The sequence below is a fragment of the Vidua macroura genome, chromosome 6 (genome assembly GCF_024509145.1).
Source record: "Vidua macroura isolate BioBank_ID:100142 chromosome 6, ASM2450914v1, whole genome shotgun sequence".
NCBI classification, from domain to species: Eukaryota; Metazoa; Chordata; class Aves; order Passeriformes; family Viduidae; genus Vidua; species Vidua macroura.
Genome location: NC_071576.1, coordinates 56,823,460 through 56,952,694, shown reverse-complemented (window position 1 = coordinate 56,952,694; position 129,235 = coordinate 56,823,460). Strand labels below are relative to the sequence as shown.

Genomic DNA, 129,235 nt, shown 5'->3' with positions numbered 1-129,235 from the left:
ACCCACTCCGTCCCTCTCCCTGCTATGAAAAGCTGCTGACTTCCGTAAGTAACAAATCTTCATCCCAGAAAAATGGGCAAGCCAAGAGATTTTACCCTCTGATGTGGCATCACTGACTTGCACGACAAAGAAACAGTCTTACACTTTAAACTGGAATGCAGATTTTACATATTTCTCAACTAAACAATGCCACAGGCAGAGCCATTCTGCAGTCCACACGCAATCCCTGCTTGCTCACCACCTTTCAGCATTCCTTGGTTCCATGCAATTCAGACCTCTGGGAACTGTCACCAATACCAGTCTTTTCCACTCCTCTCTCAGAAGGAGCCTGTCTATTCCCTGCCCATCGTTAGCCACAGAAAAAGCAAGCAACCTTGCAAAAGAATGTGTTTTCCTCTGCTCTAACTAAACCACCCCATCTCCTGGGATTTATCAGCATTTCAGGGAGCACTGTACAAGCAGCACACTCACTCCTCCACGACCTAAGCAACACTGTTGCCATGGCAACTCTGATAGCTTAGTTCAGAATAAAACTCCAGATATGCTGAGCACAGAGTTCCCAAGACAGAAAAAAAACCAGCCACATTTGCTGCCTCCATTTGGGGCTCTTTCACAGCAAACAGCACCCTAAGACAGGTACCTTGTGGTTTTGTGTAGACACACTGAGTTAAGCTATTAAAATCATTAGCATATATGAATATGATATAGGCTCCCACACCATGAGCAGCACTGAACACTTCCCATACCCTTTTGTGTTGTAGTAGAGATGGACACAACACTCCAAGGTTCAAGCATCAATAGCAATCTTTATTGTTCACAGCTCATATTTATATGGTTTTGAAAAGCAGTGTGTTGTTCACAATTGGCTGGTGACTTGTTGCCACCCAGTTCAGTGGCCAATAGCTGCCCCCATACGCGCTCCCCAGAGACTGGCCAGCATCGAGTCCTTGCAGTTAAGTCCTTCCACTTTCCAGTGCTTTCTTCCTTAAAGATTTTTACCTCCTTTTTTCACAGGTACAGGCTGATCAAGTCAAGGTCAAGGTTACTTGTGTCTGTGAGGCCTTCAGGCCAGCTGTTAGCCATCATAGTTCCCCCTTTTTGTTTTTCAACTACAAAGACTGTCTTTATCATGCTCTGCAGGGCCTTTTGCAGACACGATAACAAAAATGACACAATGAGCAAAACAATTATGGCAATACAAAAAATTATAAGCCCAGTTGGAATGAGGCTCTTCACCTAGATTGATAAACTTAACCCTTCCAGCCAGTGATCTATCCCAGAAAATCCTCCATATAACACATGCCATCAAACTCTTCACAACTATGTCCATGAGCTAACAAAAGAAAAATCAATAGCATGCTGCATGCTATCTACATCTATAGCCAAAGCACTCAAAATTAAGGAAGTTTCATTTACCCTTTTTGCTACAAAGCAAGCCAATTATTTAATCCAGAAACTATCAGGGGTAACATTTTGCTTTACTGTTCCAATTCTGTCTCACATATCATGTTGCAGTGTGTAATTACACATCCTTCTTCTGATAATGTCCCTAAAATGTCTAACTCTTGGGGTTCAAGTAAAGCAATAGGGAAATTGTCATCCAAAACATCCCATAGTTCCATACAGGGGATTTTAGCATTACAGTTGTTCTGGGAAGAGCATCACATTTTGACAACATTTTGTGTTACTTGTATACTTTGTGTGTGTAGGATGCCCCACTAAGCAGGTGTGAAAAGGTCGTTCTGGTTGTGCCACAGATGCACAAAATCACATCTGATTCAATGCGTGGAGCAACCATACCCAAACATTGTTACTGTTCCACAGCCATCAGCTGAGGGGCCGTCAGAGAGGCATTGCTGGTTGTGATCCAGAGCAGAGGTAGAGCAGGGTGCACACACTGGGCAGGTACCCATCGAATACCGGCATCTGTAGAAACACAAGCATAAACACGCCCCCAGGTGACAAGGTCCCAGGGACCTTCCCACTTGCTGGTAATGAGGTCCCATACCCATACCTTAGGCTTCGGCAACTGGACATCACTAGAGGACTGCAATGACAAAAAATTATTTAAAATAATAGGGTTTTCAGAGTTTGGCAATATCATAAGGTGATTCAGTGTATACAGAGCTTTGGCCACCCTACTTCGAGGGGTTTCACCAGACATTGTCCCTTTTTGTTTTTCAAGAATGCACTTCAGAGGGCTGTGGGCACGCTCAACAATGGCTTGGCCTGTAGGGGAATGAGGAATGCCAGTGAGATGCAACATGCCCCATAATTGCAAGAATTGATGAGTTTTCTGCGAGATATAGGCAGGGCCATTATCAGATTTAACGGTGCGGCCAGCGCTGCAGCAGAGCAGGGCCCAGCCCAGCCCTAGCAGGTCATGTGGGCCATGTGGTGGAACGCAGCCTGGCCTGGCCAGTGTCCAGTTACCTGTTCAAAAGCCAGAAGCAAGAGAGCTTTTATTCATTTTTAAATGTGATTTCACAGAGGTGTGTTCAGCTACCTCAAGTGGTTTAACAAGGTGTCAATATTCAAAACTAGCCAGCTGATTGGTTCTGTTGGGTCCAGAGAAAGCTGTTAGCAGTCCTCACAGAAAATCACTTCCATAACTGATGGATTTTCTCTTTACCTAAAAACCAAGCTATGTTAAACCATGACATTCTTCACCCCTTGTCTCTGTGAATACACTTTAAAAAAGTATCAAAATTACATTCAATATGCAACTTCTACTTATAACAATAAAAACTACTAAATTAAACAGAAGGAAAAAAATTCTTACACTAAATTCTCCACCCCTAGACATTTCACTAAAATTACAATATAAATTTTCCACTATCATTCTATTTAAACTTATGACTTAATACTTGCTTTGCCCTTTATTTCTCCTAATTAATCATTATCTCATAGCTTTCACCAATTGCATGCATTCTCCACCAAAAGATGTAGTGGTTTCGGTAACCGGGCGGAAACACCAATTAAGTGTAATGGTTTTGGTTTGCCAATCCCAGTTTTCCAGCCAACACACCAATTAACGTAGTGGGTCTAGCACTGGCCAAATGCCAGTGCACCCACTAGAATTATTTACTCATTTTCTGTTGCAAGATAAGGATTAGGAGGAGGGCAAAACAGGTTTTAACTAAAAAACAAGCTATGTTAAACCACAACACTTGGGAAAGTTAACTCAGGGTCACCTTTAAGAATATTAAACAAGGATTATAAATGTGGGGTAGTTAACCCTAAATAGGGTCACACCCAGTTGATGATACCTAGAAGTTTTTGTGCATCATTTAATGTTGGGTCTTGGTTGAAAATTGAATTGTTTGTGGCTGTATTGTTTAGTCTAACATTTTAACTCCTAAGTATTTCCATGGGGGGTTGTTGTTGCACCTCTTCAGGTGCAATTTGCAACCCAAACTCTTGCAGTGCTTGCATCAATTTTGGCTGAATCTGTAAAAAGCCTTCTTTGCTGCGTGATTGACAGAGAGCACTGTAAATACAAACTTTGGGATATCATCAGGATGTAAAGGAATGGTAAAGAAACAGTCTTTTAAATTGACAATCAAAATGTACCAACTAGCAGGTATCATAGTAGGAGATGGCATTCCAGGCTGTAAAGCACCCATATTTCCATAACTGTATTATTTTTTCTTAAGTCATGGAGTAACTTCCATTTACCTGATTTCTTTTTAATAACGAACACAGGGGTGTTCCATGGACTTGCTGATGGCTCAATATGTCCTTGATTTAATTGTTTTTTAACCAACAATTAAAGAGAATTCAGTTTTTCTTTTTCAAGGGGCCACTGATCAACCCATACAGGTCATTCAGTGAGTCATTTTAAGGCTAATGTAGGATGCTTTATACCCTTCAGCACAGTGGCCCCTGTTAAAAATCTGTTCCCATCCCCATGCTGACAAGACATCCCTTCCCCATAGGTGAGTGGCACAGCAGTAACATAGGGATGGGTCGTGGATGTCTGTTCTTCTGGATTTTTAACACAGGCTTACTACTCAAGTAACTTTGTGTGGTACCTCCAAGGCCAGCAATAACAGATCCTACAGCTGTGGTGGGCCATGACTGAGGCCATGTGTTAGCAGATATGATAGTAACATCTGCTCCAGTATTTATCATCCCACTAATCTTGATGTGGGATGGATTTGCCTGAGGCATTGTAAGAGTACAAACCACGTTTGGTCTTCGATCAGATACAACCTAAGTCCAGTATACTTTAGGTTCCCCCATCAAGCCAAAGCCTCAGTTTTCTCGCAGCTTTGAGTCTGTTTTGGGAACACAAGACTTGAACAAAGTACAAGTTGAACAATACAACTTTTAGCTGGAATAGGTACAGGAGGAGTAGGTGTTGATACCATAGCACATATTTGTCCAGTATAGTCTGCGTCTCTAACTCCAGGGTGGACAAAAATACCCTTTAACGTTGCACTTGATCATCCTAATAGTAATGTACTTAATCCTTTCCCAGTAGGCCCATGGGCCTCGAGGGGGATTTTATATACCTTTAATGAGTCTCTAAGTTATAATGTCAGTGATAGAAACATCCATGACAGCTGATCCTCTTGTTTTCCCTGTGAGCCGGTCACATAGGCCTGCACTGGAGAACAGGAAGGTGCTTGTGTCTGCAAGCTCTTCCCCTAGGCGCTCTTGTTCCTGTTTCCCTATCCACTAAGAGGTTGTCCATTAGCGTGGAATTTGGACTTGCATTGCTTGGCAAAATGACCGCGTTTTCCACATCGGTAACAGTTTCCCACTACAGGCACAGGTCTCCATTTCTGGCATGTTCCCAATGAGTTGGACCTATGGGGACAATTTGCTTTCCTGTGGCCTAGTTGCCCACATCCATAGCATTGGTATGACCTTAGAGTAGCTGCCAAGGAATCACCTAACAAATCAGCAAACATTTTATAGGATACAGTTCCAACTTCAGCACATGCATCAATCATTTCATCTAAGGATGGATTTTTTCTTCGTAATAGGTCTATAGCTTTCTTGCAGTCTTCATTTGCATTGTCTCGTGCCAATGACAGTATCAACAGATTTTTTGCATCGCTATTTACTATTTGCTTTTCCATTGCATCTTTTAATCGTTCTATAAATTGCATATAAGGCTCTTTGGGGCCCTGCTTAATTTTTGCAAAACTCTGAGTTGGTGTTGCCAATGCCATGTTTCCCACTTCCATCAGGGCCTGCATTCCTAAATCTGTTGCCTGCGCCAATATCAAAGGATTTAGGCGTGCTTGCAACTGTGGGTTATTTACGGGAGGCAATCCCAGAAGTTGAGGGACCCCTGCCCCAAAGCATGGATCTTGCTTCGGCAGCGCTAAATTACGCAGCCCTTGCTTTTCCGCATATTGCTCCCAGGTGGACTCAAACATTAGGTATTGCATCGGGTTACAGAGCAATCTCGCTATTTGCTTGATATCAAAGGGTGTCATTTCACCTTCAGCTAGAAGCCGTAACATCCTTGCTACGACTGGAGAGCCCAGTCCATGTTGGGTGGCTAGTTGGCGTAGCTGGGAGAGAATTTTAAAGGCGACACATATGTAGGGTGCAGTCCCATTGTTTTGCGGCTCTTGGCCACTTGAGAACAGTGGCAATGCAGGTAAAGAAATTAGTTCAGCAACTTCGTAATCTCCATTAGCAACTGCCATTGATTTCATCTGTTGCCAAAAGCTAACTGGATTGTATGCTGAGATAGTAGCCCCAGTCATCCCACACACAGGCTCTTGGCCACCCAAGAACAGACGGGGCATTGGTACAGAAAGTCGTTCAGCGATTTCGAGATCCCCACTAGCAAATGCCTCCAATTTAAAATGCTGCCAAGACCTAACTCGATCATATCCTGAGATAGCAGCTGACACTGGTTGCATGGTAAAAACATCCTCCTGAGGGCCAGCAGGGGGGCGACAACTTGGGCTTCGCCTTTTAGGATCCCGCAAATCTGTTAATGGAAGGGCTTCCTTGGGCTTCTCAGGCTTTGGCTGTGGACACGGTGGGATGCAGTGTCCTGCCACTCCGAGTGCTGGCAGCTCCCTGGTGGAACTCTCAGCACCGAGCGCCGCTTGGCTCCCGGCTCCTGTTTCCATGCTGAGGTTGTGATTGGGCCTATCAAGCACTGGCGGGGCTGTCAGCAGAAGTTTATCATCACTCCAGTCATCCATAGGCAGAGGAGGAGAGACTGGGTTTGTGGTAACCAGGGGTGCAGGACACGGGGGTGTAGGTGTACATGGCGCAGGCGGAGTTGCAGAGATAGGAGGCACGGATGACGGCTGCTTCCCTTCTAGTTTCTCGCCCGTCGTTTCCACCTGCGAACTCAATGTGGCACCTACTCTCCCAACCGCTCCCTTTTGAGCTCCACTATCACCGGGTGTCTTGGCACATGGTGCCGGTGGTGCCTCAGCTGCTGCTTTTGCATTTTGCTCAGGTTTCAGCAGTTTCAAGGTATCCAGCACCAGCCTCCAGGAAGTCATAATATTTTTAGCAGTCTCATCACCACGAGAGGCTGAATCAAAAATCAATTCACCAGCCCGTTCCCAGTTTTTAATAATAAATGCAGCTTCTATGGTGGCATCTACCCCATGGTTCCTACACCACTGCAATAAAGTACGGAGTGCCTTTTTATCACATTTTATCCCTCGTTGGACCAACATAAGGGTCCATACACTCACTATAGCTTTTTCTTCGGTTGACACTTGAGCTTTTTCTTTGGTTGACACTTGAGCTCCCATTGTCCCCAGTGGCCCACCTTCTTAATTGTAATTCCAGACCTTTGCAACTCTCCACGCTTCAGAATATACTCCTTCACACACCGGAGCCTCCTGATTCACAGGTGCACTCTTGGATTCTGGACTATCTTCCTTCAGTTCACTCTGAGAGAAAGCAGGAGCTGGGACTCTCTGAGCTACCACCCCGTGAAAGGGCGTTGAGGCCAGGTGGGCAGCCCTGTTAAAGTCACACGTGTCCTCTGGGTTGGCACAAAGGGTCTTGTTCTTGTAGGAGCCTGTCACAATTGCATCCTCACTCAAACGTTCAATTCCATTCAGCTCATCCTGGAAAAAAACAGAAGAGACAGTGAAAGCCTGCAGATTTTATGACCATTTTTTCTATTTAAAAGCTGCACATTTCCCCTTCTTCCACTCCACCACCTTCCAACATGAAAAGGACATTCAGCCTTCATGAATTCTACTTAGCACACAATCCCAGAATGCTCTGGCTTGAAAGGGATCTTAAAGACCACCGACTTCCACCTCCTTGCCATGGGCAGGGACATCTTCCACTAGACCAGGTTGCTCCAAGCCACATCCAGCCTGGCCTGGAACACTTCCTGGGACAAGGCAGCCACAGCCACAACATGATATTTCCAGTATCATCTCATCATCACCCCCTTCCATTACTGCCATGCCAGCCAGCAGCTTAGACTCCTTGTGTTTCACACGTGCTGCCAGTCCAGCCAAGCTGACTCTGACAGCAGCACAGGCTGCCTTGGTCTCTCCTGGGCAGGAAATCTGCCAGGGGCTGAAGTGTTTCCTTACGCAGGCTGCTGCTGCTGCTGCTGCTGTGCTTTCCTTGGCACTCAGAGAATCCACAGGATTACGAACAGAGAGAGGCTGACGGGCACTTTTCTGACTACGATCTGCTGAGCAACTAAGAAGAAGTTACAGTCAGTTACATATTTATTAGAACAGCTTCCCATCTCCAACAAATTCCTCTCAACAGTTTAAGTCTATTGATCATTTCAATCAACCAATTTCTACTGCAGAACTAGCAGTAAGCAATAAATACAGCTCTCCAGCATGAAGCAAGTTTATAGAGCAGCTTAAACAGTTGCAGGTTGAAGATGAAAAACAGAAGAGTATTTCCTCATCATGGACTCTGAGTCATTAAATAAAATTTACCAATATAAACAAAACAAAACACACACCCCCACACATCCCTGCAGTTATCAGTTATTTCAGCTGCTACAGGAAGGGTTTGATGCTTCCGTTTTCCTTCCTCTTGAAATCCAGGCCTTGAATAATTCTACCTTATATTCTTATTTGTCAAAGTAGAGGATTCATCAAATATAGAGAAAAATGGAACAGCAGCCCATGGGGGAATCAGACCTATATCTGTAAAGAAAAACCAAGAGGCTCTATCGTATCCACAGTTCTTCCAAAATTGCATAACCAACATGACTTCAAATAGTTAATACCCTGTCTTAAAAGTTCTGTTCAAAGCAGGCATCCATGGTACCATGAGGAAATAGATTCAAAGACAGGAAAAAAAAATGAACTTTTAAGATTTCAACTTAAGTACCTAAACCTACATACCAAGTCTCTGCCTAAGTCACTCAGAGCTAACTTAGCCTGGTGCTCAGTTCCACCCACTCCGTCCCTCTCCCTGCTATGAAAAGCTGCTGACTTCCGTAAGTAACAAATCTTCATCCCAGAAAAATGGGCAGGCCAAGAGATTTTACCCTCTGATGTGGCATCACCGACTTGCACGACAAAGAAACAGTCTTACACTTTAAACTGGAATGCAGATTTTACATATTTCTCAACTAAACAATGCCACAGGCAGAGCCATTCTGCAGTCCACACACAATCCTTGCTTGCTCACCACCTCTCAGCATTCCTTGGTTCCATGCAATTCAGACCTCTGGGAACTGTCACCAATACCAAACAGTCTTTTCCACTCCTCTCTCAGAAGGAGCCTGTCTATTCCCTGCCCATCGTTAGCCACAGAAAAATAGAGCAACCTTGCAAAAGAATGTGTTTTCCTCTGCTCTAACTAAACCACCCCATCTCCTGGGATTTATCAGCATTTCAGGGAGCACTGTACAAGCAGCACACTCACTCCTCCACGACCTAAGCAACACTGTTGCCATGGCAACTCTGATAGCTTAGTTCAGAATAAAACTCCAGATATGCTGAGCACAGAGTTCCCAAGACAGAAAAAAAACCAGCCACATTTGCTGCCTCCATTTGGGCCTCTTTCACAGCAAACAGCACCCTAAGACAGGTACCTTGTGGTTTTGTGTAGACACACTGAGTTAAGCTATTAAAATCATTAGCATATATGAATATGATATAGGCTCCCACACCATGAGCAGCACTGAACACTTCCCATGGCCTTATGCAACCTCTGCTGAAGCCTCTGTCTTCAAGCTGCAGCACTAATTGCTTCCAGGCTGACAGATTTTTCAATTCTTCTAGCTCGACAGGCTTACGTACTCAGCAAAACAAGTCCCAGTTTTAGGAAGCAGCTTTGAGAATTCCAAATGCAATCCCCCCAGCTCCAACTCAAGACTCACATCATTTGTGGCTGAGCTGACTCGTCCACATAGGGGGTGAAACTGGGCAGTGGGTGGGGCACTTCCGAACCAGAGCTCACAGTGCTGCGAGGACGCTGCGGAAGGAAACACAACATTAACAACACAGCGATTCTTTTCACTCTCCACATCCCTCTGCATTCTGCATCTCCCTTTTCCTCATCTTCTGCTCATTTGGAGGTTTTCTTTTAGACAAAACTAAACTTGATGGAGACTTTTCCAAGATGAATTCCCTAATGACACAGTCACAGCCCACCAGCTGAACACTGGCATCTAAAAGGCGAGGCACACTCCTCCTGCACGTCCTCACCAGCCCCAGTTCCTCTTATTCTGAGGGAATGTTTTGTACATATTGAGGGAGATATATACACATTATCCTGGCCAGGCTGGGTATTCCTCATTTTCCACAGATGCCACAGTTCTCATTTGACAGCCAAAATTGTCCCAATTCTATGATTATAGTCATTCCCTGTCCACCAACAGCCTCCAGAATTGTAGTTTGTTTTTTTTTTCAATTTTCCCATCAGAGACCACTGCAGCACCACAAAAATCCCTTAACAGTGTTAAGAATGAAGTTCTGTATGTCTAATTAATAAACAACAATATTTAATTTAGCAGCAATTTTAATTGAACAGCAATTTTATATAAATGAATACAATCAAGTATATTAAATATAATGACGCATATAAAAAAAATTGGCAGTGATTAATTAAGTATGATTACAGTTTGTATAAAGCATAAGCAAAACTGACCAGGGTACAGGGAGGGCTTCTCACCATGCCTCACATATGAAACAAAGTAATCCAAACACAACTTATATACTGTTTGCTAACACAGATTCATCAACATTTTTCTGTAAATCTCCTTCTATTTTCGATTCTTGGAGTCTATGTCACTATTTTGCATAGTGCATGCTCCACTGGTTGCTAAGGAGTCTCCTGGCTTTTCGGTGGTCTTTTCAGAGGAAGACTCGCAGTCTTCCTCGCTGCCCTCTGAATAACCTTTACAGGTTGTACGTGCACTAAGCTTTGTGTTATGTAAGTAAGCATTATGTTCCAAATTTCATAGATAAAACCACAACTTGGATTCCATACCTGGAATCGTCCCAGCTTTGCTCATTCCAAGGCCGATTCTGTTTTCTGGAATCGTCCCAACTTGGATTGTGTCAAGGCCGATTCTGTTTTGGGATCTTGCTTATCTCAGTACTACATCCTGTATCCTGTTTTTCACATGTAACATCTACAAAGGGACCCATCTGCTTTGTAACACTAATCACATATACTTTTCTTTTTTATTTCATAACAATTATTTTCTAAAATATTGATATAGTAACAATTCAGCATGAACCATATCCATTTATCACAACAGCTTCCAAGGTCTGAGGGCGATTGAGAGATGGGACTTTGCTTGGTGCAAGCAAGAAGCCAATTTATTGTTTCTACAGCTCAGTTTATAAGCTCTTACAGCTTCCGGTAGAATTTTCCACTGCCAAAGCAATAACCACAATATTTATGTTTCCTGGTAACACTGCTCAACCAGACTTGCATGATTTGCTTTAGACAAAGCACAACATTCTTTCTGGTTTCTCCTTTACATTCTGTTTGCTGTTCCCAGGGCTTCAGGCCCACCAGGTGCAAGACGTCCACACCATTCATTGACTGTGCAGTACTTTTTGCTCTACTGCTCAGCTGTCCCCCCACAGAAGTCCAGTAGTAAAGAGAAGAGGTAGAATTTAGTCTGACAACACACTATTCTCATCTGCCTATTTCAATTCCCTGAGACTCTTCAGCACAAAAAAAGTTACTTGCTGGGAATACTTCACCAACTCACTCCTCTTTTCCATCATTTCCCAAACTGCTTCCTGAGGCATCTTGAAACCAGCAGAAAGGGAAACCCCTTCTTCCCTGTGCAGGTTTTAATATGTCAGAGCATTCACCAAAGGTTATTCTTGAACTGCCCTTCAGTGGGGCAGAATTAAACATCCTTCTCTCTTCTGCCAGAAACAGGATATTTTATTCCAGTAAATCTAAGAAATTTCATTAAGAGGGGAGCACAGACTACTCTAAGGGCAGACATTAAAAGAAATATGGAAGCATCCAGAGACCAGAATGAATGTTTTAAGCAGCATAAAGAGATGGGCAAAAGAAATTTTATATTAATACTTCTTCCTCACTCTTCTCAGCTATATTAAATCTATCATTTAGTTAACTTTTCCATTCATTTAACCAAACTGCTTTCTATCTGAAAACAATGTTCCTGGAGTTTCCCTAAATTTTAGCCTGGTTGCATCCCTCCCTCATTCAAGATTTTATTACCAAGCTTCACTTATAACAATGTCCATATTGAGAAGACAAAAATACTTTCGTCATCTCAAAGCCTGAAGTTTTTAGCTTTTATGTATTCTTCATGTATTTGTGATTCTGTAGACTGTTAAATGCCTCAGTGTAACTTCCAGCACTTTCCCACAGTGAACAGGCGCTTATTGGCACATTCCTAAACTTTTGTTAACTCTTGCCTGTTACTTCTCCAAGGACATTTTATTTTACACCACGTAATCACTGGCATAATAAAGGTAGGGAAGGAAGGCAGAAGACAGGAGGGGAGATTACCTAACCAACTGCTCCTCTCTTTGGACAATAATGGCCAGATATTCCAATTGCCCAATCCTATCAAATGGAAGGACTGAATTGTGAGCACTGGTTTTTGCCATATTGTGTACCTGAAGGCTTTCAAGGAAAGCTTTGCTTTTACATTGTCATTCTAACATGGTCTGGAAAAGCTTCTGTTCCACACCACGTGACCAACAGAACAGACCACTGGGGACACAAGCACCATAAAGTCACCCTAGGACATCCAGGCATCAATCTCGTGACTTGCTATTCTTCCTTTCTCAGCTACAAAGAACGTGGCAACACTGGGGCTTATCTGAGCACCTGTGAATCAATCCTGATCTCACAGGATTGATTCCCTTCACACAAGACCTTCCATCACTTCTCTAGAACAGCCTAAACACCTGTAGCACAGCTGTTCCTTTTGATGTTTACTTTAAGCCATTGGAAGCTACTCTCTGTCATCCTATTGCCAGGATAAATATTCCATTGATACAGCACTTGAATTCTTTTGATCTGCGCTCTTCTGTTTTCCTCACAAGCACTTCAAAACAAGATGTGCAGAATGCTGTATATGCCTTCTTTGCACAAGACAGCCAGCAAGCTCTTCCTTCACTTTGTATTTTCCAAAATAATTCAACTCTTACGCTTCTACCTTATGGATTTAATTAATTCCTGGCTTCTCTCCCCTTCCAGGGCTCATGTTTTGCCTCTTACATTCCTTTTCCACCCTCCAAACATTTCTGCCAATTCTTCTGCTTAGCAAGAATTTCCTTTTCTTGATTTTAAAACTCCACAGAGTTTTTTGAACCTTATTTGAGCAATACCAGCCTGCTAAACTTGAACTGAGTACACATGGCCAGGGACTCTTTAGAAGGACAGCAACCATTCACAAGGGCATGCAGAGACAGGACAAGGGGGAATGGCCTTAAGCCAAAGGAGGGTGGCTTTGGATGAGATATTGGGAAGAAAATCTTCCCTGGGAGGGTGCTGAGGCCCTGGCACAGGTTGCCCACATAAACCTTGGCTGATCCATCCTTGGGAGTGCCCAAAGCCAGGCTGCATGGGGCTTGGAGCAACCTGGGCTAGTGGAAGGTGAAACCAGATGATCTGTAAAGTCCCCTCCAGCCCAAACAATTTCATAATTCTATATCTTAATCTGCAATAGACACAAACCACAGGCAAAGGAGAAAGACACCACCTCTGTTTTGGGGTTTAGAAGTCATGAGCTTACACACACCTTCCTCTTTTTTCCTCATCCATTTACAGCCACCTTACCCTGCTAGATTTCTGAGGTCCTGCACTGAGTTCTTTCTGCAGGCTGGACATCACCTGTCCCTGCCTGAGGGGCTGCACATTCTCCCTGGTCAGGAGGGGGTGGCTGTCTCCTGGGACATGACCACCTCTCCTTTAATCCTGTCTTTAAAAAGAAATGGATACCTCTAAGGTGAGGTAGTGACCTGAAACCTGACAGAGAAAGCTTTCCTAAGCCCATTCACCCCGAATTTCTGTGCAGCCAAAACACACTGCTTAAATACCCAATTATTAGAGGGACTTGGGGGCTTAATTCCCCACTACTGGAAATATACGGGAAAAAAAGCCCATCGTGACAGTGAAGAACGGCAAGCAGGCCATATGAGCAGCAAAAGCCACTAAGATTAAGCCATCTCCCTCCCCACTGATTCCTCCTTTCCTTGCCCCGAGACCCCCCTCACCCTCCTCACAGGGGCTGCCGACGGCTGTGCTCCGCCCAGGGGGAGCCTCAGCCAGCCTTAGTCGGGATCCTCTGGTCCTTCACCGCTTAGACGAGCGGGTTGCAGCAGGCGGGAGGCACAGCCCAGCCTCGAGCCCTGCCGGGGGGCGGCGGGGCACAGCGGCGGGGACTCCCGGGCACCGAAGGGAGGCGAGGCTGTTGGTTCCCCGGGACGCACCGCCCCACGCCGGGACCGGGCACCCCGCGCTGTCCGGGCACAAAAACACGTCTCAGAGCGCCAGAGCCGCCAGCGCCAAGTACCTCATACCCTAAAGCCCCTCACGGATCCCACACAGACACAGCCCCTCACGGACCCCCACAGCCCCTCACGGACCCCACACAGCACCTCGCAGACCCCCAGAGACACCCACAGCCCCACACACCTCACAAACTACAGCCCCTCACGGATCTCCGGGTACCCCTCAGCCCCGCGCGCCTCACGAATCCCGCAGCTGTCAGTCCCGCACACCGCACAACTTAGAGCCCCTCAGCCCCACAGGAATGCCACAGACAACCCACAGCTCCTCACGGGCTACACACCTCACGGCTTCCCGAGCGCTCCTCACGGGCACGGCAGCCATCAGTTCTGCGAACTTCACAGCCCCCCACACACTCCACTGATCCCCGAGGGTCCCTCACGGCCCACCGCTCTTCAGCCCCCACCCCGACCCCACAGGCGCGCAACCCTCACGGATCCCACAAACCTCAGCCCCGCGCATCTCACAGCCCCTGAGACCGCCGCAGTTCTCCACGGACCCCACGGACCTCGGCCACGCACACCTCTAACCCCACAGCACCTCAACCCTCACCTCCTTACAGACACCACCGCTCCTCATGCCGCCTTAGCCCAGAGCTCCGCAGGCTCCGCGAACCCTTCCCGGACCCGCCCCCACCCGGCCGGACGTACCGCACACAGCTCACGGCCGTGCGAGTCCCCGCCAGCAAAATGGCCAAGTACAACCGCCGCCTTAATATTCAAGCCTCTTCCACCTCCCCATTGGCCATGCCCCGCCCCCCCGCCGATTGGCGCTGTCCTGCGTCGCTCCAAGGCATCACGGGAAATGTAGTTTCCGCCTATCCAGCGCCAGCCGACGGGAAAAAATAAATAATTTCAAAATTCATGCGCTCGCAGTTTATCTCATCTGAAAGGCATACTCCTGTTCCTGCTCGCGTGTTTTCTCGCCCCTTCCCTCTACTAACCGCTGGCACTCACTGATTCTCCACGTTATATCTCTGTCTTAAATTCATCCGGTCTTTTTTCCTGAGGCGCTCACTTCATGCAACTGGCGAGGAGTTCTGCTTTGGAGTCACAAAAACACCTCACTTTTTGGATGAAAAATATATATGTAATATATGTTATAGAATAATTCGTGCTTATGTAAAATATATGTATGTAATAAATGATGCCTGTACGAAAAGTCCTTAAAAGTTTTAAACCACAAGCCGCAGCCAAGGAAGGGTTGCGAAACCACAGCTGGCAGCAAGGAGAAAGACCACATTTACAAAAGAAAAAGCGTGACTCTGTGCGAAATGGGCCCTTTCTTCATCGCTTCCTAGAAGTGGCGTTTGTACAGCCCAGCACAGAAAAAAAAAAAAGAGACCCCATGAATACCCCATGAAGCAAGAAGAAGAATAGGAGAACCTCTGCCCCAGGAGGAAAAAACTGTATGAAAACTGACTGGACTGAGACAGCATCCGTGAACAGAATAGATCCGATGCTGTAGAGGGCGGACCTGTGTTCACCCAGCGCCGATCCCCGGGCTCGGCACTGGTTGTTTTTTTGTTTTGTTTTAGGGGTTTTTGTTTTTGGTGTTTTGGGTTTTTTTTGTGGTTTTTTTTTTTTTTGGTTGTTGTTTGGTTTTTGTTTTGGGTTTTTTTTTTTATTGTGGCTGTGATAAACTGTGGTAACTTGTTTGTTCATCAAAAGAATTGGAATATTAAAGGAGGAAATATAAAATTAAAGTATAAGGGACTAGCTTGCTTGTTAGGAGATAGGGGAAGCATCTGTGAAGTTGGGAAACAGCAACTTGTGGGTTTTACTAAAAAAAAAAAACAATAAAGAAGCAACTGCTACAAACCGCAAGGCTACAGGCATATTGCAAGGCTATAGACATATTGCAAAACCGCAAGATCACAAGTATGATTAATCACCATATAGGGAGCTTTTTGTAGCTTTTTTGCAGACACAGGCTAAGGATGTCGGGGGCGGGCCGGAGCTGATTATGAAATCAGCGACCACCAGGCAACGGCCACCGGACTAGACAACGCAGGAGTGCTCCGGGTACGCCCATCACTGTCCAGAGCCGATTGTGAAATCAGCGATCACCTGCCTCGACACAACGCAGACACGATGCAGAGGGATGCTCAAGCTACGCCCACCGCTATCGCAAGAGACGCGAATGAAGAAACCTCCAAGAAACTATAAAAGAGACTGAATAAGGGAGTGGGGTGTGGGGCACTGCAGTGTGGGACACTGCAGGAGGGGCGGCTTGGAGACCCCTACCCACCCAGCGCTGTTTTGCTTGCTACTGCTTGCTGTAATTAATAAAATTCTAATTGACCTTAAAAAGGCTGAATCAAATTATTCGCCTCAATTTATCACATGGCTATCTATGACCGAATTTCCGTCGCAAAATAAAAATCTATTTTATTAATTGTTAATTCGGCTTGATCATTTTACCTATAACACATACCTAGCCTCTCCCAAAGTGGCTCCCAGAAGTGTATGGCTGTGCTAATGTGATACTTGTGATAAGTTGGAAAGGACTCTTTGTTCATCATTAAGGAAACTCAAATAAAGGAGAAGACTTGTGTAGATAACAGGAAGACAGAAACAGCAAGACAGAAACTAGCTAGTGTGTTGATTACTTAAGCTGATTGTGGAACTAGAACTTAGGTGCATATAACATATAACCTTATGTAGAAAAGATCATTACAGGGCTGTGAACTTTCACCGAGGAGGAAGAGAGGAGCTTTCCTCAAACGACCAGCAGAGAGTAAAGACCCCCTAGCAACAGAGGGCGCAAGCGCAGAGTACACCCAGCGATACCGCGGACACGGAAGAAAAAGAGCATAAAAGACTGTGGGAAAGGGGAAACGGTGTGAGCCGTAGGCGGAGCGCTGACTCCCCGGCTGCACCTAGCGCTGTTTGCTTGCTGTAACCGATAAACTCCTGATTGACTCTCGAAAGGCTGAACAAATTATTCGCCTCAGTTTATAGCAGTCTGGTGCCGTGACTCGGATAAGGGCTATCCGTTGGAAGCTCCTCACGGGGAGCCGCCCTCGCTGCCTTGGCAGCGAGCCCCGCTGAGGAGTCTCCCCTCTGAGACCCTTACCGACGAACCCAAATCCGGTCGCAAGCAAAGAATAGCCGGCAACCCCTTAATCTTTGTGCACGAAGTCCCGGGCGAAGACACAGGATTATGTAAGTACCTTTCAGTGGTCCTTCGGGGCTACTGAGGTTGCTCCGTTTAAAGGGAACGGGGTCTGCTCGGTTGGGGTTGGGATCCCGGAGTGTGATGAGTGAGACGTCTCTGTGAGACGACGTGGGTGGGGACCCACACCCGGCGACGGGGTGGGCCACGAATTGAGGGAAGCGTGGAGGTGTGTGTAAGAAGGAAGATGGGACAGAGGAAAAGCAAGCCCTCTGGTCCCATGGGTGGGGGAACCCCTGTAAAGCTTCCCCAAATGCCTCCAGATAGCCCATTAGGACTAATGATTAAAAATTGGGATGCCTTCCCCTCCAGGAAAGGAAAGGACAAGGTGAAAATGGTGCACTACTGCATGGAGGTGTGGGGAGGGAAACAGATAAGAGGGGACCATTTGTATTGGCCAGTGTTTGGCTCATTTGAGGATTAGATATGTCAGGCTTTAAATATTTATGTGAATTCTAAAGAGCCCTTTAACTTAGAGGAAAGTGAGTATGCCTCCCTTTAGATAGTGGGGGAAACTTGCACTAAGTTGTTTGCACTTAGTACTAGGGAGAAGAAGAAAAGATCGAAAGAGGATACAGACTTATCCGATTCCACCACTCCACCCTACATACCTCCTCTCCCTCCACCACCTCCTCCACCACCTTCTCCCCCACCCCGTTCTCCTCCCCGGAACCTTTACCCACCCCTACCTCCACATTCACCACAACATCCTGAACCCTCTGCCCCGGTACAAGATGACTCAGAGGGGGATGAGTTGAATGTTGAGCTCCAGGGAAATAACCAGTGGGTAACTAGAAGCCAGACTAGGAAAAGGCGGGAGGAATTGGGATTGTTCCCACTCCGAGAAGCAGGAATGGGTATGGTCCCTAACCCTAATGCAGGACAACTGGGGCAACCGGCCCAAATCTTAGGAGTTGGATATGTGTCTGTACCCTTGAACTTGGGAGATGTGAGGGAGTTCAGAAAGGAAATGGGACACCTCTTAGAGGACCCCCTTGGAGTTGCCGAAAGGTTAGACTAATTTCTGTGTCCAAACATTTATACTTGGGATGAGATGCAATCTATTTTAGGTATATTATTTACCTCAGAGGAAAGGAGGATGATTAGAGATGTAGGGATGAGAATATGAGATGATGAACATCAACAAGGGCCCCTCGCAAACACCAAGTGGCTCATGCAACGCCCTGACTGGAACAACCAGGATCCGCAACACAGAGCCCATACGGCAGATTTGCAGAACATTATAATACAGGGAATAAGAAGAGCTGTCCCTCGAGGACAGAATATTCACAGGGCTTTTCATGAACAGCAGAAAAAAGATGAAGACCCCATAGAATGGTTAGAAAGGTTGAGAAAAACCTTTCAGTTATACTCTGGAGTGGACCCTGATACCCCAGTGGGGGAGGCCCTGCTAAAAACACAGTTTGTAGCAAACTTATGGGTGGACATTCGGAAGAACCTAGAAAAATTGGAGGATTGGATGAATTATTGCAAGAGGCGCAAAAAGTTTATGTAAGGAGGGAGGATGAAACTCATAAAAAGCAAGTTAGGATGTTGGTAGCGGCGGTTCAAGAAGGACAGAAAACTGCCCCCTCCCCTTTACAAAAGGGGATAGCCGTGCGGGGAAATAAGTGAATTCCAAGGCAGACTGATGGGATTGATGGGAGGAAGGAGGAAACAGGAATTACCTGCTTTTACTGTGGGAAGAGGGGTCATATGAAGTGGGAATGTTATCAAAGGATGGCTGACGAAAAACAGTTTCATGAAGACTAGGGGTGTCAGGGGCTTTATTTGCTAGGGACACGGGAGAGAACGGAGCCCCTGGTAAAGGTTAAACTAGGTCCCCAGCAACAAGAGTATGAGTTCCTTGTGGACTCCAGGGCAGAAAGGTCGACTGTCCAAACCCTTCCCCGGGGATGTAAAGTATCATCTGAAACAATACAGGTAGTCGGGGCCAAAGGGGAACCTTTTAGAGTACCTGTAATAAAAGGTGTTTTTCTTGAAACCCATTCTAAAGTAGGGGTGGGCTCATTCCTACTAGTTCCAGAAGCAGACTATAATCTCTTGGGGCAAGATTTAATGGTATAATTAGGAATTGGAGTAGATATAATAGAAAATAGGTTAAGTGTTAAATTGTGCCCCTTATGAGCTGTGGATAAAGCAAAGATAAACCCTGAAGTTTGGTATACCCCTGACACAGTGGGAAGATTGGAAATTGAACCGTTTGAAGTAACCATTAGGAACCCTGAGGTTACCATAAGGGTCAAACAGTATCCTCTATCCAATGAAGGGAGACGAGGATTGAAACCAGAAATAGACAGGCTCTTAAGGCAAGGATTGCTTGAACCATGTGTGTCCCCTTTTAACACCCCCATTTTACCAGTAAAGAAACCGGATGGCAGCTACAGGTTGGTACATGATCTGAGGGAGATAAATAAGAGAACTATTGAGAGATTTCCCATAGTTGCCAACCCCTACACAATTTTAAGTCAGTTGGGACCCAAGAATCAATGGTATAGTGTAATAGATTTGAAAGATGCTTTCTGGGCTTGTCCCCTTAAAGAAAATTGTAGAGATTATTTTGCTTTTGAATGGGAAGACCCGGACATACATAGGAAGCAGCAATTGAGATGGACTGTGCTCCCCCAAGGGTTTACTGAATCCCCTAATTTGTTTGGACAGGCCTTGGAACAGATCCTAAGAGATTATACACTGGGGGAAGAGACAACTCTAATACAATATGTAGATGATTTATTAATTGCAGGAAAGGAAGAAGAAGCAGTAAGGCAAGAAAGTATAAAATTGCTAAATTTCCTTAGCCTAAGAGGACTAAAAGTATCCAAATCTAAATCACAATTTGTAGAAGAGGAGGTGAAATATCTAGGACACAGATTGACTAAGGGAACAAAAAAAATTGGATCCTGAAAGAGTCCAGGGAATACTTTCACTTCAGGCTCCCTGGACAAAAAGACAAGTAAGGCAATTATTGGGACTTTTGGGATACTATAGACAATGGATAGAGAATTTCAGTGGAAAGGTTAAATTTCTTTATGCCAAACTAACCAAAGACAGATTATTAAAGTGGTCCTCAGAAGATGAGGAACGACTGAAGGTCCTTAAGACCGAACTAGTGAACGCTCCTGTCCTCAGTCTTCCAGACCTCAAGAGACCCTTTTATTTATTTGTTGATGTAAGTGAAGGGACAGCACATGGGGTTTTGGCCCAAGACTGGGCTGGAAGTAAGAAACCCGTGGCATATTTATCCAAACTCCTCGATCCCGTTAGCCGGGGTTGGCCTACCTGCCTACAAGTAATAGTAGCAGCAGCTCTTTTGGTGGAAGAAACAGGCAAGATTACCTTTGGGGGAGAACTGCGAGTTATGTCACCCCATAACATAAGAGGAGTATTACAGCAGAAGGCGGAGAAATGGATTACAGATGCTAGACTTTTAAAGTGTGAAGGTCTTTTGATATCCTCTCCTAAATTATCCATAGAAACTGCAAATTTGCAAAACCCTGCCCGATTTTTGTATGGGGAGCCAACCTCCGAGCTTGCCCATGATTGCCTCCAACAAATAGAGGAGCAAACAAAGATCCGACCAGATCTAGAAGAAGAAGAATTGGAGCTCAGAGACCGATTATTTGTAGATGGGTCATCCCAGGTTGTAGAAAGGAAACAAAAGTCTGGGTATGCTATAGTAGATGGAAAAACCTTGAAGGTAGTTGAATCTAGTCCCCTAAGCCCTAGCTGGTCCACTCAGGCATGTGAGTTATATGCAGTACTTAGAGCATTAGAACTATTGAAAGGGAAGGAAGGAATCGTTTATACTGACTCTAAGTATGCTTATGGGATAGTGCACACCTTTGGGAAAATTTGGGAGGAAAGAGGGTTAATAAACTCCCAGGGAAAAGGACTGATTCACGAAGAATTAATAACAGAAATTTTGCGAGCCCTACAATACCCGAAGAAAATAGCAGTGGTACATGTGCAAGGGCATCAGGCAGGGATAGGAACTACAGTAAGAGGAAACAACCTAGCTAATCAAGAGGCGAAAAGAGCAGCATTGCTGATGCTAACATACAAACCAGTGATTATGCGGAGGGAAGACTGTACCACCTGTGGAGAAGATCTAGAGACAACACCTTGCTGGTCATGTTGGAAAACGTATGGAGTAGATTCCATACGATGCGCCTGCGGAAATCCTAAGAAAAAACATTGTTGGTTTCATGGTGTAAAATATATCTTAACATTCACCACACAAGAAAAAGAAAGATTGGATCAAATGGGAGTGCGGGAAAAAGAGGAAGGCAAATGGGTTTTACCCCATGGCCGAGAGATGCTCTCTAAAGCAATGGCCTTAAGGATATTACAAGCAATACATAGTAAAACTCATTGGGGAACTCAGGTGTTAATTGACCAGTTTGCCATTAAATACATGTGTATAGGGATATACAACTTAGCTAAACAGGTAACACAGCAATGTTTAACATGCCAAAGGGTAAACAAACAGCAGCAAAGAGAGAGGGTGATGGGCAGAAGGGAACTAGCTCGAAGACCTTTTTCACACGTACAAGTGGATTTTACAGAGCTACCTAAAGTGGGGAGAGATAAATACCTGCTAGTGATGGTAGATCATTTGACTCATTATGTGGAAGGTTTCCCACAGCAAGGGCCACCACGCAGGCAGTAGTAAGACTACTCTTGGAGGAGATAATCCCCAGGGGTAGACTAATAGAAAAAATAGATTCAGATCGAGGCCCCCATTTTGCATCTAAAGTATCAAGGGAGGTCTTTACAGCCTTAGGCACTCAGTGGAAGTACCACACCCCCTGGCACCCACAAAGTTTGGGAAGAGTAGAAGGAATGAATGGGGAAATTAAGAAGCAATTAACTAAGCTGATGATGGAAACCAAAATGTCTTGGGTAAAATGCTTGCCCCTAGCCTTGATAAATATTCGTACACAACCCTGAACTGATGTAGGAATCTCCCCCTTTAAAATGTTATATGGTATGCCATGTGATTTAGAAGCTCCTGTTGACCATCCTTGTATAGATAACTCACAGATCAACAATTACCTTATACAAATTATGAATAGAATGAAGGAATTGAGGGAAAAAGGACTTCTAGTTCAAAGACCATCCCTGGACTTGGCAATACATAAAATTAAGCCTGGGGATAAAGTACTTATTAAATCATGGAAAGAAAACTCTTTAGCACCTTGTTGGGAAGGCCCTTATGTTGTCTTGCTTACTACAGAAACTGCGATGTGAACTGCTGAAAAAGGGTGGATTCATGCCAGCCGAGTAAAAGGACCAATCACTTTGGATGATCACTGGAAAATCACAAGTCAGCCGGGAGATACAAAGGTCACTCTGAAGAGGAACTAATGGACTCAGTACCAGTAGTACAGACTAACCATATAGGAGACCAAAAAGGATATACCTACCCCCTTGTTAGTGATTATACGGTTGTTTGCGAAAGAACAGACTGTGAATGTTACCCTTTTGTATGCTTTATTTGTAAAATTTGCCAAGAACGGTGGTGAGTCCATTGCCAGAACGGGAGACCACCTACGGGAATCTGTAAAGGGTGTTATCAAACCGAGAGGGAACTAACGGAGGTAGTGCTAAAATTAGGGGAATTGGCAGAGGAGTGGGTACGATTAGAGACTAAGACGTGGTGGGAGGTTTATTCCAGAGGAGTACATCTGGAAAATTTTTGTTTCCACCCTAGCGAGCCCACTCCCTTCGTTGCCCAGATAACAAAGAGGTGCTGCCGGACAGAAATAAAGAGGGTTCCGTGAGACTCAACCCCAGTAAAGGATAAAAACTGGGAGCAGTATAAAGTTAGGCAGGGGCAAGGGGTTGGGTGCACTGGCGAGTACTGCTGCTGCCGAGAAGATGGTCTACCCCGCGGCTCAAAGCACCCGAGTCGGCAGGCGAGGCAGAGGGGAAAGAACCAGGCCCCCCCCGAGTGGAATAATGCTGAAATGCTCCAATTACTGCCAACTGAATACTGATCTCCCTCCGCAGGATGGCTCAGTCGTCCCTAAAGCACCTAGAGGGCAACGAATCCAGAAAAGGGAAATGAGACGTAATAAATTCGGTTTAGTACGGCCGAGACCCCACCCTTGTTGGCAAATTGTGGGAATAATCGTACTCTGTGCCTTGAATCAAGGGAAAGGTTCCCAAATTTCAAATCAACCCTTTAGATGGACACTGACCCGAGTAGATGGTACAGAAATTCAGGAAAAGATAACATCTGGGTCTCCAAGTTTCACCCCTCGATTATGTGAGCTAGCCCCCATAGACCCTTGCTTAGACAAAAAAGGATTCTATATGTGTCCAGCATCAAACCCTGGAAAGGGGTACTGTAATTATCCTGGGGAATTTTTTTGTGGATATTGGGGTTGCGAAACGGTAGCACTGGACTGGGAAGTAAAGAAAGATAAGTTCCTTAAAGTATCCTGGGGGCCCTATGGCTGTGACCCTCCAAAACGGGATTCAAGTGGAGGAGTGACAAACCCGGGAAACTGTGAATTCATATATCTGAATATAACTGAACCAACAGATCCCGGATGGATCGTGGGGCGAACCTGGGGGATTAGATACTGGGAGCCTGGTAGGGACAGAGGTAACATGTTTGCTATAAAGAAAAGGTTCGTGCCCCAAGACCCACAAGCTTTAGGCCCAAATCCTGTGATAGCTGAAGAAAGAAAAGAGATTTACTTTGGGGAAGATGGTAATTCAACCCACTCAGGGGCCGAGGATACTAACCAAACCCTTAGTAATCAAACGAGGATATTACCAACAAGTAATCCTCAACCTGGAAACTGATAGAAGGGGCCTATCAAGTCCTTAATAAGACAAACCCTTTACTCACAGAGCATTGTTAGCTTTGCTTTGATATTCGACCTCCATATTATGAAGCTATAGGGATATCTGAAAGAGCCAGACGACTGAACAGTAGTAATCCCCCACAATGTAATTGGAAGGAAAGCCAGACACAGGGAATAACTCTTGCTTCAGTAACAGAAAGGGGACGATGTATTGGAAGAGTCCCAACGAACATGGAACACCTATGTGAAACAATTACTAAGGCTAAAAGGGAAAATAATCCAGCTAGGTGGTTAATTCCAGATAAAAACACTAAATGGGTATGTTCAAAGGGAGGGTTAACCCCGTGCATCTCTCTGGAAATATTTAATGAAACCTCCAACTACTGTATACAGGTAGCAATAATTCCTAAGATCGTATATCGCTCTAATGCATATGTATACGATGCACAAACTACTCCAACACACCACCTACAGAAATGAGAACCACTAACTGCACTTACAGTAGCTACCCTAATGATTATGGGAAGTGCCGGTGTAGGCACTGGGTAGCCTCTCTAGTGAAACAGACCAAAGAATTTGATAATCTAAGAATTGCCATGGATGAAGATTTGACCCGAATAGAGCAATCCATCTCAGCATTAGAGAAATCCATAAGGTCATTGTCTGAGGTAGTTTTACAAAATAGACGGGGCTTAGACTTACTGTTCTTACAGCTAGGAGGTTTATGCGCTGCCCTCAGAGAAGAATGTTGTATTTATGCTGATCACGCAGGGGTGGTCAGGGATACAATGGCAAAACTGAGAGAAGGATTAGAGAAACGAAAAAGGGAAAGAGAAGCCCAACAAAGTTAGTATGAAACCTGGTTCAGCAGTTCCCCATGGCTGACTACCCTATTGTCCACAATTGCAGGGCCCCTAATTTTGTTGATTTTGGGACTAAACTTTGGCCCGTGTATTTTTAATAAAATCACAGACATAGTAAAGGGGAGATTGGAGGCCGCTCACCTCATGTTGATAAGGGCCAAATATGAACCCATACTGGAGGATCCTGAGACTAATGAAACCTTAGCCCTTAGCTTACAAGAACTAAAAAGGTTTGATTAAAAAAATAAAGAAAAAGAAAAGGGGGGACTGTGATAAGTTGGAAAGGACTCTTTGTTCATCATTAAGGAAACTCATATAAAGGAGAAGACTTGTGTAGATAACAGGAAACCTCAAGACAGAAACTAGCTAGTGTGTTGATTACTTAAGCTGATTGTGGAACTAGAACTTAGGCACATATAACATATAACCTTATGTAGAAAAGATCATTACAGGGCTGTGAACTTTCACCGAGGAGGAAGAGAGGAGCCTTCCTCAAACGACCAGCAGAGAGTAGAAGACCCCCTAGCAACAGAGGGCGCAAGCGCAGAGTACACCCAGCGATACCGCGGACACGGAAGAAAAAGAGCATAAAAGACTGTGGGAAAGGGGAAACGGTGTGAGCCGTAGGCGGAGCGCTGACTCCCCGGCTGCACCCAGCGCTGTTTGCTTGCTGTAACCGATAAACTCCTGATTGACTCTCGAAAGGCTGAACAAATTATTCGCCTCAATTTATAACAATACTCAGCCCCATCAATCACCTTCTCTCCTACAGCATTCCAAGAAACAACTAAGTAGTCTGACAGGCTGCAGTAATATACAGGAGCCTGGAGTGAGTGGAAGAGTCCAAGGACAGGTTGGACGGCACTTGGAGCAACCTGGGATAGTGGAAGGTGTCGCTGTTCATGGCGGGGGGTGGAATGGGCTTGAAGGTGCCTCCCTGCCCGGAACATTCCAGGATTCTATGAATATCCCATCACTGCTTCCGCTCCCGGAGCACGACCGTGCAGCGAGACGCGTTTTTTCCTGCTCTTATTGCCAGGGCAGAGGGAAGAGCTGAGGAGAACAACGCGGGCAGAGGGTGCAGCGCCGGAAGAGCGGCACACGCTGACAGCCTGTCCCGCAGCACCCCCTCGTGCTCCTGCCGGGAACTGCAACGAGCCGCGACTGCACGCTCGCCTCTCTGGAAGTTGAGATCTTCATGAAATCCAACATCCGCGGGGTCTCAGGGGTACGGATGTCCTGTTCCCTCCTGCATTCAGGATCTGCGAACACTGACGTATGAGGCAGCTGCAAAAAGAAATTGCCATGGGCTTGGGCAGGAATATCCTGCCAGGAACATAGATTAGCTGCCTGCTGTTATTGGAAATGTGATCAATAACAGAGATATTTGTCGTAAAGAAAACTGAATGAACAGAAAGCAGGGTGGTTTTTTTTCCACAAATGCCCTTAACTCACAGACTCTGAAAGCCTTTGTTATGCCTGTGACTAACGAAGCTTTTGTATGCACAGAAGAGACGAACTGTGACCATGGTGTTGCTAGGTGGTTGTTTCTGCGTTACATGGGCAAGAAACTCATGAGAGATCGGGGACAGCGGGCGGTGCCGGGCGGGGCTCGGTCCAGCGGTGTGGGGCTGTGATGTGAGCGCATGTGTGTGCGTGAGCGCGTTTCTCTGTGTGAGATGGACAGCGACAAACACCGCTCCCAAGGGGGAGGAGGTGGCCGCAAATCAAAGTCGGCAACGCCCAGGAGGGCGGCCCGGGCCGGAGGTGGCGGAACCGCTCGGACCCGGCTGCTGCCAGCACTCAAGATGGCGGCTATGGGCAGAACTCACGTGATACCACACCTAAGATGGCGGACCTCACAAGAAGTGACTTCTGCCAGAACACAAGATGGCGGGATTTGGGCGGAACTCACCACACCTAATATGGCGGGTTAGGCGTATCGCGCCCTTTCCAACATGGCGACGTTTCGCGCATGCGCTTTGAGTAGTGAGATAATGGCGCCGAGAAAGGACCCCATCCCCAGAAAGACATCCCTGTTAGGAGGGACCTCTGGTAAGACTCACTGCCCACGAGCGTTCAAAATCCTATTCCTCACTTCCCTGGCTAATAAATCTCTTAAAATCCACCCTGGATTGTGCAGAAAAGCTCCTTGGTCCCACTTGGAACTAGACATCTACAGCTGGCTTTATTAGTTACTCCAGCAGAGTAAGATAATTATTAAGAAAAAGAGAAAACAGTTAAACCAAGTAACTTTTACCTGAAGTTTTCCTTAGGAACAAGCTGAGAGCTCACCAGCAAGGCTCCCAGACAGGTAGAGTGTGTGATGTAAAATATATATGTGCACATATAAAAAAAAATTAAATATATATATATTTATACATACCTATTAAAAATATATAATAGGTATTACAGAGTATCTAACTCACAGTTATCTACCCTATATATATAACACCACAGATATTTTTATATCACAAATTTTGCCTATAAATTACCCCATACTTGCCTGTTTTCAGGAATGTAACAGTTTTAGGGATCCTAAAATCAAACACATGCAGTGCTGCACAAAAGAAAATAAACCATGCTTTTAGCCATTAATTCTGATATGTTTTCCTGTAACCTCTTGTGGCTTATCCATGAAGTTTACTCGGAATTGTCAGGATCATACAACCCATTTGGAATTTTACTGTCTCTGCAGTATTGAGCAGGCTGAACTTTTTTCAAAATTATTTCTCTCCCACTGAGCACGTGTCTTCAAGTTGCTGCTCGCTTTCTGCTACCTGGAAATGCAAGAGGGAAATTCATAAATGTACAGTTCCACTGTAACAAATAAAAAACACAATTTCCCTTCTTTTTCTCCAACCCCAAACCAGCTTTTAAGCATATCATAGAATGATGGAATCCTGGAGTAGTTTGGGTTGGAGGGGATATTGAAGCACATCCAGTTCCAGTCCCACTGGACCAGGCTCCTCCAAGCCCCATCCAACCTTGAGTTTGGAAAAACCCCAAACAAGTCCCAGATCTGGACAGGTCACTGGAAGAAAACCCGAATTCAATAGCAGAGCGGAGCCTGCCTTGAGTCCGACAGCACGCAGAGCTGAACGTGGTGGTCAGGGCACACTCGAGGGCGCGCTGGGAGAAGATCCCGGGAGGGTCTGGAGAATGTCCCGCCTGGGCGGGATCTGCGCTGGGACGGGGACCAAGGCGCCGCCACCGAGCGCCTTCCCCCCGCCCCCCTCCGGCCGCAGGGTGGTTCGGTCCCCCCGGCGCGCGCCCCTTCGGCCGGGCGCGCCCACTCTCCGTGATGGGGGGGGGCGGGAGAGGGGCTAAGGAGAAGATGCGGTGACGGGATCCCCTCGCGCCGCCTCTCACCGTTGAAATCCCCGGTGTCGGCCACCACCGTGGTGTGGTGCTTGAGCTGGTCCAGCGCCGACTCCATCTTCTGCCGCTTCACGGGGGACACCGACATGTCCGCGGCTCTGGGGGCTCGCGCGCCTATAAGGGACGGTGCGTGCCCGGAGGGGACCGGCCTGCGCGCGCACCCGCGGCCCGCGCGCTCCCGCGCCAATCCCAGCCCGGCCGGGCGGCAGCGCCAATCGGGAGCGCGGACACGAGACGGACGCGGCCGGGAGGAGCCGGGGCGGGGCAGCGGGAGGGAGAGCGATTCTGATTGGCTGGCTCGTGGTCCTGGGGTCGGGACGGGCGGTCGCCTTGGCGATTCTGACGCCGCCATTGTCCCCAGCAGAGCTTGTCCGGGGCTCTGCCGGCCCCGGGACCTCCCGGCCCCGGGATCTCCGGTCCTCAGAACCACCGGGGGTCTTCCCCACGGCCGGCACGGCGCCCGGCCCGCCCCCAAGCCACCCGTCCCTCATGGCCGCGCGGGGCCCGGGCGCCGCCGGTGCCGCAAGATGGCGGCGGGCAGGCCCTGAGGGGAGGCGGCCGTGAGGGAAGGCTCGGAGCCGCGGCGGCGCTGCCCCGCTGCAGGAGCTCAGCGCTCTGTGCTCCCTCCCCTGCCGTCGTGACAAGGCTCGAAATGGCTTGTCGGGCACAGCTCCAGCCGCTGAGAGAGCCCCCGACCCAGCAGGGCAGCTGTTTTGGGCTCTTGGTTCGCATAAACTCTATTTAGGCTGTAGAGAAGGTGATCTTGTTAGTGTGGTCCTACTTGGAAATTGAACTCCCCAGAACATCTACAAAAGGCATTACCAGTTATTTCAACTGAGTAACTTAATTAGCGGAGAAAAGAGAAAACACACTTGCTTTCTGAAACCAAGGATGGCTCTTGGCTGGAATTGGAGAATCCATGTAACAGGCCCTGAGTCAGGAGTTTATGCTGTTCCCTCTTTTTATATTGTTCCACTTAGGACGGCTGCCACAGTCATTCCCCTTCCAGATAGGCACAAATGTGCTTTTGTACAGCCTTGTGATGCTTAGCCCCTGTTTTAAAAACACATCTATCCAGGCCATAACACCCTTCCTGTTGAATGTCAGTCCCCAAACCCAAAAGGAAATGTGTGGTTTCAGACGTTTTGCTGAGTTTCTGAGACTGTCAGTGACAAACCATTATGAAAACCCAGTGAAAGAGACGGAGATGGATTTATAAGTATAACTTAACTATTTTAATAACTCTTGTACAGTGCATGGTTATATCATTGTCTCCTTCGCTCAGTTACATCAATGTACAGTACTTTATAGCAGTGTCTGCAGGCAGTACAAACAGATCAGGTGCACAGCTCAGTCGCATGGAAATTTGTAAAAGTGACCTCTGCAATAAGGTCTGCTGAGACGTCTGTTTTAGGAAGTGCTCCTGTGGCTCCCAGCTTTACGGAGCTGTCGTGTACACTCCTGTTAAAATCCCAGGTAACTGTAATTCCCTGTGATTTGCTTTCCTCTACACCCCAGGACTAGAAGGTGGGGTGTTTCCTAGCTCAACATTTGTTTTTATTTTCATTTTAGAAACTTTTTCGCCTCCTGTGCTTGCCATCCTGCTTCCCTTCTCCACCCTAATCCAGAGCCAGGGCTTCTCAGGAGGATTGTCCTCTTCATCCTTCCCTGACAAGGTGAGTGCCCTTCTCAGATCCCAGCAGGGCTGTGACTAAACCCAGGATCCCCCTCCTGCCTGCACCCTAATTCTGCTGGTGCCAGCAGTGTCCTCTTCCAAATGAAGAAAACAGATTATCCATCGGAGACACTTAAGAATAAAGCCAAAACTGAGGTGCACTGGTGCTCTCAGATTTAGACACGAGTTCCCCAGACGCTGTGTTAAAGCTTTTTCCATTAAATGTGCAAGGACAGACACAAATTTGGGCAAAGACTCAGCACGTGCTGAGAGAGAAAACCCAACTGTCCCTGGGCTGTGGCAGCTCTGGAGCTGTGTTTGCTTCACTGCTTTGCAATCAGGTTGGTCTGTCAGTTAAATAGAGATAGAAATGCAATGTGCCAAACTTGCTGTGGACAGGAACTACTCTGCTTGCTTGAGTTTTGAAATTGTGAGTAAATTTTGGAAGCATAATCACTAATTCTGCCTCTAGGGAGAGAGATTTTCCTCACCCCCCTATTTACAGATTGTTATATACAAATGCACATAACTTTATGAAGGAAAACAGGAAGTCAAGAGCAACACCCTGTGCTAAATTAGATTTTTTTTTTCTTGTGCCCATTTATTTGGAGTTAAACCTGCCTTTCCCAGTGTGTTTTGGGTTTCAGCTATTTGGGAATCATTTCAGCTGACATTTTACAGTGAAAACCTGAAGGTGGGGACGAGTGACCAACACTCTGGGAAGGGCTGTGGGTGTGCCTGGGATGGGAGCAAATGGTCAGGGTTTATCTTCTCCTGGATTGAGGCCGGCTTTGGCAGCACCACAACATTCCAGTGCAGGATCAGTGGCCCAGGGAAGGGCTGCACAGCTGCCCTGAGCCCAGGCCTGTGCATCAGCAGCAGTGGGCAGGTGGAACTCGCCTGTGTCCACATTCAGATCCCTTTGTTTGTCACTCCTGCTCATTTCTAGGCACTGAGAGCTCATTTCAGCTGTTCAGAGACAGCACTAACTGGTCTGTGGATTTAAGGAAGCAGCCAGACTTTGGGAATGTGTGTTGCCATTCCAGCCTTGTCCAATGAGGGGACACAGGGGGACAGGAGGGGGACAGGGAGTTGTCACCGGGCCTGTGCTCTTGGGCTCAGGGGACACCTGCACTGAGGAGGAAATGGAAATGGGGCTGCCTTAGGTTGCCCAGAGGGGTCGTTACTCCCCATCCCTGGAAGTGTCCAAGGCCAGGCTGGACAGGATTTGAACAGCTTTGCCTTGTGAAAGGCGTCCCTGCCCATGATGGGGGATGGAACAGGATGAGCTTTAATGTCCTTTCCTTACACCCAAACCACTGCAGGGCTCCAAAGCCTTATTGCCGTGGTGCAGGCTCCAGGCCTTGAGGCTGGCCTCTCCTGAGCTGTGTGCCACGCCTGCCCTGCCAGCGAGGGGGTGGGAGCAGGGACAGCCCTCGGAGAAAAGCTTTGGGGGTCTTTGAATGCAGCCCTTGTCGTACATCCAGCCCCGTGTGAATCCTGCTCTGATCGCATGCACGGAAAATTTCAGTATAAAATATATAGTTATAAAAAAAATACTTCATGCAAAATTAAAACACCTTTCCCAGTGGGATATGGTCTTATTGTCAACCCTCCCCAACAGTGTTCGAGGAATTGTCACTCTGATGGCAGCTGGACCCCAAGGGGAGCTCTGCTGCTTCCGGCCTGGGCCGGGAATCATTGCTTTCATTCCCTTTTTTTCTGTACTACTTAGGGCTAAGAGCTGAAATAAAGCAGAGAGACTTTAATTAGCAGAATCAATCCTTTCCTGGCGGCGCTTCATGATTTCTTGGAGCTCTGACTCCCCTCTGCTTTTCTGGAATGGAAACAAAACAGGAAGTTTGGATTTGAATTTCAAGCTGTAGTTAAATGACAGTATTTAATGAATGCTGTAGGAGTAGAGCTAGTTTCAAAGGGATAGGTGATACCAGTTAAAAGCAGATTAATTAGTGGAAACAGGGATCTTATATGGATCTGGGGCCTTTTAGCTTAAAGGACACTTCAGAATTCTTACATGTGTTTTATTGCTGGTGTAGGTTTGGTTGCATTATTTTTTTCCCCATTGTGTTTCTTAAAATGCCTGTTTAATGAGCTATCTGACACTGCTGGTACAGCCCCCCATTCCATCAGGAATTATCCAGAAAAACACTTACCTCCAGCTGGTTTTTCTCCACCGTGATCTTGCTGTACACTCTGTTTCCCTCATCACCACACACCTTCTTTAGCTCCTCTCTATTGAGGGAGAAGAGCTGAGCTCCAGTGAGGATGCCCAGGTGTTCCACGGTCCTGGGGAGACACAAAGTGGGGAGATGATGGTTGTGCTGCACGTGGCCCCATGCCAGAGGTGAGGAGTGGGAGATGGGAGGCTGGGAGCTGCACTGGGATCGTATCACAGGGCCCTGGGGCTGTGCCAGGGTGGCAGCTGTGATTCCAGTGGCATTTCGGGCTGTGGGTTTAGTTCATTGATTATTTTTCTCCAAGAAAATGTTTATAGGAAAAAGTGGGAGTGAGTCTGGGCTCTGAATATCCTGGTTATAGAGCCTGGATTTAACGGGATTGAAATCTAATTTACAACACAGGCTCTGTAAGTAAATCCCAGTGACTTGTCCCAGGTGAGATGGTGCCAGCCTCCTCCCAGCTCCTTCTCCAGGGAAGGACGAGTGTTTCATGTGGCAGTAGAGCAAATCTTACTCTTTGCTGAATGACTTGGCCTCCAGCCAGGCTTTGACTTCTTCAGTGCTGGATTCAAAGGTGAGGGGCACAAAAACTTGCTGAGGCTTTTCCACTTTGAAATTCCTGTGGGGAGGCTGAATTTTATTGTTTGTGATCTTCTTTAGCAGCTCGTCGTTCAGCTCATCCATTTGGTGAATAAGTTCTGTAGAAACAGGTAGGGAATGAAATCAAATCTCATTAATGATTAATGAAATCAAAAATCCCATTAAATGTGTTTGTAGGGAAATTGGATGGAAAATGGGGGTGTGTCTCAGCATTTGTATTTAAATTCAGCCCAGAAAAGTGGTTCCCATTTTTCTGTGCTCCTGTGTTGCCATTTATTTTCCTCCCATCACTATCACCATTGACTGTTGCCTGATGTGGAAGGACAGATCTGTGAGAATCTACAATTGGAGAGTTGAGACCTTTTCAGTCCTCTCTGCTACTTCTAGTCAGTGATTTGCTGATCCCAGAGCTGCAGATTTTGCTCCACAGCGGAAAAGAAGCGGCAGGAATCACAAACTGGGAGTGAGGAACACACTCGTGATGAGATGAGCTTGAAGGTCCCTTCCAGCCCAGGCCATCCTGTGATTCTGGGAAAACTCCAGTGACACTTCATCCAGTGTCACTTTCCCTGTGAAACTCCTGAGGACTGTGGAGAATAACTCGGTGTTAGGAACAGATTCGTGTCCTTGTATTGCAGGGCTTTCCATCGTCCCAAAAGGTCTCCTGCTTCCAAGAGTGGGCAGGGTGTGATAAGGGGTGAGGAGAGCGGGGTCCCTGGTCTCTCTCCTTCTCTGTGACCCCCACAACATGTGCAGGGTGAAGGAGGGATGTGGATCTCCTGTTTGGCTGGGAATTCTGTGGAACTACAGAAAGGAACCAGCCAGGCAGGCACTGAGTGTGTGGTAGGATATGAGCAAAAGGAAAGGAGAGAAAGGGATTGACCTGAGCTCTTCCTGAGACACACTTAAATGTTTTGAAAGAGAAAGGAAACTCTCTCCTTGGGAGGAGGAGGAGGAAGAAGGAAGGAGGAAGAAGGAATGGAGTGATCACTTATTACCCTGCTTGTCCCAGGCTGCCTGAGAGCCTGGGAGGTGTCACAAGCTCCAGGGCTGCTCTCTTGGCTCTAGATGGTACCTGCAATGGCCTCCAGATCTGGTGCTGTTCTATTTCTGATCGCTGAAGGGTGAAGAGGAGCCCCTTGGGTAAGTCTGGTCCCTGGAGCACCCAAACCCAGGGAACCCCAATGTGGGACACAGAGTGGGACACACACGTACGTTCTTTGGCGTCCTGTGCAGAGTTGCGTGATAGCATCTCACTGCCCCACTTATCCCCTGCGTAGCTGGCAGGCAGCTTGTGAGTTGGACTGGATGGGCCATAGCCCCTGGGACTCAGGTCTCCTTTGTACCTCTGGTTAGACTGGTTAGAAAGGGGGGGAGGAAAAAAAAAAAAAGTAAGACATTTTTTTCTGCCATTTTTCATTTTCATTTGAGGGACAAACTGCCATGTTGTCCTTGTGCTGATGTGGGGCTGGTGAGACCTCAGGTGGAACTGCATGGAAGAAGTTAATTTCTGGGAATGAAGAACCCAAAGCAAAGTCTAAAGTTTGTGTGAGGGAATTCCTAGACATGCCAAACATGTTCAATCCCATTGGAAGACTGCTCCATAGGTGGGACGTGAAGCGTGACCACTGCCAAGGGCCTGGAGCAGTCTGGGAAGTTTTTTGACATTTCGATTAAACTAGCAAGGATTTATCCAGAAGCCTGCTGGGCCCCCTTTCGCTCTGCAATATCAAAATAGGGAAGCAATTCCATGCTTCCCTAGGGTGTTTAGAACACTCCAGCTCCACATTTCTGTAGTGCAAGTTGCAGTATTCAACTTAATTCTCACTTAGATGGTGTTTCCATCTGCCTCCGCTCGAGTGATGTGTTCCTGCTGCTGAACTGAACTGGGTTGAGGGAAGTGTCCATCTTTAATTTAATCACCAACAAAAATCTTGACATGGAAAAATTTGGAAAACAAGAGGCTGCTGCACAAATGGGAATGATAGGCCTTATTTGGGAAGGTGATCATGACAAAATGGGAGTTTTATCATAGGAGACTTAGGAATCTCCTGATTTTTTCTACTTCTGAGGGTTCATCCTGACTTGTGCATAGTACCCTAAGAAATCCAGGGAGGTCTAATGACAAGATTATTCCCAGAGGCAGATTATGCCCTGCAGCTGGTACCAGTCAGGTACCACCTGACTACAGACCTGTTCAAGCTCTTCCAGTTTCACCACATCCAGGATATTGTATGGAACGTAACCAGCCTGCCCACTCCGGTTGAGCAACTTCCACCATTGCTTATTATCTTCCAACACCTGAGAGAGGACAAAAATAAATCTGCTAGTGGGAACATGGGATTTCAGGCATACACAACCAGGATATAGTGGGGATAGACCACCCAGAAGGTGAAGGACATCACTGAGGCCAGGAGCTCTGATTACATCTGCTGCTCTCAGATGTAATCCAGGATTTAAACTTTTCCTGGAAGGCATCAGAATTTATCATAAGGATGAAGAGGAGACTGCCTCAGGGTGCTGAAGAACTCATAGTTGCTATGTAATGTCCCTCTTTCTCCAGATCTTTTTTTCCAATGACTGAGTTTCTGTTGTCTTTTTGTGTTAAAATAAATAAATAATTTTTTAAAAAGCTACATTTTGCACAGAAACCTTTTCCCCAGGTCACAGATCAGTGTTAGCCCAAGTCATGTCCCACATTCTCCAGCTGCAGGAACAGAAAGGTAATGAAAAAGGTGTTTTTCAGAGTAAACAATTCCTTGTGGATGGGGAAGTGGTAATAAGGAACACAGACCCAGCAGGGGATGAGCAGGGCACAACAGGGAGTTGCTGTCCTCCCTCCTCACCGTGGTTAAGATGGGACTGATGTGTTTGAGCTGAGGAAGTGACACAGCTCAGCACTGGCAGCCTGTTCCAGCTTTGGATTTGAGCAAAGCTCCATGTCACTGCTGAGACACCACCAGGGAAAATGGAGTTGGTGCTTGCTGGTATCCTGAGCTCTCTCCTGCCCCTGGGAAGGGGAGGGGACACCTTTTCCCAGGAGTGCTCACGTACCTCCAGGATTTCATCCTTCAGCACTGAGAGCTCGTTGGCGTTTCGTGCAGTGAAATCGTAGCGGATTTTGGCAAATCTCCTGGGCACAGCCACTCCCTGGGCCTCAAAATTCCTGCAGGAGAGAAAAACTGGAGTTTTAGCAGAGGCACATCCAATTACAAGGCCAAGAAAATTGAAATTGGAGAAGAGAAATTATCCTCGTCTTTTCCCTGTTCTACACTGCATCTCTACCACTTGATGTTCCTAGCAGGACCAGTGATAGGGTAAATGAGAAAAATAAGTTATTTTGCTGATATAATTGGATTTAGGGTCTTTTGCTGTGGATTTGAATTCTTGTAGTAAAGCTTGTAAATCTTTTATATTAGAGCAGAAAACCATGGAAAAACTCTGGCTTGAGGGTTTTTTCTCCAGACTAGAGCTGGTGACAGAAAAGTGGATGGTCAGCTGAAACCTTGACTCAAATCCCTGCAAAGTGATGTGTCAAGTCACAGCAGAGGATTCATGTGGAAGTCTGGAAGAGTTTGGTGACACTCAGAGATGTGACAATTTTCAAGGTATGAGCTCATGTAAACAAGAAAGCAGATGGAGCCTCTAAACTCCAAACTAAAAGTACTTTGATGAAGGTTTTGTACCAAGGAGTAACAGGTGATGGAAAATGAGCATTGAAGCTGTTGAAAGGTGGAAGAGTCATCTTTCCCTTGGGAAAAAACCTGAGGCAAAAGGGTGGCCTGGTTGGTTCTGGGTTTAGAAGTGAACTTTCTGAGACTTCTGAAGAAAGGGGAGGGGTTTTTCTCCATTTTCTAGAATTCCGTCTCATTAAGAAGAGTTTTCTGAACCTGGCACCCTGTCAGCTCCCTGGGGGAGAGGTGGGCAGGACTGGAATATATTGTTTTATTCAGCCTCTAATCAGTGGGTTTGCCTTTGGTTGTGTCTAAAGCCAAGGGGGAGCTGCTGTCTCCAGTGAAACAAAGCTCCTTCCTCACTGAAATGTTTTCCAGCAGCACTGGGAGCTCGGGCTGCTCTTCTCTGGCCCTGTGTTTCCAGCAGGGCAAAGTTTGTGTGTGCCCTTCCCTTAGGGCAGATTCCCCCTGTAGGCAGCTTCTGTCTGTGCAATCTGTGGGGGCTTTGGGATGAATGGAGAGATCCTCAAGGATGTCCAGAGGAGGCCAGGAAGGGCCAGGAAATGCTCCAAAGGCTGGAGCATTACACAGACAGGCTGGGAGAGCTGGGAATATTCAACCTGGAGAAGAAAAAGTTCCAGGGAGTCCTTAGAGCCCTTCCCAGTGCCTAAAGGGGCTCCAAGAGAGCTGGAGAGGGACTTTGGGGAAGAGGCTGGAGTGACAGGACAAGGGGGAATGGCTTCCCACTGCCAGAGGATGGGTTTAGATGGTATATTGGGAAGAAATCCTTCCCTGTGAGGGTGGGGCGGCCCTGACACAGGTTGCCCGGAAAAGCTGTGGCTGCCCTATCCTAGGAAGTGTTCAAGGCCAGGTTGGACAGAGTCTGGAGCAACCTGAGATAGCGGAAGGTGTCCCTGGCCCTGGCAGGGGGTTGGAACTGAGTAATCGTTAAGGTCGCATCCCACCCAATCCATTCCATAATTCCATTATTCCAACGTCTCCACACATGTGGAGAGCCAAAGCACAGTGCAGCATCTTTGGCACCTGATCCTTAAGGTCAATTTGGTGGGCTGATGTTGGGAAACAAGACCTATGGATGGACTGATGAAGTCAGTCAATATTTTTGTCTCATGTGGTGGAAAACACCTGGGATTCCTTTCCTTGCAGAGCTGCTGGGGGTTAAACAGAAGACAGTGCTCATGGGAATAATCCCTCAGCTGATCTTTATCTTCTCTTGGTGGTTATTAATAGTGGTAGGGAGTTGTCTCCAGGATGCCCAAACTTCCCAGTATCACCATATGTGTCTGTGTGTGTTCATGAGGTTCCAAGGTAGGAGCTGAAGCTCAGAGGGTGCAGATCCATTACCTATTTCCATGTGGAGTGACGTTCTGTTTGAAGGCATCCCCAGGCTGTGTCTGCTCAGCCGTCTGGCCACGCTTGACTGAGGAGTTCCGGTAAGGATATCCATTGGCTGAGGAGAGCTGGAAAGGCAGACACGGAGTCAGTGTTACCAGGAAAGGGGAAAGCTGATCGGAGAAAAGGAGAGGGATAGTGGGAGATGAGTCATGGGCTGGCAGCTTTTGGTCAAGATGTTCTTCAGGGAAGTCTGTGTCCCTGGAGCTCAGTGACACTGTATGGTCCTGTTGCCTTGAATCGGGAGAGGCTGATTATTGCTGCCATTTTCCAGCCTCATTTGCTTTCTGTATTTAACTGGAGTGACCAGATTCAAATCAGTTTTGAGCCAACTACTTGTTTCACACCACCACACCCCCCACAGCTCCATCTCTCTGGAAAAGGGGGAGGGAGAGGGAAGAGAGGATCCCCAGGAACACAGGACTAACCTCCTCTTGCAAGTGTCCGATGTCTATTTCCCAGGGAGCTCCACGGAAGATTTCTGTGGGTGGTTCCCAGCCGTTGCGGAATTTGGGGATGTAGGTGGGGATGTTCGCATCTCGGGGCCACTCAGCTCTAGGACACAAAGTGGGAATATCAGGTGACATTCACAAGGAATATGTCTTTGAGAGCATCCACTCAATGGAGAAGCAGGAGCATCAGGGCATCCAAGCACCCCCTCTGCCTTGGGAGCCTGGGGAAATGGCAGTTCTGTCCTCACCTGGATCTGGTCCATGTTTCCCCCAGGGAATCCCAGAGGTTAATCTCTTTGGGTGTCAGGTGTCCTCTCAGGAAATCAGTGGCATCTTTAGAAAGCAGTGGACTGAGGACAGACCGGGCCAGCTCGGGGCCACCACAGCTATTGATGATCTGGGTCACACACAAACCACACAAAGAGGAGAGAACTTGCAAGAAACAGTCAAAATGTCAAACCAGGGACACACAGAGGAGCAGGAATCAAAGACAAAGCTGATCCTTGGATCAGCTCAGTCACCTCAAGAAACATCAACCTAAGCCTTTGAAGGAGACTGGACAGTTCAGGGTAACATGAATTTTTTTTAGATTGGAGTCAAAGCAAAATCTATCTATAAATGAGCTATTGCTACAGACAAGTGAAGTGTCACAAGCTGACACTTCAAAAAATAGAAAGTATCTTGTTATTCCTGTGTCCTTTCTGGTTCCTTTTCCAAGCTGGGATTTCTGCTTCCAAGTATTTTCAGTGCAAATACTGAGCTGTGTTTGCCTGAAGGTGAGACCAGACAGATTCCCAGTGGGAACACCAGTTCACTGCCCCTTTTGTTCACAGTAATGATTTATTGATTGGATGGAAAGATTCATATTTGCTGGGGTTCTTGTATTTACTTCAAGCTGCAAACTGGATCAGAGGCCAGGAACAACCAGTATCACTTCTGGAAGTTCCTGAGAAAGCTGTGGCCAGGCGTGAGCAGTTTTCTAACCTTTCTGCACAATCTGTCTGCTTGTAAGTCTGAATAGAAATAAAAAGGGACTTCCCAGTGAGACCTGGGAATAAGATTTACCAGTTCCAGTGGCCCAAATAGGAAATGCACCAGCTCCGAAGCACTGGGGTTCTGAATATGCTTCCTCAGTTTGGCCTGGAAAGAGAAACACAGTTTAACCCTAACCTGAGTGTGCGTTCTCTTTTCTGTCATGTGGGGGCAGTGTTGCTGGCTGATAAGAAGAGTAAGGGATGGAGGAGTAGGAATCATTCATTTTAATTTTGTGTCAATTTCTAATTCCTGATGAATTTTTGGATGGGTGGAGTAGCCTCTCTGTTGTTAAATCAGTGCCTTGGAAGGTAATTTGAACAGACACACAAAACCTTGGCTTATTTTCAAAGTCCTAGGGAGGAAAGGCCAGGGTTATGGTTGCTTCTGCCTCTTGCAGGCTTGAGAATCCTCCCAGTTCCATGAGTGAAAACACCAGGATAAGTGTTTTGAGGGTCCCTTTGCAATTGCTGACAAGGGAAGGTCTCCACCAAGGTCTTGCCTGTGGCACCTGGAGCTGCCCTGACCACTGAAAGGCTCCAAATGCACTTTTATTTGAGGTGAACTGTGGCAGAATGGAGGAGCAAATACTTGGGATTAATTTACTGTAAGAATTGGGTTTTGGTAGCAGCAATCAGCAGAGCTGTGGTGAGAAGCCTCCCCAGTTTGTGCTTCCATTCAAGATCCTTCTCCTGTCCTGGGCTCCTGGCACTGCTGCCATGAGAGATAGGCTCCCTGCTCCTACTGAAATGCAAAGCTTTTGAAATGCTGGAGATTAAACATTAATTTGGAATGGGAAGTGAGAAACAACTGCTGGCAGCAGGGTGACCCAGTGAACAGGCACTTCCCAGGAACTTAACAGCTATGTGGTGAGGAATGTGGCATGGATCCACCATGGAGTCCCAGCTCTGCTCCACGCTCAACCCAGCTCTGCTCCACACTCAACTGTGGGCTCTTGCCAGGAGATAAGCTGCTCCTTCTGATCCTGAGCAGGCACATTTGCTTTTCATATAAAAGGCTGGAGCTTGGTGTCCTGCAAACCCTGTCTTTGGGGTTTCCTTATTAATGACTGCCCAGGAAGGAGCTTGGAGGATGTGTTTGCTAGACAAGTTTGGTCACAACTGACAGAATTCCTGCTATCTTGTTAGCCTGCTGGTCTCTTGTGTTTCACTGAGCAGAGCTGGTAGCACTGGGAACGTGTTTATGCTCTTCCTTTTCATCTCCTTCACAATACAGAGAGTCTGGCAGGGAAGAAAGAGAGCGGCCAGGAATACTGGGGCAATGGGGGACTTCAGTTACTGTCGAGCAGAGACTTCCCAGGCCTGGATCTGAAAAGACCTGGGTGCTGCAACCTTTTGGCTGTTCTGTCCCATCCTGGACTTGATGCTTCTAGTTTTGGTTTAACAGCTTGTCCAAGAAAACCTGCACAAGCCTGACACAATGTTTGTCCTGAGTTTTGAAGAACCTGAAATTCACACTGTTGTCCATTGTCAGTGTTTTCCGTTCAAGTTTCACTCTAAACGCTCACTGCTGGGATACACAGGGAAAAGCCCTGTCCTTGCATGGGATGGAAACTCCTCCATGTCTTACCAAGAGGTTAAAAGCCAGTTTGGTTTTCTGGAAGCAGTCAATGAACTCAGCCTCGCTCGGGGGTCTTGCTCGGAGGGTCAGCATTCCCTCTGCCAGGAGAAGGGGCAGAGAAGGACATGTTAGTGAGAGCATCCCCTTTGGGAAGGTTCTATCTGCCTGCCATGCAGAAGGCAAAGCAGAAATGGGTGTTGAGACCAGCACTACTGAAAATCAGGGGTTCAGAGAAAGGCAAACTCCCTCTGTGTGCCAGAAGCTCCGTGTGCTCTGCCAGAGGTGGCCACAGAGAGCAGCACCTCCCAAACTTTTGTGCCTGGATCTGTGGCTGTGCCATGGCATCAATCCGGCCATGCTGGGCCTGGAGCTGAGGTGTCCTCCCCGCCTTCATCCATGACCCCCCTGTGCTCCCCATTTGTTGTGGCTGCTGCACTGCACCTGCTGGCCCTTTCTTCTTGTTCTTCTTCCCTTTCTTCCTTTGGTTGAGCTGTCGGAATGCCTCTGCAGCTTTCTGGAGCCGGGCGACGAACACTTCAATGTCATCCAGGGTGCAGTTCAGGATTTGCTGTGAGGACAGAAACACAAGGGACCAATGTGAAAGTGAGCCTGGGCTGTACACAGCTGGGAGCCTGAATCCCAGGGCCTGCTGCATTTCCCAGGAGAATGCACACGAGTGGGTAATCCAGGCATGAAATGCAGCTCAATGCATCCCTTTGCAAGCACAGAGCTGCTGGGCCTGGCGGTGTGCTCTCCTTGCCAATGTGATACGTGACTCCTGCTAATGGATGGGTGGAAAATAACCCAAGTGGGATGGGGAGGAGCAGAGCTGGAATCAGCAGAGCTGCCTCAGGTCAGAGGACATTGTCAATGACATGGTGATGGAGACTTGCTTTTGGCCACCTTATCTTTATGCACAGCAGGTATCAATTGGGAAAATGCCTAGATGATGCATTAAATGTCTGCTCCCTGCCTCTGCTCCCTCTCCCTTGCTCCCTGCCTCTGCTCCTGACTATGGACTGTGCAGTGTCCCTGTCACCCACCGTTTCCTTTTCAATCTTCTGTGCTAACATGGCACGGGATTCCTCATGGTCATGAGAGCCAGAGCTTCGTCGTTCATAGTCTGCAAAAAAGGGAGAGGAAAAACACATTTACTATCAGAGGTTGGAAATAGACTCCATGAAAGGTAGGGATCCATGGGATGGTAGCTCCCAGCTTGGGTGTGTGTTCTGGGTTGTGAGGGCACCTCAGGAATAATGTTTGTAATAGGTGCTAAATCCCAATCATCCTGCAAAAAACCCAACCCCGAGGCACCTCCCAGCTTCCAGAAGCCACACACCCACTGTGGGGGGGATATTACAGCAGGAACAATCACTGGGGTGGCCCCTTGTGCAAAGCAAAGAGTGTCAGCTCAGGGCAGGGGCTTGGAAAGGGCTGGCACAGCAGGATGTGCCAAGTGGGAGAACTGGAGAGGCAGTTTTGGCAAAGTCCTGTGACAAGTCCAGAGCATCTGTAAATGTGGGGATGAGGTGCCCCACCAGGACAGGTTTTGTAGGAAAAGCAGGAAGGTGTTTCGTGGAGAAGGAATTTCGGCAAACAGGCATTACTCAAGGCTTTCTCCTGTCATCTGCTCTCCTGCCAGGCTCTGTGCACTCAGCCAGAAATCCTGCCTAGAGGAATTCCCAGTTCTGCTGATGTGAGCACCCTTGGAAGGGCAGAGGTAAGAGTGGCTGCTTTTCATCAGAATAGAGATGTTTATTCATGGTCCAGCTCAGAAATAATCTTTTTATGATGCAGAACTGGGCCTGAAATAAGTTCTCCATTCAGCAGCCAGAGCAATTGCTTGGCTTCAGAAGCCATCCCAGCAAATGAGTGTTTTGGATGTGTTATAGTATCCTATTATGTGTTTGCCTTGAAATTAGAAATGAATGCCAAGAGAAGATGGTATGATAGGCAGGAATAAAAAATGCCTAGTTTGTTTGTCACTTTGATCTTTTGTCAGAGAAAGAGCTTGTTTCTGTTCCTAGGAACTTATTTCTGTTACTTCTTTCTCCAAAGGAAAATACCAGGTTTTTTCAAGCCAACTCGAATGGGCTGAAGTCAGGATGGTTTTGGAATCTGACTTTAGCTGAGCACATAAGGCGGGGGAGTTCAGATCTACATTTCCACACTTGACTTTACAAGAATTCATGAAAAACAGTTGATTTTCAAGGGTGAAATCTTGGCTCCTGTAAAGTCAGCAGAGCCAGGAATTTGTCTTTCTGATCAAATGTCTTGTCTGTACATTTTAAGATCACCAACACCTGGTTCAAATTTCATGTGATGGCTTATGAGGGGTTTTTGCTTTTTTGGCATTTATGTATCCCCCAAATAAGGGTGTTGTTACAAGGAGTTTCTGGGAGCTTTTATTTGTTGAGCAGAATTCTCAGTGGGTACAACACTTATTTTCACCACAGAGCGCTTCAGGAAGGTTGGCTGCCTGAGTTAATTAATCTCCCATCCCCAGGACAGACTTCCTGAGTGCTCTCAGTACCTGGATCATGCTGGGAAGGAGGTGCCACCCTGTTCCTGCTCATCGCTGAGCCTCGCATGTCATGCTGGATCGGGATGGGAGCCGGTCCTTGAGGTGGGGGGAGGATGGATTGTCTCTGCTTGATCTTTTCCTGGTTTGCCCTGCAAGGAAAATGACACAGAACAACTCCATGAGTGGTCACAGATCCCATTTCCAAGAGACCTGAGTGTGACTAAACCACTGGAAACATGGATTTATTGTTGTTGCTCCCAGCTGTATCCCGCAGCACTTACTTGAGTGTCTGTGGCCGTATCTTCTTCCCATGCTTGTGGTCTGCCAGAGCACTTTCTATGTCCTCATGAACCATCTCCGCCTTAGGGATAAAATAGGGATGTTTTTAAGGGCTTGGTTTTAGGAAGGATTGGAGGAAGGGGGAAAGGGCAGACAGCAAGAAGTGTGTTTTGTTCTGTTTCACACCAAACAGGAGGGCTCTGCTTACCTCCACCTCATCACAATTGAAGAAGTGGATGTCAGGTTTGTGCTGCTCAGAATCCTGACACACGAGCAGGAGGATGGAGGAATAGCGCATCTGATTGAGCACTGTCTGGCAGTGCTGCACTGTTGGCAGGGGAAAGTCCTCCAGCTCCTCCTGCAAGAGAAGGAAGTCAGGCAATGGGGAACTATTGAACTGAGAGGGAAAGGTCCTGTGCAGGAACTCCTGGGATCCCTGGGCTGATCTTCCTTAGTTTGTCATTGCTAAAACCATCCTGTTCCCATGCTGCAGGGCTGAGTCTAATCCAGGAGAGGATTTTGGTAGTGATTCACCCTGGTTTGTGTTCGTCAGAACTTGCCCTCTCCCAGGCAGAATGGGAAGGGCACTCACTGCACTCCACACTTCAGTCTGGGGTCAGTCCCATAGGGTTCCAGGTACCTGTGTCTCACAGTCCAGCAGCCGGATGGACTTGTCATTCACTTGCAGCAGCATCTCCTGTGTCCAGATCTTCTCTTTGGAGTTGAGCAGAATGAGTTTCCGGATTGCATCATCCACTGTTGTGATGGACTCGCTCTTGTCCATGATGAATGTGGCCAAGTGCTGAAGGTGGGGAGAGAAAGGAGATAAAAACAGGTGGAAAATGTTTGTTGGGGGGTGTAAATTGGAGATGAAAGCATCTCTAAAGGCTTCAGTTACTGTTTATAGTTTCTCAGAGCTCAGGCATGAAGGTGTTGCTGCACAAAGCAGTTTTGGTTGTTGGTACCAGCCTGGTCATGGCAGTGAAAGATTTGGGTTTCACAATGGGTTTTCATAACCAGTTTCACCACTTACATATTACTCTCATCAATCCAGCAGCTCTCATCCCTGTCCAGCAGGGCAAATGCTTGACATACATGAGTTACTCCCCAAGCCACTCTGAACCTGGCTTGGAAGTAGAACTATGGCAGTCGAACTAATGCTTTGCTTGCCAAACTATAAAAGCACTTGTGTTTTGCTTGTCTTGTGTAGCAAACCTGCTTGTGTGGGATTTGTGCTAGGCAAAGAGCTCACACAAGCCATGGGCAAGTGTTGGTCCTCTGTGCCAAGTGGGATCCATGCAATTTGTGGGGTCCCATGCTCTGGGAACAGCTACTCTGAAGAGCTTCTATGCTGCAAACCTGGCAACTCACTCTACACCAGCCCTTTAAGCCCCCCTTAGGGTTGGGGGGGGCTTTTCTCCCCAAAAATACTCAAATCAGGCCTCATAGTAGTAAAAATGGGTGTTGCTGACTGTAGGAAAGGATTTTTTGCTGTTTGTCTCTTTCCTGCCCTGTGGTTTTGCTTGGTTATCCTGGTATTCCTACCTCCCTTCACCTATCCTGTAAACCCAGCCCATGGTCTTCTCCCATCAGCCAGGTTTTCTGCACTGTCCTCCCCTCCTTCACCACCCTGTGTGTGCACTTGGGCCAGAAGCAGCTCAGCTACAGTGCAGCCATCCAAGCTGCTTTCCCATCCCTGCTCCAACTGCACCCTGAAGTGTGTGGTGATCCAAGCCTTGCACTTGGCACCTGTATGTACAGGGTTTGTGTAATGGGGCAGCACTTGCAGCTTTGGTGGGCCCCTGGGAGTCCATGGGAAGGGAATGGTGGGCAGAGAGGCAGCTGTGGAAAGGAGAGGTGTGTCACATACAAATGTGTGCCCACCAGCAGTGGATGAAGGCCACTCCAAAAGCCCAGGTGAGTAAGTGCTCCTCCCTGCGGATGGAAGAACTGGTTGTGTCTGCCGGCAGAGGGGACTGCAAGGCAAGAAAAGCTGGGACTCAGAGCAGCCAAGCTGTTTGCCCAGCTGTTGTCCCTGGGGCAGTGACAACATAGCCCGGCCACATGTTCAGGTGATAGCAGGGAAGGAAAAAAATCTCAGGAAGGAAAAAAAAACTCAGGAAATAACAAGGTTCTGTTTCACCTTGTTCTTTTGTTGCCCAGCTATGTTCTTGGTAAGAAGGGAAGGGGAATGTGCCTGACTGTCAAAAAGCAGCTGAACTTTTCCCTGTCTTTATCAACTTTCTCCAGCAGATAAAAGCAGGTTTTTGCATGGATAAGTTACAGGCCTGACCAAGGTATCTGTGCAGTCCAAGGGCCTGCAACCCTTGGAGGCTTATTGGGCCAGATCCCAGCTTTTTCTCTTGTCCCTGGAATATCAAAGGCCCATCCACCAGCATGACCCTCTCATCCTGGTTTCCTTGCTCAGTAGGGTGCAGAACAGGGAGTTCAGCAGCAGTGGCTAAGCTGGAGAGCAGGAGCAGATTAACCCAAGGAGCAGGGGAATCACCCCAGCAGGTACATCTGCCCTGGGGGGCCAGGAACAACAGTGTGGCCACCCCAAAAATGGTCCTGCTGGGCATTCAGAATTTTGTGGGGAGGGCAGCAGTGAAATGCCTGCTTCTCTTTGATGTACACAACCTGTAGTCTGGTTTCAAAGCAAGAGCTGGAAAAACGGGGGGTGTTTTAAAGCAAGTCCTAAATTGATGGGAAATTTGTAGTAACAGGATGAGTTTTGCCTGGCTTTTCTCCCTTTGATATCTTCCTGCTTTCTCCCAGTGATCAGACATAACCATTTTAGGGATCAAGTAGCTTCTTTCTGGTGCTGATGCACTCATGAGCTGATTCAGTAACCCAGTGGGATGCGTCCACAGTTGACATGTGCATCAGTGGGCCATGGAGAAGGATGACAAAGTTGTTGGGAAAGAATTATGGGAAAGAATGTCTCCTTATAAAAGCCCAGGTAAATGCAAAGTGGGAAGCAAATTAAGAGGCAGCAAAAACTGATGCTGCTCCAGCATGTCCTGCTGTGGGACTTGGAGAAGCTGTGGATGTTGGGGTCTGGCACAGACCAGATGGACCCGAGAGGGATGTGTGCATTCTGAGCACAGAGTCTTGGATGGTTGTGAGGAAGCACAGATAAGAACTGTTGTTGCAATTGGCTCCATACAAGGTGGATGCAGGGAAAGGCTCGGATTTAAAGCACTGGTAGACCTAGCAGAAAATCTTTAAACATGCTCTTAGGCATTAGGGGTGTGTAGGGTTTCTGGTGACCCATTTGCTGTTAGATGATTCCCAAAGCCTGGAGGAAGGAGCAGAGGAGAGGACAATGCAAGGCCCATTCCTGTGTTCATCAAGCAAAGGTATGGGGTGAGGCACTGTCTAAATAGACCTCCCATCAGGTGTGTGAGCTGAAAGCTGAGATTAGCAATGCAATCACAAATGAAAAATATGCTGGGTGTATGTCACTGTAATTGTAAAACAGTGCATGGGAAGGTATTTGCCAAGTCAGTTTTATCAGTGCAGAGGTGACAAGCCCTTTTCTTTCAGAGCAGTGAGGAGAATGGGTTTACTCAAGATGACAGGCATTTTTATCTCTTCTATTATTTTATCCACCACCTTTACAAGCTTCATAAATTCCTTTGCTGTTTAAAGTTCAGTCAGTTTTCATGGAGGGGAAGCTACTTGTCTGATTTAATCATTAGAATATTTTTCTGCTTTCCATTTTCTGTAGATATGGGTGGATTGAGAGGGAGAAGCTTGTTGCTGTCTTTGTTTTATCCCTCAAAACCCCTTTTCATCCAGATAGACATTCAAATACATCAGCTTTTATTAGAATGGGCAATGACTCCACCCACCATTAAACTTTGATCTGATTACTTCAAAAGGTATAAAATGCCTCCCGTAAGGAAACCTAATTCTATCTCACTGCCTGCCACTGCAATCCTGTTTGCCTTGGTCAAAGTTCAGGGGAGAGACTCACAAACGGGTGGCTTATGGCATTATTAATAAAGAATTCATTTACATGTCACCGTTTAAAGTCCCTTCTCTGCATCCATGAGTGACTTCTGAGCCACTGAGTTGGTTTTTCCAATGAAAACCAGTACCTCTTTGCAAAAAGGCACTTTACAAATCTAAATGTAGGCTTTTAAATGGTCCCATTTCCTAAATATGAACCTGAGGAAGTGTTCTCCTGTCTTGCCTTGCCCAGCTTTCAGTGATGAATGGCCCCATCTCCTCCATGGAGTCCTGCACCACCACGTTGCATTACAGGCATCACCAAGCTCAGGATGGCCAGGCTGGCTTCTCTTTTTGGGGTGGGGTCTGTGGCAGTGGAAGACAGATTTGGCTTATTGCCTGTCTTATGTGAAGGGGTTTGTGTTACCTGAGAGGACACAGTAGCTGAGGAGAGCTGAAAGCTGATAGTCCATGTTGTCTCTGTTGTTTGGAAAGCTGAGTTCCAGTAACCACCATGGGAACTCTGCTTTTAACCTGTCTGTGCTGATCAGAAGGGTTTGAAGCACAGGGTGACAGGAGGGACATTTCCTGCTCTCCTTCACACACAGAGGAGAGAGAAGATAACAGCTTCTCTATTTCCTCTTTCCTTGTACGTAATTCCTCTTGTTTATTTAAATCTTTTTTTACCCTCATTTTCCTTTACTCAGTGACTTGAGACTTTAATGGTATGGATGTTCTCAACTCCCCCTTGGCATCCTAAAGGTCCAGAACACAGGGAACACTGCACTATGGACATCTATCACTGACCTTGGCTTCTCAGCCCCTTAGCACTCCATTGCGTGTGTGTGCTCACCTGGACGTGGTACTGGGAAGTCTCGTGCATAATGATGTTGGAGTTAGAGTATTTTTTCCTTTGTTCTGTAAGAAACAAGAAAAGAAGCATTGGTTGTTTTTCTTTGGATCTGAGAATTACAACTCTGAGTCTTTCTCACAGTCCCCAAGTTTCCAGCTCGGCTCTGCGGGCATTGCCAGCAGGTGTCTCTCCAGAACAAGCATTGCCCTTCCTTGAGCTTTGCCTTGGGGATTTCACTTTTCTCCTTGACCAGCCAAGAGATTTTAAATCGAGCTCCTCTTGGTGCACTGGGCTGAGCACAATCCTGCCCACGGCTTGGGGAGTGTACTGAGCACCCGGAGATATCCCAGTGATAAGGATAATGAAAAGATGCTGCTGCTCTTCTTTGGTTCTGGCAAGGGTGGGTAGAAGTTAATTCAAGCCGATTCCTAAAGCTTTTTAACGCTTATCCTAACACTCTTTAGGTTGTGCCATCAGCTTGGCAGGACACACGAGTACTTCACACTTGTAGCTCCGTGCCTGTGGCTGAAAACACAGCAGTGTTTTGCCTCTGTACCTGACTGTTGACAGCCGTGGAGTGGTGGCTGTTCCCCAGTAGATGTGATTTATTGATTCATTGGTGGGAATATTAGCAGAGGCATTAATGGAGACCGCAGGGCTCTGAGCCTGTGTCTCATACACCACCAGCACCAGCTCAGAGGTGGAGTGAGGATGGTTCAGGGGAAAGACCACAGACACCCAGCCCAACTCCCTGCTCAGCCATTCCAGAGTGACCTTGAATACACGAATTAATATTGCAGCACAGCCCCTTCCCACCTCAGGCTGGCGGGAAAGGCTCAGTGGCACTTTCTGGTTGCTGGGGGCTTTAATTGCAGTCTGTCCTACTTGAAATGTGGGGCAAGGTCTGGGGGAGGGCACAGGCAGCACATCCCACAGGGATTTGGGGCTGATGTGAGGCACTTTTTTCCTCTCAGTAACCTCAATTTCCTCCCTGAGCATTTCTCATGTAAATAGATGACACTGGTGGAAATGAGAACACCGCATTCATGTGGGATGGAGACAGATTTGGGTTTTAAGACATCCCATCCCCTCCTTTTCCAAAGGGAGTGGAAAAGGCTGAAGTGGGTGGTCTGGAAACAAAGGGAGTTTACATTCAGACAGGCAAATATCTCCAGCCCTGAGAGGAAGGGTGCGGAGCTGTGTTGAGAACTGGTAGTCCCTGAGGGAGGGAAGGAATACCAGGGGGATGAGGTTTCCAGTGGGAGGTTAGCACAGGTCTGTGTTCCTGGTAGGAAAACCGCCCATGGAGCTGTAGCAGTGGTCAGGGCAGCAGCTGGTTGCCCTCAGACTCCCTGGGATCCCTTCCAATGCCTTTTCCCCTTCCACCAAGCGCAAAGAAGCTGCACGTATCACAGTCAGGGGAAATCTCAGTATGCACTACTGAGAAAATGTTCAGAGAAGCCCTTGGAAGTTTTGGGGGCTGGCCAAAACCTCAGAACTCTACATAGCCCAGCTTCCCATCACCTGCACTTAGTGAGTTCAAGAGAGCAAAGGCCCCTTTAGCCCTTTGCAGCCTTATTCAGACAGCAGCAAGTCCTGGGACAGGGAGAAATGCAGATGTTTCCCTTCCCTCTGCTGATTTTTCCCTGGGGAATTTCTGCATTACCTCCACGAGTCACAGAACTAGAACAAAGTGCCTCTGTTTTGTCTCCCAATGTCATTCAAGTGATGTCCCAGAAGCTGCCCAGGGCAAGAAATGGGGTGTTTCTACATGTTTTCCTGAAATCCCTTCTGTCTCTTTGGCTTCTACCTGGCCTCCACACCCATGGAAACTTTTATTTTTGTGTTTCCTGCTGGCATCCCCAAATAAGATCACGAGGTCTGGAACCAGCCAGACTTTCCGGGGACAGCTGGGTGCCAAAATACTGAGATCTCCTTCTTTTCTAGCACTTAGTTTTGATTTAAACACAGGAAGAATTAAAGAACCAGGTTGCAGATCATGGAAGAGTCAAGTTTGGGCCACATCTATCCAAGGAGTGTGGGTGCTTTGAAGAAAACGAGTGTTTTTTGGTTTATTTACTCAAAACAATGTGGTGAAACACTGCAGGGATTTCCAAGATGCATCATTATTTGTCTTTGATTAAATTTGGCTCTGGTTGGGCTGGGCTGACCCCAAAATGCTTTTAGGAAGAAGTTCTTCCCTGTGAGGGAGCTGAAGCCCTGGCACAAGCTGCCTAGAGAAGCTGTGGCTGCCCAATCCCTAGAAGTGTCCAAGGCCAGATTGGATCAGACTTGGAGCAACCTGGGACAGTGGAAAGTGTCCCTGTCCATGGCAGGGGATGGAATGAGATGGGCTTTAAGGTCCCTTCCAACCCAAACCATTCTAGCATTCTGTGAATGATGCCTATAGCAAAATCTGTTTGACTCCTTGATCAAGGGGTATCCTTTCCCTTGCCCAGGTGAACTCCCTTGCCAGCCATACCTCAGAAGGCAGGTCAGCTGTCCTCTGTGGCTCCACCCTGCCCTTCTGCACAGCTTTGTCCCTGTCCTGCTGAATTTTGTATGACTGCATGCTGGCCTGTTAGCAGCAGCAGCAGGAGGAGCTGGTTTCCTCCTGCTTCATCTGACACCTTACACCAGGACACTTGGCATTTCTACAGTGTTCTGCAACAGGACCTGGGCACCTTCAGGTGTTATCCGACCCCTAACCTGGCCCCAGGATGTGGAGAATTTGCATAATCCCTATGTGATAGATGAGCATTGCAGAAATATAGTGATGACTCCCCCAAATTAGCTCAAACACTCATCTGCACCTCTGTATATCTCCTGCTATGGCCTTCAGATCTGTGGCAGTGAAAGAATCTGGATATAACACAGGAAAGGGCAGGGAGAGCTCCAGGGCTGTGGCACCAGTACAGCAAACATCCAGAAGTGATAAAGTTGGCATGAGCCCACAGTGACCACTGTCCTTTTTCCCTTTGTCTGCCAAGAGAGCCAAAGAGATGGAAAACAATAGAGCTTTGTTCTGTCCTTTTCGTGTCTAGCAAGGAAAAAACCCAACTCATAGCATGAGTATCCTGGCAGGTGCTGGTGGGATCCCCGGTGGCCTGAGGAGCAGTTGTGCTGATCCCAGTCACTTGCTGTATGTATGGGATTGGGGATCCAGAAAGCTTTGAATGCCTTGAGCATGGATAACACATGGGACATGCACAACCTCTGGTAAATTGTCTCATCTCTTGCTCTCAGGGTCTGGCCCAGTGATACCTAAGACAATCCTTTGAGGGGAAAAAACACTATAAGTGGTTCTTTAACAGAATTCACTTCAGTTCTCTACTAACCAGGTGGCTTTAATCTTGCCTCACACCCAGAGGAGTAGGCAAAATGGCAACGAATGTTATCTATGACTGATATCTTACAGATAAATAGTGCTGTGGGAATGGCATTTCCCACTGGCACCAGTGAAGAAATGGGAAGAGCTGAGACCACTGCAGAGGTACAAGGTGGTACCTGAGGACTCAAAACAGTGCTGGGCTGAAATCCCACTAAATGATACTAAAATCTTGGCTGGCAGGGAAAGAGTCCTGTTTGGCTTTATGTTAAGGAGTGGAAAGGATTAAAGAGAATAATAAATCAGACAAAAAAGCAGGATCGATACACATCCTGGAGGGCTGGGGTTATCAGCTTGGTCCAGGAAGCCAAGGCACATCTTTAGTGCCAAGTTCCCTCCCCATTTCCATGCAAAACCTTATTTAGCAGGGAGCTGGGATGTGGCTGTGAACGCTCCGTTCAGTAAGCACAGGAGATCAACTAGAGGGATAAACTGCCCATGGGACGAGCTTACAGCCGGGATAATTGGTTAAGGTCTCTGGGAATGCTGAGCAGTGCCAAGGAGGGCAGGAGCAGGCTTGTCTTTCTCCATGCACAGCCTCTGTCAAGCCAGAGGGGCACAGCACCCCCAGTACAACCTGCCAGTGGCCCCTGCCTCCCCTCCAGGCACATCCTTCTCTGATTAATTAGTTTTACCACACAGGATCCTACCTGATCCTCCCCACATTTGTTTACAGCTGCTGCTGGGCAGAAGGCACAGCAGAAGACAGGGAGATGTATGGACAAGTACAGAGCAGTCTGAGGAATGAGAGGCATTGAATTTGTTTTCCTTGACAGTGCCATACCAAGGATCTCTCCTCCATTCCCTGAATCACACTGCCGACCTCCCCGGCCTCTACATTCATTACAGCAGCCTAAGGGAAGTCCTGGCAGTTACTTCTGGAGCTTGCCAGTTCCTTATATAATCTTTACATTATCTATACATTATCTAGCAGTGCACGCACTATTTATAGGAACCTGCCAGCGTAGCGTGAGCTGCTTTGTGCCAAATGGCAGGTCAGGACCAGTCTGCTGAGGAGAAATGGGGCAGCAAATGCTCTGTGTGCTCATGGCATCCACAGAAACCTGCCAGGCTGGCTTATAGAGCAGCAGTATGGAATAACCTCCATTCCAGGATCCCAGCATGGAGCCAGATGTGGCAGTTGAACACAGCATGTGCCAGGTTCCTGCTTCCTGCTCCAGGTTACCCAGCGTTAGTCAAGGATCTGGTTTTTGGCCTTGCACTGACCTGCTGTGCCTGAGCTCCTGACGAGGAAGAATGTGCAGGTCCTGCCTTGCTCCTTCCCTGTTCTTTATGGCCAGCACAGAGAGTTCTGTTTTGGGATATCTTTGCAGTTTAGGGAGCATTGAGCTCCCTGGGTTTGCTGTTAGATCTGTGGTACTTGCTGAACTGCTGGAGCTGGTCTGTACTGGCGCCTGTGGCACTGGGAATGTCTGCCTGGTCAGTTCTCACTCATGGCTGGTGTGTGCAGATGGATCTGGAAGCTCTTAGAGTGAATGAACAGCTCTCATTGAGGTGTGAATGGGCTGTGGCAGCAGGGAGCAGCGCTGAATTCCTGCTCAGCACGCTTCATATTTGCCACAGCTCAGCCCCAAGTGCTCACATTCCTGCTTTATTAGCTGAAGACACAACCCACTCTAGGAAAGCAAATAAAAACCTGGCACAGTTCCTGGGTTGTGCAAGGACTGAGTACATGGAGTAACAGTGTGTGTTTGTGTTCAGTGTGTCTGGTGGCACGGTGTCCATCGGGCTGCTTGGAGCAGGATAATCAGGGCATTGAGGAGCTATAGCCTAGACCGGTAGAGATATTCCCTTTTGCCTTTTACAACCAGACCTGGAAGAAACCTGCCCAATTATTTTTGACCAAAAAACCCAAAGTGGTGGTTTCTCAGCTTTCTGTAGCTGGTAATGACATTTTTTTAATGTCAGAACATAATAAGATTGGGGAATCGTGATTTATATAATTCACTTTATTTGAATATTGAAAAAAAATCATAATGAAAAGTTCCTCCTTTTTTTTTTTTTTGTTTTTTTTTTGGTTTTTTTTTGGTTTTTTTTTTTGTTGTTGTTGTTGTTGTTGTTGTTATTTTTTTTTTGTGAACTAGCACAACTTTAGTTCCCAAGCTACTCAGGCATATCCAAAACCCCATTTCCTTTTAGGAAAAGGTTCCTCTGTGTAACCTCTAAGCAGTTACTCCATGCAAGGAGAGAACTTGTGCTCAGCAGATTCAAGGTGACAAAGAAAAAGTGTCACTGAAGATGCTGAACAGCACCACAGGTGGGAGATCCCTCTCCACAGCACCCCTGTCACTAACTTCCATCCCAAACTTCTGGCCAGCAGCACCTGGAGCAGTGTCTGCTCTTCCCAGTAGCTCCCTGTCCAATGTGTTCCCTGTCTCACCCACCACTGGGGCTTGATCTGAAGGAACCAACAGGATTGTTGGCTTCCAGTTTTTTTACAGCCTTGTTTCCAGTTGGTGTATTAAGTGTCCAAGGCATTGAATAAAAGGGTCACCCACCCACACACACAGTATCAAAGGGGAGCAGGGTAATCTGAAGCTGGAATCTCAGGTGGGAAAGGGGATGTGAAGAAGGGAGCTGGAATGGGACCAAGGGGGTAGGGGGTAGGACAAGGCAGTTATTCAGGGCTGGCAGTAGGGGACAGGAGGAATTAATGACTTGGGCAAGAAGGCTGGATCTCTGCTGAACCTCAGGCTTTTTCTCCAGTATGATGAAATCTTTAAAGACATGACAGTGAATGGCACTGTTCTGATGTTGCCTGAATCCCTGTGGATTTAGGTATGGACGTGGTCCTCTTGACTCAGCAGTGTGGCTGAGCAGGCTTGGCAGGCCACTACTCCTGCCAGAGTTGTCTCTTGCAGACAATACCAGTGTGTGTTAAATCCTGCAAAAATCCTCTCCTAAAGGTTGTGGGGAAGGAATGATCCCTCCGTGCTCCTGTCAATAACGATGTGACAGCCATGTGGCTTCCAGCTGGAACTGTGAACAAGCTCATGGTTTGGGCAGGGTGTGGGAGAGCCAGCAGCAGGGAATTATGGTCTGGGCACTGTACTCAGGGCTGCAGGGTCTCATCTCAGAGACCTCTCCATGTGGCTGGGGCTGGAGGCACCATTAGGATACAAGGAGGTCTGTGGAGACCCCCAGGAGTTGGTTCATGACCATTAAAGGTTAGTTACTTCTCCATTGGTGTGTTCTGCCTGGCTAGCACCAAGCAGCTGTCTGTGGCTCTGGGGTGGTGCTGGCACCAGTGGAACCTCTCTGCCCGTGGCTCCCCAGGAGGATGATCCCTGTGCAGGGCCACACTGGGCAGGAAGTGCCTCTTCTCTTTGTGATAGTGCCTCGTATCCTGTTACAGCGCCGCAGCCTGGCTTGGGTTACGGGTGTGCAGTGTCAAGTGATCGGCGTCAGCACTGCGCTTCTCCAGCCTAACTCATTGCTCCGAAAGCCCTTTTCCAGCCCTGTGCCCTATCAAGTCTGGTTCTTTCCCAGAAATGAGTGCATCGAGGATGGGTGGGCAGGCTGGAACCAGCTGGCTGGGTCTCACAGGCTTGGCGTGGGGGGCTGGAAGGAGGCTGAGCACCGCAGGGTCAGACAGTGACCAAACAGAAATGAGCTGCTCCTCCCCACAGCCGTATGAGAAATCACTGCAATCATCAAACTGCCCCGAACTTCTCCTGCTACGCTGCCTAATCCATCAGGAGAGCCAGCCAGCACTGTTTGACACCTCTGGAAGCAGCTGAGAGGAACACCTGCAGAAGCCCACTGGGAGTCACCTCAGAAAGGAGTGGCAGCAGCTTTCCTGCTGTGGGAAGTGCTGTGCAGAAATATTTCCTGCCAGTCCTTCCCATGGGTTCTGCTGGAGCCTGGTTTCCCCCCCACAGGCTTTCATCTGGGCTCAGAACAGACGCCCGTAAGCAGAGAAGCAGCCTAATTTATTTATGGTGTGCATTAACATTTATTCAGCTGGTGGCTGTGTGGGGAGAGAGGTGGCAACCTGAGAGGGGCCAGCCATTCCCTGCTGCCAGCTGAGGTGGGACTGCTCCCTGCAGCCACAGACTCCTCCAGAATGTGGGGCTGAACAAATGTGGTGCTGTTTTACCAAAGGGGGAGGAAAGGATGAGTGTCCTGCTCCCACAAGAGCCAGGAAACTCTACTGAGTTTGGCAGAGCAGCTGGAAAGCATATCAAACTCTGGCAGGAACAAAGCCAGGGGAGGGTATCTTGGGGCTTTAAGCCAGTTTCATTGTAGAATTCCCCTTTGGTCATCTCTCCACATCCCTCTGTACTCACCCCAGTGAAGAATACATGGTGGTAGACAACATACTTGGTCATCAAAGCAATTTCAGCAGGCCAAGTGTGACACCAGAGATTTCCCCATCCATCAACAGCCATGTGATGAGGCTGTGTCCTATGATGGCCTTCTCACTATGCCCTGGAGCCCCCCCAGAGTGAACCTCTGCCTTCACCATCAGGGTGCCTTCCTGTGCACAGCCTGAAGCTGCTGCTGTGTTCCAGTCTCACCACAACAATTTTAAATATCCCTCTTCAGGGTCTCCCCTGAGTGGGTTTAATATTCCCACTAAGTCCCTGTTGATACTGAGGACACTTTGGCCCTCAGGTAGCAGTTTTGTACCCACAGTTGGCATCCCTGTCATGTTAGGCCAGTATTACTGTAGAAAAAGCATCTTTAGAAAGCTAAACCCAAGGCCTTGTTCACTTAGAAATAATATTTAGACACCTCTGTGCATTGGAGCTGTCATAACCCAGCGAGCTTTAAATGCGTGGATGCCTGTCTGTGCTGGGAATTTGGGAGTCACTGCACTTCTTGGAAGTCTGTCAGTGTACACAGGCTGAGGGTCCAGCCTGATTGCACGGGAGGAAAATGGAAATATGAAAAGTCTTGTCAGCTCCAAATGTCCCTCAGCAGAGTTGTAATCACATAGTCAAGGCCAGCTCGGCTTGGTGTGATTTGTTTCATTATGAAACATAATTCTCCCTGGAATTTTAGTTCTTGCTTGCCCTCTACCCCCAAATGTGCCAGCTCACAGCAGGAATTAATGCTGGGGGAGGGAGGATCTGAGTGGGAAAGGGACCAAGACATTTAAATATTGATTTACACGTGCTGAGTGTCTTTTGCTGAATTAGTGGGTGGGTTTCAAGTGCTGCCAAGCAAAATCCCTCTGGATGTGCTTATGCCAGGGGCTGGGCTGGCCAAGAGGCACTGATTTGTGCAGGCAATGCCTGCAGAGCTCATTCTACATTTCAATAGTGGCAGGGAAATAGCAGGCAGCTGCTTTACACCTCCTGAGGATTTGGCCTAGGGACATACAGTCCTCATTTCAGGTTTGCTGGAATTTGCTCAGAGAGGTCCCTACCCTGGTGAATTTGTTTTTGAGGTGTGTTCATACAAAAAAATGTGGAAGATGAAATTCTGTGTTGAAAAGTGCTTATTTGAGAGCTGTGTTTGTTTCCAAGGCAGTCTGTCAGCCTTTCCCTGCACTGGCTTTTGTGGCACAGGATTGAGGGGTGTTCCCTGTGCCATGGCACCATTAGATCCCCCTCTGTAACTCTGATGGCTGGAGTCCTGGGTTGCCTGCACCCATGGGTGCTAGCCTGCAAATCTGCTTGGCTTTAATACTGTTGTGAGCTCCCAGGTTCATTTTTACACTTCTCTGTAGGGCTGTTTACCTGAAAACTGCAGCCCTCCTGCCCCTGCCAGGATGTGCCACAGTGTCAGTGCACAGCCAAAGGAATGTGCACTGCCTTGGAGGCAGGAAGAGTTTGGCTGCACAGCAGCCCTGTGTGCACCCAAAACTTCCATACCTCATCCTCTTGCTTCTTTATCACGTGTCCTTCTGTCTCCAGAAGTGACTGACACAGTTCAAACCTCTGCTTGACACCTGCCCATCCTGCAGCATCCAGGCCACAAACAGCCCAAATTTCTGCTCTGCCATTATCCTCATGTTTAATTTCTTGGGAGCTAATTAAAGTTAACAATGGCTTTGTTTAGCACTAAATACAGTCCCTGCCATCCCACTTCTCCCCAGATGAGGTTGGTCTTTCTGGACACTGCTCCAGGCTACTCCACATGGATAAACCTCCAGCCTTGGGCAAACGGAGTCACTTCCCAGGGACAAATAAACCATGCTGGCAGTTCATAGCTGCCAAGGACAATCTCTGATCAAATAGAAGATCTCCAAGGAAAAGCACACACAGCCTGTTCCTTCCTAATTAAACATCAACCAGCTCTCAGGTAGGAGAGCTGGCAGGCTCGGACACCCCAAAAACTGCTTGTGTTACCCCAGACAACCCCCAGCTTCTTACCCTGGAAATAACTGAGTGAGGTGATTTCTCCCATGATTTATGCTTGCTCTGCCCACCCCAGAGGCCACATTTTCACTTGGGGTACTTGGACATGCTGAGATCAGGAATAACTGTTATTGATACCTAAATGTGCTCAACCCAAACAAGCTGCCTCTTGGACTGTGCACAAAAACCCATCCTGCCCATTCCCTGCACTTCCAAAGAGCCAAAGGGCACGGAATTTTCATGGTTCATTGAGTAGTTAGAAGAGGATAATCATTAACCTGCTGAGGACAGTCTTTCTTTTGTGAGGCCCTTTATCAGGTGATCTTGCTAACAGACCTGAGGAGGATCTGGGTAAGGGAAGCAACGTTCTGTTCCCACAAAATCCCAACTGTCCCCAGCGTGGGAGGTATCAGCACAGATGTGCGGTGTGTTTTTGCTGCCAGGTCAGGCCAGCCTGTTGTGTATGGAACTCTGGATTCATGTGGCTTTGATTGAGTTCCAGCCTAAAGCTCCCCAACATCCACATCCAGCTCTCCAGGGGTGCCTTTGCCATGGGAAACTTTGGATATGTTTGCAGGCATGACTCACCATACAGGTCCTTTGCACTCAGCTTGGAGGCTCCCTCAGCTTTGCCCATGCTGCCACTGAAAAAGGAAGAAGGTACAAATCAACCATCGGCTCCCAAATATTTTTAATATCAGTTTTCACACAGCAGCTCTGCAGTTTCCCAGAGGGACCAGCCCTTCCCTTCCTTGCAAATCATTTCCTTGTGGGCCGTGCCAGCAGCTCCCTGTGCAACCCTACCCGTTATCCACACCACAGGCACATGTCACTGTACCCAGCTGTGGAAACAGGACACGGAGCAGCCCAGCCAGGCCTGTCCCCACTAGAGTTACCTTCACAATGTCCCCTGGAAGGACAGCACTCTGGAGCAACTGGGATAAAGACAGTGGCTCCCAGTGCGCCATAAGTGGGGTTGTTACAGGGAGACCCCTTCCATGTTATCTCTGAGTCCACCTGAACCTGAGGCAGTGCAAGAGCCAAGGTGATGATCCCTTCTCAATGGACATGTTGGAGATGTACCCCTTGAAGGCAGGTGCTCGGCTATAGAACATATCCCATGTAAGGGAGGGTGGAATTGTGTGTAAACAGTTGAGTTTTGGGGCATCAAGTCTCTAAGCACCACATGTAGGGCCACCCCCCGTGCCTGGGTTGTGGGTAGGAATGAGCACCCAGGAGATAATAAATAGTTTGCTCTGGCAGAGGAGGATCCAATGGGATCTGAGGTGCTGTGGTCGGGCTGTCCTGCATGGAGCAATGAGCCCATGGGTGCCCAAGGGCTGCTTTGTGCTCTGTCACCGTGTCCCCCTGAGGGCAGGCCGTGGTTCAGGTGCTCATACCCAGTGCAGGAAGGAGGGAGAGAGCTGGTGGCTCTGGCTCCACTGAGACGTTGCCATGGGCTGCTGTAGCCTGAAGCTGCAGGTGGAGAAGCTCCTGGTGTCCCTCTGCTCTCTCTATCTAATGTGCCATTATCAAACACCAGTGCACAAGACAGGTGATGTGTGAGGCAGTGCCAGCTTGTGAGGTGTCCAGGAGGGGTGAAACAAACACCAGGGACTTTGAGGATGAGTGGGACTGCTTGGAGTATCCCCTGAACAGTAGGAAGGAGTGGTGTGGGAAGATCCTTACTTTGATGAGCCGGGATTGTTGTTGAGGGATCCCTTGTGACTCATGTTGCTTTCACAGGCCAGGCAACTGCAGCAGAAGCACAAGAGACAGGGTCAGTGGTTATAGAACAGGCTCTCAGGTGATTTATCCATGTGCATCCTGCCCTCCCCACCTCCAAGCTGGGGTCTCCAAGCAGATGAAGCAGTCAGGTAAGTACAAGAGTGTTTCCTTCCTGTTCTCAGTCACCTCTCACTACTCTGACCTAGGCTGAAGGTGACACATCCCAGCATGTTTTTTCAAAACTATTTCCACCTCTCCCTCTTGCCCTTCCATTCCAGGCACACCCCAACTTTGTGGCATTCCAGCACATCTTTTTCCAGCAGCACTGTCCTGCCTAAGGTTAAACAGGTTCTGAGGTGGCCTTTGTCTCCATGGTCTGTCCCAGGTCCCTGTGCCCATGTGCTCATGGCTGTGTGTCCCAAGTAATTTTTCAAGCCTAGAGTGCCATTAGCTTTTGTTATGTGGTAATTTTAAGCTCTACACCAGCTGTTAAAGTATCTTTACAAGGGGATTGTCCACATAAAGTAAAAAAGGATAACTGACTGCTGCTCCACTGGCAGCTCAGGGATGAAGGAAAATGTACTGCAGTGAGTGGTTAGTGACAGGCAGACAGGATCAGCACAGATCATTTGCCTCTTCTTTCCAGTGAGAATTAGAATGTGGGAGAAGATGTGAGAGAGATCCAGGCACTGTTCTGACAGCAGAACTGCAAGGGAAGAGAAACAAATCCTGTAAACAAGATATAATAAGATCTCGGGGAATGATTTGTTTTGGTATCCAAGCTCTTCACCTCTGCTCCGTGTGTGAGCTGAAGGGAAGCCAAGGCAAAGTCCTAAAATTTTTTTAAGTCTCTTTTGGAAAGTTCAGGGGCACTTCTGTGCCTGGGTCAGACCTCGCTTACCTTATGATAAGGTTGTCAGAATTCAAAGGTTTGGTTTTGAAATACTTGTTTCTTGCCTAAAGGAAAAAATTCCTCAGTGGGACTTCCTGCAAGGGAAGTGCTGAGTGTGCTTGGCATGTGCCAAGGGCTGCCATGACAGCCATGGGCAGGCAATGGAGCTACCTCCAAGGGTTTGTCTTCACTGAATCTAGGCTAAAGTGTGTGTAATCCCCAGGGAATACTTGGGAGTCATCCCTGACACCTGGGATTTCCCCTCTGGAGCTGACTATCTGCTGCAGGGCTTGTTGTATCATCAGCAGATACATGCCCTAGATTCCTTACGTATCCGTATTTATTCCTCATGTTGGAAGACTTGTGGTATTTTGCTCTGTGTGTTTCACCCTGAGGTGAGGGCAGAGAGAGCTTTCTTACTGATCTTATCAGAACTGTCAGTGGGATGTCAGAGGGATGCATTTATGAGGATGCTGGTAAAGTACTTGTCTGTAAACAGACTGCATGGAGAACCCCAGCATGTTTTGGGCTCAGCCTTACAACTTTCAGCCTGTTTTCTGTCACAGTAACACGCTCAGCATGGAGACACTGCTAGAAAGGACTCTCAAGTGTATTTTAGTAGCTGGTATGTTAAATTCCCTCTTTTTTGTCTCTCTTGTGGTTGATACTGAAATCTCTATGCACACCTATAAGAGGTATAAATTCATAACCACATTAGAATAGAAACCTGGTGGTCTGCCAGCTCCTCTGAGTGTAATAAAACCCATCCCTGTACCCAAGCTTGGATACCTGTGAATTTTTCCTCTGTTAATAGCTGTCTGCTGGTTTCCTTTTACATTCCTCAAACTGTTCCTATCTCCTGGATCTCTTTGTGCATTAGCATAAGATACCTGGAAAAGAGAACTTGGGCTCTTAAAAACCCCGCTCTGTTCTGTTTACTCTGCACCACCCAATCACTTGAGTCCCACAGCTGATGATAGCTGGGAGTGTTTCTGCATATTAGTGTCATATTTCTGGCTCCCTTTCTCTTACTACCCCAGGGCCATGTCCTAATGTACTGAAATCCAGGTTACTCCAGCAGGAATGTGTCATCAAGTTTGGCCCATGGAGCTCTGACCTGTCCTAGCCTCAGCTGTGAAGCACCAGGAGGAACCAGGGATCCAGCAAAGGTCACCCTGGTTTTTATTCCTCCTTCCTATGCTGTGTCCAAAAAAACCCCTCTGGGATCTGCTCTTTGAGGAGCCCATCTGGGGCAACCCAGGGTGGCTGCCAGAGGTGCAGACTCCATGGCAGTGGCAGAGGAGTCTGGCTTCATGAGTGAAGCAGGACCAGCCCTGAATTCTTCATCTCATGGTGGTTAATAAAGTACTGATGGGATCAGCTGGTCTCCCCAAATGATAAGCTAACCTGGAAGGCTGTCCTCTCTGCCAGGGTGCCTGTGTCCCAAAGAGGCCATAAAAGTGGAAGTAGTGCATACACCTGCCAAGTCAGCAGGTCCTTATCATGCTGGGCTCCCTTTTCTTTGTTTATTCCTGCTATTTTCCTATTTGCCCTTTGCTCAGCTCTCCCCACTGCGTTCAGGCCACGGCCGTGCTCAGCCTTGTGTTGGTCACAGCGAAGGCGTGGTGTGGTGCTGGCCAAGTGAAACCAGGATGGAGCTTCATGCCAAAGCTTTTAATTCAGCGTTAATTGCCAGATATTAATTGAATCCGAACTGGAAGGCTGCAAGGGGGAAGGGCACATTCCTAAGGGGTTGAAGACTTTCTAATAAATCTGCTAAATCAAGAGGCAACTGGGCTTGTGAAAGGTGAAGGAGGGCTAAGAGCACTTCACCTGAAATGTAGACAGAACAAAGACATGAGAGATGAAGCTGTGGGCTGGCCTTCTCTAGGTTCTCTCTCCCCTTGAGAGCATCCTTAAGAGCTCTACTCCCACAGTTTGCAGCCTCAGCCAGATTTTGTCTTTTCCCTGCCCTGATTAGAGGGTTCTGATCTCCCCCTTATCTCCCAGCAGGTGTGGCTGCTGCCTCCTCCTTCCCCAGCAGGAGGAGCATAAGAAGGGAGGTGAGATGCAAGTGTCACCATGCACTGTGTGGCTAATCAGAGCCAATTCCAAGACCATCACCCACCCTTTTGCTGGTGCAGGGCAGTCTCTCTGCTTGGGTCACCAAGCAAGGGAGCTGAGCCTTGCACATGAGCATGGTATGGAATGAGGTTTGGACTCCAGGAGCTAAGCCAGGCTCAAATAAAGTCTGCTGCCGCTGAAGCAACTACAGGAAAGCTAAACTGCATGGCTAAAGCCTAGCACCTTGATCTGGCCCAGGCCAGGAGGTCCCAGAGGGACTTAGGGAGGTCAGCACAAATCTGTGCTGAAGGCCATCAAGGTGGGTGAAGACATGTTGTACTTTAAAGCACAGGAAATCCCACTCCCTGACTTTCCGGCCAGTCTTATCCTTGGAGGTCAAATATCCTCCCAAAGACACACAGAGCCGTGACAGGAGCCTGGCATTGTCTGCGTCACATTTCTGTACTTTTATAACAAATGGAAGCTGGCCATGCATTGTTTTGGCTTTCTCTGAGTCTCTTTGAAGAGGGAGCTGTGACATTGATCCCTCTTCTCCAAGGGTGGAGAAGCACTTTGTGAAGGGAAGGAGTAATATCTCTTTCTCCTCTCTGGACTGATCTCTGCTATTGTTTTACTTTATTTTTATTAGGTATAGTTCTCCCTTATCTGCTGTGGTCAGACTTCTTATAGGGCATGGAAAGGACATGAAAAATTCTGGATTCTGGGTAAAGATTGGACAATGTGTAAATGTGAAATACAAGTGGGGTTTTTAGGGCTATTATTAATATTATCATCATTGTTAATAACAGCAGCATCTGGTGTTTGTGGGTTTGTTGGTATCAGAGAATATTAGGATGTGATTGTAGCAGCAAGGATTTATGCTGGTCAAAACAGAACTGTTTTTGCTGGAACAGTAGAAGAACATGGCAAAACCCCCAAAAACCTTAAGCTAAGTGACCTAGGAGTAATAGCAAGTTTTTCCAAGCATGTTCTAACGCAGTTCTAACAAACCTTGTCTGTGTTTCCGTCAGTCATCCCACCAAAATCTGCCTGGGGCAACAGGACTTCCAAATTCCCCATCAGCCATGCTGAAGTGAGTCTCTGCACCAAGAGGTGATGTGGCTTGGGCACTGGTGAGTTCCCTGGGATGGAAATGCTCCCTGGGATTCTGCCTGGGGTGAAGGGTCCAATGTAACCCTGCTGTCTGTGTGTGTATCCCGTGCCAGGGGGATGGGCCAGGCAGAAATGCTGGATTGGAAGCAGCCTTGGGAGTAACATAAAGCGTCAGGAAGAAACATGAGCTGGCCATCACACGATATTATCTCTTAGACTTCCCAGGCCCACAAAAGCTGTCTGTTAGGGCTGCTGGGTTCCAGGAATGTCATCCTGGAGAAAGCTGTTTGATGGGCTGTGCTGTAAAGCTTGGGCTGCTTGGACTCACAGGAGAGCAAAGGGAGCGCAGGCACCGTGGTGTGTGCATCCTGCACTGCTCCTGCTCCAGACAGTTCCCTCAGCCCCTGGGAGTATCCCACCAGCTCCCACAATCCATCCTACCCTCTCTGATGGTATGGAAGGAGCTGGCAGGTAGGGAAGACCACAATCCCACATCAATCCACTAACTAAACAGCTTTTGGGCATTAGTGAGGCGCTGGCATATGTTTGCTCAGGGCTCCTCATGAGACACCAAGAGTCCTAAATTCACACAAACTGGCTTAGATCTCGCAAGGTGGTTGTGAGAGGGACCCCAGGAGCCTGTAGTTGACTTGAGAACTTTACATGGGGCTTTGGTTTGCTGGTCCAGCCTCCTGGAACGACCCTTCTCCTGCTTTTAGTTGCTTTTCTGAACCTGCCTGTAAGGATGGCTTTAGGGTTCACCAGGAGAAACTCAGGGTCTCTGCCAGGAACATGCACTCATTAAAAAAATAATCTTTGGGTTAGTCAGAAAGGATCAGGAAATGCAAATCCAGAGCAGAGAGGCTGACAGCCAAAGAGAGGAACAGGTTATTGTTTCTCCTTGGAGAAGCAAGTCAGGATCTTGTCCCATCCAAAATTTCCGAACCCTGTTTTTGCAAAATCTTGGTTGTTCAGCAGGACCAAGTCAGAACATCACCACTCTGTTTCAGTGGTGGTGATTCCTGCTTTGGAAAGGGGAACACATCCAGATGACACCACCTGGAGACCCTGGTGGCTGCAGGACTCCCCACTGCTATCTGTGTTGTTTGAGATGCCTTTACAGCACCCCAAGTTTGGAAAAGTGGCAAGTCCTCTGGTTTTTTCTTTCTTCCACCCTTTCAAGTTACCTTTACAGTGACAGAGCCACTCAGGATCATGGATCCCTTTGGAAAGATATAGGCCTATGGAAGAGGGAGGCGTGTGTGGAGCTCCAGGGTGTGTGTGGCATGTGCCACATTCCAGCAGAGGCAGTCCCCAGGTACAACCTGCCAGGTGTCTGAAGGATACACTCCCTGCTCTGCACATCAAATTGTTCACATTGTGGAGATTCTCTAGAAGACAAGAACCTGGATAAATATAACCCAGCCCAACAGGTCTGGGCAGAGAGGAACCAAGTGTTCTTCAGCCTCCATGGCAGACGTGGCAGCTGCTCATTTGGACTGAGGCATCTCAGACCTACAGCCACCCCCATACCAGCTTTGGTGGACACTGACCCCCTTTTAAATCCCATCTGGATTTCCTGTTGGTCTCCAAGGGGCTGAAATAGAGCTTTGGGAGCTCAGAAACACAAACTGGCACTACAGAGCAAAAGTGCCAATATTTACATATTCCTGATGGGAGATGAATGAACTACCTACAGAAAGAATGTGTCCATGGTGATCTGCAAACATTAATTTAGGTCCCAGACTGGAGTCCAGTGGCACTGGAGGCCCTTGGTGCCCACAGGCTGGAGTGGGAAAGGAAAGACCTGAACCAAAAATGAGGAGCTTTTATATTCCTGCCAGAAAATAAAACCTTCCTCCCAGAACTTCAACCAAAAGCAAGTCTGGACAGCACCCTGCTCTATAAATACCCAGGGAAAATGCACAAATAGCCACATTTTTCAAGATCTTGGGAAAAAACTGGAAGCTGACTCCACTATCCCTCAGAAAGACTTGTTTGCAGAGTCCCGGTGCTGAGTCACAGCTCCTGGATTTATACCTTTCCTCTCTATTCCTGAATTCTGCAGGAGCTGGGTGGAAGGAAAACAGGGAGCAGGTTTGGGCTTGCTGTGTGTCTTGCCAGGGGTTCCAAGGTGAGCATTAGCCATGCTTGGGCTGCCCAGAAACAGTGCATTAAATATTAAAGGATGCTTTTGGAAAGATGGAGGGACATGAATGAGCATTCCTTACATAAAACCTCATTAAATAGTTTAAATTAAAAGATCCCAGTTCAAAACTACCTGACTGGGAGAAAGTGTCATGTGAGTCACTTGTACTGGCCAGGAAGAAAAACCAGCATGACGTGTTCCCTCGGCTTCCTGGGAAGAGAGGAGTTTTGTGTGGAATTTTGTAGCTTTTTCCCCTCAGTCCTGTTTTTGTTTTGTGCCCACACCTTCTGTGAGCTAATCCTGTCCCTAGCACCACCCAACTCCTGGGAGGTGGGAGCCAAGGAGCTGTGGGAGGTTGGAGCTGGCCGTGGGACTGTCTAGGCAGGATGCAAGTTAAAGGCTGGATGGCTCCAGTGCTGCCAGGACCTGTGGGTGTAGCATGCCTGGTATCCAAAAAGTTTGCTGAAGGTTTCTCTGCTCTGCATCCTTATTATCGCATAACCCTCAAAAATTATCTCCTTTTCCCAGACTGGTGCTTTACTCTGGGCACTGGTTCACCAGCAGCAAGGGGTTTAAAGCTGTGATTTTTAGACATCACAGCTAGTGGGAAGGATTTCACACTTTTGATGAAAGGGAAGGTTTTTCTTTGCTCTGTCTAAAAATCAGGACTCAGAGATCAGGCCAGTAAAAATAGGGAGGGACTCTGCCTGTGCGTGTCATATTCCAGAACAGGACAGATAACGGCCGAGCCCAGCCTGGAGGAGGGCATTCATCGCCTCTGTGTTCAGGCAAAACACCAAAATCCTGAAGCTGGCTGTGTGCTCATGTTCCTGGCTGCAGGCACCAGCTCTCAGAGCTGTTTCTCATGTGCATCTCCTGCAGAGCTGGAATATTTCTCTGATGGCTTTTCCAAGCTCGAAGGCATCTGTGGAACAGCTGGGAGACTCATTGAAAGGCTGGCACTGCTGGGGGTTGCAGATTGCCCATCCCTGGAAGTGTCCAAGGCCGGGTTGGACAGGGCTTGGAGCAACCTGGTCTAAGGGAAGGTGTCCCTGCCTGTGGCAGGGGCTGGATGGGCTTTAAGGTCCCTTCCAACCCAAACCATCCCAGACTCTGTGAGGACAGGCTAAAGCTGGGATGAGGGTTCCTGTTGTGTCCCTACTGCTTCCTGCAGTAATGCCACAGCTGTGATGGAGAGAAACACAGCCAGGGTAGTGTTTGTCATGGTGGGATTTCCAGGAACAAAGCTCAGGACTGTCACATCCATGCACTGTCACATCCGTGCTGGAAGATGGTGCTCTGTTTATGCAAGGCACCCACAAGAAGACTGTTCCTTCCAGAAGCTTCAAATGTGCCTGATCCAACAGGGACCATGCTGATATCCCCTGGATGGTCCTGGTTTGTCTGGTGGGGATCAATCATTTATCACTAGGTGTGGGTGTACAAGTATGGGACAGGTTGGCCTTGCTGTTTGAGCTAATCTTTGTCTTAATTTTCCATTAGATGGTTGCTGTAATGTGTAAGTACACAGTGCCCTACTCACATCAATCCTGTGCAATCCCTAGAGCCAGCCTCAGCATTCCTGCCTCTTTACAGGACAGCTGTAAAGCCTAATAGAAGCACTTGGCAAGCAGATTCATTTTCCACAGTAATTCCCAACCTTTAGCCCCAGGCAGAGCATGCTACACCTGACAATCTTTACCTAGCTACTGCCAGCCCAAACTGGGCTGAAAAGCACCAAGCAAAGCTGGGGTGTGTGGCTGGTTCCTCATCCCCTCAGGAGGCGCAAGAGGGAGTCTTGTTTGTCAGTGCACTCCTCCTTGCTGACTGGTTCATGAGCAAGACAGAGCTGCTGAGATCCAAGGGACCTTTCCACCACCTCCCCCTAAAGGAAGGGCATTTTTCATCACTCCCTGAAATGCTGATTCACTTCCCTGGCAGAAATTCAGGCATGTAGCAGGGCAGTTGGTGTGCCAAGAGCTTTTTCTCTATCAGAGAAAAGCTGTTATTAGGCTGAGAGCCACTTTGGGGCCACATTTAGCTTCAGTTTTTCTCCAGTACTGCCAGCACAAAGTCTCTGGGATTAGATGAGGATTGGTAAATCTGCACAAAGTAATTGGTCAATCTGAACTAAAAGTCCTTTTCTGCCTGTATAGGAAAGTCACAGTATCCCATGTTTCCCCAAAGAAAGGGAGAGGGCTGCAGCCCATCTTCCTCTGCTTATACCAGGGAGGAGCTATTCCACTCTGCTCCTGTTCCAAATCTTTCCCCATAGCAATAGGGGCTTGGGGCTTGGGAAGCATCAGTAATTTTAATTTCCTGCTGTAAAACTCATCCTGGGCTTTTTGCTGGGAGGGTGAGGCAGAAGAATTAAGAGAGGAGAGTCATCTCTTAAAAATCCAATTTGATATTTAAGGCTTTTCCAGCCTTTTTAAGCTAATGATGACAACATTCATTGCTATCTCTTCCCATCCTATTTTGTGCTTCCTACTCATATCCTGTCCGGGTATTTTTGGCTATTTGTAACAATTCATTTGAGCTAAAACTTGGCACATGGAAAATCGTCTCTGAGTGTCACTGCAGGAAAACAGCCAGTTTAACCAGCTCAGTGGTGGCTCCTGGAGATGTGGTGGGGCTCAGGTCACCTTTTGATCTGAAAACATCGCTCAAGCTTTTTTAGTAGTAGTCTAATGTAGCTTTTTTTTCTTCTGTAGCTGGTATTTTCATATATATTATCATGGTAGATAAAATTTTAAATGGAAAAATGGTGATTTATCCCTTTCCATTCACTTGCAAAAGGCAGAAATGGGAGTTCATGCAAAGGGACTTTTCCTGTCCATCATTGATTTATGCTGAGATTTTTGGATTTTCACAGAGTCCCTATAGGAACCATAATATTCATGTATGGTACAAAACATGTTCTGCTTCAAAAAACTCACAACCAGCTGAAGGATGCCCTGCTTTGTTTCTGGGGTCAGAAGACAAAGTGTACAGTCACAGGAAATCACTGGGTTAATTTCCAATGTTTGGGCTTTCAGTGAAGCTGTGGATGAGACCACAGAAGGGTTTTTCAGCCTGAACATCCAGTTACCCAGTAACCAAACAGTCCCAGGAGAGATCATTCCAAAACCAAAATAAACCCCATTCCCTTTGCCCTTTGTTTTGTATAGAATAGAAGGATGTATGAGGCTGGGTTTATCAAAATAATTCAAATGGCAGTTTCTAATCTTGCGGTGCAGAAATGTTTTAACAATCTTGCCACAAAAAAAAAAAAAAATTAATCTCTTGCAAGGGCGAGGAGGAAAAAGCACAATTGGTCCATGCAGAGGCTGGGATGGGAGTCTGAGCTGGGCTAGGGGGAACCAGACTGATTCCAGGGCTGGGAAGGGGAGAGAAGAGTTTCCTGCAGCACCTTAAAGAAGAAAGGCTTCCCTGGCCACTCCTGTGTGCCCACAGGGTCTTTGGCATGGACATTTCCAGTTCCAAAGGCTAAAGTTGTGTGGGGCACATGAAAGACAAGGTTTCTGCTCTGGGAACCGCAACACTGTGGAGCAGGTTTGCCCACGGAGGTTGTGCCATCTCCTTCTCGGAGATTTTCCAGAACAGCAGGAGTGAATTGTGCAGCCTGTTCTGATTTCAGAACTTGAGGTTGGACTGGAGATCTCCTGAGGTGCCTTCTGGCCTGGATAACCCTGTAATCCTCAGAGGAGAGGGTGAAAGGAGCAAGAAATCCCTTTTATGCCAGGTGGACAAGGCGTGTGTGGAAGGATCAGGGCAGTTGGCACACAGTGGGACCAACACAGGCCATGTGGATGCTCCTGCAGCCAAAGAGGAGCCAGGTGGTGCTTACCATGTCCTGGGTTTAAAACCACTGAACTCTCCTTGATGGTCTGACTGTCACTGGGGTCTGATCCTTAAATGAGCCACAGGTTTATGCATCCCCTCTGGAGCAGAGAAAGATTGGCAGAAGCAGAGTTGTGCCTAAACATGCACACTGGACAACCTGGTATATTCTGGGAATGTTGTTCTGAAGGGAGGGGCAGGCGGCCATGAGAGCACAGGAATACCTGTGGTTTGAGAAGGACAAAGGGCTGTTCCTGGTGCTCTCCAGCCAGGTCTTCCTGAATCCTGCCCTGGGGACCTACAGCTGAGCTCATGGATGCTCAGGGATGCCATGAGCTATCCAAGTGCTCCTTTAGCTTGAGTGTTGGGACAGGATTCCAAGAGAAGAACCTGTGTGTCCATCACCCACATGGCACTGGAGCAGAGCACGGCCTCTGTGAGCAGCATCCTGCCAGCCACAGGCACCTGGCAAGGGCAAATCAGAAACAGCTCTGGGAAAATACCAGGAACTGCTGAGGATGGTGGCAGCCCAGATCTCCCCCATAACCTTCTCCTGCTTCACATGATCCTTCTCACCTCTGACTGTTTGCTCACCAGCTGTTGGCAGGCAGGGAAAAGGGATCAGGGAGCAGGAGTGTCTCCAGGCTCGTGCCAGGTGTGGAGCAGATGTTCTGGGACCTGTCTGGTCTAGTTTGCACGTGGCTGTGGCAGGGCTTTGGCTGCTTGGCTGGTTTCAGGCCTCCCTCCCTGGGCTGTGACTAAACCTGTACAATGTTTCCTTCCACTGAACAGTCAGTGAGGCCAGAGCTCCTCTCCTCTCTTCCATCCTCCTCTTGGCCCAGAGGAGCCAGGAACAGCTGCCTGAATGTAGGGTGGTCCATCACCTGTCCCATCACCTGCCCTCAGTTCTGCTTGGTGGCAGGTTGGGGGGGACACACATGGCTACAGCACTCATGGATACTTGGAGGAAAAGCCAGGAACAGGACGGGAGGACAGGAAGCCTCTCTGCATTTCCCAGCTTCCAGCAATGGGAGTGAAGAGCTCCTGGTACCCTTTTCCATGCCTGAATTTCTCCAACTGCGTTTGGCCAAGCTGTGTAAACTTTGGACACCCTGAATGGCCTGTGGCAGGATGCTCCGTGCTTGGCTCTGCACAGTGTTCTCAGCCACCTCCTTTTGTTCCTGCTGCACTCACCAGCTGCTGGTTTCATGGGATGCCCCCCAGCTCTGTCAGCAGGAAGCAGCTGGTCCCTCATTGCCTGTCTCCATGCCACAGGCTGTATCACAGATCTCAAGGAGAGCAGCATCTCAGTGTCCCTCTCCCAAGCTGAAGAGCACTGGAAGTTTCAGGGCTGAAGTCACAGATACAGGGGCTGTTCCTGATTTGTTTTTAAGCTCAGAACAGATGCAGCAGCAGCAAAAGGTGCTTCCTTGTCAAGAGATTGCTCGGGCAGCCGATGGCCCAACCACACCTTGGGTGTTACCTGCTCATTTTGGCAGAGACCAGCAATGAGCACAGGTCCTGGTACATTTGCTCTCAGTTTATCCTGTTGAACCTGCTGCTGCCTCGCTCTGTGCAGCAGCTTCTCTGACAGAGGCACAGCTTTTCTGGCTTTTTTTAAGCTACTGAAACTTTATCAACTTATTTTCCAAGCAGTAGCAACTCACAGCAAACCTGACAGTCTTGAAGTTATCCCTGAGAGCCTTTCATGCTACTTTTACACTCCTGCCCTGCACTTTCTGCTGAAAAAAAAAAAAAAAAAAAAAACAAAAAAAACAAGAAGGGGGGGAAAACCCAACCCAATATTTTCCTTGTGTTTTGACTCTGGCTTGAATGCCAGGTTGCAGTGAGCATGTACCTGGATGCTGAACTAGAGCCTTCCTTCACCAGTTGGATTCCCTGCTATGGAAACTCTGCAGGGGCAGCTGGAGATTCCTAAGTTACTCTCTTTGGGAATCATGGAAACATAGAATAAATAGATAGAATCACAGAATCAGCCCTTTGACTTCAGTGGGTCAAAGTGTCATTTCCATGGCTCAGATGTGCCACTCCCCTCCTACAGTTTGGCAGGGTTTCTTTTCTCTTGAGCTGGAAAAATAAATGAATCAGGAATGTGCCTGCCTGAGTGACCAGGTCTCAAACACATCAGGAGATCAGGCAGAGATGCTGGTGTGCAGGTACCTGGTGGTCCAAGACTCCTTCCCCCACCAGCCTTGAGGGCATGGACTTTCCTCTCATGGGGAAGTGGATCACACCTGTTAAAGTCCACATGACTCCAATCAGAGGATTTGTTTTGTTTTGGGGTATCCTCTCCTTCTCAGAAATCCTGCCTGTGTCATGTATCAGGGGATAGTGTGCAAAACCCCTTTATAGTCTGCACCTGGACTGAGGAGCCACCCCTACTACCTAACCTTACCTCCACACCTGCACAGGCTGCCTGGGTACATGTTATTCCTTTTTCTTTTTCAAGAACATTTGACAGTCCCATACTCAGCCCAGAAGCCATGCTGAGAGCACCAGATACCAAAAACAGGACAAACTGCCTGGCTGTGTGAAAGTCAGAGTTACAGGTTAACCCGCGGGAACGGCCACAGACAAGGCCATTTGCTTCTGCCCCAGAGGAACACATTAATATCGTCCCAGAGAAAAGAGGTTTTAATTAGTGCTCCCTTCTGCAAAGAGCCCAGCTCTCCTCCTCTGTCTCCTCAGCTGAACACAGCTATAATTAAGAGCCAGCAGTGTCAGGAATGAGAGTAGGCTCCAGCCTATGATTTATTAAGGGATATCGTGGGTGCAATTACCTTTCTCTCTTCTCCTCTCCTGGTGTTTTTATGAAGTGAATTAACTGATAAAAGGATTGTCTCAGGCTCAGGCAAATGGACACCTCTGTGTTTATCTCAGCACCAACAGTGAAGTCACTGCTTTGTCTCTATAGAGTCACCACTGAAAGCCTCAAACCTGACTTATCATAATGTCATAAATTGAATGGTTTGGGTTGGAAAAAAGTTCCCTTTATGGGAAGTGGACCATGCCCTGTCCCTCCCTTCCACTACGCCAGGTTGCTCCAAGCCCTGTCCAGCCTAGCCTTGAGCACTTCTAAGGATGGGGCAGCCACAGCTTCTCTGGGCAACCTGTGCCAGGGCCTCAGCACCTTCACCTTTTTTCCCTCAGGGAAAAAATTCTCCCCGGAATTTAATGTAAAGCCACCCTTCTTCAGCTTAAGGCCATTCCACCTTGTCCTGTCACTCCATGCCCTTGTGAAAAGGGCACAGAGGAGTTCGGAGGACTTGGAAGAGTTTGTGTCCACAAGTCACAATTCTGACTGGCAGCAGTGGTGGGACAAGGATTGACCCAAGAGAGTCCTGATGGTGGCAATGAGGAATGAGTGACAGACTAGGACAAGCTGCTGGCGTGTCCACAGCAGTGAGGTGGGTCAGGTTTGGGATTCACCTTGTATATGCTGGTGAGGGAATCTGGAGCCACCCTCAGCTCTTGTTCCAGCAGCCAACACTTGTAAGCCATAAAGAGATTCTCAGCTCCCAGATGGTTTCCACTTCTGTCCATCTCGAGTGACAGGGAAGTTGGTGTAAACAGTCTGGGGGAGGGTGGTGTTGACTCAGCCTGATCCCAGTCGCCATCCCACCAGCAGCACTACTTCACTTTCTGAATCAGCTGTGGTGCCTGAACTTTGGTTTATTGCCATTTGGATGGGCTGCACTTTACCTTTGTAGGATATAGATCTAGGCAAGTTGAGACTGATAAGACAGAGGAAGGGAAAAAAGAAAAAAGGAAGCAGGAAGGACTAAACTTAAATTCAAATTATGAAAGCTTTTGGAAGTCAGTGCCCCAACCAGAAACCAAAAATAGAAAATAATTTTCTGTCCCATTCCAAGGCAGTGCTGAAAGACCTCAGCCCACAAATGTGGAGTGTTCCTGTTCCACCAGCCATGGAAAGTTCTGCCTTCACCTGGGGCAAGGCTAGGTTGGAGGCCCATGAGCCGTGAGGGCTCATTTGTGCCACACCTGCCCATCACGACAGCCAAGGCTGTTGCAAAATCTTATCCTGTCGCCCCGAGGGTGCTCAGCTCCTCCATTACAGCTGAAATTGCTGCTAGAAGCTGTGGCTCTGTCCAGGGAGTGGGAAAGGAAAGGTGAACAGGTGGGCTAATGCCTTGACAGGTGAAACCCCAAGTGTGGCCTAGATGGGGGAATGTGCCCCTGGCACTGGAGATAACGATTTCTCACATGTGAGATGTGTTTGCCCATCTCAGCAGGACAAGGAGAACCTTTGTGGGAGATGCTGATGAGAAGGGTTGATTTGGACCCTCCTCTGAAGGCAGGGATGGATGTTAGGGCACAGAGCATCCCAGGCAGGGTCTAGCTCTGTGCCAGACAGGCTGGAGCAGCCCAGCCTCTGCCACCAGCCTCTTGCCTTGTGAGGGTCCCCGGATCCCACTGTGCCTGCAGGATCAGGCACCTCCAGGCCTCACTTAGTGCTTCCAACCAAATCAGGGCCCCAGAAGCTTGTCTGGGCACTTCAGTCCCTGTCCCAAGGCAGCTGAGCAGGCAGAGCCTGTGACTCCCTACTTCTTCAAGGGGGTTGGAAGCTTTTGTTCTGTTCCTTGGCAGATCCTCAGTGGCAGTGAGCACGTTGCAGTAACGCCCTTGGGAGCACTTGGGGAATGGGAATAAGGGCTGGGCTCTCCTGGGGAATTGCAGTTCAGGTGAATGGGAAATATCTCCAAACCAGTCCAGCTCAGCTACACACCCTTCCCTCCCTTCTTAATTGCAATTCTTCCTAATTTATCTGGATTACCAGGAAGTAAAATGCCAGGACTTTTTTGGTTACCCCCCTGGCATAGTACATTTCAATTTTGGAGACGGTACTGTCGGCAGCCCAGGAGAAAGGAAAACTCTCGCTGCCTTGGGAAAAGACAAACCCTCACCTATGTGCAGAGGTGGCCATGTCCATGTGGGAGCAGCTCTCCCTGGATCCTCTTCCTTTCTCTCTTAACACCTAAATATTTTAGGGATGGGTAACAGCATATTTTTCCCTGAGCCTGACATTTCAAACCAACTGCAAGCAGAGATGCTGCTCACAGCCTCTGCACTCCATGAAGATCTTTCTGCTGTGCTGCATTCCTAACTATGGTCTTGTGGGCAGGTGGAGATCCAGAGCCAGACTGTGCTCTCAGGCCTCCTGGGCCTCCTTGGATCTCATTTCCTGCATCTCTCAGGTGTTGTACAGTGCCTGGCACCATTTCTGACAGTGCAAGGACTCTCCTACAGTGCAGTCAGATGACCAGGGAGGGTTTCTGGAGGTACCACTCTTCCCCTCCCTTGGAGTGGGAAACATGAATACCTCCTGAGCAGGCAGATGGGATATTTTTCTGGGCAACTGCTGTGCCTTGGCCAAACAGGTGGTTCAGGAGGCCGTGCTGGCAAAGCCAAGTGCTGTTGGCACTCCATGGGAGCTGCCATTCTAGGCAGACACTGAGCTGCTGGTAAAGCTCTAGCAGAGTGCAGGAGGCTATCCCTGTTGCTCCAGCAAGTCTGTGGACTGTACTTGGCACTTCTGCTTGGGGGTCACTAGGCTAGGCTTGAGTATTTTCCAAAGGTGATTGTTTTATTGCCAATGACACCAAACTCGCAGGCTAAAGGCCGTGCATTCCTGTCCACCCTGGAGGGAAGGGCAGTGCTGCTGACTGCATTTGTGGAAAGGACTCATGAGCCCTGATCAGCCCCGTTCAAGGACTAAAACACTGAGTCTTCTTCAAAACCACAAACCTGCCCTGGCCCAGCACTTCAGAGAGACCACGGCATGGAAGAGAGAAAGCCAAGAGTATGACAGAAAGTGCTCCAAAGCAGCACTCCCAGATCCAGCCCTCTGGGAATAATACTCCAAGAGTCCCCCACGCACTCAGGACTTATTTCATATGGATGTTTCTCAAGCCCACACAAGCCAACGCATTTGTTCTCCCTGTTTCACTCCTTTCTTTTTGTCACAAGGACTGAAACCTCACGAGTCCTACAGTGCATTAATGTCTCTTCTGAATCTTTCTTTTCCAGAATGATCCCGTGACCCTATGAAAAGCATTTTGTTTTCTAGCACATTCCAAGCCATCTCATCCAGGGGCAGATGCCAACAAATCTCTGGCAGGTTTGGCCCTGCAACCATGCCCCAGCAGGGTCTCCTCTCAGGACTTAGAGCCTGGTTGAGTGACCAGAGCCGGGCAAGCAGTCCAGAGCTCCTCCTGAGCAACCCTTCCCTGTCTCTTCATGCCCTTGGATGAATCCAGGCAGGCAGCCATGACAATTTGTCACAGCCTGACAAAATGGTGGCTGTTGTGACATCACCACAGACAGCATCTGCTCTGCAGTGTCCTTCAGAGAATCATCATGGTTGGAAGAGACCTTTGAGATCATCTAGTCCTGCCCTTGACCCAACACACCATCCATGGGAGTTGGGCAGATGGAGACCCAGGAGCAATGATCTGCAGGGTTATTTCAGGCTCAAGGATAGGTTTTGTCACTCTGACTGATGGTGAGTGGTTTGCAGTCAGCAGAGGGGGGCATTGGAGGCACATTCTGTCTGCCCGTGTGATACCTATCCTGTGGTTCAGAAGACATTTCCTTCTGGTGCTGAGCAGGATCCCGGCTGCCCTCCTCTCTCATGGTGCCTGTGCTCACCCTGACATCGGGGGTGATGGCAGAGGGGCAGAAAGCCAAGGACTCAAAGCTTGTCTTGGCAAACTGCTCCATGGCCCCACGCGAGCAGTGTGCGCACGTCACAGCCATTCTCCAGCGTCACTCGCAGCTGCTCCCTTCCCGGGACTTCACCAACAGCCAGTTCAACAATGCTGGTGCCAGACTTTTCCTCGGGTGCCCAAAAGCATGCCCTGTTCCTCTAAGCTCTATGATTATATGATAAATTCACCCTGCCCTGCTGAGTACAGCAGAGTAGATCCTGCTCTAGACCACCTAGAGAGATATAGTTGGAAGAACACGAGCTCCTTCCCAAGGCTTCAGCTGCAGAAAACAGCAGCAGGAACAATGCAGACCTGACCACAGTGGATCTGAACTGTCATGTTGTCCCAAACACCAGTTCAAGCCTTGGTTTTAAACATGGCCAGCCAACAACCTTTGCCTCTCACAGACACCTTCCCACAGTTGATCTCAAGTCCCTCTTCCCAGTCCTGTTTTAAAGGGCTCCTTGGTTCAGCACTGCTGCCTGCCCTAATTTTCCTTCTTAATCAACTGAAAACTCACAGAGCAAAATGGAGCCAGGAATGCACTGTTGCCTGTGGCATCCGTGAGCAAAACTGTGCGTGGGTCCCTGCTGTATCAGATGGGGGCTGAGCCTCTGTCTATCACTTCTTTACTCAGAAGAAGTCCTTTTTTGGGGCACATGCCAGCCAAGTTCTGGCACTTCTGGATGAGCAACTACTGATGGATCTGATCCCTGCTTTTGGAGCAGCCCAGCAACAAAAGCGTTAACTCCCCGTTGCCCTAATTATAGAAGGGCAATCACCGGATTTTACTACTGTGCTGTGTCACAGTTATTTCCAGTATTTGAAAATAATGTCAGTCACATAATTTGTCCCTGAGCCTTGTCCTCAGTGGAGTTTGCACCGGCATTTTCCAGGAAAATAAGAGAAAGGGGACGGGAATGCTGTGACTCGTTAACGTAGAGGAAATCTCATCAGGAGGCAGAGCTGTCACGAAAGGGAACAGGGCAGCTCCGAGCTTCCCTCCGTGCTGAAATCGGGTGGCGAATGAGGGGTAGGGAGAGCTTGCCCACCAAGACCAGCAACTCTTTGAGGGGCCCGGCAGAGAACGGCCTGAAATTCAATGCATTTCCCCATAAGAGGAAACCCCGAGGTTTGCAAACAAACAGCTGCTCAAAACTACGTCTCCAGACTTCATTAGGAACAGAAAAAATGCCTCGTTCTGTGCCAGAGAGACATTTTGCTGCCAAGAAAGTGCCACCTACTGGATCTCACCCGGTGGGGAATCACCAGGACGGGAAAAAACTCAGAAAACACAATGCTGGGAAAAGTACGTTTTTTCATATTTCTTAACTAAAACAACAGAAAACTACACTGATAGTTCTCACAGCCACAACCCCTCTCCAGCCATTCTCCCTCCACAGCAGAATCAGAGAGACTTTTGAAGTGGGAGCTGGGGAGAGGGATGAAGTTTTAGGATTTGCAAAGAGAGACTCACCGGTGCTGAGAAGCCGCTCTCGTCTCCCGCAGTTCGCTCAGCTCCCGTGAGTTCTTTCCCAGTTTTCCGTGCCTTCCTAGCTAAATCCTGCTGCCATTCTCCAGCAGTCAAGCTGCGTGTCCTCCCTGCACAGGCTGTGAGCCCGATGCCCCGAACGCCGAAGGAGGGTGGGAGGCAGAGCCCACCCGGCACCCCGGCCTGGGAGTCCCTGTGCTGTGGCTCCCTGCTGCCCTTTCCTCCCGGTGCTCGCCCCGGGTGTCTGAGAGCAGGTGACAGAGGTTCCTTGGCAGAGGAGAGAGGAGGGGAGGGATGTGGAGGCAGCGAGAGGTGGAGCTGGGACCCGGAGCAACAGGTTACTGTATAACCAGGAGCCGGTGGCCCCGGGAGCGCCGGGGGCTGCTGCAGCCTTCGCCCACTCCCCAGGCAAGGCGACCAAGAGCCCAGGAGGGACGTGTTAAACTTCGGGTTTCTTGCTCCCGAGAACATCTTGTACCCAATGGGAAGGTTGAAGGTGGCGAGGGGAGGTGAAGGAGTGCTTGGAGCTCAGTTTTCCATCGCCGGTGAGGGAGGGGACGTGCTGCCCGACTGCTTCATGGGGGGAACAAGGCACCTTTTGTGCAGCCCAGGGCTCTCCTCAGCGCTGGCTCGCGGCTTGTTTTCTTCCAGCATCGCCTCTGCCTGCTGTCTGTCCCGACGTCTGCGGCAAGGAAAGGCGTTGGGAGATGGAGGGAAAAGGCAAAGCCTCCTTTCTCTCACATTCCCCAAAGCAACCAGGGGTGCAGAGCAGAGTCCCCTTTGGGGTACCCCCTCTGTGGCACTGTGCTCCTTGGGGTTATGTGGCCATAAAGCCCCTCGTTTTGCCCCAGCTCTTCCATGAAAAAGCTCTTCCCCAGCTCTTCCATGAAAGACAGTAGGATCAGATGGGATATTGGGAACAAATTCTTCCCTGTGGGGATGCTGAGGCTCTGGCACAGAGAAGCTGTGGCTGCCCCATCGCTGGAATTGTTCAAAGCCAGGTTAGACAGGGCTTGGAACAACCTGGGATAGTAGAAGGTGTGCTTGGTAGGGAAGATATTAGCTGGGTCATACTGATGGGTCCATGGCAGGGTGGGATCATTCTGGTTAGCCATTCTTCTCCTAAAACTGAGGCTTTTGAGAGTGCTTTTATGGAAGTGCACGTGTCTGCAGGCTTCCCCACCATGCCCACGCTGTGTGTTGAACCCCTGCCATGTACATGTGAAGTGAGACCCCGTGTCGCTGGCCCTGGGAGGAAACAGCTGTAACTGTGACACTAGGGAAAGAAACAAGGAAAAACTTCCCCCTCAGGACAGCGGCCTGGGAGAAAGCCCAAACTCCTTAGCTTGACATTTGCTGAGTTCCCCACTGCTGTGGGTTTCTTTGAGGGGCTTATGACCAGCGCAGGGCCTGGCCCGGCTCCAGGCACCACACAGAGGAGCCGCCCCGGTGAGTTCCTGTGGGAGGAATGCGGCTGGGTGAGCCGGGCGGGCAGGGGGAGAGCAGCTCCCTGCCTGACAGTCGGGATTTCGGCATCTCGGGTTTGACAGAACCACGACCTCTCCTGCTGCGGGAGAACACGAACCGATACTCGGTGTGACACTCCCACCCAGTGCCGTTCGTCGTTATCCTCCTTGCCAGGAGCCCAGGGAATATTTTGTGAAAACACGGCCAGCCCTAGGGAAAGCAGCATTTAGAGAATGCCTGCTGTACCAGGCAGGAGAAGGGATATCAGTCCAACACAAGAGAAATGCAGTGGGAATGTCAGCTGTGCTGAAGCCTTGTGAGCCTCAGCAGCCAGAAGGTTTTGTGCTGATGCCTTGTGAGCCTCAGCAGCCAGAAGGTTTTGTGCAGGAGATCCCTACTCCCTGAAACACTGGGGTGTTTCAGGAGGACTGCTAGGCTGGGCTGACTTTCCTAGGATGCAAACAGGGAGTTGACAGGATAGTGTTTTAAGGCACTGCTTCCTATCCAGCTCCACATTCACAATGAAGACCTGGCTACTGTGAGCTGCTGTGCCCCACAGCAAATCTCTTAACTGCTCTGCAGAGGCAGCAACTTTTCCTCTGGGCAGGGAAGAAAACCACAGCAGAGCTTATTACACCTTCCCAGCTGTCCCACCTCACAGCTGGTGCCGGTGGGGGTGGGCGAGCAGCAACTGGAGAATCATGGAATGGTTTGGCAGGAGGGAATCACCCTGTGGTATGGTGGTGGTTCCTGGCATGGTTCCCAGGTGTGGAATCAACTGAGTGCATGTCCTCGGCCTCCCTCCTTCACTGGAGCGCCAGGCCACTCCAGAGGGACATCATAAAGTCATGGACCCATAACACCCTATCTCCCAGTATCTGCAATTTGGAAATCCCAGGAGGCTGACTTGCCTCTTGGGATCAACCTTTTAAATCAGGTTGGCGGCAGACACCCTTATGATGGCACGAGAACAAAGACTTGTCGAGTAAACACCACCCAAACCCAGCTCCTCAAAATATGTGTTCCTCTAAATTTTTAATGCTGTTTGCATCCAACTTGCTTGTCCTGTTTCAGAAGGGCTGGGCCTCGTAATTAAAAGCTCCAGCGATTGTATGTCTGGCAAATGTCATCAATGGCTTCACTATATGTGCCCTGCTTCTCCAAGCAGTGGGAACGGTTTGGAAAGGAGCTCCTGGTTAGGGAAACTCTCTGAAGCTGACTCTCTTTGGGTCTTTGTACCAGCTCAGCATCAAGAGATGCTACCATGGAATCAGGGATACCAACACAATAATTCCTATTGAAAGCCTGGAAATACTTGGGATGGAGTTGTCTGAAGCTTCCAGGCTTCATCCTTCATCATGGAGCAGAGGGCTGTCAGCAGCAGCAGTACCCCATGAAAGAGTCCATGGACAATTTTATGTGGAATTGGAAAACTGAAACCAGAGCTGTCCTGCCCTTGTGAGAATGCAAGTCCAGGATCGTGCCAGCTGACCCCAGCAGGCACTGACAGCCAGCCAGGGCTCTGAGCAGTTGCAGCCATCAGGCCCTGCCCTAAAATGAGACAAAAACTTCGTGTTTGTTATCCTATGTGCGTATTTACCCCATGCCTCACTATCACCAAGTACTGGCACTCTCTGCTAATCCTTGTTCTTCACCTGGGTGATGGGGAGGGAACAAAGCATTCACCATGTTTTATAATTTATATTTTGTGTTTATTTTGTTTGTGGTGATCACCCAAGAAGGTGAAGCACAGGGGCTGTGACTCAACATTAACCTGTGTGACCCTGTGTGCTGTATCACCTGCATTCAGGTAAAAATTCCACTTTGCAATATTCCTTTTAGAACCTGTCAGTTGTTCTGTGGGCAGACCTTTGTGTAAGGCAGGTGCAAACACCAGGAAAAGTTTGTGCTTTTTTTTGTGCACATCCAGGAAGAGTTTTGCTTGTGTGCTTTGATCGTTAATGGGGCAGGGACAGCTCGGTATGTTGGTCACTCCTTGGAACAAGCATGTGATGGCACATTCCATCATGCCAAGCAATGCTGAGAGGACAAATAGGTGGGGGCTCCATTCAGGCAGATTAAGCACAGAAAAATTTGGTCATTCCATTTCCTGGGTGCTCCTTAGCCCCAGTTCTGCTGCTGTGATGTTTCTGTGGGAGCAGCAAGGACGAACCTATAGCTGTGCCCTGGCTTAGCAGGATCCAAGGGGATTTGTGCCAGTGAGGACTCTGGCTGTCAGGTGGTGTAATGCAGACAGAACTTGCTGTTACTTGGCCTGGGAGTAGAAAGGTTGGGGTTGGACAGGACTTAAAAGCTCATCTCCTTCCATCCCCCTGCCAAGGGCAGGGACACCTTCCACTAGACCACGTTGCTGCAAGTCCCATTCAACCTGGCCTTGGACACTGCCAGGGATCCCAGGAGCAGCCACAGCTTCTCTGGGCAACCTGTGCCAGGGCCTCAGCACCCTCTGAGTCACAAATTTCTTGCTAATATCTCATCCAAACCAATCCTCTTTTGTCTTGACACCAATGCCCCTCGTCCTGTCCCTACATGCCCTTGTGAAAGATCCCTCTCCTTCTTGTAAGCCCCCTTTAGGTACTGCAATCCTTAAGGTTGGAAAATCCCTCTGTGATGATCAAGTCCAACCACTGAATGACTGAGGGATGAAACTGGGCCCTTCCACAGAACTTCTGTGCATTTTGTCCCTTTCTACCCTCACCAGAAAGCAAAGAACAGTGTGGCTGAGGTGCCACAGGCCTGCACCCCACAGTTTTCAGCCCCTGGTGATTGCAAATTAGCTCAGACTTTCCCAGGGCAGGAGAAGGGGCTATACACAGCATCAGGATCAGGATCAGAGGATGCTTCCACACACATCCAGGCTTGTCCAAGTCTTCCTTTGGATGACTTAGTTGGAGCCTAAGATCTGAACAAGATGCTCTGCATTTCAAACACTCCTTAGATCTAAACCATGATTTATTTAAATGAATAAATAAATACAGAAATAGGAAATTCTGAATAGAAAATTGGGTTCTTCAAAAACCCAGGAACTCCCAAAGCTTTCCATTAACACATATTTTTGAGACAGTAAAAAACTCTGCACTTGCACCAGTTAGAAGTTAAGATAGACTTGAATATAGTAATTTTTACAAAATAGTAGAAATAAGCACATTTAACACCGAATAGAAATAAAACTACCAACATTCTGTTGGACTTTTAAACAGGACAGAAGGGAGAATGAATGGTGAATGGTTTTGTTCATTTTAAAACCATCCTGTCTAACCAAACATCCCCTCACGTAGTAAGAAAGGCTGCCAAACCTTGTGGCTTGGCTCTCCAGGTATGCACAAAACCCAGTTCCACTCTCCCCCGCTGGGATACATCAGGTTCTGCCCTACTAAAGTCAGGGAAATTACCACTGAGGTCTGGAAACACAAATGAGAGCAGCAGAGCAGCTGTGCCCTCAAACACGGACGTGTGCGTGGCAAGGCACAAGTGAGCCCTGGCCTGATTCATTTCTGTGTCACTTGGGCTGCATGTTGCTCCTGTGCCATGAAAACTCCCACCATGCCAGCAGCACTGGCTCCTATGCTGTGCTGGGAATGGATATTTAGTACTGACCCCAGGTGAATGCCAGAGGGTTAAGTGTTTTGCGATTCATCCCTTGCCTTTGCCCATAAATAAGCCAATGGTGGACAGCATCACACAGCTTCTAGGCGGGACATCTATGTCCCCAAAACTTCCCATTTAAACAGAGAGAAGCTTTACAGGGTTTTTATATACAAAGGAATTCAGCAGTGGAAATGAAGCCCCACTCTTTCAGAGAAGGAATGTGTGGCAGGCGTGTGGGAAGGGCCCGGGCTCAGCTGACAAAGGCAGCGATGGCCGTGACCTTGAGCCCTGACTCGAGCCCGTAGGCCGAGAGCAGCACGGCGTTGAGGAGCACATCTGCCCACAGCACGTAGGTCTGCCACAGCAGCAGGTACACACACAGCACCACGCTGCCCACCGTGAGCCCCAGGCTCAGCCCCAGCGGCGCCTCTGCTTCTGTCAGGTTACCCTTGAAACCTGCAAGGAAACAGAAACCAAAAGTCCGATTTGTTCTGACAACAGCTCAAGCTGTAACTCGAGAATATTCCTGCTCAGAAAAGGTTCTGGTTGTGACTTTGCTCTTACTGAGGTCTAAAAAAGCTCAAAATACATTGAAATACCATCCTGAATCAAAGCTCTGCCAGCAATCAAACAAGCCCAATACCAATGGACAATCCATTTCAAAACAGGAAAGCTAACCAAAGTTAATCCAAGTAAGTTCATCAGTTGATAATCACAGCCAGGACACCTCTTCTTACCACAGAGCCTCATTTGTCAAGCTGCATCCTTCTGAGTACTCGGCTTGTACCATCAAACTCTTCCTGAGCCCCCCAGCCCCACACTCCATGCGGTGACCTCGGTGCACTCCTGGAGTCCAATCCTCATTTTCAAGTCTTGTTCCCTGCTAATCTATTCCTGTTCCACATGACTGGCACCTTCTCTCTTCCTTGCAGCTTATTTCCAAGCCCAGCTCAGTAGATTTTGGTGTTTAACTACATTAGAGCTGAAACCCACTTCTTTACTTATGGATCAGACTCCAAGCAAATACACAGAGAGCTTTAAGGCAGCAGAATAAATCCAACCCTAAAGCCACTCAGATTGATTCAAGAGCCCCACCCCACATAAATATCTTGGGAATATTGAGCAGATTTTAATAGTGTTTTGGGGTTTCTTAAAAACTGGACTTGAAGAAGTTTTAGCAAGCTCTGGACAAGGTCAGGAGGCTCTTCCCACTCTTCTATCTTAGTGAAAAGGAAGGTATTGGTGCTTGCGGTGTCCTCAGGAGTGAAAGGAAAGATGCAGGGGTCTCCAAATATCTGCTCAACTGACAGACTCCATTTCCAAATGATTCATGTTTAAAGATTACATACATTCCAGTTGCACTGATAACATGACCTACCCAAGTACAATCGAGGCACTTCCAGAATGGCCATAAGGAAAAGCACTGCAAGATCAGGAGCCAAAAAATCATCTGGATAACTGAAAACTTGACCTAGAGAATAAACCATAATAAACCAAATGAAGCAGGAAGACACAGCAGGACAAAACCCAGCTGAGCATCAGCACAGCCTGCTCTGGGGACAATACCTGCAACTTACTTTTGTAAATAATCATTGCAAGAGTTGCCAAGAAGTAGAAGATATAATAAATGCCATTTACATAAAGCAGGATCTGTAAGGGAAGCGATGACAGCTGAGAACTGTTGTTAAGGATTTCTCATAGTAATGAGGTGGGATCTATTCCATAAAATCACCATTTCCCAGTAACCCCAAAATATACTGGCCTCTCTCTTTATACTGAATGGTCCAGCTATGCCTGGCTGTTGGGAGGATTCAGGAAGGAACTTGAGGCTGCAAACACCATGGCCTGGGATAAAAGCCTGCTGTTTCAGGCTTGGCTTTAGTTCCCTTTCTAAGGAATTTTATTTGGACTCTAGTGGGGCATCCGTTAGCCTGAGGAAGTGGGGGGAATGCATGTGTACATTGCCCCATACTACTTCTACACTTCTTAGTCAGCCTTAAGGAAGTTGACAGAGAGTTGGCAAACTCCATCAAACTTGTGTTTGGAGAAGAGGTGGCTCTGTGCAGCAGCCAGACCTTGCTCCTGCCCACAGCATGGAAATGCTTTGCTCCATACCTGTCTGAGCTCAGCTTTGAGATGCAAATTTCTAAGAAACAGCCTTAATTCCCTCCCCTCTCTCCCCCAGTCTTTTTCAAATCCTACAAATATCTCCAAGCAGGGATTTCATCCCAGGCATCTTTTACAGGAACTGCCCATCCCGCTTCTAAACCCACCCACGCGCCGTGGATGGATTCCAGTTCCCAGAGCAGCTCATTTTATTAACACAGAACCAGGTTTTGGGGTTTTTCCAGTTGAAGAAAGGTGGAGCAAAAAAATTACTAGATAGGTTCTAAGCATGGAAATCTCCAGAGCCAAGGGTGTCTCCTCCTAAGAGGTTACTTGGATCTTGGCAGGAGTAAAGGTGGGGTAACTTACTGTAAGAGAGGAGGAAGTTACTACTGAGGGCTGCTTTTACTACCCCTTGTCAGCTGTGTCAGCTGTCTGTGAGCTGTGATGCAGGGAGTGTGTCCACCAGTCCATAAATCCAATTTTTAACCTCTTTTCCTAAGAAAATGGGTTAAGTCTTGACTGCAGGGGGGCTAAAGAGGTTTCTGCAGGAGCACATCAGGGGCAAATCCCAGCTAAACCTGCATCAAACATCTTCCATTGGAAGCAAAGTGGTCCCAGTTGTGGGACCTGTGGATGACACTGATGGAAAATTCAGGAGCACAGAGCCAGCACTGTGCAGAAATACTGGACAGAAGGTAGGAATCCACTTGAGGCAGTCTTCTCCAGGATTCTTGCATGGAGGGAGCAGTGGTACTGAAAGGATACAATCTCTGATGTTCTTCCTTTCCATGGAGAAGGAAAAAATAAAGAGAAGAAAATATGTCTAAATCCAGAAACATTCTAACAATGTTATCTAAATTCTGGGAGGAATCTCTTTTTTCATCTCCCAGGAACATTTATTGTTTTCCAGATCGTGGACTTCAGGTTCCAAAAATAACCTTTTCAACTAGATGAAGCCTCAAATAATTTGGGGAAAATCCCTACTGGGAAAAGCCAGCTTCAGTGAGGAACTTTAGGCTCTTTCAAAGCCTGAAGGAGTGCACAGGCATTATCCAGAACTTGTTCATCCTGTCCTTTCCTAGCAGATGACACTTCATCCCCTCTAACTATGCAGGAAGGAGGTGAACATGGGATCCATTTGCTTGTAAATTGTGAGAAAGTTTGTGGAGAACACAGGGCTCCCGGGTTCCTCTAAATACCATCCCTCCAAATGCCATCCCTCCAAACCAGTTCCCTTCACAAAGTCATTCCACATCCAACCTCAGTGTCTTCTGACGGCCCACAGAAATCAAACCAAGTATTTCCAATGATCCACCAACACATTTCACTTTTTTCCTTATTATTTTCTGCAAAAATCACATAAAATCTTCATGTAACATGATGGCACTGACCTACTAAAGCACCTCTTAAGTCGCTCATTAGTATTCTTGGCCTCTCTAAGGCACATGAGGAATTGCACAGTTGGGATTTCTGTTCCAGGGAGAGTAAAACCTGTGAAAGCCCATTTCATCTGTCTCCTCAGGCACAGCTCGTCATTGTCACACCACCATCCTCATCCCTGGATTCCTGAGCTCAATGTCCTCTTCACCTCAGAGTTTTATGCATTTAGGCCCAAATTAATTCCAGGCAACTAATTAAAGTGTCCAGTTTGGGAACACAGTGGGAACAGGCACATGATTTTAGGTGATTCATGTGTCCATGATCTGAAATGTCTCCTGGACCTGATCCTCTCCTCTCAGCTCTCTGTACAGGGACTGGGGGCTCCCCTCACTCATCCTGTCACTTAGGAGTGACAGGACAAGGGGGAATTTCTTTGGTACTGAGAAGAAATCCTTCCCTGCAAGGGTGTTCAGGCCCAGGCACAGGGTACCCAGGGAAGCTGTGGCTGCCCCATCCCTGGCAGTGTCCAAGGCCAGGGTGGCTGGGGCTTGGAGCAGCCTGGGATAGTGGAAGGTGTCCCTGCTCATGGCAGGGGGTGGGACTGGATGAGCTTCAAGGTCTCTTCCAACCCAAACCATTCCAGGATTCCATGATTCCATGTTCATCCAATATCCAAAACTGCAGCTACAGCACTGATGCTGAATTGTATGATAGTCAGTCATGGAATTCCCACCGGGAACTCCAAGTGAATTCCCTCAGGGCAGTTCCCTAACTCTATATTTGAACTCTTCTTTCCTTAATCCTTTCCTAGGAGAGGGCAGTGAGTCTCCTGCAGCTGGTTCCAGGCTGGCATGGCAGCCACAGTTCCTGAGGATGTGCTGCCTCCCTCAGAGCGAGCGGGACATTTCACAGGGAAAAAAAAATGTTCAGCGATAAACCCTGAAACCCCAGAGCACACCAGTCAAGAGAGATCATTACACCACCTGAATATATAATTTCAGTTGTATCTTGGTTATCTATCTTGGTTATCTATCCAGGCTGGTGCTGATTTAGAGTGAGTGACACTGAGAATGGGGATTTGAGGTGGAACATGGCCCATTTTCTAACAAAATGGTTTAATTTTTAACATAAAACTGTATTAAAGGCAGCAGATGTGCCTAACATCGCCCAGAGCACCTCACTGCACAGGTTTGGGATTAGGATTTTTTTCTCTTCGAATTCGGCAAAAATTTTTTCAGCCACCTTCTTCTGCCTACCCAGGGCAGAAATTTACAGTTTTGGAGGAAAACTTTGACCTCTGTGAAAGACTGTGGAAATGAATTATTTTGACCACACTAAGGATGACATTTTTCCCCTCTGAATCCCAGCAGTTCCTAAACTGAAGCAAAGATCTGGATTTTCACGAGGCGTCTCTCGGCCTCAGGAAAGCATCTTTCCCGGGGTCAGGGTGCTCCTCAGCCCGCACATGCGCCAAGCCCCTGCTCACGGCGCCACCGGGATCTCCGCAGCGTGTCGGGATTGTCGCGATACGCCAACGGGGCTGGGCTCGACCTCGGCCCCGCCTCGCTCTAGTCGTGTTCCCCCGCGAGAGGCCACCTCTAGTACGGTGGGAGACAGCCCCCGCGGTGCCCCGGAAAGGGCTGTCGTGTCGCTGTAGTGTCGCTATCGCGACACCGCTCACCTCGGCTCGGCACCGCCATCTTGGCGGCCCCACCCCGCTCCTCGGTCCTCCGCCGTCCCGGCAGCCCGCGCGCGGCCATTCGCCCCGCCCACCCGCCTTCGGGCGCGATCGGAGCGTTCGGCCCGGTTCGGTCACTTTCGGGCGGATTCGGGCGCTGCCCGTTCGGGCGTCTCCGTTCGGGCCGGCGAGCGGAGCTCGGGTGCAATCGGAGAGGACTCGGCACACATCGGCGCTCCTCGCTACCGCCTTCGGCTGAGATCGGACACGGCTCGAGCGCGCTCGGGACTCTTCGCCTCGACGGGCCGCACTGCTCGGGGACTCGGCCGCGTTCGGGCGGGCTCGGGTCTCACCCGATCCGTCAGGTACCGCTTCGGGCCGCGCCGCGCGGACTCGGCCGCGCCCCATTGGCCAGCCGGCAGGGAGCGCGCGCGCCGGCCGCCTTCGCACGGGGCCCGAGCGGCTTGGGCCGCTTCGGGCCTCATCGGAACTCGGTCGAAAGGCCCCGAACACGCTCGTCAGCGGTCGGGCAGGCTCGGCGGCGCTCGGCTCCCTGGTCCCCCCTGCCCGCAGGACGCCCCTCAGGCGCGCCCGAGGGGGAGGCGGGGCGGGCTCGGCCACCCCCTGCCCTGCGCATGGAGCACAGCGACGGTGACCCGGCCGCCGGACAGCTCGACTTGCCCGCGGGACCGGGGCAGCAGCAGGAGCCGCCGCAGGCAGCGGAGGGGGAGGCGGAGCCCGAGGAGGAGGAGGAGGCGGTAACGGTGATGGCGGCAGATGCCGAGCACATCGAGATGGGAGCACCGCCAATGCCAAGCGCCGACGAGGCCGCCGCCGCCGCTGCCTTCGCAGGTCAGGGCGGGCAGCGCTCCCCCAGCCCGCCCGGGGCTCCCCCAGCCCGGGCTCCGGCCCCCACACAGCCCCCGGGGCTCGGGCAGGGACAGCGAGCTCCCTCAGGGAGCGCTCCCACCCCCTCACCGAATCCCACACTCCGCCCCTTTACACACAGTAAAGAGCGGGAGGCGCCCGGTGCGCCTGAGCCGCGGCCTCGTGTCCCCGTAACCGAGCGCTCCGGGTCGTGCAGCCGAGCTGCGGTGCCACAGGGGCCAGAGCCCCTCGCCCGCCAGAGCGTCTTCGCCCGAGCGGCTGTTCTTCCACCCTCACCCCACGTGGAAACCCAGTGATTTGAGCCAGGCTAAGCGCTGAACACCGCAGAAACGCTGGGCTGTACATTTATCAGCTCTTAACTGGACGAAGTGCACAGGTCATGGCACCATGGGAATTAATACATGACAGAGGCAGAGTCTGTTGTTCAATTTATCCTGATGTCTGCCAGTCACCCCTTTTCAAGTAAAAGCACCACAGCTCGGAGTATCCCTAGTACAGCTGCAATACTTATTTTTCCCTTAGGTCATCACAAGCTGATAGTGACTGCCCTGGTTTCAAGGATGTTAAAGCCTGTTGAACCCAAAGATTAATAGAAATCAGAATAATTGTGTTCATAACAACTTATAGGTGCCATGAAAAATAAAATTAATTTAGAACAGGAAGGAAGAAGGAATTTTTCAGATGTTCATCAGGCTCTCTGCATGAAGCAGAAAATTAAATTAACCCTGTTTTACATTCCAGAAGTCACCACAGTGACAGTAGCCAATGTGGGGGCCTCTGCAGACAATGTTTTCACTACATCTGTGGCCAATGCAGCTTCAATTTCAGGACATGTGTTGGTAAGTCTACCCTTTCATTTGAGGGCCTTGACAAAGTTTCTCAGTGTAAATGAAGAGCTGTAGTAAGGTCAAAGACTTGTTTTCATTCCAGGCATTAAACCACAAACCCATTAGCTGGGGGACATACAGGGGTTTTATTCCTAATGTTTTTACCTTTCCACCCCCATGTACACATCTGTAACAGAACTGGTGGCCTGGAACATGAAATCTTTGAATTCGCTTGTCTGAAAACTGAAAAATTAACCTGGTAACTGCCATACTGATTGGAGTTTTGGGGTACCTGTAGGTTACTGAAATCTATTTGTGTTGAAGTATTTTAATAAATTTAAACTCTTTATTTCTTCTGCAGTCTGGGAGAACAGCCCTCCAAATTGGGGACAGCTTGAACCCTGAGAAAGCCACTCTGATAGTGGTGCACACGGATGGCAGCATCGTGGAAACCACCGGGATCAAGGGGCCTTCAGCACCTCTCACACCAGGTACTAGACAGTCTGCTTGTGGTGGCTCACTCTCCCAAGAGGGATGGCTTCTTCTCCATTCTACTTGTCTTTTTGGTAGCTAAAAATATGTGCATAATTTTATAAGGATGGTTTGCCCACTCTTGAAACCATAAAGTTGTGAAGTTGTGCAGGTTGGAAAAGACCTTTAAGATATCAAGTCCTCACACAGTATTTTGTGTATTTCATGGGAATGAAAGAATGCTTTTTTTTTTTTTTTTTTTTGTAAGAAATTTGTTTAGTTTCCTCATTCTTTGCCCTAACCCTGGCAAAGAAGCTGCTTGAAAAATCTTGCCCTGCTACTGGGCTTTCTACACCCATCCCACCCCCAAGGGCACACAGATCATTTTAACATGCTTAATAAAAATCTGAGTCTCCCAGTTCTGCACGTGTTCATTCTAAGGGTCCTGGAACACATTTTCATGTCCATTCAGGCTGTCTCTGTGGTTTTGTTCAGGGCTACCTGGTGGTTTCCTTGCTGCCCACGAGATGGCATAGCAAACCTTCAGTGCTCTAAAGCTTCCCACAGGATGGGCTGTGGGAAGGGGAATCTCCAGCCAGGTCCTTACACCATAGCTTACAGGTGGCGTAAGGATCAGGTCACAATCTCAGTGTTTATTTCTTGTTAGAGCCTGTTTCCTCAGGTGGTCCTCTTTGCTTAATTATCACCCTTCTTAGTTCATTCAGGCTGAGTTTTTTGTGCTGCTTCATTGTGGGGGGGTTCCAGCCCACCCCTTGGTATATCACCTAGCCAAGCATGGGATGGAGCACCACTCTGCCTTTTGGTTGCTGACACCTTTCTTTTCTTATTTTTCCAAGGACCACAGTCTCCTCCTACCCCTTTGACGACCGTCCAGGGAAAAAGTGGAACCAAGTACAACTGGGACCCGTCAGTGTACGAGAACGAACTCCCGGTGCGGTGCCGGAATATCAGTGGCATTCTGTTCAAGAACAGGCTGGGCTCAGGTAACTGCCACCTGGGCTGAGGGGTGGCACAGCTCCCAGGCTGTTCTTAAGGGCTGATCGTGACAGGGAAAAAAACCAAGAGAGTTTCCAAGCCAGCTCAGAGCCTTTTGATTTTACTGTTCCCTTTTGTTTTGCTTTTTCTTCAGAGGCTTTTTAACTTTTTCTTAAACCTGCAAATATCCAGGTTGCCATGCAGCGAGTCTCCTCAGTAACAGGCTGACTCCTTGAATGATTTTTTGTCTTGTGTTTTTGCAAAGCTCTGAAGAATCCCTGCTGGAATGCAAATAGTTTGTCTCTTCACAGGGCTCCTGAGCTCTTCCTCTTGTCTTTTATCCCTGTGGAGAAGCTGCAGCAGAAATTGCCAGCCAGCCTGGCTGCCCAGTGCAGTGCTTGTGGACAGAAAGTTTTCTTCTAAACCTACCACAAACACAAAAAAAGATGAGAAATTCAAGTGCAAATCAAGGAAAGACTTATATTTGTGGTGTTTGTCCAATAAAGACTTTTCTTTCTTGTGGTAGAGTAATTTTAATAGCATTTTGAGACCCAGAATTGGAGCTCTAACCATGCCCCGTCATTGTCACAGCCATGATAATAAATGGATGTAGTTACCTGAAAAAAATGGGCATATTTAGTGGTTCTTACAGATTATCTGCTATTTTGTCCAGCAATTTTCATATTTTCTTCTTTAGAGAAGTGGCAAAATTATCCTTAACCTGGTCTAACAGTATACTTTTGTGCTTTACTTCAGGAGGCCGTGGCAGGTGCATTAAGCAAGGGGACAACTGGTACAGCCCCACGGAGTTCGAAGCCATGGCAGGGCGAGCCAGCAGCAAGGACTGGAAGAGGAGCATCCGCTACGCTGGGCGGCCCCTGCAGTGCCTTATCCACGTAAGGTTAAGTTTGCTCCCTCCTTTCTGCAGGAAGGGGCAGCTGGAGCCAGGTGCTGATGGCACCAGGAGCAGTGCTTGGTTTGGTTGAGGGTCAGTGATGTGGGGGAATTGTTTTTTATGTGTCTCAAATAGCACACTGGGAATCTTGTTTATAGTGGAAAGAGTTTCTGCAGGGTGAAGCCCAGCCTTGAGCTGTGCCACAGGAATTGAGCTCTCACCCATGATACTGTGATTAGTAACTTGATCTCCTTCAATGTCTTTGCCTGCCACACATCCTTCATTTTCACCATTCATTATTTGGGTCCTTTATTTGAGTCTTCTGGAGAACTTGGCACTGCCACTAGCCTGACAGTTGATTTCTGCTCAAGCACAAATCAAGTCACAAATTCATATATCCTGGCCTTTGGGTGTGGAAAAGTTTTGGTTTTCCTTTTCTCTCCTCTCACCCCACTGCACTGGTGTGGGGAACTGGCCTCTCTTACTGTACAGCATCCAGGAGGTAATGGGTACCACTCTGGGAGCATCCACATTTTTTAGCAGGATCAAGGTGTGCTCTGGGTGATTTTGGTGACTCATGCTGAACTGGTCACTTCTCATTCCAGGATGGGATTTTAAATCCCCACGCTGCCTCGTGTACTTGTGCTGCTTGCTGTGATGACATGACATTGGTGAGTGGGAGGTTTTACATCCATTACTTTAGGAACTAATTATTTTTGCTGGACAAATTAACCGGTCAAGCTGCCACAGCCCTTGGGTGAGCAGGTCATGAGTGTCCTGGGAATGGAGTGCCCTGAAACATGAGTGTTCAGGGACAAGTGCTTTGTCCCTGCCCTGTGGAGAAAGGAGATAAGGATCTGCTGGCATTATTGCAGAACAGCCTCAGTAAAATTAGTTCATATTTAGTGCTTTCTTCTTTATTTTTTTTTTTTTATCATTTTCTGATTAATATGTCTATGCAGAATACCCTTTGGGATTTTCAGTGCTATTCATGATTTTTTACTCAAATTTCACAATGTTTTGAGTTGGAAAAATATTTTTGTAGAGAAGTAACATCGTAATCTTATAATAGGTCAGTATTTTCATTTTAAAACTGCTTGGGGGTTTTGGTTAGTTGATTTGGGATTTATTTTTTTGCTAATTTGTTTCAAAAATGAGGTTTAAGTCCTGAAGCAGAAGACTTTAGCTTGATCTGGTGCTCTGCCTTTCTTTTCTGCTATGAACTGACTGATGTGCTTGTTTTCTAGCCTGGAACTTCTTCCTCTCTTCTCCTTCCTCTCTTCTCCTCCCTCTTTTTCTCTTTTCTTCCACCACCTTGGCCAGCAGCTGATTATGTGCCCAGTTCTACTCCTTAAATAATAGTGGGAAGATGTTGAATTTGTGCCTCTTCTGCTGGAGGGAGCTGAGTTTAACTTTTTTTTTTTTCAAAGTTCTTTATGTTTAGAAAACTTTTAAGTGCTTTGGTCTATTGTTGCAAACCACATATCATCCATGGGAATCCGTGCTGCTGTTCCTGGAAAGATGAGAGTAAATCCTAAGTCTCCAAAGAGATGCCTCAGCTAATGCCTTTTCTTTTTTTTCTTTTCATTTTCTTTCTGGTGTTTTTCTACCCAGAGTGGCCCTATACGACTCTTTGTGCCATATAAAAGGCGGAAAAAAGAAAATGAAATACCTGCAACTCCAGTGAAGAAGAATTGCTCCAAAAACATCACTCTGCTTCCAGCCACTGCTGCAACTACGTGTAGGTTCTTTTCTCCTGGTAAAAATAGCTTCCTTTCTTTGGAGAGTTGCCCTGCTAGGTGTTTTATGTCTGTTAGTGGCTCCTTGGAACTGTCCAGCTGAGATAAATGTCCCCTTTTTCATTGGGTGATTTTATTGTCTCAGTGTCACTTCCTATTTTATAGAAAGTAGCACGGTGTTGCCACATCTGAAGACAAGTTGAATAGGAAAAAGTGCAGCTCTATACCTCCAGGACACTCAGGTTTAAGCATCATCACATCCTTGTGCCATGAACAGTTGGTTTCATATTTTGTGCTGAGAGAGGTTATGTCCTATGCCTGGAATTGTTCAATGCCAGGTTGGATGGGGCTTGGAGAAGCCTGGTTTAGTAGAAGATGCCCCTGCCCATGGTAGGGCAATGGAAGGAGATGACCTTAAGGTCCCTTCCAAGCCCAAGCATTTCAGGATTCTATGGTTATTGTCTAAGATTATATTGCCCCCTGTACCTGCTCTCAGTGGGGGGAGAATTTTGGGATCCTGGCCTGGATCCATAGTGGATTTCAGGTAGATTTTTCACAAATAACAACTGAGAAATTTCCTGTTGGAATTAGGTTTTGGGAGAGGCTGGCCCTTCTCTGCTCTGCCAGAAATCCCCATTCCATCCTCTGAGCTTCTTTGTGTCCCTCAGAAGCTGGAGTAAGATTTGTGCTATTCCTTGCAAAATAGCCTGGAAGCAGCTGGAATGAAACCCCCAGCCTGAAAGTCGTTAATGAAGGAGGCAGAAGGTGATGCTTTGATCTGCAAATCCCTCTCCAACATTCAGCTTTGTTAGTTACTGGTTTGATTGGCAAATTATCTGTGTGAGAAAAGGAATTCATTTGCAAGCTGATCCAGCTCACACATCCTCAGTCACATCCATATGTCCTCCTGCTCTCAGCACACTGGCATCATCTGCACGGTAACAGTACAAAGTGAGTCGAGGAGGAAGCAACAGAAATCTAAAAAAAGAACAGAAAAAGTAAGATTAGATCATCAGCAACAGTAGGAGGAGAAACACACAAGGATTCTGCAGAGTTGTTTTATAGCTTTGTTTTTTTTAGTCCTCAGATAGGTTTGATCTGTATTGGTTTGTTATGTGAGGTGCTGTGAGGCTGCTCATTCTCTCATGCTGGCACTGGAAGGGATAACTTCTTGTTTTGGTGGCCACATACTTCACTAGCGAGGAATTTGTAGCTACAGTGTTTTAAAATTTAATTGTTGTGTGCCACAGAATCAGACAATCACCAATTAATGGTACCAGTTAAAATAATCCTCTTTAAAATGGGTTTAAAACATTTGGAAGCCACTCAGGTAGAATTATCCAGAAGGATTTTGTGCCTTGTTCCTTGCATTGGCTGAGCACATTCTATCCCTTTGTGTAGATAAACACTTAAAACTGCCCAGTTGTCATGGAATTAGCTGTAATCCGCAAGTTGTTATGTTGATTTAAATAACAACAATCACTCTTGCTAAAATTGTCATAAAGCAGCCAGGATTTGATGGGTTGTGTGGCCTCACTGAATCGTTATGGGAGGTGTTACATTATGGTTCACAAAATAACTGAAAAGGTGGTGATTTGGGAGGTATTAGGTTGTAAATTAACATTTTGGCCTCATGCTCCCAGAGCCTTGGAAGGACAGCAGAGCCTTCAGAAGCCCATTGTGGCTTTTATTCCCATTTCCAATTGCACTGGTCACAGGTGTGATCCAAACTGGGTTATCCCAAGCTGGTGATCTGTGAGTCCCCTGAGCTTGGATGGTGCAGCACAGGGATATCAAGAGCTGGACAGGCATGTCCTCTGCGCTGAGTGCTAATTATGAAAGTGCTTTAATGTTTCCAGTCACCGTGACTCCCTCTGGACAGATCACAACCTCCGGGGCGCTGACCTTCGACCGGGCGTCCACCGTGGAGGCCACAGCCATCATCTCAGAGAGCCCAGCACAGGGGGATGTTTTCACTGGAGCCACTGGTAAGAGCTCAGGTGTCTCCTAGACAGCCATGGGGAGGAGGAAAAGAGGTTTGGATGCCTATCACTGTAGGAAGGAACTTTTTGAATGCAACACAGATGATTTATTTTTCAAGGGAGATACTGCATAAGGCACTGTCCTTCCTGTGAGATCATTTCAACAGTTTGAAATCTTAGCAGTTGCACCAAAGGAGAGGCTTTGCCCAGGTGTGGCAGCTACTAATGTTAACCTCTGCTAAGTTCCTGGGTTCCTGGGATTTATGTTCATCTCTGTATTTTTTTTTTTTTACTCCTCATTAAACCTAAAATACTACCAAAAAAGCCCCAAACTAGGTGAGAGTTGAAATGGAGTGAAAAATGCCAGGATAAATCAAACAAAATACAAATGCATGACACATTTCAGTTCCTCAGTTTGAGTAATGCTTTGGCTTGTGAGCTCTCCTGGGGGAGTGATCCTGCTCTGAGAACCAGAGTGTGGAGCCCTGTGATGATCATGGATATTTCAATGTGTGGGACAGAACCAAGGAACCTGTGGCTCTAAAGGTGAAAGTAGAACATGGTGGAGCCAGGACCAGCATTCCTTGCTTGCTGACTGTGTGAGATCCTGCTGCTGTTTCACATTTTCAACCCTTGGGAATTACCACAGAGTGTAGGAACTTGTATAAAACATAAAAACATAGGGGTGAATGCAGCATAAGAAACACCTGCCAGGTGTGTTAGTGATTCCCAAGGCCCTTGTTCTCCTGCAGTTCAGGACACCAACGTCCAGCAGCCTTGCCGGGTGTCTCATCCAGAGCCTCACTATCCCAGTTACCAGGACAACTGCCAGATCTCACCTTTCCCTGAGGCTGCACTGCCAACATCTCATCCCAAAATCGGTACGTTTGCTCTCCCTGTGCTTCAATTTCCCTATTTTGCTTGTGAGTTTTACTGATACTAAGATTTGGACAAGCAGCTTTCCCCTTTGTGGGAAGTTTTCACTCTTTATTGAGAGCTTTAATTTATTGATTCTGCCAGAGGCAGCTGCTGTGCTTCTGCATCATGAGTTGTCTTGCATTCCCTGCCTTTCCTAAAGTTCTTGCTTCCAGACTTTTGTCCTCTTTGGGTGCTGTGGCTGAACTTTTTTTTCAGTGTTCGATCTGAGGGGAACAAACCCAATTAAAATCATGCCACAGAAACTTTTCTAGACATCCTCACTTGGCTCTATGACTCCTGTGATGCGTGCTGGAGGTACTTTTGGGGAGGTTTGGTGTCAGTTTTCAATCCCCTGTATGACCCTTATTTATTTATCTGGAGCAGTACAGGATGTTCCTGGTCTCCAGAGTCAGATCTTCTTGTGTTTAAGACTTAGTAGATCTTGATGTTACTAATTAAACATTCACCAGTGACTACTTTCTCTTTCCTGATGTACTTGTGCCAAAATGAGGAATCGGAAGTAATTCCTGTTTGATACGTTATCAAATGTCATGCAGGGATAAATATTGTGCTGGAAATGGAGAGTGGGAAAGGCTCTTGTGCAAACAGGCTTTGATAAAAACAACCGGTTTATCTCATACTCGTATCTAAGTGCAAATAGTTTCACGCCACTCGTGTGCAAATTCATTAAAATTACTGTTTTAATTAAGGGTATTTTGAGGTAAGAAGTCTGCACAACCCTGAGGCTGGTGGTACCTTCTTTGTACCAGTAAAGAATTCAGTGAGGAATGTCAAGGTCAGTGTTGGTAGATGTGAATGTCTTGGACTGAGTTTTATGGCAGATGGTGAGGATTTATTACTAGAATTACATTTTGGAAAAGTAAAGCCAGATAACATTTCTTCCTGGAATGTTACCTAAGCTGAGCTTACACTGTGTATTGTGGAGTTCCTGGGTCTGGATTTAATTTCCTCATACCCTGATCTCCCAGTGTACATGCAAACCTAAGGTGAAAAGTAGCTGGTTCAGTGACACAGTAACTGCTGGGTTATTAAAGGGCTTCCCAACCCATGGCTTTGGGAAGTCCATGTTTGGAATACACTCACTTGGAGGTAATGGTGACTGTCTGGGTTTAAGTCCAGTGTCTGACCAGGGTTATGTAAAGGTCAGAATTCAGGAAGCACAGGGAGTATGATGTGGATCAGTACTTGAGTTTTGTAGTTTGCAACCTGAGAACTGACATATGGGTAGGATCCATGGCTGAGGGAAAGTGGCAGTGGTGGAGGAGTTCCTGGGAATGCTGCTTTCATTACACCATGGTGCTTGTCCACAGCAGTGTTGGGAGGTGTTAAACTCTTCCCACGGTCATCCAGGTTAAGAGGAGGCGTTCTTGTCCCGTGGGTTTGAGAGTGCCCATGGGCTTGTTCTGCACAGACCTGCACTTGATGTTGCAGAAGGAATGATCTGTTTAACAAAAACTTTCCTGGATTGGAAATTTTGCAAACCATATTTTAAAAAAGAAACCAAACAGCATAGAAAAAACACAAAACCCAGCAACCCACCCCCGCCCACCACTTCATGGAAATGAAACACCCTAACTGTGTTTTGTTCCTTATGTCCAGTGTTGACCTCTCTGCCTGCCCTGGCAGTGCCCCCCACGACGCCCACCAAAGCCATGTCGCCATCAGTGGTGAACGGGCTGGAGGTGACGGAGCAGCGGAGCTGGCTCTACCTGGAGGAGATGGTCAATTCCCTGCTCAGCACAGCACAGCAGCTGAAGACTCTGATTGAGCAGGCCAAGCAGGCCAGCTCCTCCTTCCGCGAGGCTGCTGTCACACAGGCCAAGATCCAGGCTGATGTGGAGAGGAAAGAGGTAACTGTGCCACAGGGGCTCAGCTGTGGGCACCTTTGGGGCTGAGTGGTGAGCAAAGTAGTTTCTGGCTGGAGCAGTGATACTGGAAATTGTTTCTCCAAGCCTTGAAAGCAATGTTAGCAAGAGAAATCTTCCTAAGTTATTTGTACCCTGGGGAAAGGAATAAAGTTCTCTGGGATTTCAGGAGCTGTGGGCAGCAGGCTGGTTCTACAGACTGTTTGGTGTCATGATCCTGAGCTCTCCCATCAGCTGTCCATAAATTTATGGGATGCGGGCACTGAGTCCTGGTCTGAGGAAGCTGATGAGTGTTCAGCAGTGCAGTGGCTGCTGTCAGGTGAGCTGGGCTTTCAATAGGATATGTGGAACAGCTTATCCCGTAGTTTATGGGGAAGTGTTCTGTCCCAAGGTAAAAGAGGGAGTTGGGGAGGATTGTTTTTGATAGATTTCTCAGATGAAAATAAAGTACAAATGCGGCAATATTATATCTGAATATAAAGAAGGGTAAGCGTCCTCCTGAAGGGGGATAGAAAGAGAGCAGAGAGGAGAAAAGAAAGACGGAGAAAAAGACTAGAAGACAGGGAGAGCGTTACCACAAGAACACCGGTGCTCAGTCAGCATCAGCTCAGCAGGTGGATCGTTGCAAAGGCACGGCGAGCCCCCGCGGCTTTTGTGAGTGGTTGGGCGCAATCTTCAAACGGCAGCGGCAGCGTGCCCGCGGCGTCGGCTGCAAGCCGCCCTGCGCGGCTCTTGTGAGCGGGCGGCAGCTGCGGGCTTGTCTGGGTGCAGGCGGTGACAACAGGCTGGTGGCTACGGGCTTAGTGCTATGGCGGGTTGGTGGGGCGGGCAGCGCAGAAACAGCGGTGGCTGGGTGCAGGCAGCTGCACCTGCGCCTGGGGAACGCGGTGGAGGCAGCTGGTGGCGGCGGCGCCCACTCCATCGGGGAGGCGGCGGAGCACAAGGTCGTCACGGTGAAGAGCTGGTTCGTGGAAGCAGTGAAGCAGGGCAAAGCAGGTAGGGGCAGGGAAGCAGGACCACAGGGAGGAAAAGGTAATGGGTAGGGGGGAAGAAGGGCCAAGGTGACCCTCTGAGCGAGCCCCTGATGCCTCCAAGAAACCCAAAGCAAAATGGCTCACCATTTCGTGGCAGTTAGCGGCTTTTATATGCTAAGGCTCCTTCCACAGCCCAATTTCCCGGGCATTCTTCGTGGGCATCTGGGCATTTGCCCCACTGGCAAGTGGGGCAGATCGCTGACAGCCTGATCATGGAGTGTTTTTCTGCCCTGATTGGCTGCCAGGCAAAGCCCTCGCAGGAGCAGGGTTGCTGGTACGTGTACAGACAGCCCTTACAAGAATTCTTCACCTCACGTGTAACATACGACAAACCATAAATAAAAATCAGGTTGATCCCTCTTGGGAAGATAAGCAGTAAAGTTTAGAGGTGTTTTGCTGAAAACTGTGCAAGCAAAGCTGACTCACACGAGTCCTGTGGTAGGACTGGCAGACTGCCTGGCCCCACAGAAGCCCTGACTGGTTCCCATCTTTTCTCTGTTGTGGACAGGGATTATCCAGATGGACTGCCCTCTTCTCTCTGCTCTTCTCTGTAACTGATGCATGGTAGGGATCTCTGATCCTTCTGCCCACCAGCTCATGCATGCACCCAAGTATAGCTTCATACTGAAGGTGCTCTCCCTCTCCCACAGATCCACAGCTGGTGTGAACTGGGGAGAGAGAGGTGGGGGGCAGTGTTGGAACTGGTGTCACCATCAGTAGCTGCTGAATGCCCTTCCCAAACACCATTTTCCTGCTGGTGCCATCAGCATTGTGCTAACGTCAGCTTTCCACTGAATCCATAGGCACGAGTGTGCAGCGACAGGCCTGGAAGAGAGGTGTGGGAAGACTTTGCTGGAAGCTGAGGACCCCTAGGACAGTCCTTGCAGCCTCTTTGATATTCTTTGCCATGTTGACTCTGCTAAACTCTCCCGATGCATCTTTGATGTGCAGGTGTGTGATAAGCTGGGAGTCTAATCCTTCCCTGTCTCCCTCCTGCAGAACAGGTGCCAGTGCTACTGCCCACGTTTGGGCTGGCTACTGCTGGAAAGTTGAACAGAGTGTGGGACACTGAAATATTGGAAGCTTTGGCACAGTTCAGAGATAAACATCTGCTTTTGTTTAGTTTCACTCTGCTTTTTTTTCCCAGTCTATGTGCATCATCCCTTCTGTTTATCCTCACAGTGGTTTTTGGAATGGTTGTTCAGTCCCTTCTCCACACCCTCTGATCCAAAACCAGCTCTCTTTGATGTTCTTCTAGTTACTTCTTGTCCTAGGAATGGGAATTAGAATCCCTCCTGTGTATGGATTAAAGCTGACTTGACATGGGAAGGATGAGCACATGATTTCCAGAGAAAACTCATTTCCCAGGAACTGCTACATGCCCAGTTACACCACTTGTGTCTCACCATTCTCAGTGTGTAATGGGGACCTCCACACTTGTGCACTGTGGTGAAACCACATACTCACAGTGGTACTTTTTATCATCCAGACAATTCTAAGCTATGCTGGCTGCTGGCACCATCCAGGCAGTATCACAAGTAGCTATCTCTGAATTAATTCCTGCTTGTGAAATCCATATTTGGACAAAACTCTGTGATCCTGGATACAGGGAAGCAATTACTCTAAAGGTCAAAGAATTGTCTCTCTGCTTTTGTGTTGGTCAAAGGGCCTTTCCCGATTTCCTAGTGGTTTGTTACATGGGGCCTTTTCCCCCTCTGAGTACGTGTGTTGTCCCGTGGCTTTTTGGGCAGTTAAAGTGTATGAGAGGCGGACAGAGGGGTCTTCCTGCCCTTCGGGTAGGGGATTTTTTCTGGACCAGTTTAATACAAAGGAAATTGGTGTTTAATTACCATTTTCTTTGTTCCACTGACAGAACTTCCAAGGGTGAGCAAACAGAGGAAGCCTTTTCTGGTGGTGTCGTTGTGTTAGAGCTGCAGAGCAAGGCTGGGCCACAGATGAGATGATAACAGAGCTGCAGACTCAGCTCTTCCTGGAAGAGTGACTTAGTACAGAGCAGTATTGTAGAGATCTGATAGAAACACACTGGTTCCCAGCTGGATACACAAACTTAGGTGCCTCCTATGTTACACATCACTCACTATAGTGTATTTTGTATTATATTTATTATTTAATGAGCTTTAGAGTCATTAAGTAGCACAAATGAGCTGTCCTGCTCCCATAGAGCAGCAGTTAGTTTGCTTTAAATAGCAAAAGCTGTGCTCTGTGCTGGGCAGTATGGGTGGCTGTGGGACTCACACAGCTCTGAAGTGAGGGTTTGCACTCTGCCTCCCTCCTTGTACCATCTCAGCCCTGTGTCAAGGGCTGGGAACATCCTTATCCCTTCTGCAAGAACTGTTCCAAGTGCTGGAGGTAAATGCTTCACCAGCAGGGAGGTGTTTTAGCACATAATTTAGTATTTTGGCAGTTTTGAAATGCACTCAGTTGCTCTCTTTTTACTTCTTAATTTCTGTAAATTTGTTCAAGGGTCATGGTTTGTTGGGCAAATTTCAAGGCTGAGGATGTCCTTCAAATTTTATTTCTGTCTTTCCCACAAGTAATTTTGATGCCCCTGGGTAAGTCCTTGGCCTCACTATGCCTCAGATGAAAATAACACTGCCTTCCCAGAGAGCAACTCAGTGCAAGTTTGCAAAGTGTTAGGATCCTCTGAGTAAGGTTACATTTGTGATATTTCGAAGTCCTGGGGAATTATATGCTGAAAGAAAAGCAAACCATGAGCCCTCCAGCTCCATGTTTATATGAACTTCCAGAATGCATCATGATATTGCAAAAAAATGGCAATATGAAGACATTTATAAGGTTTTTCTGAATTGCAGCATTTTGTGTGGGATTAGTTAAATACAACTGCTCTGGTGGAATTTCATGTGGCTGTTAAGAAACAGTTCTCAAGTATCATTAGTAATTAGGTTGTGGTTGATTATCTGATCCCCTGGTTAATATCTCCATGTTGGCTTTACTGCATTTTTTGGTAAGGGAAAGACATCTGGGAATTTAGGGTGAGTGGGGTAACAAAGGCTCGGTTTCTCTTGCAGTAGATATTTGACATTTGCAGATCAGGCCCAAAATGAAGAGATTAAAGGCAAGACTGACATGTTGGTATGCTTGGCGAATGTAATTTTCCTGAGTGTGCATTAATCCATTGTTTATAGCAAATAACTTTAGGATGGGGACATTACACATACTCACTAAATTCTGTGCCAGAATTGCTGAGGAATAATAAAGAGTTTCAGGAAGTGCATTAATTGGATTTTCTGTATAAGTTGAAAAGAATGAGTGTTGAAATCCCACAAATTGGAATAGCACTCTGTAAAGCAGAGATGCTTCTGGAGCCCTGCTCGTTTGAAAGCAAGGTGGAGAATTAAATCAGCAAACAGCTGCGGCATCTGAATGCTTTTTTAGAAAGATTAAACCAATTCAGGGCTGGAGAGAATGAAATTAATCTAAAAAGGGTTGGACAGTTAAGAAATCAGAAACAGTGGCTTGTGTACTCCAAACAAGCAGTGATGCTCTTGGGAATTGGAGATTCTGGGTTTTGTGGAGCTGTTTCTGTGAGAGATCTGAATGTGTCTGGCTTGTTCCTCTCATCACACCTTTTCCTTCTGTGTGGTTTGTGTATGGCTGGAATTGCCTTGTCAAATAGGGCAAATCCAAATCACGCCCCTGGCAGGCCACAGCAAGAGGTTTCTCTGCCTCCACTTCCATCTGCCAAGAGTTTTTTAACTTCTGTCACGGTAATATCAAGGTTTTGAAGGTTGTGGTTTCACAGGAGAATAAATACTGTGCTCTCAGGTCATACACTTGTAAATTAAGCCTTTAATCTCCTTATGTGTTGAGTCAACTCTTGGATGAACCTGCTTGGCCTGGAGGAAGGGGTTTATGTTTTTTCGGACTTTTTAACTGTTCCAAATACATTTAAGCCAGGGTTAGCACATAATTAATTTAGGATTGGGTTTGGATGTCATTGGTTTGGGACTTCTGTCCCCCATTGCTGAGCGTGTTGCTGCTGCAACAGGTACAGCAGCACCTGATTAGACTTGAGCTGGTGTGAAGTGATTCTGCCAGGCAGCCAAAGTGGGCTCTGATCACCTCCAGAGGAGTGATGGAGTCACAACTTGTTCTACAGCCCTCTCACTCTTCTGTTTCAAGAAGTAATGATTATGGTTAGTGCTGCTGCTAAAGTCTAAGGTGTGTTAATTTTGTTCGGCTTTTTTTTCCCCCTAATCCTTTTTGTTCGGCTGTACCTTCCCTCCAAACTCCTTTGCCTCTTAGTGAATTAGGATCACTGGACCTGACCCAAAATTTGGCCCTGGAATGTGCCACTTGGCCCTGTTATCTCGTGTTTCCTGTGCTAATTTCCCAGTTCCCGTGTGTGTGTGGGGGGGGTTGTAGTTAAACCCCCCCATTTTAAGGACAAATGTATGGCTGGATGGAGTGGGGAACTGGACTTGGAGGAAATGCTGTACTGAACTAGCAGTTTGTCACCTCAGGCCGTTTTCTCACAGACTCCTTTCCCTGTCTCCACATCAGGTGACAGTGTACCTCTCTGAGTAGTGAGGGGCCACCCTGTCCTCTTGCAACTGCAGTGTGGGCCTGGGCAGACACAGCTCAGCATGGGGACCCTCCATCCCAGCACGTTTTCCAACCCCTCACATCATGCTCTGGCTGGGAAATGACATGTCTGGTGTGTTTTCCTTGCAGCAATACCAGAGCCAGTTATTCCAACAAACGGAGGATGTGGATGGGAAGACAGAAATCATCATCAAGGTAGGCTGGGGATGTCTCATGTTGTGAAGAGTCTTTTGGTCTTTGTCTAAGACTCAGAGGTTTTGTCACTGCTGTGGAATCCTGTGCTCTGTGTCTGGCCTTCTGGCAAAGGATCTGAGCCCTTCCTAGTAGGGCCAGTGCTCCAAGCAGTGTCTCCACTTTCCCAAGTATTCCAGTTTTCTATGCTTCTTCACCTGGCCAGGTTCATCAGTCTCCCTCACCTCTGAGTGGTGGTGCTGCAGCTGTAGTGGGTGGCTGTCACAAAGCTGTGACAAGAAGAGATTTTGTTTCCTTTCTGTTCTGTGAGCTGGTTTTCATAACTCCACAATTTCCTCTGGCTTTTGGAATGGGAGTTAGTTCTGGACCCATGACTGAAGCCCTTAGAGCTGTGTTGCTCATTTCTCTTTCATATCTGCAGGTACAACCATGTCCCGTGTATTTTCCACATTTTCCAGTAGCTGTACAGGTTACAAACAGCCCCAGCCAAGTGTCCCCTCGGGGCAGGCTTTGCAAGTCCCAAATCACAGCTTTAAGCCATTTTTAGTGTCCCAAATCCACAGCTGCACATCAGGAGCACAAACACAGTTCAGTCTCACCAGCTGTTCACTGCAGGTACATGGAAAGGTGTGAGAGGGGGTGTTAATCAGACCACTGATTTTTGGGCTGGTTTTGCTCAAAGAGAGAAGAAGCCTGGAGGAACTGATGAGCCCACAATACTTTCACAGCCCAGCAACACTTCCTGTCACTGCTGTTGATGATTTGTCAGGCGTTTAATGAGCTGGAAGTGGAATGCTCTGTGAAGTGCTTATTTTGATGGCAGTTCAGTGATGTTTCCTAAATATACAGGTTATGTTAACTGATGTCACCAAAATAAGATTAAAGCGATAGACACAAAAACATTAAAAAGCAGGTGTGATTTTTCACTTGTGTATCCTATCTTGCCTTGCTTCTGGATTTAAATACTGGCTTTTGTTAGAGCCTTTTTAATTTGGCTCCTGTTTCCCTCTTGGTACACTCCTTATGTAGTCATGACCGGGAAAGGACCAAGGAACATATCCCATAGGAGCAGATGCCTTTTTCCTCTCTAAAACTAGGGGAAAATACCTGAAGGGTCCCATCCATATTCTTGTCCTTCTAGTCTGTTGTCCTTCATGAAATATACCTTTAAACCTTTAAATTTGGGATAACCTCAGAACTTGTGTGTCAACAGCCTGTGCACAGCCTGACATGTCTGGGTGGGATACACCCAACTCCTGTAGTTACCCAACTGATGGATACCAGACCAGTCTGGAGGGAGGTTTCCCTGCAGTGGTGGGGATGGATTTCCATGACCACTCAGTGTCCACACACAGTTTTGGAGGGCTTCCTGCCCAACAGAAAGAAAAACAGAGGTGCATTTCATTTTCCAAAGTGATCCCTGCTAAAAGAGCGGGGAGAGTGGGTCTCTGAGGGTGTATCCAGAGGCCACTGGGCCTATTTGTTGTGGGTTGGTGTGCTGAGGGTATTTTGGGAAACGGGAGCTTTCCCACTCCTCTGGCATTCCAGCCGGTCACAGCACCGCTGTGGCACCTCGGTGAGTGACACCCCTGGTTTGTCTCTGTGTGACTTGTCCCTCTCCATCCCTTCCCACAGCAATCCTGTGTCAACTGTGGACGGGAGGCCACCAACGAGTGCACAGGATGCCACAAAGTCAACTACTGCTCCACGTTCTGCCAGCGGAAGGTATCAGCCTGCTTGTGGCTTGGGATTCAGTTCCCCGGAGACGGCTCTGTGACCATGGGGACAGCCAGGCTGCTCAGGCTGTCACCTGATGGGTGTCAGTATGGAGGGAGGAACAGACAGCAGAGCCAGGCAGTCAGAGCAGAGCCTTGCATGGGTTAAGCACTCAAAACCCACCCTGCCAGTGAGATCACCAGCAAGGCTGTAGTGATGGGGCAGGTCTGCAAGTCAGGGCAGGGTTAAAAGGGTAGAGAAGGTCCCCAGGTTTGCATATACCTTCTCAAAGGTGACACAGAAAATCCAAGTAACACTGGAAATTAAGCATGGACACCTCACTGGGAACTGTGGGGAGCTATGAGCACTTTTACAGCCCCTTCCTGCTGCTTCCTTCCTTCTGTGCTGCTCCTGCTGTGGCACTGAAGACATAATTCTCCTTTCCATTATTTGTGATGCTGCAGGTGATACAATGGGACAGACTCTACAATTTTGAACTTGGGAGGTGGGAACAGGTATGAAGTACAGTGGAGGAAGCTGCTGTATGTCATGTTTCAGACCAGTTCCTTACAGTGACCCTTGGCCCCCACTTGGAGAGAAGGATGGTTCAGCTTAGCCAGTTACAGCTCTGCTGGGTGGCCAGGTTCAGGCTGAGTCAGCCGTCCTGAATTCAGTCAGTTCCAGAAGGAATCTGTTCTGTCCTAGCTGAGCTAAGATCCCAGTATAGCGCTGTCCCTCGGGAGCACTCAGTGTTGAGAGCTGCCTTTCAGGAGAGGCTTTAAGTCAAGACTCAGTTTTAGTCAATTTTCTATCTGACTGACACTGATATCCTGGATTGTGGTTTGTGTGGAGATGGCAGCATTCTGCGTAGTCCAATTCCACCTCTTACATTGATCCAGTGTGTGGCTTCTTTGCTCTCTATCATCAGTCTGATTTGTGGAGAGAGAGTGCTTCTTACACAGAGAGGGCCCTTCTTCAAGGGCCTGTTCTGCTCACAGTTTTTCCCTCTGCTCTCCCCTGGCAGGACTGGAAGGACCACCAGCATATCTGTGGCCAGTCAGCCACAGTGACAGTGCAAGGGGATGAGGTGCACGTCCCGGACAATGTCATGGAGAAGGTCACCGTGTGAGCGCTCTACCTCTGCAGCCGTTCATGGACACGCGGGGCCGGCTGGATCGGCGACCGGTGGGAACGGTCTGTCCTGTGCCAACAGCACTTTTCTCACTAGCAGACTCATTTTTCATTGATTTTTTGATACTGTGACAGCACTTGTCTATTCCCAATCCCCTTCCAAAGCTTTGGATAATACAGACTGTGAAAACCTCATCTGGAACCTTCTCCCTTCCATCCCAGCCCCAACTGGCTTTGGGAGGCTTTGCCTTTGCCTGACTGGATCCTCCACCATGTGGATTACAGCAGTCTCCTCATCTCTCTTGAGGTGGATCTGAAGCAGGAGATCTGCCAGTGCTTCCTCCTACTGGGGCCTCCCTACCTCTCATTAGAGAAGAGAAACAAATCTTTGGTTTTGTTTATTTAATTGCCTTGACAAAGTTGGTACAAGTTCTTAGTTTGGCATTGAAAGGATTTTTGGGTTTCCAGTGTTCCCTCTGTGCTGGGCAAATCTGGAACACATTGGAGCTTCTCCACTTAAATATAGTTGAAAAATAACATGTTGTTAAATAAAATGCGATGAAAGCACAAGTGTGCCCAGTGGTTCCCCTTAATTACCAGGGCAGCACTTTGCAGTACAGGTAACTGCTCAGGTGAATGCACCAACAGCTGCATGTGTGTCTGTACTCCCTGTCTACCTGGGAGGTGTTTTCTCCACAGAGAAGCACAGCTTCATTCCACAGCGTGCCTGGAATATCACTCATAGCATCAAGCTGGCCAGAATCAGATGGGATCAAGTCCAAGGTGAGCACACGTGGATATGGGGCTGTCCTGTCCCTGCCCTGTAGGAACTGCTAATTAGAGATGTGCTGACCATTAGGGAGTTACTTGCTTTACTCACTACAAAAAATAATTTTAATTATTAATCTACTATTTTAATAGTTAATTAAATCCTTTATTTCTTAATTAAGTTAAACCTTTGTTTGTGGTTGGAGATTTCAGGGGAGTCTTGACAGGTGCACAAGCCTCTGGTTGTTTGGTTGGGTTTGTTCTTAGCTCCAGGTGTAGCCCCCATTAGGGCTCACAACCCCCATGAAGGGTCACTATTGTTTGCTCTGGTTAAGGGGTCACAGCCCCTGTGAGGAGTCACTTGTCCTGGCTCTTGTTTGCTCCAGTTTGGTAATGGTGGATGAGGATGGCTGTTCAGCTCTTGCTCCAGGCAGGGTCACCTGAACCACAGAGTGACCCAACCCAATCCACGTTGTCAAACAGAGAAGATTCTATCCTGACTTATGGGAAGCTTAAAAAGAGAGAAAAATGCCATGGAAAAGACTCAACTGTGAACTCCAGGGAAAAGGCTAGAGGTTTCTGACAAATCTATTCATTCCACTTTGCATCTTAAAGGTATGTTAGGTTGCATTCCATATGTTCCAAGGCAGTAGGAGCTGGTTTTCCATCTCTCAGTGGGGTCTCTCTGAAGTGCCCTTGGTGGGTTTGCCAGTGGCATCAGCTCCTGAGGGGCATCGGTCCTCAGTCTCCCATGGAGGGAGTGACAGGGCTCCCACAGTCAGTGGCAGGTGGTGAGTGTTACTTCCTGGCTGTTTCCTGGGAAAGTTATTCCTCTTAACACAGAGCTGAGCAGGCCCAGGGGGCAGCACTGCGGTGCCATCGAGGGTGAGGAGCTGGTGGCCACAGTGTGCAGCTCTTCCAGAAGGAACCATGCTTCCTTCCTCAGCAGGAGCTGAGGCAGGATGGGAACAGAAATTACCTCTGATACTTCTGGGAAGGAATAAACAGGCAACTTCTTCCATTCCCATAGCAAAATGCTCACTCCTGCTTTCCAAACTAGTACTTGAGTGTTGGAAACGGTTTCTACTCACAGCTAAATGCTGATTGCCCGTTGTCTAGAACTTGGAGACAATTAGTTAATTGAGAAGACAGTCTTAATTGAGCCCACACTAACACAGCTCATTTACAGTCTTTCTTGTATCCTGCATTTGGATGCAGCAAAGACAACTCTGAAACAGCACCTCTGCAAAGCCCATGGTGCCCTGGTACCTGGGGCAGCTGTGCCCCAACCCAGCGTGCGACAGCTCCGAAATGCACAATATAATCATGTGGGAATTGAGTGTTTGCTGATGAGAAATTGAGCACTTGTTATTTTTAGTCAAAGGAATACTCAAGATGTCCCTTTTCCGTTCTGCTTCCAAGCAAATTCCCTCCTGGAAAGCAGAAATCCTGTACAAAATCATTACTTGGAAGACTGTAATTTTCTGCAATATTATTTTTGTTGCCTCCAAGCTCCAGCGATGAGCAGCACCTGTCCCACTGGCTGCTGTGGCTGTAGCTGCATGCAGGTTCACCTAAAGATATGAAGGATTGAAGGATTTTTTCCTGAGGCTGGAAATGGTTCCTGGCAGGAATTGTGTGGCTTCACAGGAAATTCTGAGCACTAGCAATAACATTATGGTGCCTTTTTAAAACCCTTGTTAAACATGAGTGAAATCAGTTTTGGGGTTTAAAATTATCAAGGATAAGGGGAAAGGAGATTGCATAGGTAGATTCACCCTCACTTGGCATATGGACATCTGGAAATGAGCTTGGTACCTTTGTCTGGCATGTGGACATCTGGGAAATTAGCTTAACAACCTTTGTTCCCCCAGACTCGTGTCGATGTCACCTCACAGCCCTGTTAATAACACCCTAGAAGCCAGAAGATTAGAAATTACTGTTATAATCACTGCTTACATCAAGCAGCAAGTGTTAAAGAAGTGGCTACACTTTAGCAGTTTCCAGTGCGAAGAGGATTCAAGCTGCATCCACTGGCCCTCACCTGTAACACCTTACTACAAGGACCTGAGGAGGCCCTTCCTTCAGCTGCCAGCTCTCCTCATCCTCCCCTCATCCCCAACAAAGACAACAGAACAGAGGCAGAAATAGATCTTTAATGAATGATACAAAAAATGACCCAGTGGTTCCTCCTGCCCAGTGGCTCCTCCTGCACAGAGGGCTCAGCAGAAGAGGTGCAAGACTTTGCGGAAGAAGTTTCTGAACTCGGCGTTGAACACGGTGTAAATGATGGGGTTGAGAGCACTGTTGACGTAGCCCAGCCAAGTGACAGTGCTGGTGACTTCAGGGGGGATGGAGCAGGACTTGCAGAGAGCCCTGGTAATGTGCACCACAAAAAAAGGTGTCCAGCAGAAGAGGAAAGCACCTGCCAGGAGGACAATAAAGAGAGAAGGTGATGTGGATGTTCAAAAGGGTTTAATTTCACAAAGCCTGAGCCAAAAAAGACATACACAGCTCAGGCACTCAGGGAAAAGGCAGTAGTTGTGCTGACATGTGGAGCTGGGCTTATGTCCAGACAAAAAATTGGGATGTTTTTCCTGTCCTAAACATTAGTCTTAAGTTAGTCTTGCTTTGGCTTTGAATGTAAGATATTGGGAGTCATAGGTTTGCCTTGGAGGGAGGTTGGGTTATAAACACTGTATGTGTTCTTTCTCAAGGGTGGTGGTTTTTGGCACTACTCTGGATTCACCCAGGTCCTGCCAGTCTGAGTGCTGTGGTGTGATAAGGTGGCACATTTCCTACCCTTCCCAGCCATCCCTGACAGCCACTCACCGACGACGACTGGCAGCACCCGCATGGCCTTGCGCTCCCGGCCGTTGATCTTGGCCTGCTTGCGCCCGTGCCCTGGGTGCGGGTACCTGAGGTGTGGGTAGGACACAGTCTGGATCCCACTGTTCATCCCACACTCCCCAGGGAGGCCAGCACGGGTGTAGGGGCTGCACTCCAGCAGCCCCAGCCGGGTCTGCTCTCTCTCCATCAAGGTTGGGGGGTGATACAGCTTCCTGTTGGCTCCGTAGATGCAGCCTCTCAGCTTGGCCTTCCGGGCTTCTTCCCAGCGCTTGAGTCCTTGGAACATGCCACAGTACAGAACCAGCATGACAGGGCATGGGATGAAGAAGGAGCAGATGGAGGAATACACGATGTAGTTGTCATCCTCCAGTTGGCACAAGCTGGGGTCCCGGTCTGGGACATTGTTGAGGCCAAATATGACTGGGGATGCCACAGCAAAGGCGAATATCCAGGTGGTGGATATAAGGATCAGCTGCCGCAGGTCGATCTGCCGCCGGTTGTAGTTGAGTGGGATTTGAACAGCGATGAACCTGCCAACACAGCCCCCGAGTGAGTCAGTCCTGGTGTGGTGGTGGCACCACTGCTAATGTAACCAAGCGGCCTCAAACTCCTTGCCACTGTCCTTCCCCCCGTTAATTTACTTTACTAACGCTGAGGCCTGGGATACAACCAGAACAGCCAAGGGACAGCTCTGGGTCATCACACAATCAGCTTTCAGCTTGGCCACCACTGATGGGACACAAACCTGGTGGTGGAGGCCATTAGGGCAGAACATCCTCCTTAGGGGAGGGCAGAATCCTCCCTGCTTGGGACACTGGCAAGGGCCTGTGGAACCAGTGTGCTGCTCAAGCACAGCCAGAGCAGGAAGCCACTCACCGATCCACGCTGATAGCACACAGGTTGAAGATGGAGGCCGTGCACAGCATCACGTCCATGGTCATCAGGGCATCGCACAGCACCGTGCTGAGGGACCACACTCCTCCCTGGAACTGAAAAGATCCTTGGGGTCAGCAGATGCTGTGTCCTTTAAAATGACAGGAACATGGCCATGCCTGGGTGCATCAGCCACTCATGTTTGCTCCAAACAAGCAGCCCAAAGCTGAGTGCTCGTCCCATGGCACAATGCTCCCAGCGCAGCAGCAGCAGCACATGGGAATCAGCCCCACACAGAGCCCACAGCCTGAGCTGCTCAGGCTTGTGGTTCTGACCTGTCTGGAGAACTGAGCCCTCAGACCATCAGTACAGCCGAGTCATGCTGGGCAGAGAAATGGACACAGGACATTGCACTCCCTTGGGTGAGATCAGGTTACCCCCAAACTCCTCTGACCCCCCCAGTTCAGGACCCCAAGATCTCTCCAACAAAGCAATATTGACTGCACAGCATCCTGAGCTCAATCCCCAAGCAAGCAAGAGACAGAGCACAAAGCTCTTCTTCCACTTCTGTGTCCCAGCCACTCCAAGCCCTTGTGTGCAGATGTTGTGAACGGTTTCCCTGAGTTACACAACTGTTCCATCCTGGCAGGCCAAGCACAAGTCCAGCCTCTGGAGACCAGGTCCAGGCAGTGAGTAACAACTTCTGATTCTCTCCCCACAGTCACAGCCACCAGAGCAGAGCAGCAGGGACCAGTGTCAGTGCTCTGAACCACCTGGAAATGTTGACTCTGCCATCCTTGGTGATTTTCAGCTCAGTCATGTCTCAGCCAGCAGCACAGACTCTGCACAGCCCATAGCACAGGACAGGCAGCAGGACAGACAGAAGGACAGCAACGGCTGATGCTCATACAGCCAGAAACTACTTGCAGCACTTTGTTCCAATCAAGTGCTTGTCTCACCCAGGTACAAACCCAGCTTGTTCTTTTAACATTAAAGCACTTTTTAGGCTGATACAGAAATAGGTCACCTTGATCCCATTCCTGTGCTGTTATTCCCATGAGCTCCTTGAGCACAGGCAGAGACCTATCAATTTGCTCACACCTGCACAGGTAAACCAGGAAGCTCAATAGGCTGTCAACACAAGGGCAGCAGGGAATTTTTCCTCTGTGTTTGAGACTGTGAGGAAAATTCCACTGTCCTTTGGGCTGCTCTGCAGAGAGAGGTTAAAAACCCAATAAAATGTACAAATAAGTATGATTTTAGCTTGAAAGAAAGTGTTCAGTAGCAATGGCCCCTTGTCATTTCTGACTCAAACACTTTATTTTGATATTGCAAAATACCAAACTATCTGTACTCTCTTTATGCTTTTATTAAAATATATATGATAAATATTACTACAGTATATATATTGCTGCATGTAATACCTTTAATTTTCTATGTATGTTTATCTACAGATAACATGCATCATCTAATATATATAATTTATTATCTATTTTTATCTATAGAAAATGTGCTGCTTAAAAAATATTTATATATATATAGAAATCCCAGGGACCTTTTTCTCTATAGCAATAGCCAGCCAGTGCTCATAGAGACTAATGTTGCTGCCCTTTAATGTTGCAGGTTTCAGGAAGCAGGTATGGATTTGTTCCTGTGCTGGTGCTAAACAACAGCTTCTGATTTCATTCATCCCAGCACAGAGTAGAGCCACGTGGGGAACACACTCCACAGAAAGCCTGGAAGGTGCTGAACCCCAGGCCCTGCCAGCAACAGGGCAGGCAGCTCTGCAGGGATTAATATCAGCCAGTAATGATGTCAAGCACAGGATTATGATTAGAGAAGCTGTAAAGCCAAAGGAGTATCTGAAGTAACTGTTTTGCTATTTTTGCACAGCATCTCTTTGAGATACCTCCAGGGAAGCTCTGGAGTCAGACCTGAGTGCTTCAGTCAGCCTATTCTCCAGCACAATGCAGACACTCCAAACTGAATTTGGGACCTGAATCATCAAAAGCCAAATTTCTGCCAAGCTCACTGGGATCTTGACAGGTTCAGTTCAGCTTATGAGAAAGAAAAAATTGATTTTGGGCTACAGTTTTCCAAATCTATTTGTGATTTAGAGGAATTAATTGATTCTGAAAAGGCCAGGGGCTCTCAATCTGCAGCACCTTTGGATCATGTGAGATTAAAGTTGGGCACTTGGAAAATACTATAAACATTTCCCTAGACTCTGGCTTTGGAGGAGGTGCTAGGAGAGAACTTCCCATTCTGCGGTGTTTGTCACCTGCCCACCTTGGTAAAACGTGCCAAGGACCCTTCTGATGGGAGAGTAACTTGGATAAGAGGCTTTGCTGGGCCATGTGATTAAGGAGTACCTAATTCCAGGGGGCTGCAGCAGATTAGCCCATCTAGGTACACAGTGTAAAGATTTAGGGATCACAAACAGCTCAAGATTCCTTTAAGAAGTGCTTCAGAGCAACTGCACCTCCAGCAGCTCTTCGGGTTCTCCACTTTTCCAGATTACAATGCAGAAGTTTTTATAGGATAGTGGATGGCAGGAGACAGACTTGGCTTCTCAAACACCCTTGCAGCTGCCTTCCTAGTCAGCCCATTCTGGTATCCTTATTTCTAAGCACAGCTAATTTGTAAGGAAAACTCTGCCTTCTAAACCAGCCTGATGCCAGAAGAGCTCCTGAGGGCAGGAACCAGGACAGAGCCAAAGGTTTTAGTCCTATTTCTTCTGATACCAGCTCTTGTCTCAGTCCTGCCACATGCAGAGAACAGCAGGAGCCTGAAAGGGAATTTGGAGATGCCCATCTGGACTTTGAACAAGCATCTGCCTCGGTGCAGCCATGGCTCAAAGACATAGAATGAGAAGGCTGTGACACAAGTTGGAAGAGCAATAGTCCATGCCAGTGGACAAAGTCCAGCATCAGAGCCAAAGAATTGTCCCCATGTCCACCAGAAGCTGACTTGGGGCTTTTTGTCATGAGTTGTGACAACTGTCACAGTCCCAGAATACACAACGCAGCCTGCAAGAGGAGAGGAAGAAGCGGGAGTGGGACATAAGACAGAGGTGCCTTGTATCTGCTCTGATGTTGTTTCTTAAATCATTGAGGTCAAGGTTTTTCAGAGATCATGAAAAAGCCTCATCGTCCATCTGAGACATTATGAGGGCCAAGAATTCCAAGGCACCTTTCCCCAGTTACTGGTATCTGAAAAAAAACCCCTAAGCACTGGTTTGTAACTGCTGGCCTGTCGCACCTCCCTGGTACTTTGTGTGGCTCAGACATCAGCCAGGCCCAGAATAACATCTATTTCCACTAAAACTGTAACGTTCTAGGAAAGACTAATCCCAAATCCTGCTGCAAACAAGCTGACATGCATTCACAGACAGCCAGGGGAAATTTGGAGAGGGTAGAGGTCTGGCCTCTCATTAGAGGAGCTGCATCACAGGCACACAGAAAACACTGCAAGAAAATAAATGTTTTGATACCAAACCAGTGACACCCTGAAAGTTTTGGGCAGAACCCATCACCCTTACCAAGATAAGAAGATAGCTCACGTGGTTTTACTGGCTGCTCCATCATCATGCCTGCTGGGAACACTCATCTTCCCTGACGTGGAGAAGGGGCTAGGTAAACACGCAAATCTGCTCAAACTGTTTCCTCTTTTCCATAATCACTTACCCAGGTCTTAGTGGCAAAGATGTTTACATAACCAACACCCTCAGCTCCTGCCAGCAGCTTCCTGGCTCAGGCCTGTTCCACAGCTCTGCTGCTTGGCAGGGATTAGCAGAGAGCTGATCACAGGAGCAGCAGGTACAGGTATAGGTGTGCTCCAGAGCACAGTCCATGTGGGGAGCTTGTTCTGGTGCCTGCCATAATTGCTGGGATGCCTCCACTTGATGAGGACTGTATAAACTCTTGTAAGTATCCCAGAGTCTTTGGGACTCCTGCCATTATCACAGTCTCTGGGAAGAGGAAGCTTGCCTCACCAGGCAAGCCTGTGGAGCCATGCAGCTCCCTCTCAGAGCCAAGTGATATCCTGCAGTAACTCCACAGCACCATAGCTCTGCTTCCTCAGCTAACCCCTGTTTCAGTGCTATCAATGCTCCAGGGACTCTCTGGGATCTTCTTCTGGCCTCTCTTCGCATGAAAGCAGAACTCTGCTCTTCAGGAATAACAGTTAATGCCTGAGAGAGCTCCAGGCCATTTCCTTCCCCCTTACTTCCCATCACCCCCGCCTTTCTGGCACTGGATTGATTGCTGGAAAGCACTTGACACACTCAGCAGAAAGCCAAAGCTGGGAGAAGAGCAGTGCAACTTCCCCATGGAAGTTACCATTACCTCTCCCCATCATACTGCTAAGACCTGAGATTCCCAAGCAGGCAGGAAGGTAAGTGCCTTCTGCCCACCAGGGTGGTAATTACAACTGGAAAACATTGTAACATGTCTTTGTTCCATATTTGGATAAGTCCAGTGGAAGGAGAGTGTATGTCCATAATTGCTGCCAGTGTCTGAAATGACCTTTCTTAACAACCAGAAATAAAAGCCAAGATCAAGGACTCTCCCACTGTGCTCCAGCTTCTGTGAATGACAGCAAAGGATCATCCACATCCCACAGGAAGGAATCCCATCCTCACTGGGGCTTGGAGGACAGAGATCTGTTGTTTGTGAGGATGTCAGATGTCACGTCAAAAGTTAAGTCACTCCTGCTGTCTTCTAAAGCTCTGACTTGGAGGAATGTTTCCAAAACTGAAACACAAGATGCCACCTCACAGGAAAACAGCACAAGGTGAGCAAGTCCCTGCTGAATGAAAAAATGCTCAGTTTATCGTTCTGTTCCTGCTAAAAAAGCAAAAACCCACCGCCTCTGCTGGTTTTTGAGTTTTTAAATAGGCCCTCAGAGTCCACCTTTAGTCAGGAGTCAGGAGTTGTACTAAAGTTTAAAACAAAAAAACAAAAACCCCATACTCAGAATGAAGATTGAGGTGAATATCCAGGACTGTCCAGTCCATATTTTCAGTGGCTACCATGTTTGGTACAGAGTGCAAGCTGAAACCAAGCTAGTTTTAAAGAGCAATCACTACACCCTGCATCTTGCATCCCAACATCTAATTCTGAGTTTTGCCACCAAGGAAAAAAAAACGCAAAGAAAAGAAACCACAAAAATTCTGTCCTCTGGCATGGATTCAGTGGTTACTCTCCCTTTTTCTTATTTCAGAACAAAATGAACTGGAAATCCTGCACCAGTGTGCAGGAGACAGTTAAAATGAAAATGGGCACCTGCAGGCTCTGAGCCCACAGAGAAGCTTCCAAGCATGGAATGGGAACTGCTGCAGCAAAGGAGCTGGAGTTGCTCTACACATCAGAGCCCTACTGCGTGCTCGAGGGGGCTCTGATGCTCCACAGCGCTCTCTCTCTCTGTACCTGTTCAGAACTTCCCTCACCTGCTCCATGCATTCCCTCCCAGCACCAGGGGTGCAAATCCTGGTGCCTGTGCTCTTTTGTACCTCTGAATGCCTGCCTGGCTGTAGGAGCTCCAGAGGATGGAAGGGAAAGACTTCTGTCATACAGCACCTTCACTCCCTGTGTTTAATATCCTGGGAGCAGAGTCATGGAAGAATTCCTTCACAGCACTGATGTTTATGAACAGCCATGGAAGTGAACGTACCAAGTGTCACCACAAAGTGGACAGCACCAGTTTTTAAAGCTCATACAGGTATGAACACCCATTACCTGAGAATCCAGAACTTGTAGAATGTCTGTGGTATTCAAAGAAAGCCCCACAATACTCCTGCCCCATTGGAAGCATTTTCAGAGGTACCCTAGAATACGTTAACCTGTATTTTATATATTCCAGCAAAATTCCCACCTGCAGGCAAAAGGAAAACACTCTGGTGTTGGTGGCTGCCCACAGAGAGACCTGGAGACTGAAGGCATCAAGAGACAACAGAAAGAGTAAGGAAGAAAAGGGATCCCAATTAGCAAAAAATAGCTGAGAAGAATGATGAAGAATGTCTCTTTCTAACCACAGCAAAATTGAGATAATGAGGGAAAAGCAAATCCTCCAAAACGAAGAGCACAGTGGAAAAAGAGAGGACCCTAATGTTCCAGTTCTTCCTTGGTTCTTCTCATGGGTCCCCAGATGAACCTGCTGCTCCACAATACCTGCCTCCAGAGAGGTCACGGTGTCCTGCAAAATCCTAGGACGAGGTAGAGACCATTCTAAGCTCTAATCTGCAGCCTGCCTTGCTTAGGGGAGTACAGGCCTGCATAGTCAGGGCCTGCTGAGCCACGGGGTGCTCCGCATAGCTTGCAAAAGAGGACAAGAGGGGAGATGCTATTTCACAGCTAGGAAGAAGATCCACACTACCAGCTGCCATCAGGATGGGTAGAAAAACCTGCTATTTGGCCCAGTGGATGCTTTCATCCTCTTGAGCAGGGAAGAGCCACCAGCTGGTACTAACAGGTTCTAAAACATTCCCCTGCAAGCATAAGGTTTTATTTGTCCCTGGCAGTAAATGTTACAGAGAGAACCACTCAGCCTCAGGAGTGCCTGTTGTTCTTTCCCTCAGCTGTCACAGTCTTGGGGGTGAAAGATTTTGGGGGTGAACAGCAAGTCTGCCCCACGTCCCTGAGCTGCTATTGTGTCTGGGTCAGGCCTGTGCCAAGCAACAATGTGCCAACCAAAGCCACCTTGGTGCAGGGTGACCAAATCCCATTCAGCTCCCGGAAAAGAGCTGAATGGAAAAGAGCTTCTCCTTCTCAGACAATATGGAAAGTTGTTTCCTGGCTAAAGATGCTAAAGCTCTCCCTTTATCACCAAGGCTCACTTTATGCCAAACTGAGCACAGCACCTATCTCTTCCTATCCATTTGCTGACGGCAGCCTGGTCAGCGTGCAAGCCAAGGGACGGCCACCCCGGTGTGCCTCCACTCGGGGCATCCCTGCTCGGCGCGGTTCGAACGGGGATCCCAGGAACTCACACGCTCCCCGCCGCCCGTGGTCCCGCAGCGCCGTGCGATGCCGTGACGCTCGCAGGTAAGAGCCACATCCCGGAGGGCAGGGCCGTCCCGAGGCGGGGAGCACTCCCGGGCCGGCGGGGTGGCGGTGGGGAGCAAGCCCAGAGAGCGGCTTTGACCCTCGGTACTTGGTCTCTTGCCCCCCGCCCCCCGCGCTGCCTCGTAACCTGCAGGCTCGGCGGGCACACAAGCGCCAGCCCGCCGTCCCCCGGTGTCCCCGGGCTGTCTCACCTCGGAGTAGACGTAGAGGGGCAGGACGAGGAGGGCGAGCAGCAGGTCGGCCACGGCGAGGCTGACGATGAAGTAGTTGGTGGTGGTCTTGAGCGCCCGCTCCGTGCAGACGCTCAGACAGACGAGCCCGTTGCCGCCGACAATGAGGAGGATGAGGAGGATGCCGAGCACCAGGGCGGCGATGCTGTGGCCGGGTACGGCGGGCGGGGGTCCGCCGGTGCCGTTGCCCATGGCCCCGCGGCGCTGCCCCCGCAGCCCCGCGCACGGAGCCGGGCCGGCCGCCGGGAGCTGCCCGCCGAGCCGCGGGAGGAGCCTTCGCCGCCGCCCCGCCCGGCCCCGGCCCCGGCCCCGCGGGGACAACTGGGTCACCAAGCGGCTTAAGGGGGGGCGGAGGGGGGGAGCAGTCTCCCGGTGTCCCGGCTCCCGGTGTCCCGGTGTCCCGAGCGCTGCAGAGGTCTTGGTGTGTTCTCACATGGTGTTGCTGCATTCTCACATGGGGGTGTTCTCTTAAGCAATGTTAGAGGGAAGAATTGGAATTAATACAGATCAGGTGAATAACGGGGAAATTTTATTCCGATGTGTGTGTAGAATCTAGTAATGTTTAGGAATTTGTAATTAAACTGAGTGAAGGTCCAGACAGTCCATAATGAAATTTGAAGATACTGCCAAGACAGGATGCTGAGGGCATCTTTGAGCACAGAGTAGGGATTCAAAGTGCTCTTGATAAATGGCAGGATGCACTTCAAAAGGAATTCTGCACCTTACCCATGCTTGGGCAGGAATAAACAATTGCAGAAATGTAGAATACAGGAAGAAACCAGATAGGCACAAGTGTGGGAGCAAAGATGGGGTGGCAGGTCATGAGCTGAACTTGGGGGCTGGGGTGTCTTACTGCAGAAAATGAGAGAAAAATGGTGTTTGCAGGGTACCTATGCACCTGCAGGATCAGGAGGCACGGGGAGGTGTGACCTTCCATTTCTAACCCAGATAACCTGGGAGATGTGAGAGCTGATACAGACTCTGTGGGCATCTCTGCAGCTGTGCCACCAAACCTCAGCTCAGATGTTGATGGCAGGTAAGCATTCAGGTCAGCCTGGTGTTTGTGGAAGGCAGTGGGAAGAGAAGGCATAGCAGTAAAGAGACATTTATACTACATTGAAGGGAAAAATACTTTATTGGAAGATTTTTATGAGACAAATTGCTTCTAAGATCTGTTTATAGGCTGCAGCTATCAGAGTTTCATCCAAACTATTGAGACTTGTGGAAGAAATCCTCTCTCCAAACCCTGCCCTTGCTGCCCCAAGTTCCCTTACTCTTTTTTGGGAAGGGTCACAGTTACCCCTCAGCATGTGCAGCATGGGAAGGCCACAGCCCTGGTGTCAGCCTCGGGACACAGATCCAAGCACTGTTATTCCCTTGGACTGGACTAACAGCAGCTGATCCACACAGTCTGTTTTGCTCAGTTGCTGTAGGTCTGCAGTTCCATACATGAGTAGGAGAAAATTCCCTTGGTTTAAGCACTCGGACAACAGTCTGGTTGGCTAAATTCTGCCTCCAGAGGTGGGGCTTCCAGGTCTTTTCTAAAGCCAGCAAGAATGCCATGTCTTTAGTAACTACGGAGTTGTACCACCCTTCTCTCCCATCCCAATGAAGGCTGCCCATCCTCATGTTGATCCCAATACCCATGGATTTGTTTTTCCAGTCATCTCCCTCTTCTAGTGTGCAAAGACAGGAGAGACAATTCCACCTGGCCTGAGTGGGACCACATCTTGCTCTAGATCTGTCTGTCACCAGCACTGGACTAGGTACTCACATACCTGTATCTCTACGTTCCTTTTGGGAATGGTTTGTGTTGGACTCAGAAGGACACAAGCATGGTTGCACATCTGCCAGGTTTGGAGCTTGGTGATACCTCATCTGCTGGGAAGTTCAGACAAGGAAGATGGTTTCCATCATCTGGTCACAGCTTTTTCTATCTGGGTTTGATCCCTAAAGCCTGGCTACTGACATAGCCCTCACTCTGAGGGGCTGAGACAGTGGAACCACTTTCACTAGAGCCCTTTTTATTCTTAGAAACCAACTCAAAGTAGTACAAGAAGACCCTGAAGTGCATTCATGAAATTGTGTGTACAGAATACTCTGAATTTATTTATGTTTAAACCACCTGAGCAGCCAAGAGAGCAGGATGGAAATGTGACTGCTGTCCTCCTACCTTCCCACAGGGATTAGTGCCATTCCTCTAATCCCCTTTAACTGTTAATTTACATTCATTATCTCAATTTTCCCTGTGGGTTAGTGCTGAATGACTCTTAATTCTCAGTGTGGAAACTCATATTCCAGACTAACAGAGCCTTAATCCTAAACTAATTTAATCCTGGAGTGGATTAAACTAATGTGAAATAATGCTTTTGACTTCCAGTAGTGAGTAGCCATGAAAATCACTAAATAAGACAGTGCTTCCATGGCAAACAGGCTACAGACATTAAACACAATTCCTTTCTTGGATAAGAGGAGCTGCCCTCCTAGCAGAGGAGAAGGAAAGTTTGTCTTACATCAGCATATCCAAAGAAGTCACGTCAACTGCACAAAAAACAGATGACAAAGGATGGAGTCATGGGTCACCCTCATGGAAACCAGGAGGAGTTATGGACTAAGAATGCTTAGAGCACCTTTGGAGAGGGTCTGATGTGGTTGGTGTTTTGGAACAACCCCTTTTTGTTTGAATGCACAGCCTGCAGTTTCCTCGTTCCCCATCCCGCTGTGACAGAAGTTGTGGAAGCACCACAGCTGCTCCTTGTGGCAGGAAAAGGGCAGCACCAGAAAAACACCCAAAGCAATAAACCAGTGGGAGATCTGCCTTTTCGGAGTGTTTGGAAAAGAAACTCAGGGAGATAAGCAGTGTGGTTTATGGCTGTGGTGGAGCTGGTCCCTGACCAAAGGAAGCTGGTCCTCTGCCAAGAAGCCAGAAGGAGTCCTGCAGAGACTCCCCCAGGATAAATTAATGGAGGATTTGATTCCCAGCCAGTTCAAAGGATCAGGAAGTTTGCAAAGTGAGACATCTGTCAGAGTCTCCACAAGGAGATGGAACTTTTATCACCATATTTTTTCACATCTGAGGCACTACAAATTTAAATAGAAAAGGGGAACAATGTCACTGCCAAAGTTCCAGGACAGATGTGCCAAAGTCAGCTGATGAATAGTGCCCTGATAGCATCAGCTCTCTCGGCTGCCTTCAGGTTCAGGACAAAGGGAGGAAAACAAAGAGCTTTCAAGGCTAATCGTGTTCCTTTTATTTGCCATATTCAGCCTGGCAATTCTCTGTGAGACACTCATCGGCAACAAAGCCATCCTGCTTTCCAATCTCCCGTAATGCATTTCTCAAAAAAGAGGCAGAGGCAGCATCCCCCCTCTCAGGTGAGATTTTGCAAGAGAGAGAAGAGGATGGCACAGCTCTGTGGGCTTTCCAGGCTCTCCCAGTCTCCCAAGAAGCTGCAGGGCTTTATTTACATGCTGAATGGTTCTTTTGACATTTACCATTCTAGTAAGTTATCATAAATCCATTTAAGATGTAAAACTAATGCTAGTGGTTAGCTGTGGGGGTGAAACTATGGAAAAAATGGCTGCATTTTCTATCTCTGTTTGCTTGGAGTCAAAACTAGATATTTTTGTGGATGCCTGGTTTCAGCTTAACTACTTAATTGATCTCACACAAGAGTGACCCGATGAGATACAAGGGCTTGAGGCACAGGACGGATCAAAATAATATAACTCAAGAACTCCTACTGGGTTTAAAACATCACTGAGCTTATTAGACCCACTTGTTGGGAAAAACCTCCTGGGAACGGGGAGAAGTGGGGGACAACACAAACAGGAAAAGCAGGGAAAGGCGTGACTGGGAGCAGCAAGCACCTGTGAGTGCACCTCCCTCCATGCTCATCTTGACAAAGCCTGTTCCTGTTTACTGGACAGGGTGTCAAAGTCAGGGAGGGATGAGCTGAAATGCAGCCCAAGCAGCTGTGTCAGGAGCTGCTGTGCTCGGTGCTGGGACGGCACACCTGGGACAGCTGTCCACAGTGCACATCGTTCTTCTAATTCAAATTAATTCCCCGAAGTGCTTTCTCCTCTTCCCCAGACACACGAACAGCTGGAGGCTGAGATTACAGCGCTGATGCCAATTAGAGCCGTGATAAGGCCAGACACAAGGGAAGTGTGAGCGTGCTCAGTGCTCCTGTACTGCAGGTACAGGGAGCTTCCAGCTGGGCAGGAAGCAGCGCTGGGCCAGCAAGGGTGGCCAGAGTAGCCTGGGGAAGAAGCCACCCAGTCCTGTGTGGTCGTGTCCCTGTGTTAAAGGATCAAGGCAGGATTTTCTCTGCACAATGCAGGCAATGTGTGGATGAAATTATTTCTGCTGCACATCCTGGCCAGAATAAAGTAATGCCTTGATTCTCTAACACTAAAAATGTTGCTGGTGAGTTTTTTGTTTTTCCAGCAGTTTTGGTGACGCCTGCACTGGGATGTGTTGTTCCACCCTGGGAACATAACCAGGGGGCAGGCAATTTTTTTTCCCACTTGGGTGGGAAAACCAGCCCAGGGAAAACCAGGGGAGCTTTGGAAGGAGTTCCATGGGGTGTAAAATTCCAGCAGGTGATTGATGGGGGAGACAGCTTGTCTTTAAAACCTACTTTGGGCTTCCTTGGTGACAGGGAGACAGCAATGATGCACTCATAGGTTGGGAAAACAGAGTTCCCTTCTTCCAGTAAAAAGACTGTGCCCTGAGCTTGGCCTTTCCTTTTCTAGATCACAGTAAAACCAACTCTTCTTTCTCCCTACAGTACCCATTCCCGAGCAGGCAGGAAGAATTTCTTCTCAGGAAGAATTTCCTCATGGAAAAGATGGTCAGGTACTGGAAGGGGCTGCCCAGGGAGGTGGTGGAGTCCCCATCCCTGGAGGTGTCCAAGGAACAACTGGATGTGGCACTCAGTGCTCTGGGCTGGGTGACAAGGCAGGGGTCGGGCACAAGTTGGACTTGATGGTCTTGGAGGTCCTTTCCAACCCCAGTGATTCCATGATTCTATGTGCCTAGGTTTGGACAGACAGGTGTCTGCTAAGAAAGGCAGGAGTCCCCCTGAAATGGAAAATGTAAACTCTCTCCCTCTGAATTGTTATAAATTTGAAATTAAGGGGGCTCTCAGGTAAAAATATGGGAGCAGGAATAACAGTTCTTTATTAGGGAAAAAAAAAAAGGCAGTAAATCAAAACAACACTGACAGAGTCAAAATACAACCTGACACCCTGTTGGACAGGGTGTTGGCAGCAGTCCAATTGGAATTGTGCCTGCAGTCCTCCTGGTGTGTCAGGTGTGGTTCTGTTGGAGCAGTGATCCTGTAGAAAAGGGTGTAGTCTTCCTCTGAAGATGCAGTGGAAGAGGCAGCTGTCCTCTGGGAATGCAGTGGAAAAGCTGTTCTGCTGTCCCGAAATACCAGATTATATCCAGGTAGGAATGTTTGGCTCCTCCCCCTGGGCAGAGCTTCTCACAATGGGATCCTGTAATTTTATCAGTCATGCAGTGACAGTCAATGGCCCATGAACAGAAGATATCTCCTGGAGGGAGGATTGGTTTATGGAAGAGAGAAGGAAAACTGCCCAATTAACAGAAGATAACTGCCCCACCTCTAACAGATGGCAAATAGAATACATCTTGCCTTGCAGTCTAGGACACTATGATTTGCTTGCAGGAAGGAAGTGCCTCATGGCAACCCTTCCAGATTCAAGGCTTGTCACAGGTGTTCCTGCTGCAGGGTGGGCCTGGCTCATCCAGCATTCCTAGGGAGGCATCCCAGGGGACCCTCTGGCTTAGCACCTATCCCTACTTCAGAGGGATGTTCTCATTTGCAAAGCACCTCTTATCCTGTACTTGGGAGAGCCAAGGCACCCTGCCAGGACCCAAGGTACCACTCCTGCACTAACAGAATACTTTCCCCTTTGTTCTTCTGAATTCTTAGCAAAATGTTTTAAGCATTTGGGGACTTTTTTTTTTTTTTTTTTTTTGTCATGAGCCAAACACCTAATATTTATTTTTTTTTTCTTTCAAAAAAGCTGGGGTTTACTGCAGATTTCACCCAAGGGTTTGGCAGGAAGCAGATACAACTTTGACCAAAATGACTGAGGTCTGCTCCAGCACAACCCAGAGCTCCTGACAAATGTTTTGCAGTCCTTGCCCCTTGATAATGCTGCCAGCCAAGGATGTCACCAGCATGTCCAGCACCTTTCCTCCTGACTTCAGACCAAGCAGGCACAACTCCAGGTATGTGACATTTTGTGCTTTTGTCCCTCACATCTGGTTTTTGTTTTAAACTGGTGCAAATCCAGAAAGGTGCCACATGTTTCAGTCAAACAAAGCAAGGGAGAGACACAGACAATCCAAGCCACCTCAGGAGCATGTAGGTAGAAAGAGAGACACACATATCCTGGATCTACACACCTTCGTAGCTTAATTTTCCCCTTTGTGATTGGAGTAAGTGTTTTTCTGAGGTTCCATGTCCATATGGGACTGTGATTTTCCTTCTTCTTCCAAGCCCACCTGGGCTGCCCTGCTTGCCTCTTCCTTCCATCCCACTCTTCACTCTTACAGCCAAAATCATGAAATCAGGTGGTAAAGATTAAAACCACTCCCGAAAGCATCCTGTACAAGAAAGGAGCATTTAGAAGGCTAAATCCTCCAATCCCCTTATTCCAGTTAGGGTCCTTTCTCTTACAGACCTGGGAATGATGCAAGGAATCGCCTCCAATCTGCTCTCAGCTGGAGCAGCATCACCGTCATCACAGTGGCGTGGGCCAGGCTCACCTGCAAACACACCAGAGACAATCCCCACTGCCCACATGGCCTGACAGACACAGGAAGGGGAAAATAGGAATGGGGGAGGTAGAAGTTCTTGAACACCCTGTAAGCTGATTAAAGGGTATTTTACGTAGGAAGGATTTAGCCATGCAGTTCCTAGTACCATCTGACCTCAATAAACTCCCCTGCCATGGGCTGGTGCTGCCATTGCATGGGGCACAGCCTGTGCTGGGCTCCACAAAGGTCAGCTGCACCTGGACAGCTCCATCAGGACTTGGGACACCATTGCTGGACATGTGTGAGGCATGACATGGTCCTCCCACAGCCTTCTTGGCCTGGCTTGACCCTTGTGCATTTTACCATCCCAAAGCCATGGTGTAAAGCATGGCTGTAAGATTTTGGGGTGTGTTCTGGCCAGTCAAGGTGTCTCCAGGAGGAAGAGCAGCTCCAGCAGATCCTGGGGTCTGGCTTCTGGACAGGTTGTCAAGGATTGGGCAAACTTTGTAAGGATCGCCCAGAATAAACAGCAACCCCAAAGGTTGGATGGGCTTTCCTTGTCAGGAGGAAAGGCAGGAGCAACGATGTCCATGTGACAATAGCAGCATGTATCCAGCCTGTTCTTAATGCTCTCTGGAGGGGGACTCTGAATGCATCCACACTGCTTCACCAGGGAAAAATCTTTTCTGATCTTCTGCATCAATTACTTTGAAGGGTGAATGGGAATTTCTCCCCTTCAGAACTCAGAATGACCCCCCCCCCCTCCCCCCCCCCCCCCCCAATGCTCTGAGTGCTGATTTTGGAGAGTCTGCCTGCATCCCCCCTGTGCTGTGGACTAGGATAGGTAGCTCTGTGATTAAATCCTCTCTTTTCTGAAATGCAGTTTCTTGTCTTTACCTCCAACATCAAAACAGGCCAGGCTCACATGTTCTCTCAAATATTGCCAAATTTGGGGCTAAAGCATTTGATGTGGCTCTAAGATGCTGCCTTTCACACTGCAGATTTGGTGACGTCTCCCACTGTAAAGAGGAGGAAAAAGACCTTCCTCAGTTCAATTCTCAGCTCTGATGCCTTTGAGACCGAGCAGTAACCAGAGCCTGGGTGTAGAAGGGGGGTGGTCCCTGTGTTTCATAATCTTTGCTCTCTGTTGGCACGAGGGTGTCCCCAGGCATCAGCGTGGCTACTGGGAATAGCCCTGGCAGCCATGGCAACTGGATTTACTTAATGCATCCCATCACAGGTCTCTCCATGCTGGGCATGTCAGTCGGTGTCAAGCCTAAGCACAAGTGACTACACAAAGATCCTGATGGCTTTATACCTGGCAGTGTCCCCAGGGCAGCTTAGGGATGGCCCCAAAGCTCAAAGATCCCTTCTACATCTTGTCCTGGGGCATTTCTCCCTGCTGTCTTCAAGGAGTGTGTGTGCACAACCTCAGCACTGTTCAGTGTCACCTGTCTGTGGCACTTTGCTAAAATCCTGTAAAATGGTTATGTGCCATGGACAGGTCAGTCAGGGCAGCCAGGGGCTGGGAATCAGTCCAGCCCTGACTTCCTGCACCTGCAGGCGTGGCAGTGGTACAGCAGCACAGTATCAGGTGAAGCCAGTCATTTCCTCTATCATTCTTAGAGCCAGAAAATAGCTGAAAGCTGTTCTCTGCAGTGATGCTGCACATAGATAATGGGTTATAGATTCCATCTAAATGGGTGATTTAATCCTGCTTTGTGTCTGCTGGATGCATGCAAGGGGAATCTCCACTCCCCTACTGGGACTTGGAGTGTTCACACAAATGGAGAATGGGAGAAGCAAGGTGCAAATTCACAAAGCTCCTTTCAACTCATATTCTTAAGCAAGATTCTTTATTACTCCTATTTCCATAATGTCTTCTAATGAGAGTTTGATGTAAATTCTGGTTAAGGAGAATCAGATGTTGTTTCAGGACTGAGGAATTGGTTTGGGCTCTGGTTTATTTAGTTATAAATTTAAGCTTGAAAATGCTTTTGAGTTCTCTTCATGGCCCTGAATTTCCTCATCAGGGGCTTTCAGAGCTGCACTGGAACTCCAGCCCACATTAGTCACCTGCATTAAGTTGCAGCAGTGCTGGGCATAGCCACACCATTTTCTACCCCATCACCTTTTCACTCTGCCCCTGCTGCTGGAGGCAAAGCCCATTTTTTGTTGCAAGATAGTTAATCAGGTTTCTTATTTCATGTTCTTCCAGTCCCCAGAAGCTTTTAGTGTTCTGTTATACACCCTCTGCTGCCATCGTGGGGCCACTTTGTCATTCCAACCTCTTCTCTGTCCTCTCATGGCAAACTGAGTTTCCCCAGAGCTTGGAGGCATTTCAGACCCACTGAGGTTGTTTGCAAAGGAAGGAAAATCACATTAGTAATTTTTACCTCCCTACATGTTGTTCAGCCTCTTTTAAAAACCTGAAGCTGCCACCACCACTGCAGGCAGAAGGCTGCAGCTGGAGAAAGCAGGTACAGAGAGGAGAAGAAAGTGGTTGGGACATGCCTGGACCAGAGCAGGTCCCAGAGGAGGAAATGGGCTCCCCTGTTATAGTGCTGACCATGGCATGTCTCAATGCTCCAGGCCTGGAATGGGACCTGCAGTGTCCCTGCTGTTTTCCTCTGTCCCTGGTGCAGGGCTCTGGCTGCAGCCTGCACTCACAAGCCAGAGGGCTGAGGTTCTGCTCATCAGGCCCTGGGGCATTCTTCCAAGGGAAAATCTTGTCCTTCCCAGTCCTCTAGTAATGGGCACACCCTCTGCCTTTCCAAGGAAAAATATAAGTAGATAAGAAGTGTAATGCAGCTCCCATGTCTCCAGTTGGAAGATTATTTTTTATTATTATTATTATTCCTTATTCCTTCCAAGCTACTTTATACCATACAAAGAAGAAGAGAAAGGGTAATCCTATTTTCTTCCTCTATTTCCATGTCACCTTTAGCTGCAGTACT

General features: G+C 48.1%; 5 protein-coding genes across 16 annotated transcripts; 1 reads left to right on the top strand and 4 right to left on the bottom strand.

The window, feature by feature from the left end:
• Positions 1-786: 786 nt before the first annotated feature.
• LOC128808402 (mitotic checkpoint serine/threonine-protein kinase BUB1 beta-like) lies at positions 787-14,651 on the bottom strand. Of its 8 annotated transcripts, none has more exons than XR_008437456.1 (4): positions 8,042-8,314; positions 7,551-7,662; positions 3,679-7,067; positions 787-1,926 (listed from the first exon to the last, which is right to left on the bottom strand). XR_008437456.1 is itself a non-coding variant. In XM_053979448.1 (4 exons), the coding sequence occupies exon 4, from the start codon at positions 6,744-6,746 to the stop codon at positions 4,677-4,679; it is 2,070 nt and encodes a 689-aa protein (XP_053835423.1). In that variant the 5' UTR covers positions 6,747-7,067; positions 7,551-7,662; positions 9,311-9,405; positions 14,598-14,651; the 3' UTR covers positions 787-4,676. The 8 variants fall into 8 exon arrangements, 7 of the variants coding, with proteins under 7 accessions (XP_053835423.1, XP_053835426.1, XP_053835420.1 ...); XM_053979448.1 differs by lacking the exon at positions 8,042-8,314 and adding exons at positions 9,311-9,405; positions 14,598-14,651 and having other exon boundaries at positions 787-7,067; XM_053979451.1 differs by lacking the exon at positions 8,042-8,314 and adding exons at positions 9,311-9,405; positions 14,500-14,543 and having other exon boundaries at positions 787-7,067.
• A 14,942-nt stretch (positions 14,652-29,593) lies between these two features.
• Positions 29,594-108,652, top strand: DEAF1 (DEAF1 transcription factor). 4 transcript variants are annotated; one of them, XM_053979393.1, is made up of 16 exons: positions 29,594-29,683; positions 29,780-29,883; positions 42,475-42,552; positions 59,909-60,039; positions 90,065-90,162; positions 90,512-90,641; positions 91,479-91,625; positions 92,374-92,513; positions 93,118-93,183; positions 94,127-94,253; positions 96,111-96,239; positions 96,986-97,114; positions 98,772-99,022; positions 104,788-104,853; positions 106,486-106,575; positions 107,591-108,652. In XM_053979393.1, exons 4-16 carry the CDS (start codon positions 60,027-60,029, stop codon positions 107,693-107,695), a joined length of 1,491 nt encoding a protein of 496 aa, XP_053835368.1. In that variant the 5' UTR covers positions 29,594-29,683; positions 29,780-29,883; positions 42,475-42,552; positions 59,909-60,026; the 3' UTR covers positions 107,696-108,652. The 4 variants fall into 4 exon arrangements, 3 of the variants coding, with proteins under 3 accessions (XP_053835368.1, XP_053835369.1, XP_053835367.1); XM_053979394.1 differs by lacking the exon at positions 42,475-42,552; XR_008437453.1 differs by lacking the exons at positions 29,594-29,683; positions 29,780-29,883; positions 42,475-42,552; positions 59,909-60,039; positions 107,591-108,652 and adding exons at positions 89,071-89,287; positions 100,875-101,022 and having other exon boundaries at positions 106,486-106,498.
• EPS8L2 (EPS8 like 2) lies at positions 29,617-78,447 on the bottom strand. 2 transcript variants are annotated; one of them, XM_053979389.1, is made up of 21 exons: positions 78,178-78,447; positions 59,852-59,917; positions 58,751-58,806; positions 48,446-48,510; positions 44,276-44,437; positions 43,844-43,993; positions 43,638-43,717; positions 43,366-43,505; positions 41,876-41,955; positions 41,274-41,400; positions 40,842-40,930; positions 39,285-39,359; positions 38,468-38,616; positions 38,196-38,322; positions 37,720-37,835; positions 35,735-35,846; positions 34,874-34,981; positions 33,896-34,037; positions 32,595-32,778; positions 32,057-32,189; positions 29,617-31,719 (listed from the first exon to the last, which is right to left on the bottom strand). In XM_053979389.1, the coding sequence occupies exons 2-21, from the start codon at positions 59,893-59,895 to the stop codon at positions 31,648-31,650; spliced, it is 2,211 nt and encodes a 736-aa protein (XP_053835364.1). In that variant the 5' UTR covers positions 59,896-59,917; positions 78,178-78,447; the 3' UTR covers positions 29,617-31,647. The 2 variants fall into 2 exon arrangements, with proteins under 2 accessions (XP_053835364.1, XP_053835365.1); XM_053979390.1 differs by lacking the exons at positions 58,751-58,806; positions 59,852-59,917; positions 78,178-78,447 and adding an exon at positions 49,685-49,754.
• On the bottom strand, positions 82,615-88,847 carry TMEM80 (transmembrane protein 80). Its single transcript, XM_053979395.1, is given in 6 exon segments — positions 82,615-83,724; positions 84,647-84,739; positions 84,846-84,939; positions 86,143-86,159; positions 88,439-88,478; positions 88,481-88,847. Coding segments are annotated over 6 exon segments (813 nt in total). The 5' UTR covers positions 88,844-88,847; the 3' UTR covers positions 82,615-83,518.
• A 1,998-nt stretch (positions 108,653-110,650) lies between the features above and the next one.
• On the bottom strand, positions 110,651-119,674 carry DRD4 (dopamine receptor D4). The gene is made up of 4 exons (XM_053981210.1): positions 119,444-119,674; positions 112,192-112,304; positions 111,298-111,845; positions 110,651-110,890 (listed from the first exon to the last, which is right to left on the bottom strand). Exons 1-4 carry the CDS (start codon positions 119,672-119,674, stop codon positions 110,688-110,690), a joined length of 1,095 nt encoding a protein of 364 aa, XP_053837185.1. The 3' UTR covers positions 110,651-110,687.
• Positions 119,675-129,235: the final 9,561 nt, after the last annotated feature.

Excerpts from the sequence above, each read along its gene's own strand:
- LOC128808402 (XM_053979448.1), bottom strand. The coding sequence starts at position 6,746 with ATGGGAGCTCAAGTGTCAACCAAAGAAAAAGCTCAAGTGTCAACCGAA.
- EPS8L2 (XM_053979389.1), bottom strand. The coding sequence starts at position 59,895 with ATGAGTCACAAGGGATCCCTCAACAACAATCCCGGCTCATCAAA. Across the intron at positions 43,506-43,637 it reads ATACGGCCACAGACACTCAA|GGCAAACCAGGAAAAGATCA; the intron begins GTAAGTGCTGCG and ends TTTTCCTTGCAG. Across the intron at positions 40,931-41,273 it reads CAAGAAGAAAGGGCCAGCAG|AGGGAATGCTGACCCTCCGA; the intron begins GTGCAGTGCAGC and ends TTCTCCTGGCAG.
- DEAF1 (XM_053979392.1), top strand. The coding sequence starts at position 89,071 with ATGGAGCACAGCGACGGTGACCCGGCCGCCGGACAGCTCGACTTGCCC. Across the intron at positions 90,163-90,511 it reads CAATTTCAGGACATGTGTTG|TCTGGGAGAACAGCCCTCCA; the intron begins GTAAGTCTACCC and ends TTTCTTCTGCAG. Across the intron at positions 97,115-98,771 it reads AACATCTCATCCCAAAATCG|TGTTGACCTCTCTGCCTGCC; the intron begins GTACGTTTGCTC and ends CCTTATGTCCAG.
- DRD4 (XM_053981210.1), bottom strand. The coding sequence starts at position 119,674 with ATGGGCAACGGCACCGGCGGACCCCCGCCCGCCGTACCCGGCCACAGC. Across the intron at positions 111,846-112,191 it reads TGTGCTATCAGCGTGGATCG|GTTCATCGCTGTTCAAATCC; the intron begins GTGAGTGGCTTC and ends CTGTGTTGGCAG. Across the intron at positions 110,891-111,297 it reads GGTGCTGCCAGTCGTCGTCG|GTGCTTTCCTCTTCTGCTGG; the intron begins GTGAGTGGCTGT and ends TCCTCCTGGCAG.